At 39.0% G+C, this 123,485-nt stretch overlaps 2 protein-coding genes across 4 annotated transcripts; both read left to right on the top strand.

The window, feature by feature from the left end:
* Window positions 1-8,884: 8,884 nt before the first annotated feature.
* On the top strand, window positions 8,885-83,870 carry sulf2a (sulfatase 2a). Of its 2 annotated transcripts, none has more exons than XM_022682654.2 (21): window positions 8,885-9,063; window positions 56,933-57,196; window positions 57,548-57,787; window positions 58,433-58,584; window positions 60,496-60,665; window positions 62,921-63,071; window positions 64,709-64,884; window positions 65,009-65,137; window positions 65,948-66,004; window positions 66,228-66,354; window positions 67,564-67,759; window positions 68,018-68,252; window positions 70,205-70,301; window positions 70,397-70,491; window positions 70,639-70,698; window positions 72,158-72,324; window positions 75,251-75,393; window positions 75,485-75,593; window positions 76,849-76,882; window positions 77,207-77,260; window positions 78,411-83,870. In XM_022682654.2, exons 2-21 carry the CDS (start codon window positions 57,010-57,012, stop codon window positions 78,439-78,441), a joined length of 2,610 nt encoding a protein of 869 aa, XP_022538375.2. In that variant the 5' UTR covers window positions 8,885-9,063; window positions 56,933-57,009; the 3' UTR covers window positions 78,442-83,870. The 2 variants fall into 2 exon arrangements, with proteins under 2 accessions (XP_022538375.2, XP_022538374.2); XM_022682653.2 differs by having other exon boundaries at window positions 8,885-9,067.
* A 4,696-nt stretch (window positions 83,871-88,566) lies between these two features.
* Window positions 88,567-123,172, top strand: arhgap46a (Rho GTPase activating protein 46a). Of its 2 annotated transcripts, none has more exons than XM_007248410.4 (10): window positions 88,567-88,715; window positions 100,391-100,852; window positions 109,427-110,789; window positions 113,237-113,849; window positions 114,091-114,183; window positions 117,927-118,000; window positions 118,640-118,839; window positions 119,071-119,162; window positions 121,270-121,439; window positions 121,567-123,172. In XM_007248410.4, exons 1-10 carry the CDS (start codon window positions 88,702-88,704, stop codon window positions 121,759-121,761), a joined length of 3,276 nt encoding a protein of 1,091 aa, XP_007248472.3. In that variant the 5' UTR covers window positions 88,567-88,701; the 3' UTR covers window positions 121,762-123,172. The 2 variants fall into 2 exon arrangements, with proteins under 2 accessions (XP_007248472.3, XP_049327637.1); XM_049471680.1 differs by having other exon boundaries at window positions 113,237-113,873.
* The last annotated feature ends 313 nt before the right edge of the window (window positions 123,173-123,485 follow it).

The raw sequence follows: 123,485 nt of genomic DNA, 5'->3' as shown, positions 1-123,485 counted from the left end.
TGTAGCCTAGTATGAAGAGGATCCGTGCAGAGACTCAAGAGAACTTGAGCCAAATGTCCAACTAAGCTTCTTTAATATACATTCTACTAAAATACATTAATTTTCAATGTGCATATAGGCGGCTGAACCATGGAGTCTATTGAATCCCAAATTTATCATCATTAACATTTTAATAGAACATTATGGCTTTTAGAAAAACGTGTTTTGGTGATAGGGTAGTGCACTATAGGCTCCTGAGGCTCAACCTAAGCTTTTGTGCTTAATGGCATTATTTCCCGTACATTACTTTTATTTTTATACTTTAAGTAGTTTCTGAACTCTTTAAACTTTATAAATATGAACTTGTTTACTTTGCATTATTTGAGGTCTGAAAGCTCTGCATCTTTTTTTGATTTTTCAGTTATTTCTTATTTTCTGCAAATAAATGCTCTAAATGACAATATTTTTACTTGGAATGTGGGAGAAATGTTGTCTGTAGTTTATAGAATAAAACAACAATGTTCATTTTACTCAAACATAAACCTACACATAGCAAAATCCGAGAAACTGATTCAGAAACTGAAGTGCTCTCCTAAGTTATTCCAGAGCTGTATACTTCTGAGAAATGAATGTGAATACTTTTCACACCTTTGACAATGACAGATTGTTTTCCTAAACTTTTATGTAAAAAATCCCAATCATCTTGCATACAGAATTATAAAATATTACAATAAATTCAATCACAAGACCTGTATTGTGACGTGTATAATATCACCAGGTTATGGCACCTGAACATCCTCAAACATCTGTGGATTGATCTCAAAAGTACAGAGCAGCAAGACAACCCCAGAACCTCAAAGAACCTTACAGATCTAGAACGTTCTGCTGGAAAAACAGCCAATAATGGACATTAATCTTGATCTGTTAAATGTTATTATTCTCCAGCAGGCCGCTGATGAGCTCCTGAATTAATTGTAACAGAGCTGCAGAACCTGCGACCCAAAAGAACCGTGGTTCACAGACAGAGTATTAACTATTTATACGAATAATCAGAAGGCCTCGAGCGAGCTGGCAGGCGGAACAAATATCTGAGGAGGAATGCGTTCAGCATGACAGCATGATGTATAACGGGCATTATCGGACGCGGTGATAATGACCCTCGGATGTTTGGGAGGATCACTGTCGCGCATTTCAATGAGCCAGATCCGACCGGGCTCCTGTGGAAGACTTAATGCACGATTTGCTCAGAACTCGCAGCTAGGGAACGGAAAACCTGTAAACAACAATATCTTTGTTTTTTTATTGCTCAATTGGAAATATATATTCTATATTAACATTACTAAATTACCTATTACATAAGCTATACTATACAATATTGAATTGTACAGTAAAAGTACAACAGCTTTCCACTAAAGTCACCTGAGATACTATTAGGATGTACAGTAGATGCTGTTATAATTCACTATGTAAATACTATGTATTTTTTCAGGAACAGGTACAGTACAGTCATTTGAACATTTGGACACCTTCTCATTGAATGCTTTTTATTTTTTCCTACATTGTAAATTAATACTGAAGTCATCCAGACTATGAAGGAACACATAAGAAATCATGTTGTAACTTAAAAGTGTGAAAACCAAAATATTGTTAAGCATTTAGGTGCTCTTATCTGGGGAGCTGTTATCTCATGGTTTCTGAGGCTGGTAACTCTGATGAACTTATCCTGTGCAACAGAGGTAACTCTTGCTCTTCTTTTCCTGATGAATGCCAGTTTCATCATTAATTGGATTTAGGTCATCCAATTAATTCCATGGCCAGAAGTGTAAAAAAAACAGGTGAAAAAACGGAAGAATGGATGGCTCTCAAGAGCTTAGTAAAGTCCAGCATGGTACCGTGACAGGATGCTACCTGTGGAACAAGTCTAGTTGTAAAAAAATCCTCACCACTCACTACTAAATTTTCCACAGTCAGCTGTCACTAATATTATAACAAAATGGAAGTAATATGGAACAACAACAAGTCAATCACTATAGACCTCCAGACTTCATGTTGCTTTCAGATTAGTTTAAGAACAGTAGATTGTAGTGAGCTTCAGGGAATGGGTTTATATGGCTAAGCAGCTCCATCTAAGCCTTGCATCACCAAACACAAGTGGATACTGTTGGCATTGGCTGGAACAGAATAATCATCTTTATTAAACAGAGTGAACAGAGCTGAGCCTGAAAATGACATTTGCTTTAAATGTAAATGGTTTGGTAATAAAATACATGAAATGCACTTTTACTGTTTTTACACTTACTGAACAAACTGGATAAACTGTGTGGGTATACTGAGAAAAAACACATTTTGCTTCATTGTAAACTCAGTCTAAGACACTGCGAGAAGGGGGAGGGTCTAAATAAGTAGGCGAGTTTGGCTTTACTGCACAGACTCTGGTTGTAAATTTGATAATTTGTCCATTAGTTATATTGTAATTTGTTATAGTATCACAGTATTAGTACAGTAATAAAGTAATTACAGTAAATTACTATTTGTACCGTGCAGTTGAGTTAAATACAGTGATGTACTGTATTGATGTACTGAGTTAGGCGAGGCTGCAGAGTGGTTGTTTGTCTGTTTTTGGGTACTGCTCTTGTCGCTTGGCCTTCGCTGTGCTGAAGCTCAATATTTAGAATACCTCTATTCACTTCCTTTGTGACGGCCTGCCGCTTCCTGAAGGTAGCCATGGTGATCCGGGGCATCAACGGACGGAGGCAGAGACAGTCTTTGAGCAGTTTTTTGGGGAAATAAAGAGGGGGAGGACAGGTCTGAAGAGGCGGAGAGGGTGATGGAGGGGGTGAGGGAGGGGGGATTCAAGGGATGAACAGAATAAACCCGTGCGGAGAGAATGGAGCTTTCAGGGATGGAGAGGGGTCAGTCCGATTCACACAAAAGCCCCTCTGCCTCTCAAACCCGCGGCTGACAGCTTACGTTTTTATCAGCCCAGAACACATTGGACACATTTAGCCCAAAAGAACGCGTTCATTTGAAATCGGGAGTCGGAGCGAGGACAATGGCCCAGCGGGATGAACATCGGCGTCTTTTCTGAGAATCTGAGTAAACATTGCTCCTGCTTATTTATTTACAGAGTGAACAACGGCACCCACGGGAACACAACATGCCACAGAAACGAATGCCAGCCAAGCCGCGAAATGAAGAAAAACCCAATTCTACACCAGGTTCCTGAACTGCTGTCATTCAGCTGCTCAAAGAAACATCCTAGTTTTTTAATTCTGTTTTCTTAACGAGGGTCCACTTGTGTATAGTTACGCTGTTGGCAGCGAAGAACGGAATAAGCTTGAGTGACACTCTTAGCCTGTGTGTACTTTTTTTATCCACTATCAGAATCCTGAGGAAATAAGTAAACGCCTACAGCCTAAAGCTTCGAAAAGCATCTTAGAACCAGAAGGTTGCTGGTTCGATCTCCTTGATCAGCAGGAAGTGAGGGCAGGGGGGTAAAAGACCAGTGTTGTCTTAACATTTTTCTACACTTGTGACTAAGATACTCGTCTGCAAATCACCTAATTCCTAGTAACTTTCTGTAACTCCCAGTAATACAATTATGCGGGAGGGGTTACCAAAAATGAGTCAAAAATGTGAAATAAATAATTCTAAAAAATATTAATCATAATAATGACAAATTTAAAATACAAATATATGTAAAGCGTCTTAATAGATATAAGCAAAAAGTACACAAAAGTAACATATTTCCTTGAGAAACAGATGAATCTGTGCGAAACTGGCAGTACAGCAGAGCTGATTGAGAATCAGTTTGTTCTCCTCATGCAGAAACATTTATAGCTCAAGAAACATAACTTAACCAGGCCTTATCAACAAACAAACACCAGAAAGACAACTACCTATCTGCAGAACAGTTTAATATTCTGGAAATACAGACCTTTTTCTTATTAAAAATAAAATATACCTGTTTTTAGGTTAAATCTACTATATTTTAAACCTTACATTATGTATAGACCACAATTTGAAGTCTGAAAAAAATAAGGTGTTAACAAATGAAAGCACTGAAAAACACATATTTATCATGTATTTTACTTGTGTAAAACGTGGCTAGCACTGCTGGAGCAGCATTAGCATTAGCCTCTAATCAAGCCAGCTCTTTTGCTGCTCAGAGGGGAGTTTTATCGAACTATAGCCAGCTGCTAACTCCGGCTAGCACTGCTGAAGCAGCTTTAGTATTAGCCGCTAACCACGCTAGCTCTTTGGTTGTGCAGAGAGGAGTATAACAGACTGTAACCTAAATATAATAAAAAAAAGAACTGTTTTACTCACACAAATAAACAGTTTTCAGGAGAGAAGTCTGTGTAGATTAACATCCAGGACTCTGTTTGTCTTTAAAAGAAAGTCTTTCTTTATTACAGTCTTTTAGCTTTACTTAGCTTAGTTAGCTACCTCACCACCACCACCACCACCACAACACAATCCGGTGCGCATAATGTATGAGAACAAAAAAGTGCAAAACTGGCGGTACAGCAGAGCTGAGGGAGAATCTGTTTATTCTACTCATGCAGAAACTGAAATAGAAAAGAAATAAGTTTTATAGATCAATAAACATAACTTAACCAGGCCTAATCAACAAACAAACACCAGAAAGACAACTTCCTATCTGCAGAACAGTTTAATATTCTGGAAATACAAACCTTTTTCTTATTAAGACTAAAATATACCTGTTTATAGGTTAAATTTTTTTAAACCTTGCATTATGTATAGACCACAATTTGAAGTCTTAAAAAAAAATAAAGTGTTAACAAATGAAAGCACTGGAAAACACATATTCATCATGTATTTTACTTATGTAAAACGTGGCTAGCACTGCTGGAGCAGCTTTAGTATTAGCCGCTAACCGCGCTAGCTCTTGCGTTGTGCAGAGAGGAGTATAACAGACTGTAACCTAAATATAATAAAAATAACTGTTTTACTCACCAAAATAAACAATTTTCAGGAGAGAAATCTGTGTAGATTAACATCAAGGACTCGTTTGACTTTAAAAGAAGTCTTTCTTTATCACAGTTTTTAGCTTTACATAGCTTAGTTAGCTACCTCACCACCACCATCACCACAACACAATCCAGTGCGCCTAATGTATGAAAACAGACCAGAAAATAGACGTTCATATAGATAGTGCGCCTTATAGTGCGAAAAATATGTTTTTTTAAGGAATTTTACTGTAGCAATTTGGAGTAACCTAAGAAAAGTGTACATTAGGTTTTACATAAATCAGAATTTGCATTAGCCTGACACAATTAAATCACAAAGACACAATTAAATCTTAAAGAACCATTAGGGCACCGGCACCGGCCCTGAACCCCTAGCCTCCCAAACAGAGAAGAGCAGTACAACACCGTCTACAGCACAATCAACTCCCCATACTGTGTCTACAAGTCGAATAATACGCTGCACACATTCCAGAGAACATGCAGACACACACACACACACACACACACAGATAGCATGTTTCAAGTCATTACTAATTGGATGGGGTCTGTATAGTTAGTCATTACTCTGCGAGCACAGGCTGCGGCTGCCTCGTTCGCCCCAGAGAGAGACAGCATTAATAAATCATCTGGAACAGCGCTGTTCCCACTGAATATATTTATACAGCACCTTGTCCTCAGAAATACAGCGCAGAGCGTATTTGTACAGCGAGGCGGGGAGATACTCTAACATAAACATAAGACAGTGTGCACTGTGGAGGTCAGGCATTCTAATTTAACTATAATATCATTTAAATGTTTAAATACCAGCGTTTGCAGAAAAACAGCACCAACCAGCAGCCCACACATGATGTCATATCATGATGATATGTGACATCATGTGGGCCTCACTGGTATCTCCTGTCACATCCAGTACTACAAAAATATAACCCTCATTATATGACTGTATAGAGTGCCAGTCAAAAATCTAGACACATCTTCTTTTTCAATGTTTTTTTCTTTTATTTCCTACATTTTTAATGAATACTGAAGTCATCCAGACTATGAAGGAATTAATAAGGAATCATGTAGTAAATTAAAACAAAAGTGTTAAACAAACAAACAAAATACTATGTGAAGCATTTAGGTTGCTCTTATCTGGGGTTCTTTTTACTTGTGGTTTCTGAGGCTGGTAACTCTGATAAACTTATCCTGTGCAACAGAGGTAACTCTTGCTCTTTCTTTCCTAAGGCACTCCTGATGAGTGCCAGTTTCATCCTAACATTTTTGATGGTCTTTGCAACTGCCCTTGAGGATACTTTCAGAGTTGTTGAAATTTGTCAGCTTGACTGACCTTCATTTCTTAAAGTATTTTTTTCTTTACTTAGTTGAGTAGTTCATGCCATAAAAGGAATTATTAGGGGATAATTCACTGTATACACACTCTACCTTTACAAGACACAGCTGTTAACTGAAAGCCATTCCAGGTGACTCAGGTACGTTATAAAGTTGTCTAAGAAAATCCAGCCAAGATTCCCAAAACTGTTATCTAAGCAAAATGTGATACTTTGAGGAATTTAAAATATAAAACTTAGTCTAGTTTGTTTGACTTTGGATAACTTAAGTATTAATCTACAATGCAAAAATAATTTTATAATTAAAACAAAACACAGAAATTCAGGTGAATCCTAACTTTTGACTGGTACTGTATATATATTTATAGAACTACATGGTTTCATGTCTGCACATGAATTTTTCATATTCACCCATTTACACAGGGGTTTGTTTTTAATTGGTCTATTTTGCCTAATAAGCTATAGCCAACATTAGAAGGTAAATACACTGTCAAAAGGCATGGAACTTCAGTATGTAAATGTATGAAAATGTGTTATTTGTACACCTGTATAAGTTGTGAGGTGTTATCTTGTGAGTGATGTTGATCATTTGCTAGCGTGCTCATGCAAGGCAACATGAATTACGGTAGACGCAGGTGATTAATAATGGATGTGGCTGAGGTATTTTCTGTTGCTCCTTCGTTTGATTGGTTCTGTCTCTGTTGGAATAAATATGAATAAATCGGTTGCAAAAGGGAATCAACAGTGACATCCATCAAAGACGGCTGGTGCAGACAGTGACTGATCTCCTCTGTGGTGGGAAAGGCATTACTGACACTGGCGCTGTAGTTTAATATCAGTATTTTCTGGGATCCTTTCTCTGTTGGTGCAATAAAGTATATTAGAAACTGTTTCACTGTCCTCACACTGTTCAAAAATTAGTATCTGTGTGTGTTTGTGTGTGTGTTTTAGTATATGGCTGCTCACCCACTTTCTGAGTGTTTCAACTTTGTATCAGCTCACAGCTCCAGTTAACCCCCCCCCCCCCCCTCTTCAGTGCTCCCTGCATGGGTGGTAGGTGCCAACCCCATAAATACAGCCTCTGTGCCCGACGCTCAAGCTCTCCCACCCTTCTGATCCAAGATTGATCCCTCGGCTCCGCCCCTTCCTTTCTCTCTGCTCCGCCTGGCCCAGCGGCTTTACAAGCCCTGAATGGGGTGAAGCACAGAGGCTCCAACAGATGGCCAGAACCGGCCCGATTCAGTCACAGTGCCGCTACATGAATACGGGCACACAGATACCCGAGAAACACTGTGGGGAAAACATCCGAGAGAGAGAAAGAGAGAAGGAGACAACGAAAAAGAGACAGTTTGTGGACGTATAATATAACTTTATGACAGTATATAATCATGAATGCTGTGCATTCTCTTCCATTCCCAAGAACTAAGGTAATAAAATATCAAGCATCTCAAACTGCCTTCATTGAATTTACAGTGCTGCCTAAAGGACCAGAGGCAAAGTGAATTTTTTCCCCAGTTTTCTCCAATTTGTCAAGTAACTGTAGTGTCCCAAACAAATGACAATACCAAAGCTCAGCTCTGTTAACTTTGTTTACCACTGAGACAAACCAAAGCTACTACAATCCAGTTGAACCTCCAAACTGCTGCAGAGCGATTCAGTACACGAGTGACAAAATTGTTAAAAACTTCACTTTAAACTACACTTTTTTAGGGTCCAAACCAGAAAATACATGTGGTAAAAGCACAAATACTATCAAGTCCAACATGTACATCTAACTTTAGCTGGCTGGCTAACTACTAAAAAGATAACACTGGCCATTTTCCATTTTCGCTGGCCAACAGCAGAACACAAGATGATCAATAATAGTATGACTATGAAAAGTTAGCTAGTTGTATGACAGCCTGACTAAAACTCAGCTCCTCTGTGTAATGCAGATGGACGGTTCTACGGTCAAATCTGTAGTTTATGGTAAGTGACAGTGTGTGACAAATTTAGCAGATACAGATTCAGTAAGTTAATCTGTAAAATGTTAACATGTTCCTTAAATACGCATGAGAAAATGAATGTAACCCGCTGAACTAACCATTCAGAGGTGTGTATTATTGGTCTGTAGCCTGCTGCTAACCGCAGCATTAGCAATACCCGCTAACTGTGCTAAGTGCTAGCTCTTTAGCCGATCAGAGGAGAGTATTATCGCCCTGTAGAGAAAGTAAATGTGATAGAGGGAGAGAGTGAGAGAGGGAAAGCATGAGAGAGAGTAAGAGAGAAAGTGTGAGAGAAGGAAGGAGACTGAAAGAATGAGAGTGAGTGTGAGAGAGGCACAGAAAGAGAGTGAAATGGAATGAGAGAGTCAGAGTAAAAGAGAGTGAGAGAGTGAGTGAGTGAGCAAGTGAGTGTGAGAGAGACAGATAAAAAAAGAGTGAAATAAAGTGAGAGTAAGCAAGAAATTGAAATGTAGATTGAGGGACTCCCTCCCTCTCTTTCTCTCTCTCTCTCTCTCTGCCTCTTTCATTTATCTGCTGTTGGCCACGCCCCCTCCTTTCTCTCCTCAGTGTGTCTATATCAGTGAGCTGTGAGAGAGTGCCCACTCACACGGGCAGCCGAGGGTGAGCCGAGGTGGACTCCACTGAGCTGAACAGGTGACTGCCTGACAGCCCGCCCACCTGTGTCCAGTCTGCCCCACCCCCCTGCCCCCCCACTCAACGGCTTAATTTCCCATAAGGACCCTCTCCGGGCAGCTGTGGGACGGCGGATGTTCGGTAGGTGAGTTTGCCCTATTTTACTCTTAACGCTTCAGTCAGCAGTACTGTGGAGTGATACAGCGTCTCACTCCTCCAGCGGTGCACTTTGACTGGCTGATGCTGGGGTGGGTGTTGGCAAAAGGAGGGAAGGAGGGATGTGTATTGATCAGATCTGATCTAACAGAGTTCTCCGAACAGCGAGGTGAAGTTTGGATGAAGTGGATATCTCCAGTACAATACAGCAGAAAATAACTTTTTATATTAGAATGGATTAAAGCTTATATGTGTGAATGTAATGATGATATATGTTAGTAATGGTTACGTTTGTTGTGGAAAACTGTACAATTAAAAGGAGGCTCTAGTAGTCTTCTTGTTGGAGAACTCTAGCCTGGATACAAGATAAGATAATGCATACGGCTTCCGTATGGCATCCTGTGACACATTCAGACAAAGATGTTGCAGCTGGGCCTGTAGATCCTGTTCTACACTCATAGGTCGCAAAGCTGCTCTCTCTCGATTGGCAAAAAAAAAATCTGGAGAACAGGTAGTCCAAGGAAGTGTTGCTGAACATCTGATAAAAAATATTTTTGGAAAACCCTTGATGTGTGTTGGTGAGCATTATCCTGCTGAAAGATGCCAGTTGGAAGCCCTGCAAAAGCAGGATCTGGGATCTGACTGCCGTCGCATCGCAAACAAAACCTGAATTTGGGACAAAACTGATGTTGGCTGGTTCAAATGCAGCCTAGATGACGGACAGTTTGTCGAAGTGACCATGCTGGTTCTCAAAGTCTGTGAACTAGGCAAAATAATTATTTGAATGTATTGTAGAGGCAAGACTAGCAGTCAAAAATCTTTCACCAAGAGGTACATAAGATTTTTTAATCTGTGTAATCTTTGGACACATCTTCTCATGGTTTACATGCAGAAAAGCTTTAGGAAGTCTTCACAATAGAGCAGCAGTTGGCAATAGGAGGCCCACGGGCATGAAACATCTAGCCTATGAGGTTGAACTATAATGAACGATAATAAAAAAACTAAAATAAAATACTTCTCTGGTGAGCTTTTGTTTATATACCACCCCTGTCTCTCTGTCTCGCTCGGCGTGTCTTTAGTTTCCGCCCATTATATTATAAGGCCGTTTTTTTTCCCCGGCCATGTCCCAATTCATTAGTCGGAGCACCGGTAGTGTATTGGACCGTGACCCTGACAACACAGCGTGAGGAGCGCTGCTTTGAATTCAAGTGTTCTACAATTGGGCTCAACAACCCTCTGGGCTGGAGAGCTACTAGTCTGTAGCACTCCATCCCATTACATTTCATTTTCCAAAACTTTTTTTTTTTGTTAGCCCGCCATGTAATGGCTTGCCGACCCCTGCAATAGAGGAACTCTTTTTTATTTGGTGCTGTTGATCATGTGACTTATGGTTATGCTGTTAGTTGCAGGTTTTCAGGTCTGATTTGCTGCTGGTGTTAATATGCGGTTGCAGGTTTCTGCAGAGTTGTGATTCGGCACTGGTCATTAGGGGTAAATGCACGGCTGTGGGAACTAATCTGTGGTGGGTCACCCGTCATCATGACCTCAGAGCAGAGGGCGTGTCAGAGTGCTTAATCCCAAAAGTCTGCACCCGTCCCGCGGGTCAAACAGGTCAGAAAGAGTAAACGCTGACTGAAAGCAGTGAGCCAGTGAAATATTCATCAGCGAGCCAAATTTTCCTGCTGTTTACAGCGTGTGTAATGACACGATGCCAATTTCATTCATTATTTACTCTGCACTCTGCCATGCTCTGCCCCTCTTCAACTGGCCTCTTTTCCCCTCTGCTGGAGTCTGGACTGGAGTAGGCAGTCAGGTGCTGCCCTCCGTTTAGGCTCACAGGCCCACATCTGACCTTTTACCTTTTATATGATTCAGATTATTTGTGTGGCAGTGTAAACATCAAAAAACACATTATTAATTCCGATTTGGGGTTGGGGTTTTAGGCTATGTGTATACAACAGGTAAAAGTGGCCCAAATCCGATCTTTTATCTTATATGTGACGTAGATGTTTCATTTGTGTGGCAGTGTAAACATCAAAAAACATATTTACAATTCTGATTCAGAATAGTTTTAGGCTACGTTTACACTGTATTTAAATGTGGCCCAAAACAATCTTTTACCTTTTATGTGACGCAGATGTTTCATTTGTGTGGCAGTGTAAACATCAAAAAACACATTTACAATTCCGATTCGGCATAGTTTTTGGCTATGTTTACACTATATTTAAATGTGGCCCAAATCCGATCTTTTACCTTATATATGACACAGATGTGTCATTTGTGTTTGGCAGTGTAAACAAGCAAAAAAACATTTTAAATTCCAATTTGGGGCGGTTTTAGGCTATGTTTACACAGCAGGTAAATTTGGACCAAATCTGACCTTTTACCTTCTATGTGACACAGATGTGTCATTTGTGTGTAGCAGTGTAAAGAGCAATAAAAAAATAAATACATTTAAATTCTAATTTGAGTCGCTTTTATGCTACATTCACACAGCAGGTAAACACAGAGGCCAAAATCTGATTTTCTAACCAAATCTGTTATTTACTTTAGATTGTTCATCTTTTTATCTGATATCTGTCTGAAGATATGGATCACATTAAAAAGATAGTGTGAAGAGCCTAAAATAAACATCGAGAAAAATTCCTAGATTCCAGAGAACTTTATAGGAATGTTTTGGAAAGGTCCTGAAATGGTTAACCTCTAGTGTTACAGAAATAGTGCTTTAGGAATTTTATATATAAAAAAAAATGTAGCATAACAATGGTTTGAATCACAACATTATTAGAACGTTTCTCATGTAACATTCCCAGAAAACGTTAAAAGCAACATTCCCAGAAAACGTTAAAAGCAACATTCCTAAAACTAAAAATTGAAACACTGATACAACAGAAAGTTTAAAAATGTTCAATGTTTAATTAAATGTTCTAAGAATATCCAGAAACCTGACAGATGGAACTTTCTAGGAATTATTGTCTCCCCACATTCAGCTCAGACTGTAATCTACAGTCTCAGAACTACACTACCCATGATCACGTGCAGGAATTGCTTCCCCTGAGTACTAGCACCTGTCCTGAGTAAATCAAACTGCCTTGGACTCAGAGTCAGTGCTGAGTTTTGTTTGGTTCCGTCCTGCAATACAACGCGTTTCTTTTGCTCCTTTTTGATCTCTGTGTATTACCTCTTCTTTTGTGTACCCCGATCTTGATTTCTGCCTGCCCTGTGATATTGTCTAACCGTGTACTGACCTTTGGCTTATCATCTACTCTGGTATGTTTATTCCTGTTGGCAGCTATTTGCTTTGTTATTGACATTTTTTTGTTTGACCACTCATTGGATTGCCCCTTTATGTATTGAAGTCTCTATTTTGCATCTGCGTGGGTCTGAGTTCTGTGCAAATGTGACATGTTTTAGCATCGATACCGCAATATTCAAATGCACAATAGTCACACTGGCCAACATGCAATATATATATATATATATATATATATATATATATATATATATATATTTTTTTTTTTTGCTGCAATGTTCTCTATCAGATTAAAAGTTACATCTACCCAGTATCATTTATTTTAGTACTCAAAGCATTGAAACACAGATTGCATTAATAACATCATCATAATATTTTGGATTATTTCTATGTAGAAAAAAATAATGAAAAGTCTCATATTTTTTTAAATATCAGGTATCCCTACTAAGAATCTTAACTGTAACCTTCAGAAAACGTTCAACTAGACAAAAACAATTAGCTGGGCTGTAGCCTAACAGACTGCACAGGCTGTGCACATCAGAATCTCTAGGGTTTTGCTCAGGCATAAACACTGGCATAAATGATGGAGCCCGCTGTGTGGGGGTCTCTCTGTGGACCCTTTAAAGAGCTGCTAGTGCAATTTTACTGGCCTTCTAATGTTCTGTGTACACAATTACTGTACACAGCCATGAATTATGGGTAGTTTGGACAATACTGTAATCTGCACTAATAACTAGAATACATCAGTCCGGGAGTGTGATTGAGACGACAGCAGCAAATAAAATTTTGCAAATTAAAATTCTGGAGCCCATAAGATCAGACTCACATCACTGGTTTAATTAACTGTTACAGCATTAGATTAGAGAATTGGAGAATCAACACTGGTGCAGCTTTCAAATTGCAGCCCTTTCACACTCACTCGCTGTGAAAAACACATACAAGTACAGCATCTTTGTACTTGTACTTGTCCTGTAATTGTAATGAAAATGTTTTGCTTGAACAAATAGCAAATTAACCAATCTGATAATCTTGGCAGCTCACTACCTACAAGGGGGGGGGGGGGGGGGGGGTTATCAGTTGATGGGGACATGCTTGTGATCAGCTAAATTGAATTGACTAAATGTAAACACACTTTACTATGGAAGCCCAATCCAGGACATTTTTTTATTATTATTATTATTAAGTAAACTGCTATCTCATTATTTTGACATATTAAATCATTATTTTAAGATAGTAAGTCATTATTTTGAGATACTAAGTCAATATTTTGAGGTACTGTCTCATTATTTTCAGATACTATCTCATTATTTTGAGATACTAGTAGACTGTACAGATGCCGAAGCAGGTGAGATGCAATGGATACTATCATTGAGGACTACTTCAGACTAGGGGTGGGCGATATGCCTCTAAAAATATATCACGATATTTCATGATATTTATACTATACTTTTAACAATATGACAAAACACTGAACTATTTATTATTGCATGGGATTTAATATGGCTAAATAAGATATAAAAAAAACGATTTTTATCAGATTTATAATAGAGGTCAATGATCTAGAATGTCATGATACTAATAATGCACTCTATAAATCTCCATATATCCAGGAATAATGTAAAATAAATGATACTGTCTCTAGAAGATACAAAATGGGAAATGAGAACAGTGTGATTTTTTCTTTTACTAAAAACAGTAAAAAAGTAGTACCCTGATGTGATAGTTAGAGATGGGTGATATGGCACGATATTTCCAGGGCATAATATCGTTCACGATATTCAACATTTTTGGCAATATTATCACATACGATACGATATGGCACACCCCTACTTCAGACGTGGATTAAAAAATAATGAAATATTGGTGCTTTTGGGGAATCACACAATATCAAAATAAGCCTTCAGACCTTGGAGAGAAGAGATTCATTTAATAACACACTGGATTTCTATTTTAGTGTGTTAAAGAGTGCGGCTGTGGCTCCCATTATGCTGTATGTTATGTATGGTAGATATGATAGCCAAAAAAAGTAATAACAGTGGTGTGCAGTGAGGCCCTTCTAACCCTTCAGAGAAGAGGTGGCAATAAGTGCATGTAAATAGTTACATAATTTTTAATCAGGAAATATATATTATAGTTATTGTAAGTGTAAGAATTTATTTTATAAATTAACTAAAATAAAAAACAGCAACTAATTCAAAGCATTAGTCTGTGTTTTTCAGTTGCTACAGGACTCTTATCTGACTGACAGCGGTTTTAACCAATCAAAGCTTTTAAAATGGCTTCTGCTCACGTGTCTGCGTGGACCCTTCTCCTGAATTTGAGAAGGGTGTGGAAATGAGTCATAGGTCAATCTAACCAATCAGATTCATGATTTTCACTCCGGGGGCGGGGCCATGGCTGTCTAACCCCTTCTCAGCGCTGTGCTGAAGGGGTACGTATGATTAGTCGTAAAACAGTGCGTAAAATACTGTCTTATTTCAGTAGTTAGCTAACTATAATGGAATTGCGGCTGCAAATCAGACAGATATTGTGTCACATCATATTAACCCTTGTGTGGTGTTCATATTTTTGTTACTCGTTTACTTTGTTACTCGTATTTAATTCAGCAAAATTAAGCAATTATACATTAAAATGCTTTACACATGCTTGCTTCACCTAAATTACAAGCAATATAAACAGCTTACATGGTTAATATTTGCCCTTTACCTTTCTTATGTTACATTTCTTTCAAAAAGTGCTACTCTTTTTTTATTAGTTTTTTAATAAAATGTAAAAGAAAATTAATTAAACTCAAGATATGAGTAGAACATTTGTTTAGTTTCAAATTTACAACTGAAGCAATGTTTATTAGCCCTTGGCCAAACATACTGTATGTAATGTAAATGTGTAGGGGGGGGGGGGTGTACAGTTTGTGTTTATCAAAAATGTGTTTTAATATATGTTTTTCACAAAAAATGAGCCAATGCCAATGAGTTTGAGTTAGAAAAAATATTTTTTTAGTATCATTTGATGAAAAATGAAAACGAGTCCCACAGACCCGAACACCACACAAGGGTTAAAAAGCCCTTGTAAAGGCTGTTCATCAATGTGAAAATAATTCACAATAAAAGGCTGCCTGACTGGTGAGTTTTTGTGTGTACTTAATGTTTTGGCTGCTCTAGCATACTGTCGTCATATAATTTTTTGTTTGTTTTACAACATTTCGTGGTTTGTAGCTGTATATGTGGGCTGTTTATGTGTATTAAGTTCATATATCTCAGTCAAGACTGAAGAGAATATGTAGTTATTGTAATGTTTATCTATATGTCGCTTGATGGGCAGCCGGGGAGGTGGTGCTGCGTGCGGGTTGGGGGGGGGGTGGATTTGATTTGCAGAAGGGGTACCCACTATATTCACTGCAGGCCACTGTGTAATAATAATAACGAGGTCATATGCATCCTTGACACCTCCAAATGTGGTTTGAATGATCAGATTCTAATAATATCTCAGGGCACACTGTATCCTGTTCACACCTGTACTTTGCGCTGGACACTTATAATCAGATCACCCTGGACACATGTTAATGCCAGGTTTAAATAGTGTTATATAGTGTATCATTCTGTATCATATATAAAGCCTCTTCTTTGTATCTAGAAGGAAGCTTCAGCATTTCCCCCAATTTTAAAAAGAGTGGTATTAAAGTAGTTCAGCACTTCCTGCAGAACAGAGGGAACTGTAGCATCTCTGCTCAACTGGGAATTCTCCTGACAGAAATAAAGGGATTTGATCTCAATTCCCAGGTTTTGAGTGGGAGCTATTTGGGGTTGGTCTCCGTCAGGGAATACTATATAGGGAACACTATATTGCCCAAAGTTTCCGCTCGCCTGCCTTGCGTTTGGTGATCTAAGGCTTGGAGCTTAAGGCTCTACGCTCTACTGTTCTTAAGCTGATCTAAAGACCACGTGAAGTTTGGAGGTCTGCCTGTAGTGATGGACTCTGCAGAAAGTCGGTAACCCTTGTGCAATTTGTTCCTTAGCATCTGCTGACCCCTCAATGTAAAATGACAGAGTTCCCATTCGCTTCCATATTGCAATATCACTGACAGTTGATTATGGAATAATTAGTAGTGAGCACATTTCACAACTGGACTTGCTGGAAGTCAGTGAACTCCTAAGAGTGACCCATTCTTTCACTAATGTTAGTAGAAGCAGGCTAAATGCCTAGGAGCTTGGTTTTACTTTGAGATTACTTGGATTTTTGCATAAATTGGTCATTAAATGTGTTCTGATCTTCATCTAAGTCACAACAACAGACAAACACAGTCTGCTTAAACTAATACCACCCAAAGAATAAAATTTTTGCATGGTTTTATTGAACACAACACGTTAACATTCACAATGAGGGTGGAAAAAGTATGTGAACCTTTGGATTTAATAACTGGTTGACCCTCCTTTGGCAGCAAAAACCTCAACCAAACGTTTCCTGTAGTTGCAGATCAGACGTGCACAACGGTCAGGAGGAATTTTGGATCATTTCTTTTAACAAAACTGTTTCAGTTCAGCAATAATCTTGGGATATCTGGTGTGAATCGCTCTCTTGAGGTCTTGAGGCCACAGCATCTCAGTTGGGTTGAGGTCAGGACTCTCCAGAAGGCATATATATTTTTTTTTTCGGTTGTTAATTTACTTCTATGTTTTGGGTCATTGTCCTGTTCCATCATCCATCCTCTGTTGAGCTTCAGTTGGTGGGCAGATGGTCTTACGTTTTCCTGCAAAATGTCTTGGTAAACTTGGGAATTCATTTTTCCGTTGATGACGGCAATCCGTCCAGACCCTGAGGCAGCAAAGCAGTCCCAAACCATTGTTGCATTGTTGTTTCACAGCTGGGAAGAGGTTTTGATGATGGTGTGCTGTAGCGTCTTGTGTTCCTTCCAAACAACAATTTTTGATTCATCTGTGAAACATTCAGGTGCTCTTTTGCAAACTTCAAACGTGCAGCAGTGGGGTTTTTTTGGACAGCAGTGGCCCCCATAAACTTCCAAATTTTTGTTGAATGTTTTCCTTATTGCAGATTTGTCAACAAAAGTGTTAGCATGTGCCAGAGATTTCTGTAAGTCGTCAGCTGATACTCTAGGATTCTTCCTCACCTCATTGATCATCCTGCGCTGTGCTCTTGCAGTCATCTTTACAAGACGACCACGCCTAGGAAGAGTAGCAACAGTGCTGAACTTTCTCCGTTTGTAGACCGTCTGTCTTACCATGGACACATGAACATCAAGACTTTTAGAGATACTTTTTGTAACCATTTCCTGCTTCATGCAGTTCAACAATTCTTGAACATAGATCTTCTGAGAGCTCTTTTGTGTGAGGCATAATTCACATCAAGCATCAATGCTTTTTAAGAACCGCAAACTCAAAACTGGTGTGTGCTTTTTATAGGGCAAGGCAGCTTTAACCAACACATCCAATCTCGTCTAATCACATCCTAGCTCCAATTAGCTCTTAGAAAAGTCATTACCCTAGTTCACATACTTTTTCCCACCTATGTTAACATATTTTGTATATTTGTATGCAAACAAATATATATTTTTTGTTTGGTATTAGTTTAAGCAGACTCTGTTTGTCTATTTTTGTGACTCAGAGATCAGAACACATTTTTCTTGCAACTGTATACTGATTCCTGCTCTGATTGGAATAAAGTCTGATCTACGCTCAGGTTCACTGGCGTTCAGACTGGTGTTGGTTACACGGTGGGCATGGGCAGGTCGGGTTCGGGTGATGGAAACAGATCTGCAGTTCGTCTCGGTGAGCTGAAAGGGCTATTGGCAGCACGTCACCATCTAACCACTGAAGCATGCCACCGGAGAACCAGCCTGACAGTGGGCACATATCAGTGACAGGGTGCATGTGCTCAAGGTGACATCTCTAGCGGTGAAAGTGGGCATGGCTAGCTGCTGCCTGTTAAAAAAAAGGATGTGATGTAATTTTGTAGCTTGCCGTGAACATCTTGTTGAGCTGCGAGTCTGATTTACTGACTCAAGGAAGCAGAGACACCAATAGCATAACAGTAAAACCAAGACATAACATTGATTATAGTAGCTCCAAGGAGGGAATTCTACAGTATTAGGCAACCGAGTCAGGCAGGTCTATCATGTCTCAATTACCTTAAAAAGCATTGATAAAGTGCTCTCTAGTTTGTACCCTATTGGCTGCCCTTCTTATAGGGGAAAAAGTTTGCCCAGTGCACATAGGCACTAAGGCTACGTTCACATTACAATCCACATTGTTCAAATCTGATTTTTTGCTCAGATCTGATTTGACTATCTTGATGGTTGACATTCACAAATGTAATTGACCTGTATCTGTGTGTATTGTGAACGAATCTGTCCCTGAAACACCTCACATGCGCACATTGATGTGTGTATAAATGTCGCCTTCTTCACCAACACCAAAAAATGTTGTATTTGAGAGACGAGAGACTCGTAGCTTTAAAAAGGGAAATGGATCCGTTAGCAGCTCATATTTGGACAATTTTTGCTTGAGTTGAGAGTAAAGAGCTGATCTGAAGTTCTTGCTCAGGTCGAGGAGGTGAAAAAAGGCCAGGTGGTTTGCTTTTGCTGTTTTTGCATCTATAGCTGAGATAGTATGAGAGAGAAGCACGTAGCGCATGCGGAAAAGCAAAAAAGACGCATGAATTACGATTTGACCGTTCACATTTATGTTGCATGTCTGTGGATCGGATACGTATCCGATTAAGGACCACATATGGAAGTGATTTGAAAAAAATCTGATTTGGCATGTTCACATAGCCTTGAAAAAATCCGATCCGAGCCACATTGAGCAAAAAATCTGATTCGAGACACTTCAGCCTGCTAATTTGAGCGTAGCCTAGCTGTCTTGGGGGGGCACCAGAAAAACATGCTTGTAAAAAATCATAATACTAATAATAGTAATCATAATAACATATTTACGCAAAAGTAACATACATATTTTGCTCAAGAACTTGGGAGAAGCTGCTCTGGCTTCTCGTGCAGAGATTTAAAATGGAAAAGAAACCAGATTTACAGCTTAATAAACATTACTCAACCAGGGCAAATTAAATATAGACTAAAAACAAAAAAAATCCCATCACTACAAAAAAAATAAACTGGGAATAAAAAGAAATAAAATAAAATAACTAAGACTAGAACAAAAACTCAATACAAAACTAAGAAACCAATATTACTTCAATGAACCACAAACCTGCCACATACACAGCAAAGTATTATTCAAAAGACTCCACGAGGAACACTGAAACAGAGGGGCTTAAATACACAAGGAGAGTGAGGAACACCTGGGTCAGGATAACGAGGGGGCAGGGTAACAATTAAGACACAAAATGAGATCACTAATGGTTAGGGTGGGGCTGGGGCGGGGCTAGGGTGGAGACAGAACAACAACAAAACAATGCCATGTGCTCAAAAAAGCACATGGCTGGGAACACAGACAGGAAATCAGAGGGCAGAAGCACATAGAACTAAAAGAGGTAAAAACACTGGACAGATACAGGCTAATATGTAATACTTGTACTGTGTCCCTTGACTTTTGTCATGTCCCATGGAAGCTGAAGGACACTGCACTGATCTGTGGGATATGTGTAGATCCAGAAAATCACAGAAATGTATCAAACAACCTATTCAAACCTCTGATCTGAGAAGATTAGAAGATATTGAATGAGAAGTGTCCACACACTTTGGAAAGCTATATTGTAAAAACTGGACTGGAGTTAAAATATATTCCATTTGTTTGGAAAAAAAAGTACTGTTTCAAGGTCATAAATCAAAGTCATATCTAACCAACATAAATGAAAAAAGTAATTTCACACTATGAGAAATATAATGGTAGTGACTGGATTTATATTAGTAATAATAATAGTAATAATAATAATAATAATAATAATAATAATAATAATAATAACCCATAGCTGAGTTAATATAGAATGCTGTCTGGTGAGTGCTGTAATTTACCGTCTAATCAGTTTATCAATGAGATTTTCTTTGTGTGGCAAAAGCGCCCCACAGCGATCTGTAATTACTCTCAGTGAAGCCCACAGTGACGATAAATCTCACACCATTAAACCCTCTCTGATATTTCATACATAACCAGCCTAACACGTGCCGTGTTTCACAAATATCAGAACACTGCTGGACTATAAAGATAAGGTGGGTGTGTCTGTGTACGAGTTCACTCTGAGGTTGAGTAACAAACAGATTTGATTTTAAAATCTTAGGTCTTGTTAAGTATGTGATACATATAAAGCACTGGGAAAAAAACAAGCAACCACTTCAATTTCTGAATTTAGTTTCTCTGATTTTGCTATTTATAGGTATATGTTTGAGTAAAATGAACATTGTTGTTTTATTCTATAAACTACAGACAACATTTCTCCCAAATTCTAAATAAAAATATTGTCAATTAGAGCATTTATTTGCAGAAAATGAGAAATGGCTGAAATAAGAAAAATGATTCAGAGCTTTCAGACCTCAAATAATGCAAAGAAAACAAGTTTATATTCATAAAGATTTAAGAGTTTAGAAATCAATATTTGGTGGAATAACCCTGGTTTTTAATCACAGTTTTCATGCATCTTGGCATGTTCTCCTCCACCAGTCTGACACACTGCTTTTGGATAACTTTATGCCACTCCTGGTGCAAAAATTCAGGCAGTTCAGCTCAGTTTGATGGCTTGTGATCATCCATCTTCCTCTTGATTATATTCCAGAGGTTTTCAATTTGGTAAAATCAAATGAACTTATAATTTTTAAGTGGTCTCTTATTTTTTTTCAGAGCTGTATAATCACATGATGGATGCATGAACTAAATTCTGCAATAAATTGTCAGGTTTTTAAAGGAGAAATCTGGTGTGAAATGGACTTGGGGTGTAATGAAACGTGATAATGAGTACAAACTTTTGTCAAATAACCCACCTCTATTCAACCCTCAGCATTCTGCAATACAGCGCATTTAGCCGATGCTCCCAACAGGCATACAATGCTAGTGATATGGCATAGCATTGCCCATGCAAAGAAGTCACTTTTTTCCACCATTAACAAAATCGAAGGTGCTCCACACTTCAGAGATGGTGTGCAATATATAAAGTAGGTTAAAGTTAAGCTTCTGGAACAGCTTTATCAATGTCCTGACTGAAATAAAACAAAATGTACTGTGTATACCGAGGACACTTTTGAGTAAACTTCCACACTGGAGTGGAAGCTATAAAAAGTAAGCAACTAAAAAGTAAACTTTTTTCAGGGGTTCTTATATTGGGGCTGTGAACTCCAAGTAATGATGGTAATAAAGGGCAGAATTTTAAATTGAGTATTCTGATTTCAGCTTTTGAGTTATTAACCTTTCAACCTTTATTAGTTTAATGAAGTTATGGCTCACACCATGCCCACTTGCTTCTGCTACCATTAATGTACACAGTGGGTGTGTCTCCGTCTCGCATTTACTCACCATCAGTGTGTAGTTGTTCCCTCCAGGCTACCTTCTCTTGTGTACCGTATTTTTTTGCTCTATAAGGCGCACTTAAAAACCCTTTAATTTTCCCAAAATTCCTCAGTGCCCCTTTTAATCTGATGTGTCTTATTTATGAATTTTACCAACCCAGGTATTAAGAAGCAGTAAAGCCACTCCACTAAAGTACAGCGTTATACAGGAGTTTTAGGTTAGTTAGGTGCATTTCCCCTTTCAGAGGTGAGTATTATCGGTGTGTAGCCAGCTGCTAACCCCAGCTAGGACTGTTGGAGCAGCATTAGCATTACCCCCTAATCGCACTAAGCACTAGCTCTTTAGCCTTTCAGAGGTAAGTATTATCAGCCTGTAGCCTGCTGCTAACCTGGCCTGTAATCTGCGGCTGGAGCAGTATTAGCATTAGCCGCTAACCGGGCTACCTCTTTCAGAGGTGAGAAATTCGGAATATAGCCTGCGCATTTACCATGTTAAAACAAGCTACGTGGGATGAACCTCTAGCTATCACCCTGGCTTACCGGAGCAATCAGGATTTATCAGTGTAGCTCTGTCGGGCGGCATTAGGGCTAATGCTAATGCTCCAGCATTAGTGCTGCAAAAATTTGGAAATGTAAGCTTACTGTAAATAAACAGAAGCGATTTACTCACCCCAATAAGCAGTTTTTAGCAGAGAAATTTGTGTAGATTAACATCCAGTGCTCATTTGACTTTGAAAGAAAGTCTTTTTTATTACAGTTATGTTTACTCAGCTTACCTTTACTTAACTTAGTTAGCTACCCCCCCCCCCCCCCCCCCCCGTTTTAAAAAACGAATCCTGTGGGGATATAAAAATGTAACAATATAAGCAGAGGATACACTAGCTGTTACATTTCAATAATCGAGATAGAATTACAGAATATATAAAAAAAACGTGACTGAAAGTTGTCTGTTTTGAATGGGTGGGGTTACACAGCTTTCTGCAACCGAACAGCAGGGGGCGCCCAACCTGTGGTGGCTTCACTTTTCAGAGACGATGCTCTGTCCAGCTCTACACAGTCTATGGGTTTAACATGTGCTTTTCGCATTAAATGAAGATTAACCAAGTCCTGTACAAATAGTTCTTCTTACGAAAGACTGGATGATGCATCACCTATAGGAACACTTTTAGAGAGAGAAGAGGGCTTACCAGGTCAGAACTCTGAACTCCACATTTCCTTAGTCATCACTGATCCTCTCTCGTCCTATTACGCATCACTCAAAACCTTCCCACAATGCAACACTCCAATTTCCCACAGCCATTACCCTGCAATAACGACACACAAACCTTTCCCACAAGAATCGATCGTTCAGAACCCGGTCTCGAATAACGTTAACCCCTGATCTCCTTACAGCACAGCAAGGAGTAAACTGATGCTCTGATCAAATCAGAGTGCAGGAAGTAACAGAGTAACGCTACGGAAACAGAGTTCAGGCCAAAGGCACCTTTTATTTACGTGGAATTAAGAGTAGAGAAAAACACACGATATCCTGACAACAGGATACATCTCTAACCTCACACCTATAGCTCATATTTCTCATTACACAACTGATTATCTCTTTCTGTTATGGATGACTAATAATGCTGTACTTCAACATTAGCTATAGATGGAGCTACCTGTAGGTGAAGTGTAGATTTTAAGAGTGTTAGCAAAGATGTCTAAAGTATTTACATTCATTACTCAGGCAGAAGTACAACAAATAATAGGGTTTAAAATAATTTATGTAGAAGTTAAAGTATCAACTCAAGCTTTTTACTTAAGTAAAAGTGTAAAAGTACTGGTTTTAAAGCTTATGGTGCACTAAAAAAGCCATAATGACTGTAAAAATTATTTTTTTGTAAAAACTATAACGTTTGGGAAAAAATTTAGGATGCGCTTTAGACTCCCTGTTTCAGCTGCATATGTGCACATTGTAAATATATCCATTTTAGTACAATGCCAAAAGTCATGGGACAGAGATGTACAGTAATGAAGTAGAACTACTTCACTCATGTACTTAACCACTAAAATGCTGTATCTGTATCTACTGAATAATTATTTTTTCTTCTACTTCCACTTTTACTTCACTATATATTTTTCATGAGATAACGTTAACTCTGATGTATTTGTATGTGCTGCATTATTACTCGTTATAATTATAAACAAAGGTGTAGAAGCGGGTTTGACATTGGTGGAGACACATTTGGTAAAATGAATCAAAGCCCAGCCTATAATGACAAATATTTGCAGAACAGATGTGGTTATTATTCTTTTTTATTATTATTATTATTATTATTATTATTATTATTATTATTATTTTGTATTATTATGTATTGGCATGTTAATTCTGTTGTAAACTTACATTTAATACACTCTTTCAAAAAAAAACCTCAGTAGCGTTGTGTCTATTTTTTTCTACAGAAAACAATGGTGTTCTTTTATTAAAAGAATGTATTTTACGTTTTATAGACATTTTTGCAGCAGTTCATATAAACATTAAGTTACTTAAACCCTCCCAGTCTGTTAGCAGAACGAAATGTTACTCAAAAGTCATTTTTATTCCAGTATATTGTTAATGTTGCGATTCACTGCTTTTTCATGGTGGGGGTGCAGATTTCAGCACGCTTTCAAAATAAAAGTATATTTTAAAACAATTTCTGCTTTTTCTGTGGTATCATTTTTGGAGAGGACAAATCCATCTACTTCTAATATTGAGTGGGACACATCCCACCTATCCCCTTCGGTTCCTGCAACAATGATTATAAAAATGTTAGGAATCATTTCAAACCCGCATTATCGCTAAAGCCAGAGTGGTAGATGCTTGGCACTACCACCGGGTTTAATGAAGCTGCTTATCAATAAGTGAATCAAGAGATCAAGGAGATCTTATTGTATAAGAAGACCTCGCTGCTCCTGTTCTGCCTTTTACTCTGAGAACTTTCCACTCCTTTCTGTAATAACTACAGTACATATCACAATACTTCTACTTAAGTATGACGCTTAAAGAACACTTCAACTTCTACTCAAGTCACTTTTTTGACAGAGCACTTGTACGTTTACTCAAGTCTGTAGTACTTTATACATTTACGTCTGTAAATTGATAATTGATCAAAAACTTTTAAGAGATAAGAAATGGACACACTTGTATAAGTTGTGAGGTGTTATCTTGTGAGTGAGGTTGATTAAACACTGGTCAGCATGCTCATGGCAAGGCCACATGATTTATGGAAGTTGAAGCAAGGTCTAATAGTGGGTGTACATGAATAAGACGTGTCACATGTATACCAGAAATACATCATAGTAGGCAATTATTACCCACAGACGGTATCTTTATGCTTTACTGCTGTACTGGTAGATGGACGCCTCTACACAGACTACACAGAGTTCTGCTGCCTGTGAGCATAAAGTCCTGCTGCCTTTTCTTTTCCACACATTTTAAATCAGCTCTGGCACAGACTCGCCCCCGGGCCATGTTTCTGTGATTCTGCCACAGCTCGATCTTACCAATCGATTCCAGAACCCTCTCACATCTCCAATTAAGATCTCACGCTGTTTCACAGAGGATCCCCCTGGAGAGAGCTTCAGTACCCCACTTTCTTTCTGTGTGTGATGACTTACTCGCTGTCCAACTTTTAACCACTAAAATACACAAAATTAATATAATCTAATAGTTTATTTTGCTTCAACACTGAATACACAGAGGACATGACTAGTACCACAACATGTTGGTTTTCACCAGAGAGCTTATTAATGAATAGACAGGTCACTGACTGCTGTGTGAATGGGACTTCTTGTCACACCTATCATGGCGTCCCTTCCAGGACAAGGTCCCACCCTTCAGAAAAACATCCAATCAGCTTGCTGTTTGTGCAGAAAGTGGAGGAGAGTCAGTGTGTTGGTTGGGAATCTTTCCCTGGCTGTGGAGATGTACGCAGGCGTAGTAGCCATAAGAAGTCAAAAAATCGATTTTTTTGGCCATTACTGTGTGTAAATTAGACTTCTCATCACACTAATCATGGATCCCTTTCCAGAACAAAGTCCCGCCCTTCAGAAAAACATCCAATCAGCTTGCTGTTTGTGCAAAAAGCAGAGAAAAGTCAGCGGGTTGGTTGGGAATCCTTCCCTGGCTGTGGAGATGTGTGCAAGTTAACAAGTCAAAAAAATCAATTTTTTTGGCCATTAATGAGTATAAATTGGACTTCTCATCACACTAATCATGGATCCCCTTTCTGCCCTTCAGAAAAACATCCAATCAGCTTGTTGTTTGTGCAGAGAGCGGAGGAGAGTCAGTTTGTTGGTTGGGAATCCTTCTCTGGCTGTGGAGATGTACGCAGACGCAGCAGCTATAACAAGTTTAAAATCCTGTTTTATGGCCATTACTGAGTCAAATGCTGTAAAGTGTTCATTCTTTTTTAAAGAGATTTTATCAGTGATTTAAAATATATTTCTGATATTTTGGTCTCTCCACATTCAAACAAATGGAAAGCTGTTGAAAGGTGTTTCATGACTAGATAAATGCCTATAAGGGCTTTGTAACCTTGTTGACTTCTGGTAAAATCTGATAGAACAAAACACTTAATTTGTTAATATCACAATATATATATATATATATGTACGCTGCAGATACAATATTGCATCATCAGTTTCTTCCCCCCAATATTATGCAGCCCTATTTTGCATGACTCTGTATGACTAACGCCAGCAACAGACGCCAAAAAAAGATCCCCGGCTGAGATAAACTGGTGTCACCCTGTTATACCATCATCATAATTCTCAGTGCGTTATGCGCGGACGTGTTTGGGAGGCAAATGAAAAGGAAGACCCCTGAGTGACATCTGTTGTAGCGATGAGCCCTGACAGTGAATGGCATATATGAAAGGAAACAGACACAATTCAGAGTGGCATCTGTTTGGATGAGACCATTACTGGAGGACAGTTTACATAAAAAGAAGACACAATGAAGGCTGTTTTTCTCGGAATCGTGCCCATCCCAGAGCAGATGTTATATTCATTCAGGTTCCTACGACCTCAGCCTTGGCCTCGTTGGGTCGGCAGCATGAATGTGAAGCTGCGTCTGTAGTCTAGCAGAGTCTCTGCGGCAAAGGACGTTGATATAAAGCAGCGGGTCTACGATCAATAAACTCTCCGATCAATACGTTTAGCTGCTGTTTTTATTGTTCGCAGGTAGTGAACCTCGCTGCGCTGAAATAAAGACATAAATAGAGAAATCTTGTTTAGATCAGAATGGTGAGCCACACTGATTCTCAAGGCTACGTCTGTTATTATGTGTGTGTGTACACAGAGTTATTACTTGCCATCCTGACAGCATTGTTGGGTATAACTGGTGGTGTGTGGAGATACAGAGAGCGAGATGTGGAGCGAGATCATGTCTCTGAAACACAGAAATACAGCCGCACTTATTATTAGATTTATCTCATAAAGAAACTTCCAGCTTACTGTAACACTGAACGCTGAACTGTAACCCGATATTAACCCCACAGCTCACTGTAAGCTGGAATAATGCTGATCCCTGTCCAGATGAAATGAATGATAAACTAATAGAACTTCACACTGAGCCGAACACTGAGGGATATGAAACTGAAAGCTGATCAGTGTTCCTAACCACAGCTTTCTACAGTAGGGTTTATATATAGCGACTTTATATATATTCTGACATACCGTCATCATCAGGAGGACTATTGGTGATGTCATTAAAGAGTCATCTTCCAAATATCATCATAACATGTCAATAATTAACTCCCAGCATCATTGTAAATCACTGTAATTCTGAGTCATTATAGATTTTAATCACTGGAACTGTGAATGTGCGGATATATTTATATTTATATTTATATATAAGTCACTATACTACTGAGTCCAAATATATATTTTTAATCACTACAATTCTGAATTACTCTAATTCAAAGTCACTGTATTACTTCTCAATTTTCACCTCATATACTGTCAAAACATACATTTGCAAAAAAAAAAAAAAAAAGACAAGAATGTAAACCCTTTGGGATTACTTGGATTTCTGCATAAATTGGTCATTAAATGTGTTCTGATGTAGAAAAGAACTTAAATATAAATAATATAAAAAAAAGAAACACACTGGATAAAAAGGTGTCTTCAAACATTTTACTGCATATTGTCTAGGATGTGGCTATATGAATGTTTTAGAATAGTTACACGTATTGAGAGTGATGGAGTAAATGCAGGGTCTTTTACAGATCCTTTAATTCATATTGACCACTGTTTTACATATAAAACACACAGGTAAGTGTAAAATCATGGATAATTTTGGACAGTAAATAAAATCATTTGTCATCATCAGCCCTACAAAGTAGGCTGGCAAAAATGCAATATCAATTAAGCAATAATACATGAAAAGGAGTACTATAATGTGCATATTATATGTTGTAGCATGAACCTTGAGTGTATTATTGCGATTATACCACAGTTTCATTATCGCTGTTTATTGAAAGATTTTGAGTTAAACAGGATGAGAAAATACGATCTGTTTGATAAAAACTCCACAAGTTAAAATAGTCCCATTGCTTCTCTGTTTGTAGCTGCGCTGTTTGGCTTGTAAGCGCTGTATTTTTGCTAGGTTACCTGTATGTGAGCTTCGTTTAAAGTGCATTACCGGCTAATAATGGCACTTACAGTACGCCTCTCAGCCAATCGCATTGCAGGGTTGGAACTAACTGTGGTATAATATAGGTAATATAGCAATAGAAAATGTTGATTTTGATGTTGACTACAGGGAGCATTACATAAATTGGCAAACTATGCAAGCTTTGGCCATTTATATTGAGTTTCCTGTGGGTTTTATATCGTTTTTATACAAATATCTGTCATACTGTAAATTAATCTGAATCTGTACATTTTTAATGGGTATCCAGTCAAGGGTAACTACTGGGAATGATTTTTCTGGAATTTTGGAACTTTCCATTAGTCTATCTCTCACAGTCACTCAGGAACATTTCTTAGGGTTTAAACTCCACTGATAATAAACATTATTAACCTCTGATCCTCTATACTAATGTCAGAGTCGTGTGTGTTTAGTTATTCTCTTTGAGTTGTGATCTGAACTTCAAAAGAAGTGTGAGAATCTCTCACCTCTCTTCCCCTTTTCACCCAATATATTATTCGCCTTCAGCAAAGCCGGATGAAGCTCCGCCGCCGTTACCTGCAGGAGATATGGTACAAACCTTCAAAGAATCCATTCAGATACAGTCATGTGACATGTGCGCTCAGAGTCTGATTGTACCCTAAAGATGAACTTTATGAGGCATTTTTATAAAGTGTCTGCTTCACAAGTACTCAAAGTTTATTTTTTGAACGATAATAATAAAAAAAAGAAACCACTTAAAAATGATGAGTTTCTTGGATTCTACCAAATTGAAAACCTCTGGAATATAATCAAGTGGCATAAAGTTATCCAAAAGCAGTGCGTAAGACTGGTGAAGGAGAACATGCATGAACATGCAAACATATGCATGTGATTAAAAAAGAGGGTCATTCCACCTAATATTGATTTCTGAACTCTTAAAACTTTATGAATATGAACTTGTTTTCTTTGCATTATTTGAGGTCTGAAAGCTCTGCATATTTTTTGTCATTTCAGCCATTTATCATTTTCTGTAAATAAATGCTCTAAATGACAATATGTTTATTTGGAATTTGGGAAAAATGTTGTCTGTAGTTTATAGAATAAAACATCAACGTTTATTTAACGTTACTACACCATGTCTAATGAATCTGTTCTCACTGAATTAACTGTACTGTTTGGGGTCCATTTTTATTCTCTTTTGCTGTTTTTTTAGGTTTATGATCTGCTGATGCTTACACTTTCTCATTTAGAAGGTTATTTTTATTAATACTACCCATTGTTTACCATTTAAGTTTTTTTTTTACTCGTGAAATGTTTATCTTAACTGTTTCATGAGGTCACAATTACAAAACTCTGCACTTTTTTTTTTGTCTACAACTGTGAATTTAACTAGAGACACCCGCAGGTACTTCGTGACTCTATTCAGCACTATTCAGTTCCTCAGTGTTTTGACAGTACTACATTCAAATAAATCTGTAATGAAATAATTAAATCCTATTTGAGTTGCTTTATTAAATTAAGCAACAATTCTTTTACATAAAGGTGTCATTCCATTGTTTTTTCATTCATTTTAAAATGTTGTGGTCTCACAGTGTCGGCTCTACTGTAGCCTGGCTTTAGCTCTGTCTGTAAGTGGCCCCAAGCAAAGGTGGAAAAGGCCATGAATTCATGAGTTGACATAGACATGGTGCTTTTTCTGACCGACTCGTTTTTCTGAAGATTTTCTTTTATTAGCTACTGCAGACAGTGGAGGCTGAGGAAAAGTTTTATGTGCAGCATGCATATACAACTCAGAGAGACCTATTGAATTTCACAAAGAACAAGAAACAGTGGATGTTAGCAGAATGAGTCCTTTAAAGTAGTTATTTTCCAGTTATTTTCTCCATATTACTCTTTAATCTCTGGGTTTTACTGATTAATTTCTGCTGGAAAACTGCTATCTGTTTGTGTGTTTATATGTGCATGTTTGTTGTGCTTGCTTTCACACACTAAAATAAAAAAGAAAGCAGGCTATATGTATTTGTGTTGGGTTTTATGACATTGTACAATTTTAAATGGCTGTTTCTGTATTTCATTTTCCACATTTGTTTTATTTAGCTGGCAATTACAAGGGTTTTTCATGGTTTGCTTGTTTTTAAGTGGGTAATATTCTGGGTTTCTTTTAAATTAAAAGCTGTATATAATGGGTTTACGCCCACTGGGCCCACGTCTGGCCCGTCTACAGTATGTATAACCCTGCCATGCGTGTTTTTTGCTTATTGGGAAGCAATTTCCAGTATCACCAGCTTGTCTCCTCACACTGGGGCTTTCCCCCAGCCAATTAATTAGGAGTCAGATATTAAACTGGTCTGTTGTGAGCTGGCGAAATTGATTCTTTCCACTCAATGCACACAAAACAAGCTGACAGCAGGAGATACCAGGCTTTGTCAACAGTGGGCCGTGTGCCCGCTTTTCAGAGCACTCCAATAAAGCCCTACACGCTGTGCCAAGACACAGGCCACACACAGGGGTATACAGCGTGCCCGGCCATGTGTTTTGGGACGAGTGCCCTCTCAGTCATCTATATGACTCTCGTATATTGGAGAACGGTGGTGAACATAGAACATTGTTAGCCTGCCTGCTAGAGCTAGTTCTCATAATCCTGATCATCGTGCTGCTTCAGTAATTGCTTTAATGGGTTTAAATAGGGATTAAAACCCATCAGAATGCTCTGGAACTGCAGACTGGCAAGAGGATTCCTGCGGTTCTGAATTAAGCTCGTTCTAAATGGATCTGTGATTTCAGTGCAAAATGATGCACTGTTAAATTTTCCTTATTATTAGACAATGAGGATTAACTGACAGCATAAACAGAGACACCAGTTCTAAAATAATACTCATTCACTGTATAAAAAAAAAATAAAAAAACAGCTTAAAATTGTTCTCCTTAATATTAATGATTTTTAAGTCAGCTAAACAAAAAAAATGTAATGTCACCATAAACTTAAGCAAACTAATTGTCTTAACTAATTTTATTAAGTTTCTTTTTTAAATTTGGTCTAACTAAATAATCTGTGTTGGCAAAATTTACAAATTGTAGTGAAACCCTAGTTGAGGCCGAGCCATCTATTTTGCACCACTGCACATGCTCAGTTTGAACTTTAGTTAAACGGGGTCTACTAAGAAATTCTTCAGGGGTTTTCACTTGATGTTGGTCATGCTATTTGCATATTGGGTGTGTCCTCCCACCTCTCACTCACCATCAGTATGTAAAAAATTAATGTAACAGTTTGTAGTGGACTTTCTGACTTGTGTCAACTTTAGAATTACTGTAGAATTACATTGATCCAAAAACGTATTTTAAATATGGTGAATGAGTATTTCAGCTATAGTAGAAAGTCTTTTTAAATAGCAAGAACTTAATATTATACTATCTCAACTTTTTTATTTTTACAGTGTACTTTAAAAAACATAATAATACCAGCTGATACTATCACTGATAAAATTATTTTTTTTAAGCAAAACTAATTTTCTAAGATATGGCACTTAATGTCTTTTTGTCAGCACTGATTATGAAATTCGGCTGAAGGCTAAAAACTGAACACTGGCAGTACAGGAAGTGCTGTGGTCTCAAGGTCTGTATTCTCATTTTCACATAACTAGCAGGGTGTGGAGGAGAGAGGCTACTCTCTAGTACCAACAACACCATATCCTCCAGAAGATGTCGTCACATATTATCATTTCTCAAGCTTTGAGTAGAGCTTTTTCTGGCAGAAGGAGATAATGTAATGTTCTGTACATTTCTTTTTCCTATAGTAATAAGATTTGCCTGAGATTAGCCTACAGAAATTCAGCTTTTTCTCACACTATGAGATGTACGTAGGTTCATACTGTGAAGTTCATGACTGTGAATCTATGATTATGTTCTTTACTTGGGTGACCTTAGCTATAAAGCTGCTGGAGAGAAAAAGAGAAAAGAGCATCTCTCCTCTCATAAGTGTCTGCAGGCGAAGCCAGTGGCCTCAGAAGAATTTTAATTCAGTGGAGATACATTTAAAAAAAATGTATAAAAATGTAATGAATTAGACGCTATTTCCTGCAGTCTGGTGTTTATTTAACATGTTAAATATATATTATATATACATATATTTAACACCTAATTTTACCTACAAAAGTGACTTTAATTCTATGACTATTTTAGAGATGTTCAACAATTCAACAAGTCTTCATCCATCTAGTCCATGTTTTAATCTACCTGTTTTAAATCCACTGCTATGCCTGAGATAATAAAATTAATGTGACACAATTAATCACCAATAATAACAATAATGCATTTAACATGGTCTAGGGTTAATTTTGAGTGCATATAACAGAAGAAGGTTTTAGCAAAAACTGGGCATTATTGGATGGTAATGGGGCTGACGTTACTTCCTCCAGGTAAACTTGCAGCTCCTATCGATCAAGTGGAATGGATTATTTCGCAAAGCAATAGAACCAATATAAAATGTTTACTTTTTTATTTATTTGAATTGAATTATTTTAATGAATAATTATTAAGTTGCCTTTAACTTTAAAGGTCCCAGCCGACACCACCTAATAAAACACCTAACTCAGCTCTCATACAGTAAATTTGAGATAATGGTGATTGTGCCTGTGTGTGTGAGTACATTACATTACATTACATTTGGCAGACGCTTTTGTCCAAAGCGACTTACAATAGTCAAGTACAAAAGTAATAGAAGTTAGAGTTAAAACATTTTTTTTATATAGGGCCTAAAGGAGGTCAAAGGGAAATAATGCGATAGAGGAGTGAAGGAGGGGAAGAAGAAAATGAGGTTAGAAGTTGTTAGTTTGATAGAGGTGTTAGGAGAGTAAGTGCTCTTTGAAGAGCTCTGTCTTCAGGAGTTTATTAAAGATAGTGAGAGATTCTCCTGATCTGGTAGTGGAGGGTAGTTTGTTCCACCATTGGGGAACTCTGTATGAGAACAGTCTGGATTGCTTTGTGTGAATTGTGTTTGGTAAAGCGAGGCGACGTTCATTGGAGGAGCGCAGCGGCCGGGAGGTAGCGTAAGCCTTCAGGAGTGATCAGTGCAGGTAGGAAGGAGCTGTTCTGTCATCACCTTGTAGGCGATTGTAAGCGCTTTGAATTTGATGCGTGCAGCAACTGGTAGCCAATGGAGCTCAATGAGCAGTGGGGTGACATGAGCCCGTTTTGGCTGGTTGAAGATCAGACGTGCTGCTGCATTCTGGATCATTTGGAGTGGTTTTACTACACAGGCCGGGAGGCCAGTTAGCAGGGCATTGCAGTAGGAGTGTCTAATTCACTGTTTTCCAAATCAAATTAGTGTTACTTCATCTAAATGTAATGGAAACATCAGGATCACAGTAAAGAAACCTTTATGTGAGCTTTTCTAATGTCCAGAGGCTAATGGGGAAATGAGTATCCACCGGGAATCAGTGACTATAAAGTGATTATACTCATAATGCCCCATTAGAAATGAAGTAGAGAAACCGCAAGGAAACCACATCGTAGTCATTCCCTCTGTATGACCTCAGCTTCAGTGTGTCATCAGCATGATAAAATCAGAAATCTGTACTTATAATATTATATGATTGTAATGTACGCTATATCCCACTGTGAGCTGGTGAGCAGTCTGTACTCTGGAAAGCTCTTCAGTAGAAAATGAACAGGCTGTAGTCTGTAGTCTGGTTTAAAGTCAGCGGATGAGGTATGGCACTGAGCCAGATGTGAGTAGTTTGTAGTGTTTTACCTTCACAGTAGAGTATACCCAATTATAATACGGATGTCCCACTATGATTAATACAGCAATTGTTTTGATATTTACACTGACTCTAGGGTATGTATGTGAGTGTGTGTGTGTGTGTGTGTGTGTTTGTGTGTGTGGTATAGATTACACATTAGGTCTCTGCAGGGAGAACAAATGATCTTGATAAGAATTGTCCAGAGGCCTGGTCCAGCTATACATTATTAATCTGGACTTTCATTAAGAACCTGCAATTTTATACAATATCAATAATCCAGCAACAACTGACCAACCGAGAGAGAGAGACAGACAGAGAGAGAGAGAGAGACAGAGAGAGAGAGAGAGAGACAGAGAGGGTTTAAAATGATGCTTTGGGACAGGAGAAGTCTGGACAGTTGGGACATGGAGAAGGACAGAAGGATAAGTGTTTATTTTAATGTTGCATCATAAACCTTTATCTCTGGAAAAAAAGAGTAACTCTATATAATCTAATCTAAGTATAATCTGGTCTCTTCATAAAAAAAAAATATTAAGTATAATAAGGCTTATTCAAGTTTGCAAATATCACCTCACTGGCAAAAAATAACATAATAACTTTTAAATTTAATAACTTTTATTATAAAAAGCAGACATTGGGCTTCCAATATAAAATATTTTAATAGCCTAAATAAATAAAACAAAGAAAGTAAGACCATCCTGGTACTCTGTGGGTTCTGAGAAAACTGCACTAAATATCAAAGAGATCTTTCTAAAAAAAAAAATAAAGTAAAAACAAATAGATTAAAGTAAAATTTACATTTTTTTTAAACTCTGGACAAAACGCAATGTCACTTGCAGATTCTTTTTTTGATGTATATGCTATAAAAAAACACATAAGCTCAAAAACACACATGTCCATATGATCACACAGATGGTTCAGCAGGCCAGAGCTCTTACTATAAATGTATTTTTTAATGTAGCTGTCGGACAAATTCAGAGCAGGAACACCAGCACGTTTAGCGTGTGGGGCTTGAGGCAGGATCTCTCTGGGGTAACAATATTCATATTCAGCTCGGACAATTGGGCTGGATGGTTGTGCGTTGATGGGTTCTCCTGGCTTGTTTGGCTTAAAGCCAAAATACTTTCACACTGGAGCAATAAAATGTGCACCTTTAAAACAAAGTCCATCCGGACTGGACTACTCAAAATGTTTTTGCTGGACCGGTTTAGTTATGAGAAAGTCTTACTAGCCTTGAATAGTTTCGCAAGCTAATACATCTCCACACACTTATGCTCCGCTCTTTGTGTGTGTGTGTGTGTGTGTGTGTGTGTGTGTGAAGGCACCGTCACTGGTGCACTAGCTCTGCATGTACTACACTGATTTCCTAACCGATAGATGTCACTGACTGACAGATTTGTTAAAAGACGGCAAGAGAGCTGCACAGCGCGACTCACTGAAATATAGCTGCAGTTTGTTCTCATGTAAACAAACTCACGCAGAAACAAAGAAATGGCCATAATCAACGTTGCCAAAAATGATAGCAGTTAAAAAAACATTATCGAACAATAAGTCGGTAGCTTAATTGTCACGACAGGCCTATGTACACTAAAAATGCCTGTAAAATTGATGAGGAGCTTTTTTATGAAGCAAATTTTTAAAACAAATTATTTTATATATAATAAAAAATATAATTTTATACATATAGAAGCAAAAAAAGAGCAAAAGCAAAAGACCTGAGCAGTAAAATCCACAAAAAAAAAAAAAATCACAAAAACACATTAATTAAAGGAAAGATTGGCAAAATCCATATGCAAATAATTTTCAAATAACTGCAAAGAATATTAAAGTAACTAAGTATATTTAAAAAATGTATTATTATTATAATTTTTTAATTATTATAATTTAATGTATTTTTTTTATTTTGAATTTGCAACATATACTCTCCATTTGATTCTTAACAATTGACCCATCTATGAATATAACATACAACTGTAACATACAACTGTTAATGTAGGCCACATGGCACAGACTGGCTTCTAACTGGCATTTTTCAGCAGGATAATGCTAACCCACACGCAGCAAGGGCCTCCCAGGGATGCCTTTACCAGACTGCAACATTTCCCTGCTCTGCCTGGCCACCAGATTTATCTCCAATCAAGAACTTATAGCATCTGTGGGCAAATGTGCTGCTAAAGGTGCTCAACAGGGGACTACTTTTTACAGTAAACGTATTTAAAACACTTTCTTTCATTCTAATTTTGTAATCACATGTATATTATTATATTAGTATGTTGTGGCCTGTCATTCTTCTGCTTAAGGAGTTACTGAAGGTCTGGTCAGTAATCTGGCTGTGGGACCTCTACTAAGACCTCTTTTCATGTTCCCACCCAAAACGTGCAGCTCTAAACCCCCTGTGTGTTCTTGGCAGGGCAGGGTGGTGTACATATAGATTGAGGGGGTATCAGTAAACCTGCTAATCAGAGCACAAAGAGAGAGAAAGGAGTGAGGGATTAGTGGAGAAAAGTCAGGAATCAGACCTGCTGTGGGGGTTAGGGAATTCTGTGGATCATTAGAATATGGCCTCTGTAGAGAGAGTGGGGGCTAGACTTAATTCACACCATCATGTGTATCAATAATGTTAGTTAGATATAATATTAGATACAGTACTGTTTATAGGTATTAGGTGCTAACAGGTTTTTTTTTGAGTAATTGTCAGTTTGTTTAGAAATGCTTCTCATGCTGCATTAAAACTCCTAGTTCCTTGAAGAAATATTAAGTGGAGCCCTTCTACAGGTCAGATTTCCTACAGAAAAAGTTGGCAGAGCCTCAACAACCAAAATCCAAGATGGCTGCCCTGCACATCAACAGTAGTAAAAGCAGTGGTATTTTACAGTTTATTATACTGTGCAATAGGGGTGTGACGAGACACTAATATCACGAGACAAGACGAGACACGATACTGGGTTCACAAGAACGAGACGAAACGAGATTTAAAAATAAAATTTTAAAGAAAACGTCAAAAATTAAAAATTGCTTGAAAACTAGAGTTTTATTTGACAAAATCATATAACGCAAACTTAACAGACTGATTTCACTCACACATTGATTCTATAAGAAATAGAAATAAGAATAAGAAAAAATAAAAAAATAAAAAAATAAACTTTTCTAGGTCTATTTTCTAGGTCCTATAGTGCAAACAATACGTGCAAACCACAACCAGTCATATTAAGACTATTGTTTATGTTTTTTTTTTTCTCCTAAATCTCTTGTAATTTAACTATGCATAACCACAACCAGTCATATTAAGACTATGCTTGAAGTGCAAACAGAGACAGAACATTTTTTTAATACAGTACAGAGCTAAGGGATTAGTACAACTGTATATGAAACAGTCACATGTAGGATTTACTTACAGTATTTACTAGGGCTGTGAATCTTTGGGACAGTAAGAGCACTGTCGCACGGAGCTTTTTAACTGTACCGCCGAGCTCACCTACTGTCGCACGGAGCTTTTTAACTGTACCGCCGAGCTCACCTACTGTCGCACGGAGCTTTTTAACTGTACCGCGGAGCTCACCCACTGTCGCGCGGAGCTTTTTAACTGTACCACGGAGCTCACACTGTCTTGCAGAGCTCACCTACTGTCGCACGGAGCTTTTTAACTGTACCACTGAGCTCACCTACTGTCGCACGGAGCTTTTTAACTGTACCGCGGAGCTCACCCACTGTCGCACGGAGCTTTTTAACTGTACCGCCGAGCTCACCTACTGTCGCGCGGAGCTTTTTAACTGTACCGCGGAGCTCTTTAACTGTACCACGGAGCTCACACTGTCTTGCAGAGCTCACCTACTGTCGCACGGAGCTTTTTAACTGTACCGCCGAGCTCACCTACTGTCGCACGGAGCTTTTTAATTGTACCGCAGAGCTTTTTAACTGTACCGCGGAGCTCACCTACTGTCGCGCGGAGCTCTTTAACTGTACCACGGAGCTCACACTGTCTCGCAGAGCTCACCTACTGTCGCACGGAGCTTTTTAACTGTACCGCGGAGCTCACCTACTGTTTTTTTTCCCCGCGAGACAGGTTTAAACTTGACGAGAAATATCACACCCCTACTGTGTAGCACTTTTTCTTTTAGCACTGTTTCTTATACAGCATAATATGGCTGTCAAATTATTGTGTTAATTTCAATTAATTTATTACAGATTAACAAAAAGAAATATAGTAAAAACGATAAATAACATTATTTTTTATTTTATCTGGACATGTATTTGTAATATTTTGGTCAAAATATAATTCAATATCTAAATTCTCTTCATATTTGCATCTGGTTTTAAGCGTTTTAAGTAGGGCTGGTACATTTTGTTATTACAGAGCAACATATTTTAAATGTTTCTTCACACACAACCATTTCAAAATGTGATACATGATGTTCAGTGGGGTGACTGAACCCAAGAATTGCCATTAGAGATAGGAAACTGTTTGTACGCGGTACGCTCAGCAGTAGCTGTGATAGAATATTGATTTATTTGTTTCTGCATTAATGTTTTCACCACTAAAGCTGTTTACTGAAACGAGAAACCGATATTGTCGGTAATCATCATTAACTCCCCTCTCCCAGTCATTTACTGGAGACTGCAGAAATTGGTTGTAATTAAAATAAAACAAATGACGGTATAAACTGGAGCCCCGGGGCGATGTGGAGACAGACTGGTGAGGAGCGCTGTTCCTAATAGGCTTATTCTAAACAAACAGATTTGTTAGGGGACATAAAGAACATTTAGTGTCCATGTCTTAAATCACTATAATTAGTATTTTGTTTTGCTGAATGTTAAGTTAACTGTGAGAAGGGCAGGCTCAGGCTGTTAATAAATACTGTAATAAATACTGTAGTATATATATACAGTATATATACAGGGGTTGGACAATGAAACTGAAACCTGTCATTTTAGTGTGGGAGGTTTCATGGCTAAATTGGAGCAGCCTGGTGGCCAATCTTCATTAATTGCACATTGCACCAGTAAGAGCAGAGCGTAAAGGTTCAATTAGCTGGGTAAGAGCACAGTTTTGCTCCAAATATTGTTATGCACACAACATTATGGTCGACATACCAGAGTTCAAAAGAGGACAAATTGTTGGTGCACGTCTTGCTGCCGCATTTGTGACCAAGACAGCAAGTCTTTGTGATGCATCAAGAGCCACGGACCTTTTACCGTTTACCACACGTTAGCATTAGCTTGTGCTAAATGGCAAAACACAAACAAGCTTACCTGCGAGAGAAGCACAAAAGCCATTATTTGATATATAACTTAAATTTCCCTCATCTGCTGACCTGCCATGGACATTAGGTACATACCCCTCAGTCAATGCTCAATGCTAATCCTGCTCAGCACATCCAAGGTTCTTAACCAAAATGGCAATGGATAATTCAATGGATCTAGTGGGTGGGGCTTTGGTGGGGTTGACAGGTGAAGGGTGCTGCCATGGTGATTCTATTCATATTTCCTTATCGTGATGTCCCAATAAATTAGCCATCCAAACGGCTTACGGAAGTGTTACACATCTCAGATGCAAGATGCAGTAGCAGATATATCCTGTGAAAACTAAAAAAATAAAGGCACAGGAGAACAGTTGTAGTGCTTTGTTTGCTGTCTCTTCTCGAATCTCTTTGAAAATATCTCCACACAGGAGTACAGTACAGTTACATTGTTTAAGGTAAACATATTGAATGACATTTCTTGTCTAAATTACATTTGTGTCATACACACTAAATTTTGGCTTCAGTAATATGTAGTATGCAAATATGACATAAAAATTCAATATATCCAAAAAACATTTTTTCTTTAACCAAAAACCTTAAACTAAGGCTTACATGATTAACACATTCAGTGTTCAGTGTAACTTAGAACAGTCCCAATATGGGGATTCATACAAACACATATCATTTAAAATAATGATTCATCTAAAGGTTAGTTAGTTAATGTAATTAATGTAATAAGAAATATAAAAAACATTACAAGCCCTTAGATATTCAATAATGCGCGTAACAAATGAACACAAACCAGTCAACATCCTCTTAAACCTCTTTACCAGGACATTCCAGCTAGCATTTAGCATAAGAGAGAACATTTAAATAGCTAGAGTTAGCATACATTTCACTTGGTTTAAATCTAACATTTTTACCAACAACATGCCATTATAAATCTTTAAAGTAGTTATTTTACTGTTTTTAGATTGTTTGTGCCCTCATAATATTTACTAACCTGTGAGAACAGGAGAAATAAAGGCACAAGAGAACAATTGTAGTGCTTTGTTTGCTGTCTCTTCTGGAATGATTTCGAGATGGGAATTTCCTGTATAAGTAGCACTACTCTCCCACACCAGAGCGCACTCTAGTGACCAAAATTGGAATAACTCACCAGGGTTTTAGATTAGAAGACTGAGTGATGACTCAAAATAAATATATACCCAAAAAAAGTCATTATTGTGACCACATATTCATTTCTTTATATAGGGGTCACAGAAGAATATGATTCCTGACACCAAACTCTTTCAGCTGACTAAGGGTGCTTTCACACCTAAAAGTCTGGATCGTGGTCCGAACCAAGGTTCATGTGTTTGCTACATTGTATATATTTGGTCCGCTTATTTTTGTTTTCACACTGCAGTTTAGGGAGGATGATACTCCTACATCCTTTCATTATCACTTACGTATCGATGCGTTTTCCTTAACCTGACGCTGATTGGTTTTAGAAGGACATGCGTCTGACCTTGGCGTGTTGACAATTCAGCGGGTGGTTCATTCGGTGGAAATCCTTTCCAGGATAAGGATAAAATGGATGAACAGATTCATTTCGTCTCCATAGTAGTGCTGCTATTGTGGTTTTTATACCACCAGCAGCAGCAATTTCAGGCACTCTAGGTTAGTTCAAATTCGCAAAACGAACGTGCTTGTCCTGAAGCAGCTGTATCCACGGCTCATTTTTCCTGCTTTTCCGGTTATTTTGAGAGGGTACTGACTGCAGCCTGCTGGAAGGCGGAGTTGGACGTCCAGTGCGTCCAGCTCCGCCCACTTTGTTAGCGCAATGCCGTCCAGTCCCGCCCACTTTGTCAGCATCATGTCTTAGCTCCGCCTCTGAACGGAAGTAAACAATGTACAGGGCAGTTAGCAGACTTTAAATATAATGTGTCTCCTCGTCTGGCTTAAATACTGTGTATACACTACAAGCTTTCGAGACTGACAAGGCATGGCGTGGACAAAGTGGGTGGGACTGGACGCGCTGGATGTCCAACTTCCCACAACTTCCCACCTTTCCGCAGGCTGCAGTCAGTAGTAGTTGGTTATTTTTCTCCTTCTGATGCCGTTGCTGAGGAACGCCTGCTCAGCTTCCTGTAACTGGTCCGAATGTTCAAACCACCCAGAAAAATGCTTTCACACTGCAGGCGAACCGGACCATGGTTCAGATGATCCGGACCAAGACCACCTCTCTTGGTCGGACCAAAATCTGGTTCTTTGTTCCGGACCGTGGTTCATGGCCCCTTTCACACCTGCTACTTTGGTTCGCACCAAACTGAAAAATCCAAAAGTCCGGACCAAACGAGGCAGGTGTGAAAGCACCCTTAAAGAAAATGGACTGTTTAAAGGGGCAATAAAGACCCAAGTGTCAATACAAAAGAATGCAAAAAGCAAGTTTTGCACAATATGTCTCCTTTAAACGTTCTCCTAACTTATATTTCTTAGTCAAGGTTAGTTTTGGTTTCACACTGCGGTTGTTATGTCTTGTTGTCATCAAGTATGTGGGTGGAGTCTTATAATACTCAACACTGATTGGTTTGTGGAGGGATGTGTGGTGTTGAACAGCAGCGTGTTGTCAATTCGGCGATTTGCCTTTTTAGATCTTGTGCCAGAATTCAACTCCCTTTGAGTCTGAATCCTTTTATTCATGTTTGCTTTGCTTTAACACTGTAAATGAAGCAGTTTAATAAGTTTATACAGACCGAGACCACATCTTGGTGGAGGTCTTATGGCCGAGTAGCCTAAAACTGTTCCAGCCTTGCTCATTTTACCACTTTACTCCTGTACATTCAATGTAACAGAATATCAAAGTGGAGTAGCCCCTTCTCTCTCCCTCCCCCTCTCTCTCTCTCTCTCTCTCTCTTTCGTTCTCTCTCTTGCATTAGTCGGATTTGCTCTCCAGCAGAAGGGAAGTATTGAGATTGGAACAGATAACCATTTACTGAAAACAATCCCTGTGTTCTCCTGCGGTTCTTTCTTCGAGATCCAGGCGTCCCGGCTCTGTTTGAAGCTCTGGGAGGCACAATCACCGCACTGTTGATGGTTTCTGCTTCGGCCCTCCAGGTCCCTTTGGACTCAGGATGGCCAGAGCAGCGGCTCAGACAGAGGGGGGTAAAGTGGTCCAGCTGCCTTGAGCTGACGCCCACAAGTGTGCTCTGCGTCCACCCCCACGTCCAACCGCCGAGATCAAACCCACCCCAGTCACAGAACCCGGCCTCAGGGGTTCTGTATAAGACTAGAGAACACAGCAAACAGCAGGAAGTAAATAAGAGTTTAAGTGTCCGAACATTGAAGAAATTACCGTTTCATTACAGCAAAGTGCAAAACCTTCAGTTAGAAGTTAACCTTCTGAAGAACTACTGCCTGTAAAAGTGAATTACGCTCCACAACTGCAGGGGAAGCCCAGCAGCCATATACCAATACCATACACCAATTATTGCATAATTTGTCTCTAAGGCTTATATTTAAAAGTGTAGACTGCATCCTAGGTGGGCTACATTTCTTGGTCGCTACATCACTAAAGACTGTTACAAAGTGAAGGACCCTTCGTATACAGCTCTGATCCGAAGGACACAACTGATGTATCCTTTGCGGTCACAACTGATGTGTCCTCCAATAGGGACAGTAGATTATTTTAACATTTAAAAGTGATCCTTGCCAGTAAACTAGTAAATAAACTAGTTTCAAACCTGAAATTTGATGATAATTTTTACCTGGCAGATATTAATGTTGGAACTGGCTGTAGAAACTATTGACTGGGATTCCTGCCATCTTGTTTTCAGTTTAGTCAGTTTAGTGTAATGTTGTCATATTACCAATAGATGTTACAGGTAATGTCTCCATATGAGGCCAAAGGGTCAACATTTTAAAACATTACGTATCATGGTGCAGAGAAACAGAAAATGTAATGTCCTTATTTGAGGACACAGGAAGTTAAAATGTTAAGAAATTATTTCTAAATTAATTTTGGGAAGAATCGCCATTGTCATCATATGACGTTCTCTCATGACGTCACCATAAGGCTTTGTCATACAGTTCCAACCAACATTATGTGACCAACTCTCATGCTGGCCAGACTAATGACAGACACCCGCAGATAAAAATGACTTTAAGTTTATTACAATAGGGATTAAGCTAACAAGAGTTGTGAGGGACAGGCAAGGTCAGTAAAAAAAATGGCAGCGAATGTAAACAACACACCAGAGAGAGTAGTCAGGCAAAGCAGTGTCATACATGGTGTATCCACAAATCAAAGAAGGAAAAGGAAAAGAGGAGTCAAAAAACGGTCGGCAACAGGTAATCAATAAAATGGGCAAGGCAAATGACGATAAATGGAGATACAAAAAAGGGTCAGTAACAAATAAGCAAAAACAACAGAACACATCATAGAAGATCTAGGAAAACTAGTTTCAATACTCAACAAAGAACCGAGCAAATAGAGGGGTATATATACTAGGGAGGGCAGGTGGAGCCAATTAGTAACTCGGAGAGCGGGAATGCCGTAGCATCATGTGATCAGTGGACTTAGGGAAGTCCAGTGTGGGTGCATGCTGGAAGGTGGCTAGGAGTCTTTAGAGAACAAGATTTGAGCAAGCAGATTGACAGCATCAGAGCTGACATCAACACCTCTTTGCGCACATATTTTTAAATGTTTTTTTAAACTTCTGGAACCCAAAATGTTTGTTCCCAGCTAGAACCAATGAATAGTAGGTTATTTTGCATGAATCAAGAGCCATTGTGCACCACCCTGTGTTGCTGAAAAGCACCAAGGTTCTTATAAGCCTGAACAGACCCAGTTTATAAAACAGATTTATTATTATCCACCATTTTTTAATATTGGTTCAGACATAATTATCTCCTCCTATTCTGTATCTTCATTGCACTGTGGGATAAAAGCATCCACCATAACAACACTCAAAAACAGACCGGTTCTGAGCATGTATTGTGAATACTTGTGTATTCTCAACTAAAACTTTTTTTCTTTATTACATACAACATTCTGAAAAAACTATGAATAAACGATTGGGACGAAGCCTCTAAAACCAGTTAAACTGGGCTTGTCTTATTTGAGCGGACGGCCCTGATATCAAGTTCAATGTCGAATGGTCACTTTATTACTCTTTATATTTGAACATTTTCTTGGTATGTTTTATCTCTGGCTTGTGGTCCATCAGAAACACTATGTTATTAAGATGATAAACATGGCATTTTTGGGAAGATAAGTGTGATGAGACGCTTTGGTTGTTTGATGTGGTGTAAAGCTGTAACAGCTGGAGCTCATCCTTTCCATCTGATATCTCTCTCCAACAATCACAGTGCAGAATTAATGAAGTGCTAAATGTTTCATATTTCATAAAGACACACTGATATCGATAAGAACATGGAGCTGTTTGGAGAGTGAGTGTCTTCATACGCCAGAAAAACTAGTTCACTATCTCTACACCCCAGGGAATGTTTATAAATGATAAAATTTGCTTTAATTTTTTGCTTCATTTTTCATAAACCGCACTGACTGGTAAGCAGCTTTTTGGCAGTTGAGTCTTGGGTTACTGGGGTAATGTTGGCTTCATCTCTTATTAGATTTGGATATTGTATATTTAATTTAACTGTACTGAGTAATTCATATATATATATCTACAATGTTTTTTTTATTTTCTCGTCTTAACAATGCCACTATATTACTGCACTTCACCTGTCAGACCTCTAATTCTTCTCTTCCCTGCAGAAATTGAGACTTATCTGCTTTCATCTGTAATTTCTCTAAAGAAAAAAACATTTTAGAATCCTGTTCATGCAGCTTGCCATCAGCTGCCGGAGCCCTAAAGGAGTGATGTAACTCAGCACAAGGCGTCTGTGAGCTGTTGTATCAGAACCGAGTTGCTGCGCTTTCCTCCGAGCGTGCTGTAATGATACTCGGCAATTCTGCATCAGCAACAGTTTTAAAAAAGGTGGTGGTTTACTTCACATGTATTAGTGAGGCATGTTTTAGTCTTCACCCTCTTGGTGTTGGGGCATCACTAGTGATAGGGGGAGTCCTAATGAGTGGGTTGAATAATTGACCCTGTAAATTTGGGAGAAAAATGGGAGAAAATAAAAAAAAAATAATAATAAAAAAAATACATATATATATATGTATTTTTTTTTTAAATAATCTTCTATAAGTTAGAGAGTTTTCTGTGTTTCTGCGTCTTTTTCTAGTTATTATGATGAAAGTGTGAATGTGCTGTGTGTAAGTGTGTAAATGCTGCAGTGGAGAGTGAGGTAACACAATTTGTCCCAATACTGCTGCACTACAGACAAATGCTTTGTAAATTTAAAACCAAAGCTCTTTACCAATTAATTGTTTGCTAAAAAGTTTTTTTTTTTACAATACACTTAACAATATAAATCGTTTTTAAAGGTCCTGGCAGTTTACCGCAAAATTGTATGCACTGGGTTTTGTACCATTTCCAGGTATTGATGGGACCTGAAGAGATTAAATGGCAAAAAATAAAGGGAAAAGTGTTCTAATTTTTTAGAATGGTAGTGTATAAATATAGTGTTACTTCAGGGGATGGTTTGGGAACTCCCACGACTGCAAATGTTGTGGGTGTTATTTTGTGAGGGAGGTTGGACATTGGCCAGTGTGCTCATGGCAAGGCCAGGTGAATTATGGGAGTTGGAGTAAGGTCTGATAATGGGTGCAGGTGGATGAAGCATTCCATTTCTGAAGTTGCTCAGATATGTAACATTCCTCGATCCAAAGCATCGCATGTCTACCAGGATTACCCCATAAAAGGCTTGTTTTACCACCCACAGTGGAGAACACAGTGGGTGTTATTGGTGGTAATGATGGCGGCTCACCATCAGATAATGATCACATCCACGTTCAATGCAGGAACCACACACAGATGTTCCACAGTCAGTGCAGCTTTCTTTAGTTTCCATGGACATGACAAAAGTAATGGGACACAACACAAGCCTAGAGGTCTTTTTCATACTGTAGCTCTTAGTGTTTAACATAAGGGATCCTCATGCTCCCAGATGACAGTATAACAAATGTAACTGATCAAATCAAGTCCAGAACTGTGAATGCGGTGTGAAGCTGATCAGAAAAAGTAATATTGCATAAAAAACGTTTTGCATTTTTAATGTCCTTTAAAGGTGAACTTCAGTGTAAAATGGTCCTTTGGTGTAGTAAAACATGATAAAAAAGTACTTACCTTTGATAAATAGCACACCTTTCTTCTCCTACAGCATTCTGAAATCCAAACACCCTTTAGACCGGGTGACACAGGGCATAATTTGCCCTGATAAATTGCTTTTTCCACCGTTATCCAGCTAAGTAGCTCCACACCTGCTTGCTAGAATCTGCAGAGCCCTGTCATTTAAAATGAGGCATTACTAATGTAAAAAGTGCACAAGAATCTTATTAAAAACCTCTATTTACATCCCATAACGTGAGCTTAATCACTGTACTGATGACATACATATATACATAGACTCTGTATAGCCTGTCTCCTGGTGCCGACTGCTATGCTATGTAGAGTCTACAGTGATGGCGGCGCATGGAGCTGAAGCTAGCATTATTAGCATTATGGGATGTAAACAGTGTTTTTTAATGAACTTTTTAAGTAATTAATGCCTTGTTTTAAATGTCAGGGCTCTCCGGATTCTAGCAAGGAGGTGTGGAGCTACTTTGGCCTGGATAATGGCGGAAAAAGCGATTTAATCGGGACGAATTATGCTCTGTGTCACCCATTCTGAAGGGTGTTTGGATAAACTGTTAAAAATTTCTGGATCTCGGAATGTCAAAGGTAAGTACTTTTTATCATGTTTTACTAAACCAAAAGTCCATTTTACACCAGAGTTCTCCTTTTAACCCTTGTGTGGTGTTCATATTTTTGTTACTCGTTTACTTTGTTACTTGTATTTAATTCAGCAAAATTAAGCAATTTTACATTAAAATGCTTTACACATGCTTGCTTCACCTAAATTGCAAGCAATATAAACAGTTTACATGGTTAATATTTGCCCTTTACCTTTCTTATGTTACATTTCTTTCAAAAAGTGCTACTCTTTTTTTATTAGTTTTTTAATAAAATGTAAAAGAAAATGAATTAAACTCAAGATATGAGTAGAACATTTGTTTAGTTTCAAATTTACAAATGAAGCTATGTTTATTAGCCCTTGGCCGAACATACTGTATGTAATATAAATGGGGGGGGGGGGGGGGTGTCTGGGGGGGTGTACAGTGTGTGTTTATCGAAAATGTGTTTTGATATATGTTTTTCACAAAAAATGAGCCAATGCCAATGAGTTTGAGTTAGAAAAAATATTTTTTTAGTATCATTTGATGAAAAATAAAAACGGGTCCCACAGACCCGAACACCACACAAGGGTTAAACTAATCTTACTGCACGGGTGTCCATCCTTATATGATTGTGCTGGTGTGGCTGCAGGTTTTTTATTATAGCCGAGTAGCTTTGAAGTAATGGGGGTATCTGTGCATGCCTGTGCTGGGATGCAGGGGGTAGAGGGTGGAGGAGGGGTGCTGGAATGCCAAAGGTTCCCGAGAGCATCCCAAATCAGCCATTAGATGCTGATGTACAGTATTCATCTGAATGATTCTCCTTAAACCCCCCCATAAGCCCCCTGTCTGCCAGAGAAAGGCTTCCCCCCTGAAAGAGGCTGCTGTGCCACCATTAGCATCTGAATGCCAATGCTTTTGTTGGTAAACTGAAGCGGACTGTGTGGTAAGTTTGCATATGGAATGACGGGCGGAGCGCAGATTCTGCGAGCCATGCCAGAACCCGTTACCACTGAGGAACTGAAGACGTAGAACCGGAACAGAGGCATGTGACCTTCACCAGTATTAACCCTTTAATGACTACGCAGCAGACACACAGTTTTTTGGTTAGTAGAGCGTTACCTGAATGATGTTTTGATGTTTTATTATGTTACTGTATAGTTTTACGATGTTTTCAGAAATTGGCGTTTTACATTTGGAAGTTAGCCACAATGATAATAGCTGAAATGAGCAGGATTGGAGTAGGTTAGCCGCAATGCTAACAGCTGGGCTGAGCAGGGTTGGAGTAGGTTGGCCGCAATGCTAACCAGCTGGGCTAAGCAGGTTTGGAGTAGGTTGGCCACAGTGCTAACAGCTGGGCTGAGCAGGGTTGGAGTAGGTTAGCCACAGTGCTGACAGCTGGGCTGAGCAGGGTTGGAGTAGGTTAGCAGCAATGCTAACAGCTGGGCTGAGCAGGGTTGGAGTAGGTTAGCCACAGTGCTGACAGCTGGGCTGAGCAGGGTTGGAGTAGGTTAGCAGCAATGCTAACAGCTGGGCTGAGCAGGGTTGGAGTGGGTTAGCCGCAATGCTAACAGTAGTACTAGGGTATATATTAAGGTATATATTGAGTTCATCAGTCAAACATTGACATTTGGTTAGCAGGTTCTTTCTGTGTAAAGTAAAATGTAGTCAAGTAAAAGCCTCCTGAAGAGAGAATGAAGGCTTACCCCCTTTGTGAGTGTGTTGTAAACTCTTTACAGTGTTTATAGCCAGTCTAGACAAGTTTACAGACAAGTTAGCCACACCCTGTAAAATTCTAGCCCCTTTCCAGTAGACAGTGATCAACCACACAGTGCTGTGTATGTTGGCTAAGCAGGATTGGAGTAGGTTAGCCACAATGCTAACAGCTGGGCAGAGCAGAGTTAAAGTAAGTTAGACGCAATGCAATAAAATATTGCATATGTACAGAACATATTGAAATTGTATTACTCTTCTTCCCAAAGTTACAGAAAAAAGAACATAAAGCAATAGTAGATTAAAGTACAGCAAAATAAATAGATAAAAATAAATTAAAATATAGCTGGGATGAGCAGGGTTGCCAAGGTTAGCCTCAATTCTAACAGTATGGCTAAGTAGGGTTGTTAGCTGTGATGCTAACAGTAGGACTGAGCAGGGTTGTTCCTTTAAGTATATATTTTATATTATACTGGAATGCTAACAGCTGGCGGTGTTATGGAGCAGCGATGGAACAGATAAGCTGTGATGCTAACAAAAGAACTAAGTAGGGTTGGGGTAGGTTAGCAGCGATGCTAACAAAAGAACTAAGTAGGGTTGGGGTAGGTTAGCAGCGATGCTAACAAAAGAACTAAGTAGGGTGGGGTAGGTTAGCAGCGATGTTAACGAAAGGACTAAGTAGGGTGGGGGTAGGTTAGCAGCGATGCTAACAAAAGGACTAAGTAGGGTTGGGGTAGGTTAGCAGCGATGCTAATGAAAGGACTAAGTAGGGTTGGGGTATGTTAGCAGCGATGCTAATGAAAGGACTTAGTAGGGTTGGGGTAGGTTAGCAGCGATGCTAACGAAAGGACTAAGTAGGGTTGGGGTAGGTTAGCAGCGATGCTAACGAAAGGACTAAGTAGGGTGGGGGTAGGTTAGCAGCAATGCTAATGAAAGGACTAAGTAGGGTTGGGGTAGATTAGCAGCGATGCTAACGAAGGGACTAAGTAGGGTGGGGGTAGGTTAACCGTGATGCTAACAGTAGGACTGTCACCCTGCAGGTGTCTATTTATATATTTTTATTATACTGGGATTAGTTCTATACAACCTCACAGTGCTGCAGTTTCGTACACTGTCTGTATAACTATTAGAATAGGATAAAATAATAATTTATCAAATATTTTACATGTAATCCAAACCCATGTTTCCCTCGGAGATAAACTCGAAATTCTCATGTGGTTTATTATTATGAATCATAAGTCAGAAAGATGATTAAACAGTAAGAGGTATAAAAGCTGTCATATATTTATTAAATATTCTCTCATATTCTCTCAAACTCCTCTTCCCTGGAGGATGTGCCTGAATGTAAATGAGACCTTTCATATGATATTCCCGTTTCATTGTCATTCTCAGAGATGCCCCTCTGTCTGGCACACTTCCCTCCACCCAGCATCCATAATTCATCTACCTTCATAAAATATCTCTAGCATTATCATTTCATACTCTTATTTATTCACTACCTTATCTCTACTGGATGATATCAGTCATTCCAGGATTTTTGTGCGATTGAGTCACACAGTTCTCCATGTGTTCCACAGTTCTCCTGAGGTTCGACAGTTATCTATGGGTTCCACTATGGGTTATGTTGGGTCACCAAAGCTTACAATGGTAAAAATATGGGTCCCTGAAGAAAAAGGTTGGGAACCACTGGGTTAGACTATTGATCAGTGGATCATTTCTGCAGCAGAACCGTTGTTGCTTCTTTCATATCTGACACTCCCAGCACCGCCACTCCGGTTCCACCTCCTGAGCTCTGCTGACAGCGCTGCATCCAGTGTCAATAACAGGAACACGGCGCTAATGGACAGACGGGCGGATGGATTGGCAGATCAGATCTGATAAACATCTGATACACTGCCTCGTTTTACCCAAACCGTTCCTGTCATAACCCATTATCACTTGTTCTTCTGTACCAGCCACAAAGGCTAAAGCCACGCCCACGGTGGAATAGGCCTGTAGGAAAACGTTCATACTTCTCAGTTTTGATTTACACAGTATTGAATTAATAATTGTTTAGATGTAAAGATTGTTATTATACAGTGGGTTATTTTTTTATTCACTAGATAGAGTCTGAACAGCCAGATTTGACTTTATGTAACTGTTACTTGAGGAGGAAAGAAAGTGGATGACAGCAGTGAGTAATTAGTTTCAGAAGTGGAATAGTGAGAGAAGTCTTTGGGCTGATGTCTCTGTTTAAATTAAATTAGAAGTCCCTAAATTAGAAGAATTATAACCGTGTTGTGCTTCTTATGAAACGTATGAAAGAAATGTCTGCACACAGCCACAGGAGGGCGCCCCTGCAACGTCAAAGGAAAATGAAAAAGGTTAAGAATTAAGTTTAAATATTTTCTGTTGTAACTCATAACATGATCAGGGTGTACCATCAGATATAAAGGTAACATGCTGAGTTTAAGCACTGGCAGCTGGTGTCAGCAGAGATTTAGCCAGTATTTTCTTAGTTGAACTATGCAGTATGTTATAGTAATCCGTATGGTATGTAGCCATACATAGGAAGGTAGAGTCAACCGCATGCATACTGTGAATGAACAGGTAATCACTAAGCTTCAGTAAGGTTGCTAACCATAGTTGGGTAATTTACCACTGCTAGCATAAAAGAGATGGGTATTTTGGACACTGAAACACAGAACTACAGATTAAGACTTGTTTTCACTTGTTATTGTGTGTCAATCTGGCAACACATGAGCTTGACTGATTGTTCCTTAAAGCTGATGTCCGTAAGTTATTCCTGATGTAGGGCCCTCTCTGGTGAGAATGGGTAATTGCACAGAGCATGCGGTGGAATCATTTTAAACTGGGCGGGTGTGATGTGGTTTCCTTTCAGAGCGAATAAATCCGATTCCAGGTTATGTTCAGTCAGAGGTAGAGAGAGAGAGTGCTCAGTCTGAAACTTCACTTTAACTACACACTTTGTTTTTACTCTAAGTGAATGAGATGCTGAGCTCTGAGTTTCCCCTTCTGGAGTCTCCAATGTTCCACCAGCTGCTCAAGTTCAGTAAAACTGAGCCGGATCCTCTTTTAGAGGCTGTATGTATGTCGTAAAGATGCTTAACATGGCCAGAAGAAGAAATCCAGCGAAAAGTGACCCAACACCCCAGTTTTTAGAATAAATATATATTAAGTTTTGCAGAGATGGTTGTTCCAGCACAATGGTACCATTGAACAGAACATTTTATTCCTTCTTCACTCAGAAATGCTTCTGTTTTCAGTTTAAAAACAAAATAATACAGACTGCCACTTTAAAAGAAACCAAGCCAAGGATGCAAACAAAAATTGGGAGTTGCAGGATAATGGGGCTTTTTTACTTCAAGCTGGAACGCATTCTTGATAACCAATATTTTAACAGGTAGCACAAACACTAACAGTCCAACCTTAGCTTTTTATTAAATTTAATTGAAACCATTCAAGCCTGGTATAGAAAACATGCAGAGAAGCGTTTAATTAAAACCTCTGTTTATAGATTTAAAATCTAGGTTTAAACTGCACATGCTTGACAGTCTGTGCCTGGCAGTGGGTAATGCCCTCTCTTGTTATTCTGCTTTAAGTGTTTTGGGAATTCCCTCTTTTTTTTTATTGTAAAAGGGTGGAGAGGTGCCAGCTCTGCTTTCCCAGGGTACTCGCTATTTCCTAATTGGTGCTGTTTACACCGTCTCTCCCGGCCAGAACACTGCGGCCCGATTCCTCACCTACCGACGGGTAAACCGCCTCCTTTCACCGCCCGCCTCTCTGCCATACGCTGCCAACTCAGGGAGTGGCAACAGAAGCAGAGAGGAAAAGCAAGGAGGATGAGGTGATGGGGGGTGGATGATGGGATGGTTAGTTGGGGGGTGGGGGGTTGTTGTTGAGTGGGCAGGCCGGCGAATTTAAAACAGCCGACCCCTAGGGTCAGACCTCATCCATTCCCCACAGAGAACAATACCTGCACAGACCTCCATTACCATGAAGTGAATACAGCTGTATATGTGTGTGTGTGTGTTATATTCAGCTCTGGAAAAAAAATAAGAGACCATTTATAATGAGTTTTCTTTTTTATTTTACCAAATAGAAAACTTCTGGAATGTAATCAAGAGGAAGATAGATGATCACAAGCCATTAAACCAGCTGAACTGCTTGAATTTTTGCACCAGGAGTGGCATAAAGTTTCATTCAATTCAAAAGCAGTGTTGAAAAATTGATTTCTGAAGTCTTAAATCTTTATGAATATAAACGTTCTTTCTTTGTATTATTTGAGGTCTGACAGCTCTGCATTTTTTGTGTTATTTCAGCAATTTCTCATTGTCTGCAAATAAATGCTCTAAATGACAATATTTTTATTTGGAATTTGGGAGAAATGTTGCCCATATTTTATAGAATGAACAACAATGTTCATTTTACTCAAACATATACCTAAAAATAACAAAATCAGAGAAACTGATACAGAAATTGATTTTTTCCAGAGATATGTGTGTGTTGTGTTGGGGGCAGGGGGATGGGGGTAATAAACCCTGTATTTGAGTTACAGTATTTATATTACTTAAATAACCTAAAACTAAAAGTGCAAAGGTAATGACCTTCAAAAGTACCTATATAGTAAAAGTACCGTTGGTTTATTATAGCTCTAATCTCCATCATTTTAATCAGCTCTTTAATCAGTCTCACTCTCACTTTACCAATCTTTTATTAGAATGTTATGAATTATTTGGACACTGATTAATCTATTAAAATGATCATAAAGGCAGAACACTGAAGGGAAACACTTTGTACATAATAGAAAAACTGAATAAGTGATGTAGCTAGTATATTACAAACTGTAATATTTAATAGACTGTAATATACAGTGTTGTATTAAACAAGTCTGAACACTTGAAGTGAGAGAGCGTGTGAGTCTCAATAAGCCTGGCTGGAGCTCACCTCAGGTTCTGTGATTACTGATTGACCGGGTCAAGCTCCCAATGGGGACTCAAACAAACATACTCTGACCTGAGTTTTCTGATTGTATTATTGATTTAAATACTATATGTATAAAAATGTGTAAAAAGTATTCACATTCTTTATTCAGGTAGAAGTATACATACTAGAGTTTAAATACTTCCTTCAAAGTTGAAGCATCAACTCAAGCTTTTCACCCAATGACTATAATGTTGTATTAAAATGTTAATGTTGATATTTTTGGGATTTCAGGTGCACTAGGCTTCTTGTTTCAGTTGAATATACAGCTCTGGCAAAAAATGAGTCCACATAATGATGATGTTTTTCCTTGATTTCTCCAAAAACCTTTGGAATATAATCAAGAGGAAGATGGATGACCACAAGCCATCAAATCAAGCTGAACTGGTATGCACCAGATGTGGCATAAAGTTATCTAAAAGCAGTGTGTAAGACTGGTGGAGAAGAACATGCCAAGATGCATGAAAACTGTGATTAAACATAAGGGTTATTCCACCAAATATTGATTTATGGACTCTTGTCTGAGATTTATCTGGATAATTTTTTTTTATGAGCAATGAGCTGAATTTTTAAATAGAAGTAATGTGGCTATTTTTAAAATGTAAGGAGTAGAAAGTACAAATAATAGTAAATAGTAAAAAGTCTCAAATTAATGTGTTCGTAAGGAGCAATTCAGAGTTTACTCATTTTCATACTTTTATATGTTCTAATTTTCTACTAACACAGCAATTGCAAATGTATCAGCACTGCAGATATAATTCATTTTAAAGCTTTTACACTATAGCTCTGGCTGTAACTTCAACATCAGCTCACAGCACAAGTGATGCTATTGCCTGAAACCACATGAGGTCCTGCTGTTAGTGTCATAACTTCCGTTGGCTCTGAACTGCTCAATAAATACATTCTCTATCACTTTAAAACTGAAAAAAGATATCTAAAACTGATCCGTTCTCAGTTCTGCTCTCTGTATCCCAGCCTCCTCCTGTCAGATCCAGTAGCATCACCCCGTCTCCTCTGGTATCACTCTTCTCTGCCTGTCACCTCTGCCCTCGTTCACCCCTGGCTGGGCATCATTTGGCCCGGAGCCCAGTGCTATTAGCCTGACGACTGGCAGCCGTGTGCCGAGCTGCACTGATCATTACATTGGGGCACAGACACTGCTCCCCCACTTGGCATCATTAATGATTGATTAACAGCAATAATGAGCTCGATTACATTGAGGAAGAAGAAAGAGAAAAAGGGACAGAGAGATAGGGCAGGTGAGGTGCAGTGTATACCTGACCTTAGATCAGTGTGTGACTTTACAAATTACATCCAAATAACCAGATTAAAACCCCTCCCCCCCAGTCTGACAGCACTGACCTGCAACTGCTTGAATTATGAAGCTCCACCTCAGGTGGGCATGACTTTAATTATATGCGCTGTGATGTAAGAGGTGGGGCCGCAGCTCTTATTTCCCTATAAATATAGACACTTTATCGTTTGTTCACAAACATCAAACTGTATTGTAATAGCCAGTCATTTAGAACATGGAAGATATGCTGTTATACATGGAGTATCTGTTCTTCAGGCCATTTCAGGTTTGCTAATGGTTTGCTAATTTATTGGATCTAATATTAATTTAGACAATAATTAACGTTTTTCTATTAATAAAACAGCTGATAATGATGTGATGCTATGTATGCCTGTCTGGAGGGGATTCATTAATGTAGGAGTTTAGATAATTTTATACATACCATATTTTTCCGGCTATAAGGCGCACCTAAAATACTTAAATTTTCCCGAAAAATTGTCAGTGTGCCTTTTAATTAATTGCGCACTGGATTAAATATCTGTTAACCGCATCTAACTGGGCCTGCCTAGTGCTGTTAACTGGAGCTGGCTAGCGCTGCTTGCTAGCGCAGCTAACTGGGGCTGGCTAGCGCTGTTAACCGAGCTGTCTAGCGCTGCTAAAAGCAGCTGGGTAGTGCTGTTAACCGGGGCTTGCTAGCGCAGCTAACTGAACTGGCTAGCGCTGCTAACCATGGCTTTCTATGCTGCTGACTGTGGCTGGCTAGTGCTGTTAACCAGGGCTAGGTGGTGCTGCTAACCGCAGCTAGGGCTCACCCTTCTAGGCTTACTGTAAATGAAGGGAAGCACTTCACTTACCCAAATAAACAGTTTTCAGGAGAGAAATCTGTGTAGATTAACAGCACTCATTTGACTTCAAAAGAAAATGTTTTTTTTATTACAGTTTTGTTTACTGTACTTGCTTCCCCTAGCTTCCCCATTAGAAGAAAAAAATGTCGACACCCTTGTGCACTTCGATGTAGATATCCTTACTACAGAGTTCCTTAATGTGCCTTATAATCCAGTGTGTGTTATGTATGAAAATAAACCAGAAAATAGATAGTATGCCATATAATCCAGTGCATCTGAAAATTTTGGTACATAATCAATTAAATCATTTTTCCACATTTAATTTCTGTGTAAATCAGGTTTAAAATTTGATCTGTTTTATGTAATGTTTGATCTGTATAGTGGAGTAACCTAGGTTTTATTTTATTATTGGGTGGCTAATCTCCATCTGATAGTCTACTAGATACTTGTGGATCTCTCAGATCACAGTGTGTCAGGGCAGAGATCTTATTAATGAGGAGACAGGCCAGTAACTGCTGTATGAATGGGAATTCTTGTGACCCGTCTTTTATCAAAAAGAGCCAGTCAGCTTGCTGCTTGTGTGGAAAGTCAGCATGCTTTGGGAAGTGGGATGTGCGCAGGCGCAGCAGCCATAACAAGTCGGGAAATCACAATCCAACCATTACAAACTGTTCATTAAGTTTTTGTCAGATTTTATCAGTGATGTAACATATGTCATTCAAAAAGCAATGAGTTTAGAGTATTTTGGTTGTGTTGCCAAAATGTCTGCAGGGTAAACTAACTTAGCTATAAAGTCTTCAGTTATAGTTTTGAGATATATCCCCATTCTTACTGTTTCTCTGTTTTGTTCATGATTACAGAGAGCTGACAGATCCAGGCACGGTACTACAGTACTGAAGACGGGTTCTAAAGGTGGAGGCACCAGCTAGGCCGAGCCATGGCAGGGTGGAGACCAGCCTCCCTCCTCCCCCTCCTACTCCTCTTCCTCCTGGGCTTCCTCTTCCTCTCTGATGCCTCACTGTACCACTCTGGCCAGCGACAGAGGTCCCGTATGCAGAAGGACAGACGCCATGTCCGTCCCAACATCATCCTCATCCTCACAGATGACCAGGATATCGAGCTGGGTGAGCCATGCCAGTGTCATTACAGAATTCGAACATAAACAAATAAAGGAAATTACCTTGTTTGGCACAGTCTGGAAACTGGCACCACACCTATTCTGTCCAGTGGTATCGGTCAGCCTGGGGAAGCATGGTTGTGTTGAATGTGCCAAACAGGTGATCTTTCCTCACAGTGCGACCCTACAGGGCTTTCATTACCGAAGTGGTGATGAATTATCCGTGGTACTGGTGTCACTTCTATCACTGCACCCTTTATGGGGTGATATTTATGCTGTTTCTGTTAATTAGGACAGTTATCTATCTCTTTTCCTCCCTCTTATTCTTCTCTCTCTTTTTTCTTCTCTCCCTCCTCAGGCTCTATGCTGGCCATGAATAAAACAAGGCGTATAATGATGCAGGGTGGCACACACTTCTCCAATGCCTTCTCCACCACGCCCATGTGCTGCCCGTCCCGCTCCTCCATTCTGACTGGGAAATACGTGCACAACCACCACACCTACACCAACAATGAGAACTGCTCGTCTCCATCATGGCAGGCCCACCATGAGCCTCACACCTTCGCTGTCCACCTTAATAACTCAGGCTACAGGACCGGTCAGTGTCCAGTCATTTATGTCTTTTAAGTTTTTATATTTATATCTTAGATTAAAATACTTTAGGACTACTAAAATGCTGACACCATGATCCAAGGATCGCAAGTTCAAATCCAGGGTCGTGCTACTTGCCCATTAGTAGCTGGAGGTAATGTTCCAGCAATGCTCTGATAGTGTGTTGGCTGTCTAGTGATGCTGTGTTGATTTACAGCTGTATGCTGGCCAGAACCGGCATCTGTTGCTTGATGTATAAGAGCAACACATTCCTTTAAATGTGTTGGCTGTCTCGTACTGCATTGATTGGTGGCAGATAGAAAAGAGGCAGAGTCTTCATATGTATCAGAGGAGGGCACTCATTTTGGTAGCATCTCAGTTTAAGGAGTTTTAGGAGTCCTAGTAAGTGGGGGGTTAATCGTCTCAACTAAAATTTGGGACGCTTTGTGGTTGACAAACATGTCAAATATATATTTAATCATATACAGAAACTTAGCTTCTGCCACTTCCTATGTGTTCATGTGTTGTTAATATGTTCATGTGTCTGTAATCTGTTCCTCATCTTTAATTGGGGAATTTGTGTGTCCGTTGGGTTGTGTGGTTTAGTTTTTTTAACCTGCTAATTTCAGATCTTTTATTTTTTTATTTACAGCTTTCTTCGGGAAGTATCTGAATGAGTACAACGGCTCCTACATTCCCCCAGGCTGGAGAGAATGGGTGGCGCTAGTGAAGAACTCTCGTTTTTACAACTACACTCTGTGCAGGAATGGAGTGCGAGAAAAGCATGGGATGGAGTACCCCAAGGTTTATTTTTTTTTTATTATCTGGCTCTGTTTATGTTTATTTCACAACAGGAAATGTACTGCATGATTTAGGTATAGGGGGCGTGATCCACTCTGAATTCTCCAGAACATTCTATTGACACCTGGGCTCACTGGGACATTACCTGGACCTTGCATTAGGGCACTGGCAGGATGAAGTTTGGGTAATATACTGTCGAGTGGTCCAGCGGTCTAAAGCGCTGCCACTATGAGTGGGAGGTCGCAGATTCAAACCCCCGCTCATGCAGCTTTGCCATCAAGCTGCCGGTGATTAGAGGGAGCAAAACTGGCCCTGCTCCCTCCGGGTGGGTAGATGGCGCCCTCTCTCCACATCACTAAAAGGTGATGTTCGCAGCATAAGGCGTCTGTGAGCTGATGTACTGGAACTAAGTCGCTGCACTTTCCTCTGAGTGCTAGTCTTCACCCTCCTGGTGTGTTGAGGTATTACTAATTGAAAGCGGGAGTTGTAATGAGTGGGTTGGGTAATTGCCTGAGCAAAATTGGGGAGAAAATGGGGACAATTTAAAAAAAAGTTTAAATTGTTTGGGTAATATACGGTACAAATGATTCAGTCATGTACATTCACAAATACAGTCCTCTGTTCATAAAAGGTTCTGGCTTTCTGTGCATGTGTGAATCAGGCTTAAGTCTAAGGATTCAGTGTATTTTGTGATATCAGTAGTGTACTGTTCTCTGCACCCTGGCTAAAAACAGACGGCATCTATAGAGAGCACAGATTTACCCAGTCTTAAGACTCTTTGATCTCCACCTGTTACTGATCTCACGCTGAGCTGTGATTCTGTTACAGTATTCATATCAGAAAACTTAAGAGTGATATTTACTAGTGCTGTAAAGTTTTAAAAATGTAAATAATTCAAAAATAATTGAATTTATTAAATGCTATGTGATTAATTATTCTAATTCTCTATTCTAATCACATTCATCACTTTTTGCTAAAAAAAAGTAATGTAAACTGTACAATGTAAATGAATTTTAGCTGAGGAGCAAACAAATGAATAACTGACACAGACTTTAAAGCTCCCTGTATTAAATATCAGTCAGTAACAGATGCTGTAAATACTGTATATTACTTACATCTCTAATATTCACCAAAATAATACAAAACAAAAATATATCTATCTATATAAAGAGTAATTGCACTCTAATACTGAAATACAGCTCTGAGAATAATTAAAAGACCACTTAATTTCTAAATTAGTTTCTCTGATTTTGTTATTTTTATGGGTATATGTTTGAGTAAAATGAATGAACTTCATAAAGTTTTAAAAGTTTAGAAATCAATGTTTGGTGGAATAACCCTGTTTTTTAATCGCAGTTTTCATGCATGTTCTCCTTCACCAGTCTTACACACTGCTTTTGGATAACTTTATGCCACTCCTGGTGCAAATATTCAAGCAGTTTAGCTTGGTTTGATGGCTTGTGATCATCCATCTTCCCTTGATTATATTCCAGAAGTTTTCAATTTTGTAAAATCAAAATGGTATTTTATTTTGTCCAGAGCTGTAAGTTATTCTGTAAAAATTAAACATAAAAGGCTTAAAATTAGATACAAATATTAACAAAATGTATATATTTATATTTGGAATTTAAAACTTAGAATTATCTAGAAAATGCAACAAAAATAGTCTTAAAAATATGATTATCTGGCGTGTGGGCATTTAATATGAAACCCAAATGGCTGATTAGTTATAATGGCTAACTGCTAACTTTTAATTCGCTATGTAGAGTTTGATAACGTTCTGCTCTTTGATATGATGTGTGTTTGATGTCTGAGAGTAACACTGGTCTTCAGTTATGAGCTATTTTATCTGTGATTATTAATTTAAATTGATTGAAAATGACTGTAAACCTCTACTCTGTTATTATATTACAGGACTACCTCACTGACATCATCACGAATGACAGCATCACCTATTTCCGGATGTCTAAGAGACTGTACCCGCACCGACCCGTGATGATGGTTCTGAGCCACGTTGCTCCTCATGGTCCGGAGGATGCAGCTCCTCAGTACAGCGCTGCCTTCCCAAACGCCTCTCAGCACATGTAAGCACACAGATCACACTCACATAACTTAACATCCATACGGTGGGCACCCTCTCCACAGGAATGGGAACAAGATTTGCTCAGATCTATATTGCATGTCTCGTCTCTTTGAGATATCAACACTGTTCCAACTTTATTTTGTCTGATTGTGTGATGTGCACTTGTATACAAAATTTGTCTTTTGGAACACTTGGCAATCTTCTAGCAATACCATAGCAACACAATAGAATCCACATAACAACACCTTAACACTGACATCGCAGCATTTTACTTTAGTAACACCATAGCAACCACCTTGGACACATGAACACCCACTTAGCAACTTACCTTAGCAAGCAACACTTGTACCATAGCAACACCATATCAACCACCTAGAAACCACTTAGCCACACCATAGCAACCACCTTAAACATATTAGCAACCACTTAGCAACAGCATTGCAACTATTTAGCAACGACTTTGCAACACAATAGCAATGACCAGGCATACCATAGCAACCACATAGCCACATGCACCTATGATACCGTAGTGACGAGTGTCAGGTATAAGATGGATGGATGGATGGATAATGTAGCAACCACTTAGCAACTAGATTAAACGCAATAATGTTTACTGTTATTCCAACACGGAAAATAGTTAGTTCCAGCCTTTCTGTGTTTCACTGTTGATAGACTGAATTATTATTTATAATAATTATTATTTATTTTGCTTGCCATTGACTATTTGTTTTAGATTATTTGTGGGTTGGTAAAATGCCAGTGACACACCAACAGTCATAGGACTACAGTATATGACAGACAGACAGACAGACAGACAGACAGACAGATAGATAGATAGATAGATACTTTTGATCCCGAAGAAAATTTAGGAACTAATTAGCAACAACTTTGCAACACCATAGCAATGACCAGGCATACCATAGCAGCCACATGTTAGCATGCACCTGGGATACCTTATTGACCAGTGTGAACTAATCTTAGCAACCCCACACCTGTACCATAGCAACCACTCAGCAACACCATAACAACCACCTTAAACACATAAGCAACCACTTAGCAACGACATTGCAACTAATCAGCAACGACTTTGCAACACCATAACAATGACCATACCATAGCATACCATAGCAACCAGAGCATACCATAGCAACCAGATTTTTGCATGCACCTGGGATACTTTACTGACCAATGTGAACTCATCTTAGCAACCAACACCTTAGCAACCAACTAGCAACCACTAAGCAACACCATAGCAACCACCTTAAACCTATTAGCAACCACCTAGCAACGGCATTGCAACTTTGAGTGAGGTTGAACACTGGCCAACATGCACATATTAATTATGAATTATGGGATTTGAAGTGAGGCCTTATAGTGGATGAATAGGTAAACAAAACATTCCAGTTCTGAAGTTGGACAGGCAATTAACTTTCCTCCATCCATAGCATTATTTCTGTAACAAGAATATGTCATAAAGGGCTAATAGTACCACCGATAGTGGACAGCACAGTGAGTAGTAATGATGGTAATTGGTGGCATCTGGCAAGAATAGTCCATGTGAACAGACAAGCGACTCACATCACAAAAAAATCACATCCACATTCAGAGACAAAATAGCATTGCTAGTTCCTGTCACATGACATTTGGTATATGAGTGTATGATGATGGAAAGGGTTGATTTGTGCTGCCACAGTTATCTTGTCTGTTGTGAATAGTAGTGTCCACCCAGAATCACAAAGGCAGGCAACACTGTTTCTCAGTGTCTGTCCTATTGGTTTTGTATGTTTTATCTGATTATTACTGCACTGAGGATAGCACATTTATGTCATTTAAGTCATTTATGTCTGTAAACTTCTATCTAGTAGTAATATCTCAAATATTTTGGTCAGACTATAAAATCTAGACTGGATATTAATAATCTGAACATAGCAGCTGCCGCATATGATTGAATATTATGCTAATTGAATCAACATAGGACCAAGAAATCTGACAATACCCAGATCTTTTATGATATGAAATAGGATTATGAAATTGGCCACAGTACATAACCGCTGTGTAACAATGAAATTTCCCAATACAATAGCATGAATGGCTTTTCATTCTGTACCATGTGACTGGCGGGGTGCACTCTAGAGGAAACTGCTCTGTTCACCCCAAAACACAGAGTTCACCTTCAGATTATTATTAAATATTGTAACTCAGCTTATCATGGGAATCTGCTTCTGTAACTCATCACTGTTATTATTGTATCTCCAGAACTCCCAGCTACAACTACGCCCCCAACCCAGATAAGCACTGGATCCTGCGCTACACCGGCCCGATGAAGCCCGTCCACATGCAGTTCACCAACCTGCTGCAGAGGCGGAGACTGCAGACGCTGCTCTCGGTGGACGACAGCGTGGAAAAGGTGTAAAGCCCCGCCCATTTCACCCAGCGTCATCCAATGTTCAAAATGTTAGTTACTGTACACATTAGGGGTGTAACAGTACAGAAAATTCACGGTTCGGTTCACACCTCGGTATATACCCCTTGGTTTGGTACGTTTTCGGTATGGTTGATGGAAAAAATAAAGAGGTTGGGCATTCTGTATAGCCTCTCCTTTATTAACTTCATAATAACAATGAATCTTCATTATAAACTATGTTTTGGCTTTTCTCCTACTGTCATCATGAGAGGCTCCATCTTTTGGATCTTGTTGGAACAAACAAACAATGAGCCTGATTTTGGCTCTTCATTAAGAACAAAAACAAAAGCAATAATTTACACGTAAACTACAAATATTTTTTGTGTGTGTGAACTAAGCGAGCTGTGCACACCCTCACTTCACTCACTCATTGCAGAGTATTGTTTGTTTTGCCACTCTAAGTGTTTTTTCCATTTCTTGTGTTAACTCAAGCAATCTCAATTCTAACCTTGCCTGTGTATGACCTTTGGACTCATGGTTTATAGTATGTTTGCTCACTCTTACTGCTGTTTATCGGTGTTTACCCTGCTCGTTTTGACCACTCTCTTTATTCATACTTTTTTTAATTTATGCAGATACTTATTTGTATCTGCGCATGTCTGAGTCCTGTCCAGCCATGACAATATCTTAATGCCAATACTGAAATGACACCTCAGCAAAAACCTAAAACATCAAAAATTAATGGAATAATAGAAGATCAAGCATGGAACAAAAAATATTTGTAGTTTAATCAGATAAAGTATTGCTGTTGTTTTTGTTCTTAATGAAGCGCCAAAATCAGGTAAACTGAAGGAAATGCAGGATGGTTGTACAGCTATCTTAGTTCACACAGTATTACTGGATCCGTTTTTAGTGTTTTGAGTTCTTTTTTTATGAAATATCAGCATTAGATTAATTAAAAAGAAATTTTATCAGTGCTGTCAAACACTTAAAAATGAATTGAAATTGTGGTTAATTTTTTTAATGCTGGAATTTCCCAGTATTATTGTGAGAGGACAGTAATAATAGTGTAGTGTGGTTTAGGTCTGGCAGATTAGGACTAGATCATTTTTTACTTTATCATAATATCTGAGAGAGAGAGAGAGAGAGAGAGAGAGAGAGACTGCACTGTTGAGACAGAGCGAGCGAGAGAGGAGGAGAAACAACACAAATGAGAGAGAGCGAGTGAATGAGAGAGAGAGAGAGAGAGAGAGAGACAGTAAAAGCGCCTAGGTAGCTGACTTACTGTAGCTAGCTAGCTAGAAACTTTGTATCTGACAGGAATTTTTACTATTCAACAAATAAAGTGTTCCTCATAAAATCATATTACATTATCTCTGTCTTTTTGCCGTCTTTTATTCTTTTCCTTTTTTTCCTGGGAGCTTCTTTTGGACATTTTGCTGGTAAACAGTGTAAGCGTCCCAACGAGGGGGACAGAAACGATCTATCGGGCTAAAATAATTAGTCCACAAAGTTATAAGCCAGCAGACTAAACACCAGAGCACAATGCATGAGCCAACTGTGGTTCAAATCCTCAAAACCCTGTAAAGAAAAATCCAGTTTAAAACCAGTTTCTGCTTGTGTCTCTCTTTGTCACACAGGTGTATAACATGCTGGTGGAGATGGGCGAACTAGACAACACCTACCTCATCTACATGTCTGATCACGGCTACCACATTGGCCAGTTCGGTCTGGTTAAAGGAAAGTCCATGCCCTACGAGTTTGATATTCGAGTGCCTTTTTACATACGAGGACCCAATGTGGAAGAGGGAGCCATGTGAGTAATCCATCAGACAGATCAGTGTACAGATCAGATCAGCCTGTATGTGTGTAAATGTGGCTGTGTGGGGTCTCTGTAGTGTTAAAGTTGGTCTGTTTTCTGTTTGTTTGTTTATTTTCAGTAACCCCCACATCGTTCTCAATATTGACTTGGCGCCCACGCTGCTGGACATGGCTGGACTGGACATTCCTGTGGACATGGACGGGAAGTCCATCCTGAAGCTGCTGGACACTGATAAGCCGGTCAACAGGTACATCTGCAAAAATAGACACAGACACGCTTATTTTAACTTAATGTATAACCTGAGTAAATATAAAAACAACTGATTAAATATCAAAAGAAATAATCATTTTATTTATTAAAGCAAAAAAACAAAAACATCCAAACTTATTTTTGGATCACTGTCCTGCTGCAGAACCCAAGTACACCTGAGCTTGAGGTCACAAACTGAAGGCCAGATATTCTCCTTCAGGATTGTCTGGTAAACAGCAGAATTCCTGGTTCCATTTTTTACAGCAAGTCAGCAGTGTTTTTGCCTTGGAACTTTTCTATGGAGACCATTTTCACCCAGTCTTTTTCCTATTATGAAATCAATAACATTGACCTTAATTGAGGCAAGTGAGACCTTCAGATCTTTAAACATTGTTCTGGGTTCTTTTGTGACCTCCTGGATGAGTTGTCCATGCCCTTTTGGAATAATTGTGGTCAGCCAGACACTCATGAGAAAGTTTTCTAGTGTTCCATGATTTCTCCATTTGTGAATAATAGTCCCAAAGAATTAGAAATTACTGTAACCTTTGTAGATTTTGTCATATTGTGTTGCTTTTTCACAAAGGGCTAGATTGATTTGGATATTTTTTTCCCTTAATAAATGAAAAGTGCTTTTCATATTTAGTCAGGTTATCTTTGTCTGATTTTGAAGTTTGTTTGATACTCTGAAAAATGTAAGTATGACAAAAGTGGGGCGGGGTTTGTTGGGTACTCAGCACCCCTAAACCTTAGGTTCTAGTATTGCTCCTGACAGTACTCGTTTCTAAAATATAAATGTCTGTATTTCCAGGTTTCAGTTTAACAAGAAGGGGAAAGTATGGAGGGACTCGTTCCTGGTAGAGAGAGGGTGAGTACATGGGTACATGCTTTTTTTTAACTGAACTCAGAATCACTTGGACCGTCTAAAAAAAAATACATGATCAGGAAACTTATTGAAAGCATTTGTAATATAGAGACAGCAGATTATATCTGCCCTGATTTCTGATGCTGATGAGTGTTTTGCTGGTGCTCCGCTGGGTTTGGATGGTATTTGAGTTTTGTGTGAGTTTCGTCTCCCTGTTTCTCCACAGGAAGCTCCTGCATAAACTGTCTGATGGGAAGGAGGAGACCCAGGAGAACTTTCTGCCCAAGTACCAGCGGGTCCGAGATCTCTGCCAGAAGGCGGAGTATCAGACTTCCTGTGAGCAGCCTGGACAGGTATCCAAATACATGCACTCCTAATTGGTTAAGGGGACTGTTCACAATGTTTATTAGTCCAGTTTTACACATAACCATTCAGAAGAAAGTTTCTAACTTTTTGTATCATTGGTCTACAGTTAGAGTGGTCTTCAGCAATGTTCCTGGAGACCCACCTTCCTGCAGGTTTTAAATCCAGCTTAAACATCTCCATTAAAACCAATGGCCTAACATTTGTAAATATTTATGGTCTTCATTACAAGCCAAGGTTCCTGGTACCTTAGCTAATATTGGTGGTCAGCTCCCCCTAGTGGCTCATGTGAGCCATCAGTCTATCCTCACATTAACTAAAAGTCTAGGTAAGCTTTCTAAACACATACACAGCTCTGCAAAAATCAGTTTAAAATCAGTTTCTCAGATTTTGCTATTTATAGGTATATGTTTCAGTAAAATGAACATTGTTGTTTTATTCTATAAACTACAGACAATATTTTTTCCCAAATTTCAAATAAATATATTGTCATTTAGAGCATTTATCTGAAAAAATGAGAAATGGCTGAAATAACAAAAAAGATGCAGAGCTTTCAGACCTCAAATAATGCAAAGAAAACAAGTTTATATTTATAAAGTTTTAGGAGTTCAGAATTCAATGTTTGGTGGAATAACCCAGTTTTTTAATCACAGTTTTCATGCATCTTGGCATGTTTTCCTCCACCAGTCTTACACACTGCTTTTGGATACCTTTATGCCACTCCTGGTGCAAAAATTCAAGCAGTTCAGCTTGGTTTGATGGCTTGTGATCATCCATCTTCCTCTTGATTATAATCCAGTGGTTTTCAATTTGGTAAAATGAAAGAAACTCATCATTTTAGGTGGTCTCTTATTTTTTTTCCAGAGCTGTACACACAGCCTTGCATTACTACAAGTAGTGCAGGACACCTATGTAATTTTTTGGTTGTATTACATCTTTTAATAAAGGATTAAAAAACTACCTTATTTAACATTGCCTTATAGACATGGCTTAGTGTTGACCAAAAAGAAACACAAATGACCGTCTCACATTTGCCAACAAACATCTGAATGATCCCCAAAATATTTTGTGGATTGATGAGACAAACTTTGAACTAAAGAAAAGAACAAACGCAATCTGTACAGGGCAAATGCTTTTTTCACAAGTATATATATATATCTATCTTTACATACAATCTCTCACTCTCTCTCTCTCTGTAGAAGTGGCAGTGTGTCGAGGACAGTTCGGGGATGCTGAGGTTGTATAAATGTAAGGGTATGGCTGGTCTGTATGCCCACCGAGCTCAGGGCCTGATGGCCAGTGCGGGCCAGCGGTACCAGCCCGGATCTCCTCCTCAGCACTGTGACTGTGAGCTTGTCGGACCTCTGAAGAGGAAGAAGATGCTCACCAAGAAAAGTATGTCTGAAGTTTAGACATCATAATTATCATCATAATTGTCCAAAAACACATCCAAGATAACAGAATATAGTGGACACACAGACACATGCAATATAAAATATCAGTGTAAATGATTCATAATTATTTGGGTGATGATACTCATTGGTCCTTCTCTTTTGAACCTATCACAGCACAGTGTCGCCATTATGTGATTAATGTTGGTAATACCAAAAAAATCATCTTGGTAATGTTGTTAATAAAAAATTATCTGTTCAGAGCTAAAGCCAAAGAAGAGTCCGTCTCGGAACCGCTGGGCCCGTTCTGTCCCTCACCTGGACAGTAATGTTTATACTCTGGATCTGGAGGAGGGGTACCAACCCATCTTACCAAAGAACCTTAGTCAGACTCTGGGCAGGAAACAGGCCAGTTACGGGACCAGTGAAGAGTTCAGCGGGATGGAACCCACAGACAACAGCCTGACGCCACCTGCTGCCCTCAAAGTCACATACAGGTACCAGGAGATACGATTAGAGAATCATATCATTGTAGTTAATTATAATGTCAACAGTATGCAAACATTGAACTTTGGGTAGAAATCAAAGTCACATGTTTGGGTAGAAATCAAAGTCACATGTTTGGGTAGAAATCAAAGTCACATGTTTGAGTCAAAATCTACCATTGAGACAACGTTACAAATTTTAACTTTAGACAGACAGTGAATTCTATTACTCAAAACCATCAACAAGTTTATAGTTCATTTGTCACAAACATTTTCATACACAATACAGTTTGCAGTGAAATGCTTTGATGAATCACAAATAAAAAGAATCCAATAGAACAAATGAGAAAATTTGGCAATTGGCCTAGCTAAATTGGGGAAAATTAAAAGTAAAGAAAATAAATACTTTAAGAAATAAAGGTCAGTCAATCCAAAAGGGAAAGTATCCTAAAATGCAGTACAAAAAAGAACAATTATGGAAAAAAAGAAATTAGAAAACGTTTTTTGGAAGGATGAGACTTAAAAAGAACGTTTTAGTTGTTCTACCAAATAAAATGTAATGTTTTGGAATGGCCAAGTCAAATTCCTGACCTTAATTCAATCAAAATGTTGTGGAAGGACCTAAAGTAAGCAGTTTATGTGAGGAAACCCACCAACATCTCAGAGTTGAAGTTTTGCCACTTACAAATATGTAACATTCAATAATTTTCCTTAATAAATAAATGACCAAGTATAATATTTTGTCTCATGTGTTTAACTGGACTCTCTTTATCTACTTTAAGGACTTTTGGGAGATGAAAATCTGATGATATTTTAGGTCATATTTCTGCAGAAAGGTTTCACAAACTTATTAAACACAACTGTACGATATAATTTAAAATAGAATATAAAATATAAGGCTAAAGCAAAGATATAATAAAGTAAAAAATAAAGTATATACAGATATGGTTACTACAAATATGAATTGAATATTTAAACCACATTTACAGTCAAGAAGTGTCAAACAGAAATAGCAACACATGCGCACATGTTTTGGTTTTGTCCAAAATTGTCTGTCTTTTGGAATTTGAGCAGCCGATCCAAAGGTGGTAGCTTTGACCACAAAGGTGGCAAGACCACTTATACTACTCTCCTACTTTTAAAAATTGTCTGAATGACATAATGCAGTATTTGGTTTTAGAAAAAAATTGATACACTTAGGCAGGCTGTAGTGGACAGGACTCATATCGGCAGCACTTAGCCCGCTGGACCACTCGGAGCCCCTGGGCCAATCTAGTGTTCGGAGTCTACCCCAAGGACTCTTATTGCTGGAGTGCAGCATAGTCACCCAGACCAGGAATTGAACCCTAGTCTCACACATGATGTGGTAGCTCACTGCGCCACACCAACCCACTGCACCACAGCCTACATTCAGCCAAATAACTGTCTGCTGCTGCTGTTTATTTTTGTTTATTTTATTTGGAACCCTGTTAGCTCCTATAATGATAGCAACTTTAATTAAACATACTCTATGTGCATTCCAAATGTATATAAAAGAAAAGAAAAAAACATAGGTAAGTAAGAAAAAACAGGTAAGAAGTACAAAAAGTAGGGAAAAAGTGTCATTATAAATCCAGGAACCTCACTATTCCCATTGAAAATAATTTCCCTACACTACTTTCACTTTAATTTATTTAATTAGCCACCAGGAATCAGTTAAATAGTGTCTTTTTAGTTGTTTTTTAATACTTTATTATTGTAATATATTATTTTGAGCAGTGAGTCAGTTTCATTCTGTAATAGCTCTGTAAATCACTGTTCGACACATGTAATTAGTTTTAGCTCTCTGTAATTTGAAGTATTTTTTGTTGAATATCTCGTTGTATTAGTTTCTCTCTCTCTTTTATTTGTATTAATTGATCATAAAGGCTGTTGAAACTCAGATGTGAAGTGTGGTTTAATTTGTGGATGAATTCTGGTTTCAGGTGCTCCATACTGATGAATGATACGGTGCAGTGTGATGGTGGATTATATAAATCTCTGCAGGCCTGGAAAGATCACAAACTGCACATCGAGCATGAGGTCAGACTCTACACACTGTACTGAACAATAAATATGATTTTATATTAAATTACACTGTACATGTCTTATTCTGTTTCCTTTAAAATCCGTAATAGATCGAGACGCTACAGACCAAAATTAAGAACCTGAGAGAGGTTAAAGGTCACCTGAAGAAAGCCAGACCGAAGGAGTGCGAGTGCAGTCCGGATATGTGAGTATAAACTCTGATCTGAGAACAGGTTTAGGAAATCCTACGGAAAACACACCACAGTGTGTCCAGTGATTACAGTAATTACCTGTAATCCCTCTCCTGTAAGACTGGGTTTATAACCCTGCATGTGTTTCTCTCTGTGTTTAGTTACGGGTTTAGGAACAGAGCTCTCTTCAGACTGAAGTCGGGTCAGGTGCATTCTTTAAGGTGAGTCCAACTCATCTTAATAATCTGTACATTTTGGGATTTAGGGCCCTCTCTGGTGAGAATGGGTAATTGTGGAAGAATCATTTCAAACTGGGCGGGTGTGATGCGGAATCCGATTCCAGGTTATGTTCATTCAAAGAGAGCGAGAGAGCTTCACTTCATCGTTTTTTTGTTTTTACTATGAGTTAATGAGCTACTTAGGTCTGAATTTCCCCATCTGAAGTCTCCATTGCCCCACCAGCCGCTCGTGTTCAGTAAAACTGAGCCGGATCCTCTTTTAGAGGCTGTACGTGTGACGAAAGTACGTAAAGAAACGTGACGTGGCCAGAAGAAGAACTGCCGCAAAAAAACAACCTGACGCCCAGTTTTTAGAATTAATATATTAGGCTTAGCAGCACACTGGTACCATTAAACACAATATTTTGTCCATTCTCCACTCAAAAATGCTTCTGCTTTCAGTTTAGAAACTAAATATTATGGACTGCCACTTTACGTAATAATAGCTTCTTTAGATTACAATATAGTAACATGATTTCTGTACTTTACTCTCTATTCTGCATTATTTGCATTTTCTGTATACGTTGTATAAGTGCAGTCAGTGTGTGTCCTGTTCTGATGATGAGCAGGTGCTAGAATAGCAGAAGCAGTTATGTGTCTGACCGGCTCTGATATCAAGTGTTAACAGTATTTGCATTCATTACTCAGGTAGAAGTGAATTAAGGTTTAAAAATAATTCTGTAGAAGTAGAAGTATCACATAAAGCTTTATACTCAAGTAAATGTGTAAAAGTACTGGTTTCAAAACTACTTAAAGTATAAAAGTTAAATTAATGTGAAGGAGGAAAAATACTATTAAGGACAAAATAAATGTTTCTAAAAATGTTTTAGAATTTTTTTTCTTTACATTTTTCTATATACCCATTGAAAATGAATGTATTTTAGTACAATACAAATATATTGAAGAAGATTACCGTAGTTGGGACGTTTGTCTCAAGTTCACTTGAGTCTCTGAAGCCACAGATTATCTTCATACTTGACTACATACATCTGCTATGTTCCTGCTAGAGTGTGATGGTCATGTCATGTGCAGGTGTAATGGATTGAGTATAAACCAATAGGGTTTCGGAATGGTATATTTTTATACTTCTCTACATCCAATCACAATCAGATTCACTCTAAATCTAAATGGAGAGATTTATCTGGATAGTTTTTTTTTTAAGCAATAAGAAGCGGGAATGAAAACAAGCCAAATGAGGCTATTTTTTTATATTGTTAGGAGTAGAAAGTTCAGATAATTGGGAAGAAGAAGTAAAAATAAATACTCCAGTAAAGTATAGATAACCAAAATTTCTACTTATTTAAGTAACTATTTGTACTTCCTTACTTGACAACTCTGACTGATCTGAACATTATAAAGGTGTGCTTGGTGTGTGGTTTGGTGTGGTGTGTGATGTGGGCAGGCTGGCATCTAAAGATAAGAAGCAGTGGTTGATGAAGGAGCAGAAGCGCAGAAAGAAGATCCGGAAGCTCCTGAAGCGTCTCCGGAACAACGACACCTGCAGCATGCCCGGCCTCACCTGCTTCACCCACGACAACCAGCACTGGCAGACTGCCCCCTTCTGGACGAGTAAGGCACTGCAGTGCAGATCTGTGACAGACATACATACATATGTACAACTGGAAAAAATTAAAGCCAGGCGGACACTGTGCGATTTTAGCCCGATTTTAAGCCCGATCTGGTCGGATGCGACTGAATTTCATGATCGGGCCGAATTTTAGCTTGGGAAGCGATGTCCGATTAATTGCCCATACGAGCTGCGAATGAGCAGTCGGACGCGACCAGGGATTTCTGACATGCCAGAAATTTTGGTCGCTTGTCTCACAGTGTGAGCTGTTTTGCGGGCCGATTTCTTAACGTCACAACCTGTTTTCCCAAACATCTGCACAGTAACTATAAATAATTATTAGTCATATTTATTTCTGTCAGTTATAAGGATTTATATTTATGTTCGGTACACAGACTTATAGCTTAATATAGCAGACACAGGCATTCTGCTGTTTAAGAATTTCAACAGATGCTTATTCTCAGTCAATAGCTGGAGTTTTTGAAAAGAAAAATTAAAAGAGAAAATATCTTTGACAAACATAAATTTATTTTCTTTCACTTTGCTATTATATCTGAAAAATAAAGCACATTGTCAGCCTCTGATGCTGCCCGTCAATTATATAAAACTTAAAACATGCACAGAAATATAAAACTATATTTTATTCTTCGTTTCTTTTCGCCAGGGCAAGTTTATTAAAATTATAAATATGTTAATTTATTAATTAAAATCTTGTCCAGTGCTCCAGAATATTAGCCACGCAAAGCCAGCTTAGCGCAGCGCGTGGCATTGCGCGCGGCATTGCCCGCATAATAACCTCTGTCTTCTAAAATAAACGTTTTAATAAATAAGGTCGGAGAAGTGTAGTAAAATTAGTGCTATTAAACTTACTAAAGCTAATAAATGTACTGATAATTAATCAAGATAAATCAGACAAAATGCGCTGCGCCTCTCTCTCGCTCTCTTTCGCAGCGCAGAGCTGAATTCAGCGCGAGGCTACAGAAACTCAGTTCAGTTGAATAAAAATAAGTAAGGGCCTGTAAGTACAAGCAAAGGACCTGTAAGTAAATATTGTCAAATATAAAGAATAGTTTGAGGCTTTGGTGAGCTGTTTTTCATGATTTGAAACTGAAACTAACTGAAACTTTGATTAATCTGCAGAAAGCCTGGGTTATTTTAAACGAATTTTTAATGAGTTTATATTTTATATTTTTTATTTATTCATTTTAATTATTTTTCTTCTTTTATTAATCAAATCATTAAATATATATCTTCATAAGATATACATTTTTTACCTTTTATGTAAATTTTTATGATCTTTTTTGTAAGGTCCTATTTTTCCTTTTTTACGTATATATTTTATTCGTCTATAATAAATGTCAGTTTTTATTTCTATTTTTTATATATTTTTTAAATCCCTTTTAAACTGTTAATGCTCAGCGGCACTGTAAATGAGGGTCCCTATCCAGTGTGAATAACCGATTGCTTGTTTAATATTCAGTGTTTCAAAAACAGTTTTTACATAAACAATAAACAGAATAAAAAATAAAATTATTTTATTTTATTTAAGCTGCTGGTGTTTCTTTCGCAGCCTGACGCGCAGTCATTTTTCTATGCGCTCTCCTTCTGTAAAACGGACAACCCGTAGAGTCCACGTCGCCTCAGCCACCTGCGAGTCCATGTACGTCTCTTCCGTGGACTTTCAGCGCACAACAGGGCACAAATAAGTAAAGCTAAGCGCTTTCTTTTGCAAGGCGTTGTGTTGAAGCGAGAGTTTGTACGCAAAGAAAGCTCCGCCTACGGGCGGCGTTTAGACGTGCAGTGTAAGCTCCCCCGTCGCAGCAGGTCAGTCGGACCGTTCAGTGTGTGAAGATGAATCGCAGGCGTTGTTCATACACGACAAACGATTCAAACGTGCAGTTTGAGCTCTCCAGAACGCATCCGATTAAAAAAATCGCACAGTGTCCGCCTGGCTTAAGAGAGAGACCACTTCAGTTTCTGAATCAGTTTCTCTGATTTTGCTATTTATAGGTATATGTTTGAGTAAAATGAACACTGTTTTATTCTATAAACCACGGACAACATTTGTCCCAAATTTCAAATAGAAATATTGTCATTAAGAGCATTTATTTGCAGAAAATTATAAAAATGGCTGAAATAACCAAAAAAAAGATCAGACCTCAAATAATGCATAGAAAACAAGTTCATATTCATAGAGTTCAGAAATCAATATTTGGTGTTTTTTACAGACATGCCGAGTTTAAAGAATTTAAATAAAACATATTCTGCTTTGTTTAAAACTTTTTTGTTTACTAAATAATTACAAATGTTTTTTTTTCTAGATAGGTTGGATAACATTAGTATTAATCTACAATATAGGACATTTTAAAATAATAAAAAAACACAACATTTAAGCATTAACATTCTACAGCTCTGGAATAAGAGACCACTTCAGTTTCTGAATCAGTTTCTCTGATTAAGCTATTTATAGGTATATGTTTGAGGAAAATGAACATTATTGTTTTATTCTATAAACTACTGACAACATTTCTCCCAAATTCCAAATAAAAATATTGTCATTTAGAGCATTTATTTGCAGAAAATGAGAAATGTTTTAGGAGTTCAGAAATTAATATTTGGTGGAACAACCCTGGTTTTTAATTACAGTTTTCATGCGTCTTGGTATGTTCTCCTCCACCAGTCTTACACACTGATTTTGGATAAATTTATGCCACTACTGGTGCAAAACTTCAAGCAGTTCAGCTTGGTTGGACGGCTTGTGATCATCCATCTCTCTCTTGATTATATTCTAAATGTTTTCAATTTGGTAAAATCAAAGAAACTCATTATACTTATTTTGTTCCAGAACTGTATATATATATAAACATATATACATATGTTTATCTAGTTTCTTCATTCTGTCTTTTCTGCTCTTTTTAAATGCTGTAGTGGGGCCGTTCTGTGCCTGTACCAGCGCCAACAACAACACCTACTGGTGTTTAAGGACCATCAACGACACCCACAACTTCCTGTTTTGTGAGTTCGCCACAGGATTCCTGGAGTATTTTGATTTGAACACAGACCCTTACCAGGTAAACAAAGAATACAACTCTACATGGAAAAGGTTTCTATACTGGTCACTGTCATACAGCAGAGTCATTGTGTGTCTGTGTGTTTGTGCAGCTGATTAATGCAGTCAGTACGCTGGACCGTGATGCTCTGAACCACATGCATCTGCAGCTCATGAACCTGCGCAGCTGTAGAGGAAACAAGCAGTGCAGCCCAGAGACAGGTCAGCCACACCCACACACACACACACACACACTATATATATATATATATATATATCAGTATATCCCACGCAGTACACACACAGGCCTGCCAAAAAAGAAAGGTTCCCCACACTTCCCCAAAATCTTGTATTGATGATGGTAGAGTCTGACCACTGCACAAAGCCTTCTTCTGCACATCCCAAAGATTCTCAATGGGGTTAAGGTGTAGACTCTGTGGTGAACTCTCAATCCATCTGTGAAAATGATGATCTCATGCTCCCTGAACCCTGAACACTTTCACATTCTGAGCTCTATAAATCCTGGCATTGTCATCTCGGAATATGGCCATGCCTTCAGTGAAGAAAAAATCCATTGATGGAATAACCTGGTCTATATTCAGTATATTCAGGAAGTCAGCTGACCTCATGCTTTGGGAACATAACGTTGCTGAACCTAGACCTGACCAACTGCAGCAACCCTAGTTTAAACCACTGCTAGCACAGTAGCATCACTTCAGCCGCCTCTCTTCTTCTTACCCTGATGCTCCATCACTCTGGAACATGGTTAATCTGGACTCATCAGACCACATGACCTCCTTCCATTGCTTTAGAGTTTAATCTTTATCTTCTCTAGCATAATCTCTTAAGGATACACAGCTTTTTAGTCCCAATCCCAATTTTTAATCAATTGGATGAATCTTTTTCACACAATTATTTTCACAGAGCCACCACACAACAACTGTCCTTCCACTTTTTAATAATGTGCAGGAGTTCTTAAGTTCTTTAGCTGGTTTTAGTGGTTTTAAAAATCTCATTAGCTGTTTTCTCTCTTTTACTCAGCCACAGGATGTGTATTTCAACATGGTTGTTCAATTAATGAGAAGCTACTCACTGCATCAGTTAGAGTTAAATAACTTGAAATCTTAGTGAAATCCTGGTGAAATCCACCTTTTTTTGGCCTGGATATCACAATCACACACAGTCCTCCACACACACACACACACACACAGTTTGTCTACATTAGCATTCAGCATTTCACACACAGTATATAATGTTAATAAAAACTTCCTTTGTGTGCTTGAGTGCTGCGTGAATATGTGAATATGTCACAGACCTGTTTTATTAGTTTACTATTAAACATAATGAAGTCCAATTTTTAGCTATTTGTTTAGATCTATTATAACACCTCTGCTAAAATATTGCAAAAACTGCATACTGATGTAGTGATATAGTAAATGATACATTGTCCAGCGCTAATTAACCTTGTGTTCTGCAGGGCCTAAAGAGCGCAACTTCTCCAGTGATTACAGGTGAGATCACTTCAGTTCTTAATTTTTTTACCTCAGTGTTTAGTACTTGACTGTCCTGAAAAATGTTCAGATAATCCTTAACCAGCCTGTATTAATGATGTAATTACTGTGAGGTAGTTGCTGCTACTGATTAAATACATAACTGGATGACCAGTTTAGCTTTAGACCAGTATAGGACGTGTGTTTTACAGATAGTAGTAGCTTTTCAACCACCTTAACCATAAAAAGCTTAGAGTATTAGAGTCAGACTGAGCTGTAATTGGATTTGGTTAAATAAACAATGACTGTGTGTGTGTGCATGTGTGTTTACTCCGCTTGCTGTAGGCCCCTTCATCGGAGAAAAAGGCCAAAAGTGAAGAAACCTTCGTCCAAATCGATGTGAGTTTTTCGCTCAGTCCATCTGTTGTTTCTGAGTCAGCCAGCTCCCTATGGCTCTTCCTGATTGGCTGCCTCTGTGTGTCATATGGCCTCTCTACAGGAGTGCCTGTTTGTTTGGCATTTCCATGACCTGATTTTAGATGCATGAGCGTAGCCTCTGTAGCATAGATTCTGTAACATAGCATCTGTAGCGTAGCCTCTGTAGCAAAGCCTCTGTAGCATAGCATCTGTAGTGTAGGTTTGGTAGCAAAGAAACCTCTGTTGCATAGCATCTGTAGAATAGCCTCTGTGGCAAAACCTCTGTAGCGTAGCATCTGTAGCGTAGCCTTTGTAATGTAGCTTCTGTAGCATAGCATCTGTAGTGTAGATTCTGTAGCGAAGAAGCCTCTGTAGCAAAGCATCTGTAGCCTAGCCTCTATAACAGAGCCTCTTTAGCATAGCCTCTGTAGCATATTCTCTGTAGTATATCCTCTGTGGTGTAGCATCTGTAACATAGCCTCTACAGCATAGCCTCTGTAGTGTAGTTCTGTAATGTAGCCTCTGTAGTGTAGCATGTCTGGTGTGTCAACTGTTGCAAATCATCTCTAGCACAGTCTCTCTAGCACAGTCTCTGTAGCATAGCGTCTATAGCATAGCCTCTGTAGTGTAGCCTCTGTAGCACAGTGTCTGTAGCATAGCGTCTGTAACATAGCCTCTGTAGCGTAGCATGTGTAACATAGCCTCTGTAGCATAGCCTCTGTAGTGTAGCCTTTGTAGTGTAGCATCTGTAACATAGCCTCTGTAGCATAGCCTTTGTAGTGTAGCATCTGTAGCACAATGTCTGTAGCATAGCGTCTGTAACATAGCCTCTGTAGTGTAGCCTGTGTAGCGTAGCATGTGTAACATAGCCTCTGTAGTGTAGCCTCTGTGTGTAGTGTAGCCTCTGTGTGTAGTGTAGCCTCTGTAGCATAACATGTGTAACATAGCCTCTGTAGCATAGCCTCTGTAGTGTAGCCTTTGTAGCGTAGCATCTGTGGTGTATCCTCTGTAGTGTAGTTGATCTCCACTCACTGAACAGTTCATAATAACAGAAAATTTGACCTAAATGTAAGTTAGCTGTGCAGATTTAGGAGGCCTTGTTTTAGACCAACATGTTTTTTTATGTTTCTAGGGGGCAGATCTGGGAAGGTTGGGTGGGCTAAATATGAGCTTCACCCACACAAAGGAACAACACTTGGAAAGGACTGAACCCAGAGAACCTGGAGAACCAGAGAACCCAAGAACCCCCACTTTCACCCTCAAGCACTTGAGCAACAGATCTATGGACAGACATGGAGATCATCCAAAAGTCTCATCTCACAGTGACAATATCTCACACTCATTTTTTCTGTCTCTCTGTCTCTATTACTCTCTTGCTCTGTGTTTGTATCACTTACTTTAATTTTCTGTATCATCTGCAATAACAAGCAGCCAGAACCTTTGGACCGGTTGTTGGATTTCTTATCTAATCTCGCCTGTGGAAACCAAGATCAAAAGAAAGCTCTTCTGTATTTCTTTCCCAGATGGAAGTTTGCCGGGTGCTGGGTGCCATCTTTTAACTGGGCTGACAGTCTGCCCCACGCTGGAGCTTGTTGTCAACTCAGTGTTGATTTTTGACAGATTTGGAACTTACATTTTTCAGCCCAACCCACCTTCAGTCTTCATGATTGATTTATTGACTGACTGCATCCCGTATCTCCACCTTCTCACACAGAACCGTCCTGCAGAACCTCCAGACCAGTGATTTTCCAATAAGCCTAAATCATGCGGACACTTTAGGACATGGTCTGCATGTACATAAGCTTGTAGATTGTAGCATTACTTCTGAAATCAGGAGTTATTATCTGTCTTTCCATGCCTCAGAAACTTCTACTCTAAATTTCTATGACGCTACACCATGTATTGCAATATGGCTGTGAGGATGTCAGAAGAAAATGAGCAGAGAATGAAGCCCTGCCCCTTCTGGGTGTGTTCTCTGCTACAGTATTTGTGTGTGCAGGTTAGTACTGTCCTGTAGCAACTTGGACTCTACCCAACAGACAAGACAATGACTGCTCACACAGACAGTTGTAAAGCTAACAGCCAGCCTCGGCAGGGTTGGAGCAGGTGAACAGGAGGTGGAGGAAGCATGGCTGAATATGAAGAATTTGTTTGGGTCTGAGCTGCTGGTGCTCTAGTGCGACCTCTAATGGCAGAAGTCGCATAGTGCTACCTTAAACAGTGATTTAAAGAAAGCTTGCTTTTTTCGTAGAGAAATGTGTGTGAAGAACCTTTAACATGTTTTAAAGAGGCACTAAACCCTAAACCATATATATTTTTTAATAATAGCTAAAATGTGTTCCTATTAAAGCTCCACTAGGTAGGATTGAGATTTTGTGCTCGTGGGTTTCCCCTACAGTTGTAGAGTGTAATAAATGTTTCAGGCGGATTAGTTTTTCTTGTTTTCTGGCTTTCACAGACATATTTGGTCTCTTTCCAGCTTCTGCCAGAGTGCCTGTATGTTAGTTTGTAAAGAATAAACAAGTATTCCTTGTAGAACTGTTAGAACTAAAGGTCGGAAAGCAGGTCACAGTTCTCGCGAGCGTTGGTCGTGGCCAGTTGGGAAAACGTACAGAGTCTGGTTTGAGCTCAGAGGAGCTCCGGCACAGACACGAGAGCACTGCTATTCCTCCTATTACACCTCAATGCAGTGAGTTTCAAGCTGTAATTTTACTTCTTTAAAAATATCAAAAATCAAGGAAATCCTACCTAGTGCTGCTTTAAGTAGTAAGACATACCAGTCCTGCTTAAAATTTTTAGAAACATAAAATAAAAAAAATCTGCCTCTGCAGCACCCTCACAGGTTCAACTATGCTGTAGGCAAGGATGATGTTTCTGTGTACTTTGGTATGCGGATACTCACAATATGCAAATCAGTCAATCTGCATCTCACTGCTATCAGAAGCACACTGCTGCTGCTGCAGCTCAGCCAATCAGCTCTCTGTCTTGCCCTTGCCTTTAAAACTCTAAATTCAATTTTGAGCCGAGGGTGGAGTCAGCTAAAATCTATGGAAGACCATTCCCGCCAGCTTTTTATTATTAAGTAGACTGCTATCTCATTACTTTGAGATACTTAGCATTATTTTGAGATATTACGTCATTTTTTTAAGATAGCAAGTGTGTTTTTTTATTGGAAACAAAGTGATGACTTACTATCACAAAATAATGAGAGTATCATAAAATAATGACTTACTATCACAAAATAATAATTTACTATCACAAAATAATGAGAGTATCTGAAAATGATGACTTACTATCTCAAAATAATGACTTAGTATCTCAAAATAATGACTTTCTATCTTAAAATAATGACTTACTTTCTCAAAATAATGAGACAGCAGTTTACTTAATAATAAAAATAAAAAATGTGCTGGTTTATTTTTTTTTTAGGTGTCGTGAATGGGCTTTCATAAAAATCAGGGTGTTTAGTTACCCTTTAGGAAATAGACAAAAAGGTTTTTATCTTAAAGGCTCTTCACACTATGAAAATAAATACTTTTCTTCTGAGGCATTGCTTAACGAAGCTGTAGAAGCACCTCATATGAGAGTTAAGACTCACAGACAGACAGATAGTGAGAGAGGCTGGTGTTCAGGAGCTCTGGATCATCTGATTCCAGTGTCGAGCAGCGATTGTGCTGCAAGAGCATGATTGATAATGTCTGTCAGCAACGGGGACACAGTACGCCTAGATGAAGTACTTTCCAGGAAAGGGATTTAGCCCAGTCCTTTTAACTGAAACACATTCAACTCATTCATTCAAACTGCTGTGTAGTCTAAGGCTAGGCTTAATTCCTGTCTGGAAAATTCCTCCAATAGTTTATGAATAGTGTAAAGTGTAAACGTTTCTGAGGGCTGCTTGGGTATAGGAGCAGATTTAATTTTACACACTTCATTCTGTGTAACTGTATATAACCCAGCTATACCATACTGCTTATGGATTATTATTATTATTACTTTGTGAATCATGGTGCTACTGTAATAAGTGAGACTGGGGGGTTGGTAAATATGTACACTACCGTTCAAAAGTTTGGGGTCACTCAAACAATTTTGTGTTTTCCATGAAAAGTCACACTTATTCACCACCATACGTTGTGAAATGAATAGAAAATAGAGTCAAGACATTGACAAGGTTAGAAATAATGATTTGTATTTGAAATAACATTGTTTTTACATCAAACTTTGCTTTCATCAAAGAATCCTCCATTTGCAGCAATTACAGCATTGCACACCTTTGGCATTCTAGCTGTTAATTTGTTGAGGTAAGCTGGAGAAATTGCACCCCACGCTTCTAGAAGCAGCTCCCACAAGTTGGATTGGTTGGATGGGCACTTCTGGCGTACCATACGGTCAAGCTGCTCCCACAACAGCTCAATGGGGTTCAGATCTGGTGACTGCGCTGGCCACTCCATTACCAATAGAATACCAGCTGCCTGCTTCTGCTGTAAATAGTTCTTGCACAATTTGGAGGTGTGTTTAGGGTCATTGTCCTGTTGTAGGACGAAATTGGCTCCGATCAGGCGCTGTCCACTGGGTATGGCATGGCGTTGCAAAATGGAGTGATAGCCTTCCTTATTCAGAATCCCTTTTACCCTGTACAAATCTCCCACCTTACCAGCACCAAAGCAACCCCAGACCATCACATTACCTCCACCATGCTTAACAGATGGCGTCAGGCATTCTTCCAGCATCTTTTCATTTGTTCTGCGTCTCACAAACGTTCTTCTTTGTGATCCAAACACCTCAAACTTGGATTCATCCGTCCACAACACTTTTTTCCCAGTCTTCCTCTGTCCAATTTCTGTGTTATTTTACCCATCTTAATCTTTTTCTTTTATTAGCCAGTCTCAGATATGGCTTTTTCTTTGCCACTCTGCCCTGAAGCCCAGAATCCCGCAGCCGCCTCTTCACTGTAGATGTTGACACTGGTGTTTTGCGGGTGCTATTTAATGAAGATGCCAGTTAGGGACCTGTGAGGCGTCTGTTTCTCAAACTAGAGACTCTAATGTACTTAGCTTCTTGCTTAGTTGTGCAACGCGGCCTCCCACTTCTTTTTCTACTCTGGTTAGAGCCTGTTTGTGCTGTCCTCTGAAGGGAGTAGTACACACCGTTGTAGGAAATCTTCAATTTCTTAGCAATTTCTCGCATGGAATAGCCTTCATTTCTAAGAACAAGAATAGACTGTCGAGTTTCAGATGAAAGTTCTCTTTTTCTGGCCATTTTGAGCGTTTAATTGACCCCACAAATGTGATGCTCCAGAAACTCAATCTGCTCAAAGGAAGGTCAGTTTCTAGCTTCTGTAATGAGCTAGACTGTTTTCAGGTGTGTGAACATGATTGCACAAGGGTTTTCTAATCATCAATTAGCCTTCTGAGCCAATGAGCAAACACATTGTGCCATTAGAACACTGGAGTGATAGTTGCTGGAAATGGGCCTCTATACACCTATGTAGATATTGCACCAAAACCAGACATTTGCAGGTAGAATAGTCATTTACCACATTAGCAATGTACAGAGTGTATTTGTTTAAAGTTAGGACTAGTTTAAAGTTATCTTCATTGAAAAGTACAGTGCTTTTCCTTCAAAAATAAGGACGTTTCAATGTGACCCCAAACTTTTGAACGGTAGTGTATATGTATTTGAATGAATGAATGATATTTTTATAGTTTTTGTTTTTTTGACTCTAACCCAGGCCTACAGACCTGTTCACTCATGTCTCTATAAACTGACTAAACCACTGTAGGCCTGACCCTGTCCACCAATTACACAATTTAATGTTTGTTTAAATTTTTGTTCCTGGGTTCTAACTGTTATATTTCAACTGCTCACATATAAACTTGATAAAAAACACCAATATTCCTCATGAACTTTGTGATTTTGTGACAATAGCCTTTAACACAAATTAATCATGTGACAAAATTGACAGAGCCTGGTGATGCATAAACAGGTTTATTTAGCGATATACCACAGCAACTCTCACTGTTGAGTTCAGAAGGTAGATTAGATAGATATTTTATTTGTGCTGAAGTACATGCTCTCTTTCCCTCTCCCTCTTTCTCTCTCTCTGTCTCTCTCTCTCATACACATTTTCTCTTTTTCATCTGTTGAAGGTGTAATATGGAGCTACACTAGTGTTTATTTTCTCCATTAAAAACTCTTAGTTAATGGCATGAATTAGTACATTACAATATTCTACAATATTCTGAAAAATCTTCGAAACTACCCAGAGATATTGTAAAACCACACTACACCACTATTACTATCCCCTTCCCAAACATACAATTACATACCAGCATATTTAAAAAAAAAAATCACAAGTTTATCCATGATTTAGTCACAGAATATTGTTGTGATTAATACAATTATTGTTTTAAGGGACTGGCACCAATAATACAAATTTAAGTGTTTCTAAACCCAATTATCTTGTTCAAAATTCAAAATGAAATATCTATTAGCAAAAGCTTAGTCTTAAAGAAGAAAAAGTGTGATTAATCCTGATCCATTTGATTAATATTTGTAATCGATTAACACGACTATATAAACCCATGAAATTTGAGCTTGTGTTTGTGTTTTATTATAAAAACAATCAACATTTCACTATACATTTGCCATTATTATGAAACTCAATCAATGCTGAGTATAACAGCTCAAAAATATTAATATATTTTTGGGATTTGCAACTGTACAGGTATATTACTGTACTTTCTTTGAGGTGGTCAATTCTTTCTGCAATAGTGTGCACTTGTATCCAGGCATGAAAATCAAGAATGACAGCATTTTTTAAATACCTCAATTACTTTCCATCAACAAAGAACAGTATGTGCATTGCAAATTTACAAAGATAATAAAAAAACTGTTCATTCAGAAATGTGGTTTTCCAAGATTTTCTCGTTATGCTGTCCTTGGTAACAGCATTAAAGATTCATTATGTCTAGTAAAAGCGTTCTTCTTGCTCCTCTTAATAAGCTTTCAGGTTCTCATTGGGTCTATCAAGAGGGACATCACAGAGTACATTTTTGCTCTTGTGTTTCTTTATTAATTGGCCACAGAAGTCTGCCTGATGTCTGCAACCTCTTGATGCCATCTAAATTAACTGTAGCTGTTGTTAGTTTAACCCTTTATAGCATTATATTTGTATTTATTCAGAGCAAAAGATAATCAGACCACTTTTAAGAAGCTTGGAGAAGCTTGAGAATCACTATTTCAGCATGATTGGCATGTGATCTAACGCCATAAAGTTGCCCTGAGACAACAAACCCAAAAATAGCAGTTTCAGGAGGTAATTGAAAACAAAACAGAAAAAAATAGCTTTAAAACAGACTTTTACAATATACTTGTTAATATTTTAAACCATTTAGACTATAGTGTAGTAAAAAATGTGTTTTGTTGCCTGAGGGCAACACCATGCCATAGAGTCTTAAGATTAGGGATGGGTGATATGGCCCTAAAATAATATCACAATATTTGATAAGATAAGATATTCTTGATGATATGACAAAACATTGTTTTGTTTTGTTTTTAATTAATTCCACAAATACACACTTCTGCAACTATGTTTTATTTAGTATAAATATAACAGTATTTTTATACATTCAGTAGAATAAAAAAAACTTTTGTCTATTTTGTTAACAGTAACTTTCCATAACTCTGTTTAAAATAAAAATAGTGCAAAAATTCTACCACAAAACTAAAGTGCAGCATATCTATTGCATTCATATAAGCTGTAAACAAAAGCAAATACAAGAAATATAAAAACAAATATTAAATGCTGAATTCAACAATGGCTTCATGTCACAATATCGTTTTTTTTTGTGTCAAAAGAATTGGCGATATTGTTGCGTACAATACGATTTGGCACACACCTAGTTAAGATAACTGTATTTATACTACTATACACTTTTGGGCAGTTCCAGAAACATCTAGAAAGTTCTAGACAATTCTGGACAGTTTTAGAAACTGAGGTCTATACCAAGCACTGAATATTTTGCTAATATTCATAAAAGTATTTCAGAATATTAGTTTGCTCAACTTAAAATCAAAGTTTATGGGGAATAATACCTGGGAACAAAAATACACTTATAGTAAATTCTTATATGTTTATATTGTTGTGTATTTTATTTTTTGTTCTGTGAACCTGAGTGTGTAAGAGTTTGATAGTTTATGAATAAAATGCTTTTGTGTTAACAGCAATATGAGACAGTCAGCAGCAGGTGGCGCTGTTGCTGAGCCTCTGTGTGCCATGATTTCATTCAAAATGAGTTTGATCATTTTTTTTCTTTTAAAAAGTAACATTTAAACAGTACACAAGTTATGATCATGCAGTAATTGTGAATATTCTGACTGACTGATCTGGAGCATAGAGGCTGTAGAGTTAACGCCATGACGGCATCAACTGCCCTGCTCACGAGGTCAGGGTTGCCAGGTTGGCTGAAAGTGGACTGGTAGGGTGTAAAATGTCTGAAAAGTTTTTAGAACTGCTGGGTGTGCCACCCACACTCTCTTACTTAGAAGGTTGTATAGTCATGAAAATCTCTGTATCCCAATTTAAAAGAAACATAAATTTTGACGTTACTAAACAATAGACAGCTCACTAATAGATATGTAGTGCGTCCAGCTGGACATTACAATAGGTTTAGCTGTGTTTATTAACTATTAGCATTTTCACACAATATGACAGGAAGCTTGATTACTAAATTTCAATTTAGGCATGGCAGGGTGCCTTACTGCCTCAAAATCCTGGTTCAGAATCCTCACTCAAAATCCTGCCTCAGAATTCTGCTTCAGAATCCTCCCTCAGAATCCTGCCTCGAAATCGTCCTTCAGAATCGTGCCTTAGAATTTTCTCTTAGAATCCTCACTCAAAATCCCCCCTTTAGAATTCTGCTTCAAAATCTTCCCTCAAAATCCTTTCTTAGAATCCTACTTCAAAATTCTGCTTTAGAATTCTGCTTCAGAATCCTTCCTTAGAAGCCTGCCTCAGAATCCTGCCTTAGAATTTTCTCTTAGAATCCTCACTCAAAATCCTCCCTCAGAATTCTGCTTCAAAATCTTCCCTCAGAATCCTTTCCTAAAATTCTCCCAGAATCTTGCCACAGAATCCTCCCTCAGAATCTTTCCTCAGAATCCTGCCTCAGAATCCTCACTCAGAAGCTTCCTCTTGCATCCACAGTTAATCCTGTTGGATGTGGTTGGTCCTTCTTGGTGGTATGCTGACATTACCCTGGATACAGTGGCTCTTGATACATCACAAAGACTTGCTGTCTTGGTCACAAATGCGCCAGCAGGACGTGCACCAACAATTTGTCCTCTTTTGAACTCTGGTATGTCACCCATCATGTTGTGTGCATTGCAATATTTTAAGCAAAACTGTGCTCCTACCCTGCTAATTGAACCTTCACACTCTGCTGTTACTGGTGCAATGTGCAATTAATGAAGATTGGCCACCAGGCTGGTCCAATTGAGACATGAAACCTCCCACACTAAAATGACAGGTGTTTCAGTTCCATTGTCAAACTCCTGTAGCTATGTTGGCTAAGTGCCAAGTGTTTTAAAAATATAAGAATGTGTGTTATTGATTTTGGCATTAAATACTAGCTTCAGAACATAAGATTGTAAGGGGTAACTATTAAAAATATATATAAATTTTTTTTTTTCAGTAAAATAGGTTTTACACTTTATCCCTTGTGTTGTCTTGCTGGTCAAAAGTGACTTGTTACCATGTTTAGCTGTAGAAACAATACCTTAAACTATCTTTTTCCAACTTGAAGTTTTATAACTTTTCCTAAAGGCACCCTATCATTACAAGAATGACACTTTGTTTTTGTTTAGGTTTCCATGTGGGCTGTACACCATTAGGGTACAAAGATTGTCTTATCGGTCATTTTTGACCCATGAATTATAAAAGGATTTAAACACCAGAAAAAAATATAAAAGCCAAACACAAACTCTCTATAATACACACATCATCAAACATCATAAGGACGACTCCAGGGTCAACAGTGTATTCAGCTGTCCATGTCCAGGACATTTCATCCCATCCAGCTTTCTCCTGTTCATCACACCAGCCCTCTAGAAAATCATTCTGGAGAATACAAATTTGGAGGATTCAAAATTCAATTAGGCTGCTTTATTTTGGGGCTTTGGTAGGGCGTGTTATTTTTGACCCGTAGAGCAAGGGGAGTAAACAGAATGTTAAGATCGCACAAGGGTTATTTAAAAAAAGTATGTAATGTACACAGTACATAATATGTGCTGACATTAAGTTTCTGGTCGATTTTATATCTATTCATCTTCTGCAGATACAAAAAAACACATTAGGCATTATGTAGTAACTTAGAAGGTTTAAAAAACAATGGAAGCATTTAGGTGGCTCTTATCTGGGGCACTTATCTAGGTTAATTTTCAGGTCTCGGGAACTGGTAACTCTTGATAAACTTATGCTGTGCAACAGAGGTAACTCTGGAGCTGCATCTGTAATTGCTCCATATTGCTCCAAGTCGTTTTTTTCTTTACTTAAGTGAGTAGATCTTGCCATAATATGAATTAGAACATTACTCAAATAAAGCTATTCACTGTATACCAACTCTACCTCTTCACAACTTTACAACTGATGCTCTCAAACACATTAAGAGACAAGAAATTCAAGTAAATAACTCTTGACAAGTTCAGCACAGCTGTTAACTGAAAGCTCACATTCCAGGTGACTCTACCTCATAAAGCTGACTGAGAAATTCCACCAAAGATGTACAAAGCTGTCATCGAAGCAAGAGGTGCCTACATGGAAGAATGTCAAATATAAAACCTATTCTGATTTGTTTTACACTTTTTTTTCTAAATATTTTTTATTCACTGTTTGAAATTTTTTAACGATTTAACGGTTAAATTAAAAATACTGTAAATTCTAGCTGTTCATTTACAAACTTTACTATATATATTGGAAGTATTTATAATTAATACACATTGGTAGTTTTATAATGTTTTAATTTCATTATGTAATTTTTTTTATTATTATATTAAAACTTAGGAACTGTTTCTAATTCTTTAGTGTATTTTGGAGAAACAAATTGATGACATTTAATATACAAATATTGCACCTGTGTTTATGCTGTTTCACACGCTTAAAAGTCTGTTAAGTTTTGGACTTTGAACGCGAACACATTTTGAACTGGTTTCGTCCTCGTGTGGGCTGGATGAGTGTGAGTAAACTTTGTGTGTGGGGATTTTGTGTCGCACTTGGCAACCCTGTTCTGAACTGCAGGCGGGCCGCTCGGACTGGAGCTCAGTCTGCAGGTCCTCCGCGGAGCTGAGCTGAACCACAGAGAGACTCGCGGAGATTTAACGGACAAAATTCACCTTTTCTGGTCGTTCTTTCAGACAATGTGAGGAAAATGTCCGGAACGAGGTAAGATATGAGGGTTTAACTGCAGTATTAAGAATTTAGTAGCGGAGAAATCGGTGTTTATTTGTTTAACTAACTAACTAGCTACGTTTTAACCGACGAGTTTAGTGTCGCGCGACCCCGAGTTAGCCAGGCGGGTAACCCCCTCACACAGTTTAAATAACGAGCGCTAAGTCTGTTTATTTCAGCCTGAGAGAAAAACACTGACCGCGATCCTGAATATTCAACTATTGCTCGCTTTCTTCGTGTGATAAAGTTAGTTTTAGTGAGTGAGATATGAAGGAACGTGTGAACTGTAGTTTACTAGCCCAGCTCCTCATTCATTCCTCAGCTCTGCTGCTGTTTCTGAGGGACTGACTGAACTGCTGCTGTGTGATTTATGGGACTAAAATTTGCATTAGTTGTGTAGTAATGCATATTATGTATATTTGGGAAATTTATTATATTTAATTGTTAAAATTCTATTGTTTTAATAATATTTATGTTAAAAGCCACTTTGAATATTCAGCACTTTTGTGTTTTTGGGTCTCTTGTGTTTTTTTCTGTTGTGTGGTTAGAAAATTGTGTCTTTACTGGTTTTCTTCTTGACATTGATCCCCCATTGGGAAGATAACTTATATGGTTAAATAGTGTTCACACAAGAGTCACACTTTCACTAAAGTTCCATCTGTTTGTATGTTTATTCTCAACTGTGAGTATGTTAAGTGTGCTGTAGTTGTATCATTATATGAATAGTTGCTTATTACACAGTAAAAGCACCCAGAGGTGTGTATATATATATATATATATATATATATATATACACACCTCTGGAAAAAAAGTATGGCCACCTCAGTTTCTGAATCAGTTTATCTGATTTTGTTATTTATAGGTAAGTTTAAGTAAAATGAACATTGTTGTATTTATAAACTACATCTCTAGCTTTTTGTTTTTTATTTTGTTTCATTGTTTCATTGACTTATCAGCTACCTAGTAACCAGTTTCCATTCTCTCTCCCTCATTGATTGATGTAAGTAAATCAGTTTGTCCCCAGAGTGTTATCACCTGTGGTGTTGATTAAGTCTCCTCTTTGATATGGATATAAACCTGCTCAGATGTGGGTGAGTGAGTGTAAGGGATGATGTGTTGTGGTTTGTTGCTGAATCACACTGTAAAACAGAGCTGAATCTAAGCTGAAGAAACCCGCAGAGTGTTTAAGACATGTTTAGTGTACAGAACTGCAGACAATGAAAACAGAGCCCTGTAAGCTACCAGACTAATATAGTTTAGCTAAAAGTTAATTGAAGTCTATGGTTCTTACAGTTCTGTAGTTCCACTTTTAGCACTGAAGAAGCTGGCTAACTCTGGCATGGTTTGTCTGATAGGCTGTATTTAGTGTAAAGTTGGGGTGTTGGGGTAAAGTTGATAAGAGTTTACTGGTTAACCAATCTTTTAAAAATATTATTGTAAAAAGCCTATATGTGTTCAATATGTATTACTGTATGACTGTTTTATCTTAGGGTCTACTGTGAAATGTATTTAGACAATTCTGTGTTTTTATTGTTATTCTTCTTAAAGCTGGAGCCCCAGTCGGAATTAATATTAATATAAAAAGTGTGCACACTAAAGTCACACTTCACGTGAAGTTCCAGCTGTATGTACTGCTTTTTTATTTTCTACTGTGACTCTGTAAACACCAATTTGATAGTAATATAAAGAGATTCTTATAACAAACAACGTTTCTATAAAGTCTTTCCAACAAGTGTTTCCTAAACCCTTAACTGAGCTAGCGTTTAATTTGGTAACTTTGAAAGCATTGTCAACATTTTCAGTATTGTACTAAAGGTAGGAATTTCAGTATTCTGTTAAAAATGTTAGGTGCTGATGATCACTATTATATGCTAAGACACGTGAAATTTATAACCATCATAATGTGTTAACAATTCATCTTTAACAGAACTTAAATTACTGTGTGTGATATTTTATATATATATATTTTTTACTTATTATACAGCAGCACATGTTTCCAGGCACAAATAGTATCTATACGTAAAGGGGTCCATCTGTCAGCTGGGATGACTCATAGGATGTTTTCCCGTTTGCAGGTCTGGAACACAATAGTCTTGCATACAAAAGGAGAACGTTGCAGTGATGGAAGTTTACCTTTCAGTCAAATGTGAAAAACTTTAGAGCCGTTGGAGAACGTTTGTATTTTATATAGGAATGCTGATCATTTCATATTAGTCAAAGGTTAGGCTAATTTTGATCAATCAATAAATCAATAAATACCCAAAACATTTAATTGAATTTGATTTGCAAATGCAGACTACAACCACAGGCCATGTATGGGTGTGAGGTCCAGTAGAGGAAGGCTCTGGATTGGTCAGTGTTAACTGCAGTGCCTAATTAACATGTTTTAAAATCTGTGTGCTCTGTCCAGTCTGTGTTTATTTGGAGCAGAAGGCCTGCGTCCTGTTTCACCTGGCAGCTCAGTTTCCACCATTATGTTGAATTGGTTAATCTGCTCTGCCAGAACAGAACCCCTTAGGAAAAGCTTTATCATTGCCTGCCCTTCCCCAAACCTCGCTAATCCCCAGAGCAAACGTTAACATCTCTGTCCGCTCACTTCTCATTCCTAGTCTCCTTGGAGACCACTCCAACACCTCTGTTCTTAGAGGTTGAGAGGTCACCCAAGTAACATGGCCTGTTGCTTTAGACAACATCAGATTACACTGGAACAAATTAGGCAGGATACTTTGTTCCTTCTCTCAGTGGACGCTATGGCTGCTGTTGGATTTTTATATAGCAAAAAAAAGCTGATAAAACTTTGATCAGCTCATTGACAAGTAAACATTCTCATGTTATCTGTATTCCTTTCATGATGGATAACTTTGTGTGTAGCACAATTACTGTAAATGTGCCCTCCTCCAGTTGTTTCTATATGTCAGAGCGCTTACTGAAATAACTCACTGTCCCACTGCTGACAGCTGGGGATCCAGACAAGAGGGACCTTTGTATGTTAAGTACTCAGATTAATGCAGTACTCTGCTGCCCACTTCCCATCTTTTCCCCTCACTGGACACTTGCTTGCTCATGTCCGGCCACCCCACGACCTGACAATGTGCCCGTTTGTCCTGAAGAAGAACACTGGGGGTTTGAGTGGGAGGATAGCTAGTTTGGCCCTGACTGAAATGAGTTTTATTGCTATTTGGCCCAGTTGCTGTTTTGCAGTCTCAGGAGAACGGTTTGACTTCTCAACTGGACCTGGCGCTGGAACTTCCACTGCTGTTTTCCTGGATACAGGAAAAGGATCAGCTTGAGACAATAGCAGCTGTACTGTACACTGCAGCAGCACAGCATCCCAACCAGGTCACCCCGCCGTTCTTTATATAGCAGGAATTCAGGCCTGTGGGGGGTTTGAGGACCGAGCTGGCCTCGTTTTATTTTGGCAGTCACACCCCAGATCTCATATCCTTACCCCAAAAACAGACACACTCCCCTTCCGTAGTTGCTTACTCACCTTCTGATTGGCTCCCAGCACTGTTTGACGGTTTGGGTCAGGAAGGGGGGTTGCTGTAGATGAATAGTAGAATGAGTCCGATGGCTTAGCTAACAATGGGCCTCATTGTCTGTGTCCCATTATCCGTTGGAGCGGAGACTAATGCATGTGTATTGTGATGCATATGATTGGGCCTTGTCATAGGCCTGGCTGGTCAGTTTGATGTCTCCTGTTATCTTTTGTATTTGTGTGTCGACTTGTGTTTAGTGTTAAGTAGAGTTTAGTAAAGGAGTGAAGGTGCTGTTACAAAGCTGTTTCTACTAATTTCTGTTTATTTTTGATGACTTCAGTAGACACCTGTTAACTAATAAATAAAAGTAAATTTCAAATAGTTTTATGTAAAAGCATAAAAAAATGCAAATGTCTAGATTGTTATCAAGTTGTTAAGCTAACCAAACACAAACACAATGCCTTTTTACCACTGTTAAACCTAGACTTGCATGCAGTCTGTGGAGGTGACTGTAACAATACAGATGATTCTAGGCTTTACTGGCGCATGTGTGCACGGCGTGCACTTGCACGTCCGCGTCCAGCCTGCCCTTATGTTTTCACCCTCTGCACACTTTCTGGAATTCACTCTCTTCCTTTAGCCGATCGATTAACACAAGGCCAGCTAAATCAGTTCCGACACGCTGTCTCCAAAGACATACAGGAGCAGTGTTGGGAGTTCAGAGTGTAACGGGTGTGAACAGCTGTAGTGTAGCCTCTGCTGAGGCCTGGGAAAAGAAGCTTAACTGGCAAAGAGACCTGTTAGCAGTGTGCTGTCTACTATCTAACCTAGCTCCTGTACTTTCTGCTTAGCATTATGTTGGCAGATTAAAGCAGCTGCACTTCTTCTCCTTGATGGGCATAATGCTGAACAATGCCCACACCTGTATAAGTTGTGAGGTGTTATCTTGTGATGTTAGATGGATGGGACATTTAAATTCTGAAGTTGTATTGACATTTCACAGAGTGCGACATTGTCACTAGTGTATTGAAAATACTTTATCAAGGGCATTGCCACCCATTACCAGGGTTTGGTGGACTTTGGTTAGAGTAGAAAGCATGTATATATATAAACACACACACGTTCACTCAGTCTTTCACACCCTCACATGCGGGCACACTGGCCCCGTGAGGAATTGTCACCCCCGGCTCGTGGCATTAGTGGAATGAGAGGTGGTGCTCTATGGGACAGGTGCAGCAGTGTGTTTGTGTTCAGCTGAATTAGAGCTCTCTACCCTTCTCTTAGTTACGGGTGGATTCTGGCCGCTCTTTGTTGTTCCCTGGTAAAACATTGGTCTTGTATTGGTTGTTCTCTGCCTTGTGTATCCAGCTGGCACTCAGTCCTACAGTTCAGAACTCAGTTGGATAAAATCAGTTTATATACTTCATTCTAGTGATGGGACGATACACTTTTTTCAGCTCCGATCCGATACCGATATAAAACTGATATAAGATTGCCGATACCGATACAAATACCGATACTTTTAGTTTATTAATATTAATTAATATAAATTTATGAATTTTTATTCAATATAAAAAAAAGTAAAATATTAAATACGTTAAATATTAAATTCAGGGCATTTTTTGCAACGGTTGTGCAGGAGACTTATTTTGACAGGTAGCGTAGAGGATTAGCTGCAATAGCTAACGGCTAACTGGCGATGCTAACTGTATTTCCGAGCTAAATTAATCACTGTTTTTTAATAACAGATAGATTTCTTAGTGCTGGTTAGGGTTGGTAGGATCTGTGGTTTGATATTAGATGTGGATTATGGCTGTAGTTCACTTAAGATAGTTATTTATTACATTCACAATGCCGGAATGATTTTGCTAGCTAGGCTAACAGACTGCAGATCTTAATGGAGATGGCTAACGGCTAAGTGGCAATGCTAACTGTATTTCCGAACTAAATTAATGACTGTTTTTTAATAACAGATGGGTGTGTTTGTGCTGGTTAGTGTTTGTAGATGCTGTGGTTTTATAGGATATGTGGATTATGAATATAGTTTACTCCAGTCTGTAGTTCATACCTTCACAACACCGGAATGCAGCTGCTGTCAGTTCAGTGCTAGCTAGGCTAACAGACTGCTGGTGTTAATCTGTTTACCTCTCAGACGCTGACTTTACGTGTACCGTTCTGCTGTACAGCGTTTCCAAAGTGAAAACTCTCCAGATAATGGACTTTTTTTGTAGATAAACAGCTAAAGTTACTCAGTCAGCCGCAGACTGAAGCTGCTGTGGGTTCAGGGTAAACTGTTAAACTGGAATCCTGATCAGGGATGCGTTTTGTGTTAACGTTATGGCGGGTTAATTGTTCAGCTCAAGCTTTGGACTGGAATATGGATCGGTAAGTGGATCGGCAGCGCCCGCCCGATATCCGATTCGTCGGATTACGTCAATATCGGCCCCGATACCGATATTGTATCGGATCGGTCCCATCTCTACTTCATTCTGCCTGTTTTTACATCAATGATTGTCTGTTTTGACATTACTAAAGTGTGTTTACATGTGTTACCAAAAAGCTGATTTATTCACAGAAGAAATAGGAAAAATGCACTGATATGTTTAATTTGCACAAATTTTAATTTATGGTGCCTCATGAATAGTTTGATTGGCTCATTTACGGTACCAATACCCAAGTGATACCTTGTTCGATACCTTTTTCTAAACTGTAAAAAAAAAAAAAAAGACACATCGAATTTATTTAACAGCCAACATGAGTAAAGTCATTCTCTTACTGTCACCATGAGAGACTCCATCTTTTTGGATCTTGTTAAAACTAACTGTGAACCAGAGTGTATGCATGCTCTCTGTGTTTGGCGTGTTTTGGTGCGTTTTATGCAAAGTATTGAAGTAGTTCTGAGACGTTTTGATTGGTGTCTTTTTGGTATCAAATTTCGATACCCAGTCCTTATAATGATAGCACTGTTATCATTAATTGTATTTATTCTATAAACACTTACTGGTTTACCCTGTGGTTAGCTCTTCTCAGTGAATGTCCTCATTTGTAATGCTGCTAAGCCTGGGCTAGCTTTTAGCATAGTCTGGATACCCGCTCCCTTCCTGCTCTTTTGAGAAGAAAAACACTTTATACTGTAATTGTTTTATTTGTTTGTGATACAGTACGGTACTTTGTGGTCTTACATCCCTGCTTAGTATCAGGTCTTGTCAGGACTGTTTTATTTACTTGGGCATGATTACTATACCCACAGTGTGAAATGTATGAGTTGTATGTATGTAGGGAGCGGTTGTCTGACACAAAATTTACTTTCTTACTTTCGGCCATGTTTACCTGTTTGCTTACGGACTCTGGCAGGATGTTTTAGTTTTAGTTCTGCAATTTTGCACAGGGTATCGCAGCTCTGTAAATATATGGTCTGTATTTAGCTGTTCCAGTGGGACAAAAGTCTTAATAGGTTTTTAAACTGAATGGCTGCCCTGTTTTAAACACACTGGCCTGGCGTGGTCCCCACAGGTCAAGTGCCAGACCCAGAATAGAGTGCTGTTGTTAGGCCCAGTTATAGCCCACTGCTTTATGTGTAGGCTAGCTGCCTGTTGGGTGTTTGGATGCTGAATGCCAGGTTGTGCCCAGTAATTTTATGGTGTTACATATAGTTTGGCTTTTGTATTTTTTATTTATTTTTTGTCCTTGTTCTGTTTTCAGCCAGTAGAAACATCTAGGCTCTGGCTGGAGGTAGCTGGTCCTCACCCAGAACAGACACACAGGAACACGCTGCCCTCAGTTCAGAACAATACATTCAGAATTTGGCCTAGATCTGTGTGAGCTCCAGCGCTTGGACATTTGCCATTTCTCAGTTATTTTTTAAACAATAGAGCATTTCTTGACAACATTTCAAGAATTTAAGGAATTTTGGCTTATTTTTGAACGGTTGTCTATAATTAGACTATAGTTTATTATAATAGCATGTTATTTATATTGAACTGGTCACAGGTGAAGCATGGGAAGCGAGTCTTGGACGTGATGCTCTGATGTCCAAGTTGTGTTTAAAGGTCTTTTTCTAATTGATTTTAAATATAATCTTAGAATAGCTGTGGCATTGCAGCATTTGCCGTTGACTCCATGTACCATTTGAAGACCAGCCTGGTTTTGCAAAGTGGTGCTCCTCAGCTTATGTCCTAGAGTACCAAGCAGTGTTTAAAATGTGCTTTCATCATCACTGTCGATTCAGCTTATAGAGATGATGATTTGCTGAGCTTTATCTGGAGAGTCTATCATCTTATCATCTTAATGTACACATGTTATGTCTAAGAACAGCAGGGTATTATAATTTTATATCCTTTCCATTTAGCAATGGCCCTTCTTTCAACTCTTTAGCTCCATTGGACACAGCTCTAGTTCCGGTCCCACTGCATTTAGCATGTCGATTTATAACTCATCTATTTAATTCACTTTTTAAAAATCTATGCATTAATGTTTTACTGTAGAATAGTTTCAAACTTTAGAATCTAAACTGTTGTTTTGCTTTCTGAGAACACTCCTCTTTGCAGTGAGCTGGGATTTATGTTAGTTAATGGTACGTAAAACGACAGTAAGAAGACTGAGAAGAGTTGGGTCTGCCCTTAAATACTCTTGGATCGACCCCAACACAGTTCAGAATCTTATCAGAGTATTTTCATTGCTAAAAAAACAGTACACATGCTTAAAGGTGCATTTTTGTTTGCCCAAAATTCAGTGTATTTGTGCTTCTTGTTGTTTCTGTATGTTTTGTACTTACCCAGCAAATGGTTGAATGTGACCCCTTTACAACACACACCTGTGTGACTTCTGTCATTTACTCCAGTGTTTCGTGGCACGGTGTGTGTGATGCATGCCTCTGATGTATCTGAATTTAATGGAGAAGAATTTAGTGTGAGGTTTTTGGTTACTGAAACACAAAGCCTCTCCAGAGACTGGGAAAATCAGTGAGAAAAAAAGTTGGGTGGGGACCAGGGCACAAAGGCCTCCAGTTTAACTGGGCCTCAATTACACGCCTCCCACCCATAAAGCTCTTGATGTCGAGCCCTAAAAGTTGACTGGAGCTACTGAATCTACCCATTCAGCTATTCTCTCGCCAAAGATAGCGAGAACCTTTTATTACTTAGCTTTCTGTAGTTCTCACACACACACACACACACACGCACACACATACATACGTTCACACAAAATATCATAGTCACACATGGAGAATAGACAAATGATATGGTTTAAAAAAAAAAAAAAAAACGCACAATCCACTTCACTTTTTAAATTGTTGTTGATGATGTACAGATATATAAATATACAGAAGAAAGGGTTTGAATATGAGTACTGAGACCTGTAGCAAGCACTGCTGTTTAGCAGTGTTAATAAAGGTAAAGTGAGCTATTTTGAAGTGTCAGGGCCAGATGGCCTCTCAGCACTACACTATTGGAAACAGTCAGGCTTGTTGTTCTGTCCACTCTTGTCCTGGGTATACCTGGCACCAGTGGTATACCATATGCTTTCCTCTTTTGGCTGTGCAATTATGGAAAACTGTAAAAAATCGATATTCCTCACCTCAATTAAGATTAATCTTGTTATTGATTACATGATATTGTGTTTTTTCTATTCTAAAAATGCAACGATCAGTCGATATAATTGACAATATCAATTATTCAAATTTGTTGACTCCAAATGTTCAATGTCTACAAATCATTAATTAGTAGCACTACACAAAGTACTGGGGACAGAAAAATAAGGGTAGATGGGTGAAAGAGACTGGGCTCACTTACACAGTTTACACTTGCCTCGCCCTGTGTTGGCAAAAGTGCCCGAATACAACATATTATATATTTCCTTTCTAAATAGCAGCACTTTCTACATATTTAAAGGGCAATATTCAGAACAGTTGAATAGCATTTAAATACCACAACAGTTAGCTGTTTCTGTTGTTATTAAACGATACAGAAAGCTAGAAAAAAGAGCCGTACCAACAACAAGCAGAGATGGAGGGCATGACAGAAATAATCATTGACTAATCGAAGAAAAAAAAAAAACACATAAGTTGACTACCAAAATACTCATTCGTTTTAGCGCTATTCTATTCTCTCTCCTTAAGAACATTTTACTGCGTGAGAAAACGATCATTATGTCAACTGGGCAACTCAAGCAGCTTGTACTAACAAAAAAGGCTGTGTGGATTGGTAGTATGTGTGGCTGTGATTGGTTGTGTGTGTGAGTGCTTGACTGTATCAGTACTTGTGTCTGGTTCCAGTTTTCCCAACAGTAGAGCGGACCTTAGCTTTCCTGTATGAGGAAGAGTCTCCGGCGCTCCCGGGCAGTGAAGTTGTGATGCAACTTAGACCTAGTTGTGTTCAGTTCTCCCGCATGGCTGAATTTAGCCCACTTAAAGCTTCGGTCTCTGCATTAGAAACTAGATCAAATGAAGCGTAATAGGCTTCTTATTTAGGTAGGGTGACCCTAATTAATGGCCTTAGTTTCTTTGCTGTTGTTTTTCAGACTAACTGCAGATCTCACTTTCTGTTGTGTGGATCATACCACACAGTGTGTGCATTATGACAATATTATGTTGTATTTTGATGAATTTTGCTTATGTGATATTTCATGGTAATTTGATAAAATATTTACCATATCGCCCAGAGATCAGTTTAAAAAAGAGCAGTTTACTCAGTTCAGGAGGGTCTTTGGCTGTGTGTGGGGTAGGAATGTGAGGATGTAGAACTTGTTTGGGCTTGATAACTCTCCTCAGTCTGATGGAGTAATTGCTCTGAACAGACAGCATTCACAAATACAGTAAAGCTGCAGTTTATCACTGCCATCAGATTCTCAATGTCAGCACTAAGCTTAGCACTGTGATTTAGCCTAACTGGCTAAAGTGGTGGTAGTTCTGTAATTCTAAGGTGTTTTTAAACTCCTTATACAATACAGTACAATATGTGGACCTCAATAATGGTAGAACCCATTACCATGAATGAGAGGGTATAGATAGATAGATAGATAGATAGATAGATAGATAGATAGATAGATAGATAGATAGATAGATAGATAGATAGATAGATAGATAGATAGATAGATAGATAGATAGATAGATAGATAGATAGATAGATAGAAATTTAGGATGTATGTTGACTGTTTATATTTAATTTATTTACAGTATGGTAATATGTATACACTCCAATTTAAAAAGTCAGTAAAAAGCCTTTTTGCTCCCTTTTTGCTCTTTATAAATGTGTCGCTTTATTTTTATTGCATTGCACTGCATTTTCTGTGAGCCACTCAAGTTCCATGGGATCCCATTGTGCCGAGATGGCACTAACCAGCTCCTTGGTTCTCAAAAAGCCTCTGTGAACGGATGGCGGTCCTCGGGAGAACTGGCTGCGCTCCTGATAGTGTATGTGCACTGGTGTGCACTGGTGTGTTAGAGTGTGTGTACTGGTATGCGAGGTCTGTGAACGCTTTCCAGCTCGTGCTGCGAGCTCATGCCGCTCTCTCTGGTGCTGTGCTATCTGCTGATGGGATTACGTGTACGCTGAGCCAGCATTCTGCTTGCTGAGATGCACTACCACAGATACACACACACACACACACACACACTGTGCATTCATATAGTAAGGCTTTGGTCTAATGCCTTTGTTTGCACAGTGCTCAGACTGCAGACAGTCTACCATACACATACATACACCTATGATCATTAGGGAAAGATGACATGTGGTCTAGAAGTTGCTTCAGGAACTGATGGTGGATTTTTAATGGGTGAACTTTATTCACATTTATTACTGACAAAACATAACTCATACTTTTGTATTATTTTGTAATGGTAACATTTGGACAAAAATGGCAAAAAGACTAATTTATACCACTTTTCTTAAAATGCAATTAGGCTATTTAATTTTTACAATAGTGAAAGAGATAAAATAAATAACATCCTGCAGAAAATGGAATTGGTATTAGGTGTTTAATTTTCTTAGGTTTTGGTTTCAGCTAAAATGTTCATTTCAGTGCATCCCTATTACCTTAAATTTGGCATCACAATGTTTTTTTATTAAAGACAGTTAATTCTTGATAATTAGTGATTTTAGAAAGCCTGCACCTAATCTGCAAATGTGTGAAATCTGACCTGCTTCATTTATTTTAGAATCAGATTGACTTTTTATTATTTTTTTTGTTCCTTAGCTCTGACTGGGTGGAAATCCTGGAGCCCCGCTCCCGAGAGCACATGTACGTAAACCTGGCAACAGGAGAGTGTGGCTGGGACCCGCCTGTCTACGCTCCTGTTCGCCAGGCTGACGGCAACCAGTGGTGGGAGCTCTTCGACCCCCAGAGTGGCCGATTCTACTACTACAACGCCACTGGTCGGCTGACCGTTTGGCACCGGCCACAAGGAGCTGACATCGTGCCCCTCTCTCAGCTCCAGGCCATGAAGCGCTGCGCGGAAACTGAACGCAGGGCAGACGGTACTAAAGAGAGGCAGTACGGGACTGGGAGCAGCAAGAGCCTAGGCAGGCACACTCCTCAGCCTCCAGCTGAACCCTTCACTAAAGAACCTGAAACTCCTGAGAGAGAGACCAAAGAACAAGACCCTGAGAACACGCAGCAGCCAGATCCCAGCTCAGATAGTGGGAAGGATTCGCTCAGGTAGGCTTGGATGTTCTGTTTTACTGGTGCTGTTTTTTTGTCCGGGTTATCGCAGAGAACTAGCCTTTTCCAGTTAAGTGATGACTGCATCCCACATTGGGTTGTCATTCTGGATATTTCTGTACATACTGGTTTGTAATGAACATGGTTTCCATTGGAGAAGGAAATTTTGAAAACTGTGCTATTTTTGCATTTCACCTCATAATGGTCCTTTTCAAGACCATGTGCCCCCCTCCCTCTCTTTCTTAAGATCTGTCAAACACCACCATTTCCTTTTAAAAAACAAATTCCAGTCATGCCAGAAATATTCCCTCTGGCTTTTGGCCATGCTGGAGCTATTTTAGTGACGTGTACCATGCCCTGCTGCAAACCACTGACCATTTACTAGAGCTTTCACTTTTCCAAGAGCAGCAACCTCTGGGCCCCACTGGATGAAACTACTAGGGGTGAAACTGGGGGAAATCTACCACTGAGGTTAAAAGAGAAGTCTGTGTTCTTGGATTTTTTGGGGATTTTTTTTTCTTTCCTTCAAAAAAGGAAATATGTAAATGGCCTTAGCACACATAACAATTGTGTACAGAGTAGTTACATCCATTTAAATTTAGCCTACATATGGGTTAATTGATCTTGTGAATTATACACATCTTGAATAACAAAAGCACCGGTAAATGTCAGAATCTTCATAGTGAGAATTTCAGTACCTCACCACCTCACCACCAGTTCTCTCAGAGTTGGTGTGTTTATGGGAGTCCCAGCATTTTTGTGACCTTTGGCTGTTATTATGTAAAAGTAGAAGGGCATTTTTATGACGTTTACACATCAGGATGCCTCACTTGCATCGTCATCGCTCCCCTGGGTATCCCCCCCCTTCCTCTGTCTGCTTTATGGATGACTCACATTCACAGGTCGTGGGCCCCCCCACATCCAAAACATGAACAGCTGTGTTTTGAGAGTGAGATACATTGACTATTATTCCATAAGAGCTATTGTTCCCAGTTTAGCTGTATGATGTTTTGTCCTTTTCCTATTGCATTTACAGGTTGTCTTTAACTCTATTCTATGAAAAAAATAAAGTTTAGCTTGATTAAGTTATAAAAAAACAGCCCCAGCTTTTGCTGTGCTAGTGCTATTCATTCTGTTTCCACACCATGCGTGTTATTGTTATCTCTCCGGTGGGTAAAGAGAGCTGCTCACAGTTTCCTTTGTTTTTATTCGTCTAAAAATACAAGCTAGGGAGTGGTCATAAAGTATTATTCAGACAATGGTCCATAAGACATCCATCTATGTGTGTGTGCATGTGTGTGTGCATGTTTGCGTGCGCATGTGTGTGAGTGGTGAAAAATCTGTTAGTGGTCACGACTGTGACAAACACTCGTCACCAGTAACAGCTCTATCAAACTGACTGGAGTCTAAAGGGTTGAGAGGACAGTCATAACAATACCTTTATATATAGATTATATATATAAATTAAACTGTGAACATTGCTTTGATCTGTTTTAGAGACAATGTGATTAATAGACTGAACTTATCCTGATTACTAATTTAATAATAAATATTTATATTTTCTGTCTTTCAACTTAAAATTAGTATTATGATGGTTTCATACAAATACCAATATTAACACCGTTGGTATTACCCTAAGCATTAAAAAATTAAAATAAGAAAGCACATGCTAGTTTCATCCTCCTTGCAGTGGTAGCAATGGTGAAGCATTAGCTACGGGGAAATAATTAAATATGATTAAATTAGGAATAAATCATTCTTCTAGAATATCTATGCTGAAACAGAGCAGCACTACTCTTGCATGTGCACATGCTGTAAGAAGATTTCAGAGGGGCTTCACCTGACCATGTGACCCTGTGGGTGTAACATAACCCAGGAGTGACCTGGGGAAGCCCTGGAGGGGGTCGCTAAGCTCCTTTGTCCAGCAGGTTGACCCCAGGGCAGATTGGTGATCATCGGAAGAAAGGAGTAGAGTTGAGCATGTCGCTCCCAGAGACCAACTGTTAGGTTTCCCACAGTGAGAGGTGGAGGTGGGAATAATGGGGTGATACATCAGATTATTTCACGCACAAGCAGCCAGACATTGCCTCGCCTGTTCATGATGGCCCTCATGATTTACCAGCCTTTACTGCTGTGGTATGTACGGTCTGCGGTGAACATGTTCAGTATGTTTTAGAAAGCAGCTTACTTCTAGCACTACTGTGGCTGCTGTATGGATTTTGATACTCTAATTTTATGTGTTAAATTATTATAACGCTTCTAATTCTAATGCAATGCATTTGCCACAAGCTAATATGAACCACAGATATTCTGATGCTCCTCTGGGGTCTGATATGGGGAAATTGGAGAATATTCTTGTTTTTGTATACAGCAGAAAAAAAAACAGGATATTAGCTGGATGGAGGCTATGCCTGTTGGTATTACTTATGGATGCGACAATACAAAGTTCTGGATATTAAAAAAAAATTACTATTACTTTAAGTTCTTCTCTCTGTTAATCTTTACTCTGCCTCAGTTATGTTCACCGCCTCTCAGCACTCTTAGAAAACTAGATTAGTGGCCTAGCGCTTATTTTTACATGAAAGTGGAGCAGTAATTCCAGCCTCTCTTTGTTTTATTTTAGTCGTGTTGCTGAAAATACATTGAGAACAGGCCGCTGCCTTGAGCCACTCTACTGCTCTGAAAGACACAATGCTGTAGAATCTAGTTCTGCTTAATGAGAGGCCTGTCTTTAAACCCATATTGTACTCTCTCACAGACTGTACTTTATGGCACGTCAGCGACTGCCGACCCAAGTTATATCTCTTTTCTTTTTGTTTCGAGAAAAGCCTTTACTTTGTATTTTTTTTAACGTTTGATATGAATCTGGGTTGATCCATTTGGGTTTTTGTTTCGCTTCCAGCCACAGTTCTTTCTAACGAATAAGAGATTAAAGTATTTAAAATTAATTTCTGCATTTTCAACCTGACCTCTGCGTGCTAAACTCACAGTACATTTAGAGAGAACATGGGAACATTGGCCATGTGAACGGATGCAGTTTTCACAGCAGTAACTAGAGCCGCACATGCTCACGCTATCTGATTTCATATCAACAGATGAAGATTAGTGGTGAGATTCCAGTGGAGTCTCTCCGTCCATATGCTGAATGACCCCCCCCCCCCCCCCCCCCACATACACACACACACAGACACACACACAATACACACACACCACACACACACACACAAACGAAGAGGCTCTGCTGGGGCATAAGAAGGCTTGCTGTATTTATTTCTGGTAAACATTTGTATGTGTTACTATTTAAATATCAGTGATATGGGTTATAGTGTATTTCTGGCATTAGAATCGGGAGGCTTTCAGTTTATGCTATGTTCTCGACTCTCATTTTGACATAGTTTGAATCTGTCTTTCACTAGAATCCACCTTTCCATTTACTAACGGAGTTGAATGTTGGAGTTGGGGTTGTGATGGCTCCAGAGTTAAATTCATTCCATTTAATTGTTCCAAAATTCCCCCAAAATTAGCTGAATCGTTTTAGATAAGACTTATAGCTAAAGTTTACCACAGCTGATTTGACCATTTTTTACTGGTGTTTTATGGTAAACCCAACAAAAATATATGTCCTGAATTTTTTTTGTCCCAGGTTATCATGGGACCTTTCCTGTAGAGAAAATGGGATTTCACTTCTACAGGTGAAAAAACATGATAAAGTGCCTGGGTAAATGCCCCTCTAATGGACTAAATGTGCCTTACAGAACTAAGGTTAGCAGAGAGCTAGCTAACATAAGTGGCGAGTTAGCTAACATACTGACTTAAGCTAGCTAAAGTGAGCCAGCTAGTGTTAACAGGGATAGAAGGAAGATTAGCGGAAAGCTAGCTAAAATTAGCTGTGAATTAGATAACATACTAATGTTAGCAGCTAGCTAACTAACATTATTAACATACTAATTTTAGCTAGCTTAAATGAGCTAGCTAACGTTACCAGGGATAGAACTATGGTTAGCAGAGACCTAGCTTTAACATTAGCATCGAGTTAGCTAACATACATTAGAGGAAAGTTAGCTAATAATACAGAAGATAGAACTATACTAATTATGACTACATTTTTGGGTCTTAAATTATATTTATTGAGGTCTTAAAACTGTATTAAAAAGCATTTAATTTGACTTTTAAAATGGTGCAAGAACCCTGTACAGTATTTTGCGGATCCAAACTGCATGGAAACATGTCTACACAATAGAATTTGAATAGTACACTGTGTGTATGACTGATTTTTTGAGACACTAATAGATAGAGGTAATAATAAACTGTATACTATATACTATAACTGTATACTTTTACTACTGCTTTTTTGCAGCGAAGCCATGTTGGAGTCTGAACTCTTTCCTAGTAGGGAATTTGTCTTGTGAGGAGTTCTATTTAAATTTTCCTACCTAGAACTCAGATGGAACACAGCAGTACTGGAGTAATGTTGTTTGGCAGCTGTTAATGTTAGATTAAAGAATTAATTGTATGTTGAGATATGTTAACATGCATGTTGGCATTTCTGCTTTAACCACTTTGAGTGTGGTACAGATGGCTGTACAAATTTAATTTGTTTGTGTGGATTTGGTGAAATCAACAGTTTTGTAACAAAAGCAGAATCCATGTGGGTGTTGGAAGGTGTGAGGTAGAGGCAGTGTGGGGTGGTCACGGCTCCCAGAGGGTGTGGAGGTGGAGAGGCTTGGTCGTGTGTTAAACATGTGTGGAAGCCAGACTCACTGTCTCTCTAGTGGATGGGTTCAGCTGTCCAGGAACAGCTGACACTTACAGTCCTCAGAACAGTTCACTTTGGAGTCAGAACTGCTGACCTTTTCTACAAAATAATCACATTTACACATGATATTTATTATTAGTAGCAGGCATAGTAATTGTAATCAGTTACAACAGTGAAAATAACCTACTTTTAACACTCCTGACTTTGGACTGACTTTTGTAATACGTGTAAAAAATAAATAATAAAATAAACATTTAGTATTTAATAAGTAGTTGATTTAATATTTTTCTATGTGTAATATTCCAGTAAATGCTAGTTTTAATGGCATTTAATTTACATGTGTATGTTTATGTCAGAGAGCGCTATTCTTAGAGCTCCTATAGACCCTATGCTCTCTTCCTGTCTGGTGGATAATAATAACACTTTAGTCTTCCTCTTCCTCTTTTCTGTTGTTTATTTTTTGCCGGGTTTTCTGTCTTTTCTACAATTTGACTTTTTCTAATGCCTGTTTCTGAGCAGAGCACACAAGCAGCTTTTATCTAGATGTGTTCCCAAAAAACCTTGTGGCTGCTCCCATTTCTGAGTGTGATTGTGGTCTGGCGATGAGACTCCAGCCAGCCCGGCACAAATTGAAACTCCCTGACGAATAACTCAATTAAACTCGATTTTCCCCTCCCAGCAAACTGAATTATACAGAAAAGCTCCAAAGAGTTTGCAGCCATGCTGTGTTACTTCACACTTTTATACACCAGAGAAGTGACTCTAAAGCACAAACAGCCACACCATCATCTGAACTTAAACGACACAACTTACATCAACTTTAACTTAAATTTTAGTTAAAGTTGATCAATTACAAAACTCTCAGTGTTTGTGTGTTAGCCTGGCTGTGAGTGTATTATTTATTATCTAGGCGCAAAATGACACTTGAGTTTATCTTAGGACTGGCTCTGTTCTCTGTGTGTGGCTTATTATGGGATGTTGTATATAGAAAACCGTCACCATGGCAGCAATAGAGCCATGCATTGTGTGTATACATGCGATCCTCACGCCTTTGAGCGATTAGTGGAAGGAATGCTGAAAGTTGCCTCTAAAGCCAGCTAAAGCAGTCTCCCATGACTAATCTCCTTCACCCACTCGCGCTCTCTCTCTCTGTAGTTTTTTTGCTGTCTGTCTCTCCCTCTGTTTATCCCCCTTTTACTGTTTCAGAGCTCTGAGTGTTTTTGGTGTGCTTATAGATTATTTGGGTTCAGCTTAATTGTAATTCTTGAGTTCCGTTCACTTGTTTCAGGAAAAAAATAGTTGATTTTCAAAAAAAGAAAAGTGACCTAATATGCTGGAAGTCAACTGTGTGCCAAGAAACACCAAAACTGTTCTCTCTATAAGACCTGTGAAGTTGTGTGTAGTATCTGGTACATTATTTAACTCCTGTCAGCTGTGTGGTAGATCTGCCAGAGGTAAACTGGACATGTGTATTCAGCAATCCCAGCAAAAAAATGTTTTTATAAATAATATAATTACAATTGAATAATGTAATTACTGTGCTGTTTGTTATTAGTTTAAAAACTCCTAAAGCCCCAGCCCCCTGTAACATTCCCTATAGTGGTATGGCTATATTAGTATTTCCTGCTTTTCTGTGTAGAATGCCCTTTGAACTTCTTCTCAACGGTCCTCCACCATAACAGGAAATGAAGCCTTCACTACAGTCCCAAGACCAGCATCCATAAAGCACTCAAACAGATTTTTCAGCATGTGTCGGTGTCGGCGCCTCACGTGAAAGACTACACAGCATTCCTCAGCATTCAGCCACACTTTTAACCCTTAGCCTACCATTATGTTTACCTACCCCTGTCTCTGTGTCTGTGATTACAACATCTTGTCCAGGGTTGCCTCCAAATTTAATGACTCACATGGTGTACAGCACCGTTCAAAGGTTTAAGCACAGCCGGCACCCCTGTGACTGTTTTTTTTTTATTCAGTCAGCAGCTCATCCGATTTACCGTAATGAAGCATTGATTTACCAAACCAGGTGCTGATATGATGAGAACTATAAATAATAATCTTGAAAAAGGTGAACTTGCACATGTAAGCTATAGTAAGAAGCTCAGTATGTTTTTATTTACTGTTTATAGCTCTAGTTTACCCCTTGTGTGCAACACTCCTGTGGCATTGTTCCTTTTACACCAACCTGAGAAAACCAACACCGCTCAACCACAAATGGCTGTCGGCTTCCCTCAAAGTGACAAAATTCAAACCTGGCTGCTTTCATGCTGCCGCATTCAGATGAGGACTTCAGACACTCTGGAGGATGGGCGCTGCCAGGTGGCTGACGTCCAGCTGTTTATGGTGTTGTCGGTGTTTACATTTAAAAACTCAGGGATGGCGTAAGAGTCAGGACGTCAGGCAGGAAGATGTGGAGTATAATGCTGGAAAAATACGCTTGACTAAGAAAGAGGAAGTTCCCGGTCGTTGGGGCTACAGGTCTCCAGGGTATTGTTCTCACAATGTCCCGAACAGGAGGTGTGATTCTACTGATTCTGCTGAATAAGGATAATCTTGATTTTCCTAAACCGCTATTTTCCAGTATGTTAGATCATGTGGTGTGAAGTGGTGGTGTGAGTGGGAATGTTGGAGGTTTAAAAAAAAAAAAGCAGCATTAAAATGGAAGTGATTCCTGACTGATTCATCAGTCAGAATTCCCCTATAGGGGGTAGGTTACGCAGAGACCAGTTTACTTTCTTTTTACAGGCTGAAGGAGTTTTAGGGGGTTTTATATGGGACATTTAGTAGATGGTGCTTTCAGTTTTTGCAGTTACAAATTAATTATGTTTATTTGATCATTTTATGAAAGCTTGGGGGGAGCTTAAGAAAGAAAATGTTTTGCAAAGCCAAAATGAGCTGTGCCTCTTTGAAGTGAAAACAGTAAGAAATGATTAATGGGTCAATTACCATTTGGATAAATTCTTTCTGTTTTAAGGTAGCTTGATGTTTAATGGGACATAATGGGAGCAATTAATAAATCTTTTGATATGATTCAACATGTTAAATTAATCTTTTTTATTTTTTTGTTCTAAGGTTTATGTCATAGTTTGGTTGTATCTACTTTGATAGCTATTGGGTTATTATGTGGCTTACTACTAGTAGTATTATAGCTAAAAAAAAAAGTCTTCAATTTTGGAATCAATACTAGCTTAGAGAATTTGAGTAAATTATTATGCCCTTTGAGTGTCACTCTGAAAAGGAGTGTCTGCCAAATTCTATATATGTGAATGTGACATGTTGGTGTTACACAGAGCAGTAGCTTGGATTGTGTGATTGTAGATTGCTGTAGGAAAGATAGGATTGTGTTCGGAACTACTGTATAAGCTGGTTCTTGCGCAAGAACAATTGAAGGAACTCAATACAAGTCTCATAATGTTTTCAAACCTAAACATTGCAGTGTTTTAAATCCTATTCCTATTAAAAAAGGAACATTGTCTAGTGTGGACAATGGTTTTACAGTGCACTAAGATTTGTGGTTGTTTTATGAACCCTAACTTCTTAATTACTTAAGGTAATTATCCCAAATTGCAGAGATTATTTCAGTAGGCTTCTCTGAGACCACTGTTTCTTAAACTGGTCCACAGGAACCAGCAGACGCTCCAAACCAACTTGCAAGTATGTGAATGCTTGTGGAATGGTTTGAGAACCACTGTACTAAAAAAAAGCAGAAAAGACTATTTAGATGATTAAAAAATGGTATCTCTTGGTATTTTTGGTAGCTTTGTGATTTCCAGATCTCACTTTTTTTTTATTCTGTTCATTTTCTATTCTTACAGTGAAGATCAGCGCCGGGACACAGCTCAGAGATGGCAGCCCCCTCCTGGTTCTAAGGCCACCATGTTGGTAAAGGTTAACAGCATTGGGCGAAACCAGACAAGAGGAACCACAGAATCTGCTTCCCTTCAGCTCCCGAGCGACAGTACCCACAGTAAAGCCGGCAGTCATGGTGCCTGCACTCTAAATCCGGGGAGTACCAAGTCAGCAGCAAACTACTTGTTGTGTGCTCAGGCTTACAAAACCACACCAGCTGGCAAGATGGCTCCGGACACCAGGCAGGCCCACCACCTGAGAAAGGCCAGCAATGGTAGCTTCTGTTTGGTGACCTCCGGCGACACTGTCCAACAACAGGTATCCCTTAGGGTTCAATCCAGCACCCCCAGGCCAGTGTCTCCTCACTATGGAGCGACTGCACGCCTGTATGAGGACCCCCCAACAGATAGTCCTATTTATGATGAACCTCCAGTTGATATGGAAGTAGAGGGTGCTCACCTTCATAGTGCCTCAGCCCGTCACGGGCACAGCCTGCAGAAGACTAAGCTTCTCCAGCACCCAGGACAGACTCACTCTGCTTCCAGACACAAAAGAAACCCCTCAGCATCGGACTACAGCCCAGCTGGTCTGGAGTGCATCAGACACATGGTGAATGTCGATCCTAAACAGGCACTCCTTTCATCGTCCCTTCTTTCCCCAAGCCCCTCAACCTCTTCTGGGCCTGAATCTGCGCCCTCCCAGGCCCAAAAAGAAACCGTCAGCCTGGAGAAGAAGCAGTCATGGAGGCTTCTAGAAGCTGGTGTGCTCAGGGCCATGGAAGTGCATCATAGCCGGCAAACCAGCCAGGTCTCTCAGGACTACTCCACCCCACCACCTCCTACAGGAACCTACCAAGACTCTGGATACTCCACTGGACCATCCCCTAGTTTGCGGAGGAAGAGCAGGAGAAGGATTGGCGCTGGGATCCAGTGCCGTCCCGGCTCTGTGGGTAGCACCGGAGAGCTCACTGCCCTAAACGAGCGTCTGATGGCCGAGATGAGGGAGGTGGTGAGCCGCTCCAACACAATGCGTGAGACCAAGACAGGTCTGGATTCAGAGATGTTGGAGGGCTGCACAGTGCAGCAATCACGTTCCCCTCTGGGCTCACCCAGGAGGTTTGGTGGTGGAGCAAGGTGTTCCTCCAGGGAAGACATTGCCTCAAGCAGCAGGTCTTTAAGCAGATCAGGAAACTATGCCAGTGTGACCCTTGCCACGCTGGAGATCCCTGGCAGGCAGAAGAGGACGTACGAGAAGGTGGACACACTGGAAAAGAGTATTAACAGCCAGGTTAGCCTCTCCTCTCCTGAGACTCCTGGACCCCCTTCACAGGTATGTCCATCTAATGTCTTTGAGATTTGAGAAAAATCTATAGAGATATTTGATATTACCTTATGGCTTCCCATTAAACCAGCTGTATGTTTTTTTTTAATTATGTGTTTGTAAGACTGGTGAGAATATTTCCCTTTTGTTTCTTTTAGTTTCTTTTCTCTATATAGCCTTCTCAACTTACATCAGGGACTTTTGTCATGACATGTTTTTTTTCTTGTGGCTTTTGTGTGTTTCCAAAAAAAGAGCTCTGCTGGGAAAAACTAGAAGTTTTACTAGAAGTTCTCCCTCTTCTCTAAACTCAGAATGACAGTAGATTTGACTGTTTTTTAAATGTGGGGATTCATGGTCTGAACTTTTGACTATTTTCCACCACTCTAGAGTTTCAGCCTCATTAAAAACCAGACGTTTGTATTTGTTTAATCTCGTTGGGGTCTACTTGGGAATGTAGGTTTGCTTTGTGTGCTTTTTTTCTGTTAATGTCTGATTAGGTTTCGCTTCGAAGCACTGATTAGAATCTTGTTTGCTGCCCCTATTGCCGTTCCAGTTTCGAATAACAAAAATTTCATTGCTTGGATGTAGTGAACATGCCTTACTGTATGTGAGTTATGACTGTGGTGATGTATGACTCTCAGAGACGCACCAACTGCAGAACTGAGCTGTTCTGATGCCTCTGAACCTCAGCTGGAATGAACTTAAACTATAAGTGTGCTCTACAGCATGGAGAAATGGATAAGACCTGCTTTTATATGCCTTATCGTATCTAATTGGGTTACAACACTGCCTTCTCTGTAGAAGACTGGGTTTCAATTATCTGGCTAAACACCAAACATTTTAACATCTTTTGTCCCAACAAGACAAAATGAGGCTGATTAAAATGTCTTAGAAATCCTGGCAACTGATGTCTTTGGTATTGCCAGGAATCAACATATATGATCAGGACCAGTTTCATTACTTGCCCACTTGATGTCTTCAGAAAATTCAGAAATTATGCGTTAAATGCACCTTATCTGGAAAATTATAATGATATCTGCTTAAAATGAACATTAGGTATTTTATGTAGCTATATGGTCCAAAAATAACCGGTATATACACTCTTTCCTTCTGCTCTGATCTACTGGCCCTGGAATTGAATTGGTCCACAGCGTGGCCCCTAAACTTATTTCGGCTTTCAGAGGTGAGCCAACAGTAATACAGCCAGCCTCAGAACCGTATCGCTGATAATTTTCAGTCATTTGGGATTTTCCCTCTACTACTAAGATCACTAATACAGCATACCCATCTCTGACCTGGCGGGCTAGTGGATCAAGTGCCAGGACACAGAAGAGCTGCAAAACATGGTTCCTGCAGAGCAGGAAGGGCTGCCACTGTGGCCCATATGGTACTGTCCTAACTTAGCGAGAGTACCACTGGGCAGGAGGGCTGCTGGTACCCAGGCAGAAGTGTCTTGCTTTCACTCCTTTTTCTCACTGCTGGCATTTTAGAGTGCACAGTTTCTCGTGTGGAATGTTCCCTGAGCTGATTACATCATAGGTCACCTCACCTCCCATCGCTCGCTTAAGCACAGGCTGATGAAATTTCGCTTCCCTGTTTTAGAAGACAGAAGCAATACATGTGTTTGTAATGGCAAGTCTAAAATGAACCTGGGCAAGATAAGGATGATGATGATCATAAAGATGATGACATTGAAGTTTTGTTCATCCGTTCCCAAAATATCCTAGTGTAGGCTTGCTGCAAGACCGAGCAGACATTTTTGGCTTTGTAATCATATACAATTACTGTTTTTATAGGTTATATATCAGACAAGAAAGTGTAGGCTTAATTAGGGGTGGCACGATACCACATTTCCATGTCCGCTACCAATAACGATACTGCAATCTTCCCAGACATATTAAGCCTTGTGTTCTAGGGTTAGACGTTTACATGATAGTTCAGGCTAATGGATCATGTCACATTATGCTTTGTTGGTCCAGTGATTGAACTTACAGTTGTAAGTATTAGTATTTAAATGTCAGATTGGCACAGCCCTAGTCTTAATTGAGTTACAGTACATTGAGTAGTAATGATAATCCATTAAGTTGTGTCCAGCCCATATGTGTGGATTGTATTTTTTTCACAGTGAGATGCTGTATAGGACCAAGGTTTGGATTTGAAGTTAAAATGGTATTACAGGAAATGTGCAAATATTTTAGTGTTATGAATGGAGCAATTTGATCCAACAAACATGCAGTTGTTGCGGATGCGTTTCCTCCTGTGATGACCCTTCAACAATCCTCCCTCCAGCTTCTCTCGCTGCAGAGTGGGGTGGAAAATCGGTCCAGCTCCTGCTTTGAGAACTGCAGCTGTGGAGAAATAACTGACTGTGAATCCTTTCTTTATCTCTCTCACTCTCTCTTGCTCTCCCACTCACCCATTTGCCGTTCCTCTGTTTCTTTCTTCCTCCTCTATAGGCAGGAACGCTAGACTTGAAGGCTCAGCTCGAGAACAGGAAAAAAGGCATGGTCGACGGCCGGACGGCCTCTCTCGGCCCTCCTGGTGGCGCCACGGCGCGAGTCACAAGTGGGGACTACCAGCTGTCCTACGCCACCATGCGGCAGCCTCCCCCGCCGGACACCGCAGGTATGGCCGACTGGGCCAGCAAGCACCTGAACCTGCACACGCAGGGCCTGTTCCGGCGCCGGGTTTCCATCGCCAACATGCTCTCCTGGAACCGCGGCTCCATCAAGAAGCCAATGCTGGTGACCAGCGACCGCACCGTGCGGAAGGAGGCCTGCGAGATGTTCAAGCTAGTCCAGGCCTACATGGGTGACCGACCGTCGAGGCTCGACCGCCGACACGCAGCCCTCCTCATCGTCACCAAGTGTTGGGGCATGCAGGGCCTGCGGGATGAGCTGTACGTGCAGCTGGTGAGACAGACCACGGGTAACACCAGCCCTCGCAGCCTGGCCACTGGCTGGGAGCTTATGGCAGTCAGCCTGGCTTTCTTCGCTCCCTCACCCAAATTCTGCTGCTACCTGGAGGGCTACATCCAGCGCCACATGGACCCGACCAGTGATAAGAAACGTGAGTTTCTTGGTCAGGAACAGGGTGGGTCTCGCTCTTGCTCTCGTATCACACTGTGCATCTCTTTTTTTTTTCTCTCTCTCAATCTTTCACTTACTGTCTCACTCTCACTGTCTTTCTTCTTTATATCAGCTGCTAACATAGACCTACCTGCAATAAATGACCCACTAATTGCAATGGATTTATAAGAATTTCACACACCTACAATGTCTTACTTTTGCTGATGTTTTCTCTCCTCCAGTTACTCAGTTCATTCTGGACCAGCAGGACTTTAAGAAGAAGAATTCAAAGTCCAGAAAGAAGAGAAAGCAGAACACAGACGAAGAAGAAGAGGGTATGTTTGCAAACCGTAAAGTGTATTAAAAATGTAGAAATATCTACTTAGAGAAAATTTCTTTAAACTTTTTTTCTTTTTCTGAGAGTGTTGGTTATTCTTGACGTTGTATATGAAATTTACATTACATAACATTAGCAAGTGTAATAACAGTCTGAACAAAAGAGGTGGCCTTATCTGGATATACAAAAACATGGTCCGGTGGTGATTCTTTATCTACTGTAACTGTAGATTAACTGTTATTTCTAAACATACTGTAAATAAACAGAATCCAAGACCGTGAGTGGACATGCAGTGCCACCCTGTCTGACATTATGAGTGCAGTTCATCGGTCAGTTCAGATTATTGACTGACTGAAGTCAATAAGGGCTGTGTTAATTATCTCCTGTACCCCACCCCCTCCAGCACATGCTGTACCGTTCGCTGGTGGGACTGATATCTTGACTTTATGAGACTTTGACCTCATTCAGGCACCCACAATGCTCTGCATTGATGATCTCACTGAAGTGTGACCCACGCTTCTCCTTCGGCACTGACCACAATAGTAGTCACACACAGCGCAACCTACGCATGGCATGCCACTTAGTTACTAACTGGCATTTTTGGAAACCCACACCTCATGAATAATTCTGCATTATGAATCCAACATGAACAGATATCAGGGCTCTCGCCAGTCCGAGCAGGCAGGATGTGGCTCACGCTGTTAACAGAGACCGCCTCTGAGAGTTGTTAAACGCTGCTGTGTCAAATTTGATCAATGGGACAGATGTGGAAAGGATCCATGTGGCCTCACAGACGCACTGCAGCTGTGAGCAGAATTTTGTGTCTGTGTGTCTGGGTGTGTAATACAAGTGGAATTAAATGTGACTACTGCTTAGTAGCAGTATTGTAGTGGTACTTCTTTTTTCATGTTCGATACTCATATTAAACGCTAGGATTCTGCTGGTTACTTGATGCCACCAGAGCTGGGAGTGAGAACAAACCACCTTTTAAACAGTCCTCACTGGACAGGGAGGCTCAACACGCTTGGAGGAGAACACAAACTGCCAACTCTGTGACTCCGTTACTGTACATCAGCTAATGTGCTCTAAATAGGAGAGAATAAAACCAGAATGTAGCTAATTATTTTCTCTTGGTGGCATCATCTGGGATAGGGTTAGGTGAATTAATATGCCTTAGGGTTCCTCAATGATACCCAGTGATTCAAAGCTTACCACAAATTATTTTTTTTATTTCTAATTAAAGCACTTTACTGAGGATTACCTAAACATATCTAAACATTATCTAAGCTTAAAAAACTGTGCTACTTCAGAGTGTGTGGTATTAGAATAGAATAGTTCTGAGATTGGATTTACCACTAATATTAAGATTGTCTCGGTATCAAAGCAATACATTACCCCTACTGTATGCCCTCTCTAAATACAGTGGCACTTGGTGAAGAATTTAAATGCCTTGAATGAATGCATTTTATTTCTTGGTCAAGTTAAACGAACAGCCCATTACCAGAATGCAAGTAGAAACACAAATAAATCTTTCTCTGTTTTAAAGATTGAGCCCAAATGGAGACTCAGCTCCTTTATTAGGCCTGGGTTAAGGAATGTGGATCAGGAAGCTGGTGTGATGAAGCTGTTGTAAAACTTCCAGAGTTTATTTTCTCTCACTGACAGTTGCCGGAGTCACTCCGAGGGCCTGTGTGGTCTTGTTTGTGGTCCACTCTTTCCCTTCACACGATTGTTGATTTCCCCCGACTTCCACAGCTTTTTATTGTTGCTTTCAGTTGATGCAGAGCGAGACCACCAAACAGCGGTTAGTCATGAACTTTGAAGCTTCAGAAGGATAGAAGTTGCCAATTACGGAAGAATGCTGCAGAATCAGTTTTTTTTTTTTCTTTTAAAGGAATAGTTAAAGTTTGGGAACTTGGAAAAACATTTATTCGTCTCGGAGATCAAGGACTTATGTATGGTACAATCTCTCTAATTAGGTTTAATTGCAGCCTGGCTCTGCGAGATTAGCAAGGGTTGTGTCAACATGCGTGTGTCACCTGTTTGCCATAAATCTGGGGGGCGTTTAGATTTGGGGAATGTTTCGAAATAGATGCTTTTCATCCCAGCTGGAGGCCCATTTATTTCAGATTTCCAGTGCTAGTAGGGAAGGCAATGGGAAGGAAATGCACCCTATGGCTTTCAGTATGGAATGATGTGGCCCATATGTTGATTTATATTGGGAATGCTGAGCATCTGCTGGACGGGGGTGTTATGTTCTCTGTAAAATGCTGAGGCACTTCAGGGACGGGTGTGATAAATTCTGCTCTCCACAGATGCATTAAATGCAGTGAGTGTGTGAGTGCACTTCATAATCTGAACAGTTTGTCCATACTGAACTTGTATATTCAGATCATGGGAAAAAAACTCAGAATTTACTTTTTGCTTTGTAACCAGCCAGAATAACCACTCTCAGAATAAGATGACTTATTGATTCACAATATAAACAAACATCATATAGATTAAGAACATAGTTTAAACACCATAGAAACTTGGATATCATCTCTCGGGTGCTGTATTAAGGGCTGCTTGCTTATTTCCGCAACTTCGCTCTGTTGTCATGCATGCACAGACTCCATTTAACCCTGTGTTCACACTGCCAGGCAAAAAGTTGCTGGTTTAACCCCTTGTTTGCCTATTTTAAGTGTTTTTGAAGCAGTTTGCATATAGGTGTGTGTCGGCTGGTTGGTTAGCATATTAACAGGCTACCTATTGAGCTATCCACTACTTTCTTCCAATCTTTATTTTTTTTCCCCAAATTGTGCCAATATTTATGCAAAGCTGCATTATATAAAATGAAAAGAGCAGAAACACCGGTTACAAGCCATATTGTCATGTTCAGAACCCCACTTCTACGGATAATTACGAAGTATGGACCTCAGACCCCTGTATCTGTGATTGGTCTGAACAATTTGTTCGGTCAATTGATGTATTATACTAATTTGCATATAGTTGAGAAAATCTCAACTTTACGGCTCCAAATTGCACCCTATCATAGGAAATATATAGTTGCCTTACGCTCTGTCACCTGCCAGTGTACACAGGGTAAGAGTTTATATTCACTTAGATTTATTTTTAGTATTCTGTTTACATGACTACAATCGGATCGCTGCAGTTATCTGATTATTTAAGTAAACCTACATGTGAAGTGTTGTCCAGTTTAAGGGTTTTAGGATTTGAATATCTTGAATCTCTGGCTCTTGTTATCTGCTAGTGCTGATCCAAGATTTACAACAAATCTTACCTGATTAGAAAGGTGTGGATTAGTCATTGTGGGGGTGTTGGTGAGACTGTGCATTCATAAAATGCAGCATAGCAGAAAATCTCTCTCATTTTCACTGTCTGTTTCCTATACTGTCAAGTCTCTCTGATGAATCACCTCAAACATAACGTGTTGCCTGGAGGGTGTTTGTCTGAGCTAAATCACTGAACTCTGACAGTTCTGACACACGCGTTAATCCCTGTACGCCTCTGAGACCTCGCAATGTCTGAACTGCTGTAACAGCAGTGCTGGAACCAGTTACCCTCCTTCCTGGAGAACTGGAGATCTCTGGTTTTTCTGAAGTTTCCTAAAGACTTGTAGAGCAGGTTTGGGTACATGTATAGAACTGTCTGCAGGACCCTCTTCAGATACATTAGAGACTGTTTATATTTTTACGAATTCTACACAAGTTTCTTATTCCTCAATATTTCTGCCCACAGCTCTCCCTATAAGCACGTATGCCAAGTTCTGCTACCGTAAACTGAAGAAAGTGGCTGTCACCGGCGGGAAAAAGGTGAGTCCTTTCTCTAAGGCTGTTAGTATCAGGGTGGCGGGAAAGTGAGAAGGAATGGGGAGTGCCATATCTTCTGTATGCAATAATATCGGCAACATTTTTTGATATCGTGAACGATATCATACCCTGAAATTTCCTGCCATATCACCCACCCCTAATTATCACATCAGGGTACTACATTTTCGTTTTTTTGCAAAAGAAAAATGCACACTGTTCTCATTTCCCATGATATATCTACTAGAGACAGATTAAATCTGTCCAGTATAATTTATTTTATTTTAATTTTGCATATATGCAGATATTTGGAGTGCATTATTATTATCATGAAATTCCTGATCATTGATTTCTGTTACAAATCTGATAAAATTCTTAGTTTTTTTATATCTCAGTTATGATATTAGTGTGTCATATCATTTTGTATGCAATAATACAATGTAATTTTCATTTTGTAGCAGTCATGTATTCTTGAAATTTTTTTAGTTCATTGTTTTGTCATATTGCCAGAAGTATCGTTATTGTGAAAATACCATTAAATAACCTAATATCATTTTAGGGCCAGATCGCCCACTCCTATGAAGGAGGAGCCAAAAGTTGCTCAAAAAGTGCTGGATCATATTGTAAAATCTTTTTTCTCTGCAGGGCCTTCGTAAGCCCACCCTAGAGGAGGTGGACCACAGCAGGAGAGCAATCATCACCCCCTCTCTGTTTGGGAGCTCTTTAGAGGAAGTGATGGAAAGACAGAGTGAGCTCTTCCCAGACAGGAAGTTGCCCTGGGTGCAGGTGCAGCTCTCGCAGTACATCCTGGCTCTCGGAGGCGCTCAGACCGAAGGAATATTCCGGTAAGGACAACTTCCGTAAGCATCACTACCAGTGATGGATTTCAGTCTAGCAGTGCCTTTGTAAATAATTGACAGCAAATTAGCTGCTGTCTATTGTTAAAAAATAATGTATGTAATGAATGTACACATTTATTAAGAGGTCCAAATAGGAGGAAGGATGATTATGAATAGATGGTGTGCCGGCTCCCTCTAATGGACATGGAGGGTAATACAGTTGTATTCTCACTGCAGGGTTCCAGGAGACATTGATGAAGTCAATGCTCTGAAGCTACAGGTGGATCAGTGGAGGATTCCAGAGAACCTTTCAGATCCCAATGTTCCAGGTAAATCTCCCTTCAGAGCATTGAAATAAAACAGCTGTTGTGTCTGTATTTTAGTTTTCATATGATATAATTGTATGACAATTCAGACAAGTTTCTCATATGAGTCATTCAAACGAGTCACTTATATGAGTCACTCACTAACACGAGTCATTTACACGAGTCATTCACTAACAGAAACAGAAAAGACTGACTAGGGGCAGGTGTTGTTTTGATGTACAGTACCAGTCAAAAGTTTGGACACACCTTTTCATCCAATGAGTCAATTTTTTTCTCCTTACATTGTAAATCATCATTGATGTCAAAAACTTCAAGTAATCATGTAGTAGCTTAAAAGAGTTAAATAAATATGTGAAGTATTTGGGATGGGCTTTTATCTGGGGTGCTCATCTTCACTTGCGCTTCCTGAGGCTGGTAACTCTGACGAACTTATCTTGTGCAACAGAGGTAACTCTTGATCTTTCTTACCTGGGGTGGTACTGATGAGAACCAGTTTCATTATAAGAAATTAAAGTAATTAACACTTGACGAGGCACAGCTGTTAACTAAAAGCCATTTCGAGTGACTGTCTCATAAAGCTGATTGGGAAAATAGAAAATGTGCAAAGCAGTTACCCAAGCAAGAGCTGACCTTTTAAGGAATCGAAAATATAAAACATTCTGGTTTGTTTAACACTTTGTTATTTACTAAATTATTTAGATATGGTTTTCTTCATAATTTGTATGATGTACTGTAGATGTACATTTCTATATCGCAGTCTGAGGCTCAGCCACTCTGCATTACCATGTGATAACATGACAAAAGATACTGGAATCTTCTCTCTGCTTGTTTGTACTTCAGTGCACAATGTTATTTAATAGGAATTAAATGATATTCAAGATAAATACTAAGTTGTAGGAAGCAATCTACATATAATGAATAAAATAAGACATTTAGAGCAAGATTGTCTATTACAGTTAAAAGTGCTGTAAAATTGAAGACAGGTTGTTCCGTGAATCTTGGCTCAGTTACTTGAATTTCTTGTGTTTGAGCGCATCAGTTGTGAAGTTGTGAAGAGGCAAAGTTGGTATACAGTGAATAGCTCTAATTGAGTAATGTTCTAATCTATATAATGGCAAGAACTACTCAAGTAAGTAAAGAAAAAATTACATATCCTCAAGAAAAATCCTCAAGTGCGGTCACAAAGACCATCAAATGTTAGTATGCAGTATTTTTCTGTGCCCACAGAAGGAAACCCTAAAAACAGAACAACATAGCTAAAGTCAGTGAAGCACATATGTTAGCCTCAGTGCTGGCTACAGTCTATTCATCTAGATACCTGCATACCACGACACAGGCAGGATAATAGAATTATTACAATAAATAATTCCAATAATGGTGTTGCCAGGGTAAAAACAAAGCTATCCTGCCTTCTGTGTGAGCTGCTAAGTCATAAACTGGCCAGTCAGAGCATAGTTCATCATGTTCACAAGTAACAATTTAAATACTATGTTAATACTTTTTATGACAACTTTAAAGCAGACAGTTACCAAATTATTCTGCTCTATACTGACTATATCAGACTATTTCAGTACTATTCAACAGCTGACCACGATGCCAGCTAGCCTAGAAATTAGTTCACTAGTTAACTAGTAAATGCAACACCTGAATAGTTTGGTTTATATGAATGAATGAATGAATGAATAAATAAAGTGACACTTATATAGCACCTTTCTAGAAACTTATGGACGCTTTAAAATTTACATGTTTTTACACACAACCATTCATAGTTAGCACTTATCCACAAACACACACACTGGTGAAAAGCAGCAGCCAATAGCGCACAGGGTACTCTCAACCAGAAACAACCGTCCACCTGGAGGACTGCTTCGAGCACTACAGCATTTTATTCAGGACATAGTGATAATCCATATCTGGGCCCATAGTTATACATACATTTTATACACACACAATCCTATACAATACACATCTATATAAATCAATTTAGAGTATTCAATTTTTCTGGGTAATATAGAGTATCTGAAGGGATAGTCTTAATAGTCTTAATCTGCAGAAATGCTCAGTTTTTAGAGTCAGTGATTTAACTCTAAATGCTCTCTGTTTCCTGTAGCATCTCTAATGAAACTGTGGTATCGAGAACTAGAAGAGCCCCTGATCCCCATGAGTTTCTACAAGCAGTGCATCAGTAACTGCGACGACCCCGTGGCAGCCATCAGCGTAGTTCAGTCCCTGCCGGACCTCAACAGACTGGTGCTGTTCTACTTCATCCACTTCCTTCAGGTAACCCCTCTCACCTGTCCTGCCCTGCGCGCCAGAACACAGACACTTCACTTATATCAGTTATAGTGATAGATTCAGTAACAAGTGCAGCATTATAAGTGAAACTGTTACATTTTTCCATCCTCAGGTGTTTGCCCAGCCTGCCAATGTGTCTGTTACCAAGATGGACGTGAACAACCTGGCCATGGTGATGGCCCCCAACTGCCTGCGCTGCCAGTCGGATGACCCCCGCATCATATTCGAGAACACGCGGAAAGAGATGGCCTTCTTACGCATGCTTATCGTCCATCTTGATACGAGCTTCATCGAGGGGATTGTGTGATGTCCATTACCGACCAGCTCAGTTTAAGATCTTACATGTGCTCTTTCTAAATGTCGAATGCACTGAACCCAACAGGTCCGATCTCAGTGATGTACAGACTCAAACCGGACTTAAAGCCGTTCTCCCAGCCATCTTAATGGCTGGATTTGTACAGCTTCACAAAGCAATACATCATCATCTCCTCCTGCACTCTTTCTTCATCACTCCTAAAACTAAAAAGAAGCTTTAGACGGTTCTCTGAGCAAAACCACAGAAGAACCACTTTTGATTCTATACATTTGTTCCAACCATGTTTGTAATAAAAGATGTGGTAGTGTAAAACACCTTAACATAAAGTGAAGGTTCTTCAGAATGTTCTTCAACTTTTGCAGGACTGGTTCTTCTTATGGAAGTGGTTCTTCTGTGGCGTCCCTCCGAGAACCATTAGAACCACCATTATTTATAGAGTTTATACTCCAGTGTTTTAGACTGAGGTTTATGTTATGAAACAGGTGAAGATGCAGGTGTGGTATACAGGGGTTGCAAGGTGTAATTGTCTCAGAGTAAGCCATAGTGACGTCATAATCAGCGTCCTTTACAACTATCCTCTCTGTTTTGTTGTTTTATTTTGTTTTTTGGCAAGTGTGTTTCAAAAAAAGCTGTGTATAATTTGTTATTCTGTACAGACAAAGCTGTTGTTAGTTTACTAACGATATGTTAACAGATAAAAGCTGTAGTTGTAATGAGGTTTTGTTAGAGCAGACAGAGCGCCTTTTGATATTTTAAGCCCTTGAAAAAAATAATATATAGTATTTTAAGCAATAAGAGTTTTCTACTGTGCTCTTTTATGGAACTTGGAAAAAAAACAGGCATTATTCAGACACTGTACCGACAATCAGAACCTTAGCACCAGAACCTGATTGGTGTGTTGGCCGCCCGATGGACAGTCCACTGCTTCTCATTGCATCTGTAAATATTCAGAAGTTTTCTATTGAACAGAAATTAAACAGACTGAACTGAATCAGTCGTCTGATCCTTTAGTTGTCGGACACGAGTTTGAATCACCAGGACTTTTGGACTTTTTGCCCACACTGAACTGTATGAACACAGTTCTAAATTTTATATTTCTTTATCCATGTTAACTGCAGTGTTATTGATTGTGATGTTATTGGTGTAAATACAGTAAACGGGCAGTAACGCATCTTTTACTGACTGTGCTTGAATGATCTGTGTAAGCGTAGCATAGAATTCTAAACAAAAGAGAACCTGTTTTGCTTTTTTGTGATCAGTGTTTATTACAGTGTTATAAGCTGCACATGTATGATTGAAATGTACCTAAAATAACGTGTTCTGTGTAAGTTTATTTGTGTGATGGTCCAAAAGAGGGAAAAAACAATAAAAGGTTTCTCAATTCTGTGAGAATTCGTCTTGATATACTTTTTCTTATTGTCTTCATGACACAGGTGTTTAAACATTGTGTGACTGTCTTGTCAGCAGGGACCAAAACCTCAAAGGAACATTTTTCCAACATTGTGTGAAATTCATGACTCAGAGAACCAAGTTAGTGAATGAGTAGGAGGAACTGCCCATTATGATTGTAGTGACCTTAATAAAATGGCAGTGTAAAATGAATACATCAGTATATGTGTTTTGATATTTTTTCACTCTCACCTCTGCTGGTGGTTTTAGATGGGCTGAGCTGGTCTTTGGTGGTCAAGATTAGTCAAAAGCTGGTCTTCCAGGAG

This window comes from Astyanax mexicanus, chromosome 24 (genome assembly GCF_023375975.1).
Source record: "Astyanax mexicanus isolate ESR-SI-001 chromosome 24, AstMex3_surface, whole genome shotgun sequence".
Taxonomy (NCBI): domain Eukaryota; kingdom Metazoa; phylum Chordata; class Actinopteri; order Characiformes; family Acestrorhamphidae; genus Astyanax; species Astyanax mexicanus.
The sequence above is the reverse complement of the archived record's forward strand: the minus strand, read 5'-3'. Positions and strand labels throughout refer to the sequence as shown.

What these genes read in the sequence shown, in the direction of transcription:
- sulf2a (XM_022682654.2), top strand. Translation starts at nt 57,010, where the DNA reads ATGGCAGGGTGGAGACCAGCCTCCCTCCTCCCCCTCCTACTCCTCTTC. An exon ending in CCTGTGAGCAGCCTGGACAG is followed by an intron (nt 66,355 to 67,563) that starts GTATCCAAATAC and finishes CTCTCTCTGTAG; the next exon opens with AAGTGGCAGTGTGTCGAGGA. An exon ending in AAACCTTCGTCCAAATCGAT is followed by an intron (nt 77,261 to 78,410) that starts GTGAGTTTTTCG and finishes TTATGTTTCTAG; the next exon opens with GGGGCAGATCTGGGAAGGTT.
- arhgap46a (XM_049471680.1), top strand. An exon ending in CACAGACGAAGAAGAAGAGG is followed by an intron (nt 114,184 to 117,926) that starts GTATGTTTGCAA and finishes TTCTGCCCACAG; the next exon opens with CTCTCCCTATAAGCACGTAT. An exon ending in ACTTCATCCACTTCCTTCAG is followed by an intron (nt 121,440 to 121,566) that starts GTAACCCCTCTC and finishes TTCCATCCTCAG; the next exon opens with GTGTTTGCCCAGCCTGCCAA.